The sequence below is a fragment of the Lytechinus pictus genome, chromosome 5 (genome assembly GCF_037042905.1).
Source record: "Lytechinus pictus isolate F3 Inbred chromosome 5, Lp3.0, whole genome shotgun sequence".
In the NCBI taxonomy this organism is placed as follows: Eukaryota; Metazoa; Echinodermata; class Echinoidea; order Temnopleuroida; family Toxopneustidae; genus Lytechinus; species Lytechinus pictus.
In genome coordinates this window covers 32360141-32463375 of record NC_087249.1, presented here as the reverse complement: position 1 = coordinate 32463375, position 103235 = coordinate 32360141, and the positions used below count along the sequence as shown (strand labels likewise).

Here is a 103235-nt window from a genome sequence, read left to right as displayed (position 1 = left end):
AGCAATTGTCGGCGGAGCAGTTGTCGTATTTTGCGTAGCAATTGTCGGCGGAGCAGATGTCGGCGGAGCAATTGTCGGGTCACCCTTATTTAATGATGCAAAGCTGGACGCTTTTCAGCCTAAACACAATATCATTTAGATATTCCCTTGATTGATACAATATTTAGACGTAAAACAGTCGATACAAAATATTATTTTACGTTTTAATAGGATTATCTGTTTTCCATGAAGTTTTTCTTAGTGTTATACGATCTTGTAATGAGAAACAATGTACGTTGATTTATAATCTTCTCCGGGAATCTTCTATAGCACAACGCGAACGACGCCAAAAATTTGGAAGCTCCTTTTTACAAGACGTTAAATCAATACAAATCTAATTTATTTCGAGTGTCATTGTAGATGTGTTTGGCGGAATCTGTTTTAATCGGTCTCTGCAAATTGTCAATTTAAGATTGGTATTCTTATTGTTTTAAATCATGTCTTTCAAACTTTCATTTTTGCTTTTTTTGTCACCTTTCACAGAAATCATTACCAAAGACGGATTCTCCCCACCCCTCCTTTTGTCTATCTCTGTAATTCTCGAGACTAACAGTTCTCCATTCCCCCGTCTACAGAAATGTTTTGAACTGACTAACCCGATAAATCAAGACAGTTGATAATTGTACATGTAGTTGATTTATAACAATTCCAAACAATATGACCTACTGCTACAACATGCGCTCCTGGCCTAGGAGAGACTAGGAGTAGACTCTTAATATATTGGGCAACATACTGTCCACACAGCAATTGGTTAACACATTTATCCCACTTTGGGTAGTTTTCAACCAATCCTGTGTAGTTTTCACCCAAATCACACATTATTGGTATAAAACTATACCCAAAATTTGATAGATTTTTAACTAATTGTTGTGTGGACAGCATGTTGCCCAACATCTCTAAGAGTTTACGTTTGCACACATACATTAGGAATCAAACATAAAGAATCTTGCAATTTACAATGTTCAATTCTTAGAAAACAGACATACACTAATGACAAAACCTTGGATGATTAACGAAACGCACGGACGATCACTGAAATCTGAATCTCGCCCTCGGCAAATAAGCTTAATGACAATTTTTCAAAAAAATATTTAAAAAACAACTTTTGATGCTACCCCCTCGGGAGTAGGTCGGTATACAATGTTATGAGCACAGAGCCATTATATTGGATCAATACCTGTCTGGTTGCAGTCTCTCATTGGACTCACACTCTCACAGCACAAACACTGACGTGATTGACAGTTCGGATAGATCTAAGAGACTGGCAACAAACATACAGAATCTAGAGAAACAGCATGCCAGCAATGCTGGAACATTACAGGGGATGAAATCAAAGAAATATAGAATGACAAAAGACATTAAAGGCACATTAAAGTGACTTGATGTGCAGTGGCGTAGCTAGGATTTTTTTTCCTGGGGGGCACTGGGGGGTCCTTGCTTTTTCAGGGGGTCACCATTTTTTCCGGTGTGTGTGTATGTGTCACAAAGGCCGATCCGACTTTCGCCAATAGGGGACGGGGCCCGAAATTATCTTCACCTATATTTTCCCCGATCAGTCACTATAGTTTTATTCTTATAAAACAACATAAACATGAAATAATCTCATAAGCCTTATAAAAGGTGCGAGCGCGAAGCGCGAGCGATTTTTTTTTACTTTCATGTATTTTGTCCTGAAAATTTAATATTCTGGGCAATGTTATGTGTGATCCTGAACAAGATTTGTATGTAACTAGACTGCGAACGCCAAGCGCGAGCAGACATTTTTATTAACTGTTCTAGCATTATCGAAAAGGGGCCTGTTAAGGACTGCTTACAGTTACCCACGAAGACGGTATACATTCTAATCAAGCGAGCACGAAGCGCGAGCAATATTTTTTGACATTCCGACCTAAAAAATGGTCATTCTAAGCACTTTTTGTATTAATAAATGGGATAGGTATGTAACTAAACAATTGATGCGAGCGCGAAGCCCGATAGGAAGAAATTGAGATTTTAGACCTACAAGCGGGACACTCTATTCATATTTTGTAAATCAAAAAAAGGATATAGTTAATTGGGTATCATTAATAATGCGATCGTGAAGCGTAATCAGACAATTTATTATTGATATTGTGATGTGAAACTGGATAATTTAAATACATTTTAAATAAAGAACATGCAGGCTTTCGCGCATGTTTTAGATTTAGACCTAGAATCTGGGCATTCTGAATACATTTGTTTAATGGAACATTATGGAATACACATAGACAATAGGAACTTTGCAAATCAGACAATGTGACCACGCAGCGTGAGCTTAAAAATGCTGATATGTAGACCATCATAAAACGGACATTTTACAGCTTGAGCACTTAACTTTGTAAATGAAAAAAAATAATGAAAGCTCGATGTCCGAGCTAAAATATGTTTTGTATATTGACTTCAAAACTGGCTCCATATCAGCCTATTGAGCAAGATATGAATCTCATCGAACAGGCAATTCTGGCGCGAAGCGCAAGTAATTTTTTTTTATAGTAACATGAAAGATTTTTTTTTTTTTTTGCAAGTCTTCCCTTCACATTATTTCATTCACTCGTCTTCTTCCTCTTATTTTCCTCTTCTTTTTTTTTCTTTTGTCTCTCCTCTTCTTTTCCTTTTTTCTTTTCTTCTTTCTCCCTTTTTTCTTTTTTTTTTGCTCTGCCAATTTTTTTCAGGGGGGGGGGGCACGTGCCCCCAGGCCCCCCCCCCGTAGCTACGCCACTGTTGATGTGACCAGTATATGTTCTCGTTTGTTTCATTTTCGTATACATAAAACAAATTTAATTTGAACAAGCACATTAAAGTCTAAGAGCGTATACAATTTCATGAAAGGATTGATAAAAACGATATATTAAAGCTATGAAAAGGTTTTTACGAGGGCAATTGTGAAAATGGGGGCAAGTAGTCTGAAAAATTATATCTTAATGGTATGTATAATTTAGCCAATATTTTATTCATCATTCAGACTTCACTGTGGTAATATCATGATAGACCATGCTGCAGCACAAGTTGAAATGTATGTACATGTATATGACACAAAGTGATATCAAATAATTATTTGGGAATTATTCATGCTTGTAATGGACATGCCTTGAAATCAATGAAAGGATTTCCGGCTGGATATAAAAGGTATTTTATATTTCTTATTTATCGAAAAAAAACTTGTTATCATCCGATTGCCCTACCCAAAGCAGTTATTTAAAAAGTTGCGCTTTTTAGGATAACATATTTAGTAAAAAAAAGGATAATAATCATAAATTCGTCTAGTCAGAGAGGTTGTGTCGAAAGGCCGAAATTGAATGCCTATTAGTTATCATAGAGCAGATGAGGTTGTATATAGTTATGAAGGTGATGTTGAGAAAAGATGAACATTATAAGAGACATCACAATAGGTAGCATGGGTAAGCAGGAGAAATGGAAATAATAATAAAAAAAGAGGAAAATAAAGCAGATAAAGGGGGGTAATAAAAAAAAAGGAGAAGAAAATAAATAATTAATCATCATATATTTCTAACCAAAACTCTTTCATGATTGTGAATGTAACAATGCATTATTTTGTTCCGAAGTACATCACTGTCAAGTTAAATTTCGGCAAGATGATAATGACTATCACAACACAACAATTGGTTAAATATTTATCTAATTCTGGATAGTTTTAAACCAGAAACGTGTGCTTTGGCTGAAAACTACACAGTATTGGTTGAAAACTATTTTTTTAACCAATTGTTGTGTGGACAGTATGTTGCCAAACATTTTAAGCGATAAGGCCCTATGAATCAATTTCGTAGTTATTTGGTTAATTTGTTTGCATTAAAGCACATATGCAAACTCCTCGATGAGTGCATGAATATTTAATCTACATGATCTAAGAGACTTTCAAGCAAATACATATTTAGTAATATTCGAATATTTTACTTGAGGTAGGCAACGAAGAGTAGTTTTGGGACCCATGCGTGGCTTATATCAAAATAGGAAGAAAAACGTATAGAGAGAGAGGGGGAGAGGAGGAGAGAGAGAGCGTGATGGAAAAATAAGGTTATACAAGTTTCTTAGAGAGAGTGAGAGAGATAAGAAAGGATATAGCGTGTGTGAGAAAGAGAGTTTGGGTTGTTTGCATGCTCGCACGTCCTGAATGTGTGTGTGTGTGTGTGTGTTTGCGCGCGTGTGTGAGAAAGGAGAGAGAGAGAGAGAGAGAGGGGGAGGAGAGAATTCAAGCATGCATTTTCTTCTCAATCTAATCACGATTTTTTTTCCATATCAAAGTTTACTTTGTCCTTTCATTGCGGTAATAGTTCGTCTTTATTAGAAATGCTCGTGGCATGACAGTTTACCGACACACACACAACACTGTGACCTGAATTTATAATTTGAAAACAAAATCCTAATTTTGATAGATTGACATTTTGGATTGACACGAGCAATAGAACTTGAACAAAATGAAGAGATGAGCAAATACATTCAGGTCCACCGACACACTATGTGACGTGAAGCGTATATTGATGTGAGGTGGAGGTAAGAGAAACACGTCTCCATATTTAGATGATAAAGAAATAAAAAGATCGATGATTGAAATATTAGTATTTTAAGAGGACAACAACTAAGACTGTTCCACACCATCATTATGGATCAGTGATAAACCCAAATACGATGAGACCAATGCCGGGACCAATGCGACGAAAAATGATAGGAGAGTGTGGGAGGGGGACAAGGGGAACTGATTTCAGGCCTACGATCGAGTTGGGGCGGACGAGGGCGAGAGAGTGCAATATTAAAATGATGGATTAGGACGTGAAAAATGAGAATTTAAAAAGAGGCAGAGACAGTTGGAAATGGGGGGGGGGGGGCAGTAACAGGGGCAAAGACAGAGAGAGAGAGAGAGATAAAGAGAGATAAAGAAAGAAAAGAGAGAGAGAGAGAGATAAAGAAAGAAAAGAGGGGGAGAGAGAGAAGGTGGGAGAGACACAGAGACACAGAGTTATGTATAAGTAGGATTGGCGTAAAAGCACACACTGCATCGCACACCATTTCACGATCACTTCCTTCGCAGAACACCACTCAGCTTCTCAACCGGTCAGATGGTTAATAATAACCCAAGATCCTCTTTGTGGTTGAAGTTGATCAGGAGTACAGTGGACCACTGGGGAATCATTATCTTGTGTTTACCGTGTTTATAAAACATGAAACCACAGGGATCCTCTTCGGTAATCACAAGTGACTGATTACCATCTGAAAGTTCATCCATTCTGCCTGAATTTCATCACGTTTTAGACCTGATTGAAGTGGAAGCCAAACTTCCATCGTACAAACCACATGTGCAATTTGAGCGTGAGTAACCATTTATATATCCTTCATCGCTATTTTTATTGTAATTAGAGCACAACCAATTTAACTTTTTATTTGGTATCATTTTCATCAGCTATAAGTCTCTATCAGTGACATTATAGTATGCAGTGTGGATCATATATGTGTTGCATGGGGATTGGCTTTATAGAATTAATAATTATTTTTCGAGCTTTGTCACAAATGCCAAGAGGCAATCACCTGCATTTCTGCGATAAACAATCTAACGAATAACTCCAACTTTCCCTGCGATCCCCCTCATTGGGTCATTTTGCGATGACTGTAAACATCACTTTGGCTGTAGGCACCCGTGAAACTCGGACAATTTTCAATTTATGAATGCTTTCATATGCAACAAAATGACAGAATATTGTTTCTACGGTAGCAACATTTTCGCATGATTTTTTTTTGTTTTCGGAGTTCAATCCATCCTGAAACTTTCATGAGATATTTATGGGTCTCTCAACGGAGAATTCGAAATACAAATAATCTCACATTGTGGAAAATAGGAACATATTTGTTGTTGTTGTTCTTCAGACCCTTTTGCCTCCCTTGTCCATTTTTACTTTCTCGGTGGCCAGATGAATGAGATCGATAAAAGAGTGAAAAAGAATCGGAAATAACAGTCCTCTATAGTTTCACTCTTAATGTATCCAACAAAGATTCACAACGAAGTTGACACACATGTGTCAAGGACAACTTCACATTTTCCCTTCTGTTATTGATCAGACGTTTTACCTATATATAGTTTACGAGTGACGCTTAGATAACTGCCGCAATGGATGTGTCGCGAATGATGACCAAAGTTGGGAACATGCTCCTTCGACTTTCACAGGTAAAATATTAGGCCTGCCTCTATGTTACACAACTGCACTTACCTTCGAGTTTCCGTTTTCAACCAGAAAAGTGGCTTCCAGATTATTTCTACTCGATAGAGTGCTGCCACAGCTACACTAGCACAACCGATTTTTAAGTGCTTACATACACTCTAAAAATATTGGGTAAAAATGCTCCACGAGGGTAATTATGTGTCCAACCATGGACATTGGGCATTTCTTTTTGGCATTTTTATTTATCCAGTGTGATGAAAATTTTGCCCATTTTAAAGTAATTGCTGCTTATTTGTTTTAACCTTACTGGACAATATGCTCCCATTATTGGGTAAAATACTGCCCCAAATTGGTTGGACACATAATTACCCTCGTGCTGGTTAAAATTTTACACAATGTTTTTTTTTACAGTGTAGAGTTATAAAAGAATGCTTATAGCATTTCCATTTATTTGATTGCAGGCTAAAAGAGCACCGTTGATTAAATGCCTTGTTCAAGGGATCGATTCCCGGACTTTCATGTGGCTAGTCAGGCGCCTTAGACCACTCGTCCGCTGCACCCTCAAACCGTTATACGATGGTATATCCAATTACAGTATGATAGTCAGTTGAACTTGGATTAGTCTCTTTGGTATGACTGTCACATGAAATAGAATGATCTGCACCTCCACACATTAATAATGTCGCGTCTAGACTCTGAAATAGAAATCAAGTCTTTCTCATGAAATACTTTAAGCGAATGGAGATTACAACAGAGAATGGTGAACGTTTGAAGGAATTTTTGACAAGGAACACGATGAATAGGGACTTGATGGCTGTTTGAAAATAAATCACAATATATACCAATTTGATATTGACAATTTGGTTAGTAGATTGTCACAAGCATGAGCGTACGAAGATTTGTCTTTTTTTTTTTTGGGGGGGGCAAGACGCGTAATTTTTTCGAAGAAACTCTAAACGAGGGAGCAAAGCGACCAATCTTTTCACGGAGGCACTTTTGCATTTTCGAAAGCGAAATCAAAAGATTTCTTGGACACTTTTGGCGATTTTTCGTAAAATTTAAAGTAACAAAATGTAAGTATTAACAATTTTAAAAGGGCAACTGTCCCCTCCCCTCCGCTTCGTACGGCCATGGTGACGAATGTGCAGCTGAGGGACATTTCTCTTGAATATACTTAATCATCAGGAATTTGTGGCTTTCCCCTTTGACTGTATCCTTCTAAAAGCATGATAGAGAAATTCATTCCTAGTAAAACTCTTGAGAAATATTGCTCCAGTATGTTGGTATTGGATCAAGTGGAGGAATATTCACTACCCATTACATTAACACGGTAGCAATTCGAATACTCAAATGTAAAATGATTACTAAATCTTGAGCTTTGTAGCTTTCTGCATAATTGTCCAATTTCGTTTAAATCTTCACCTATCTGCTTATTTGATTTTCTTATAAAATATCTCTCCGTGTGGGTCAGATTCCCCTTTAATCCTCATTTTGTTTCGACGGAAAGGGATCAAATTTAAATTCCCGTTTTGAGGTCATTAATTTCTAGAGGAAAGGTTATCAACGTTCTCAATTTGATTTTAATGTAACTGCAACATCAAAGGGGATATTGAAATCAAATTAACACTATTCAAGTATGTTCATATCTTATAGAGATAACAATAGAACTCAAGTCCATACGTTTGTGCGTTATTTGTATAAAATGGCACTGGCGTGGTAACTTATGTCGATGTCAGATTTTCAGTAGCATGATGATTAACCTTCTGATAATTACTGACGACAAGGAATGAGGTAAATGTTGACCTGGTATGATTTATTCCCTGAAATGCTTGCCCGCTGTAAAAGACCCCTGGGCTAAAGCCGTGGTGCATAATTATCAACCTTTGAAACAAGCAATTTATCAGAAAGATATGACTTTGCTTTTTAATACAAAAATTAATTTGACCGTAGCAGGGAGCAGACTGCGACTCAGAACAAACCAGGATATTACATACCGTATCCATGACAAAGAGACGTTGATGTTCGTGTGTCAATCTGAGTATGGAATATTATTTTCCCCTTTATTTTTGTTCAATTATCAAACTTTTTCCTCAACTGTTTGATGTATTTCTTTTTCGTCTGGGAACATATCTTTCCCCTCCCATTTTCTTTTGCTTGCTTTACTATCCTTTTCATTCACACACTCTACCACCTTACATAAATATGATGTCACCTAGGGAATTTTATTTATTAACTCAGTCCATTGTTACATAAGAACAAAATGTATCAGAATAACACAAATAACAATATATAAGAATGGGCTCACTCTTGTCCTATTCGCCATGGTCAATTTACTGATTGCTTTTCAAGATTTCTCATTAAAATGTCAAAGTTTACTATTCCTAGTCATTCAATCAAAATTATTTTGAGTTTTTAGCATTTCAACATATTATACTTGTCTTCGTTAATAGCGTTTCTCTTGAGTTTTTCGGAACGAAGCCCTCAAGCAATGTTAATGGTTTTATTTATTAATGTAGAAATGTTGACAAGCCGTCAAAACGTTGGAAAAAAAATTGCCTGGAGTCTCGCTGGCAACCACAAGGAAGAAGGCTAAAATAAATCCTGCATTTAGATCCTACTTCCTCATATGCAAGACAATTATTGTGAAGTACACTTAAACGATAATCACTTGAGATCGTCTTAAAATTCTTCTTCCCTACATCATGACAAAACAAGTCTGGGAAGGAGCCGACTGCGGGTCTGTAGTCTGCACATGGTTCTGCAGAGTGAAATTTATAAGATGCATAAAATGTTCACAATACAAATCATGTGTGCGCCAGTTAAGTTAATTTAAAAAAAAAGTAAAAATAAGATTCATATTTGCTTATATAGCGCTTACTTTATGAGGAGTCTCTCACCGCTCTACAGAAATGCAGCATAATTACCTGAACAGCTGTTACGCGAGCTGCGTTTCAAGGAATCAATTCCTACCAGTTGCCCATTCACCTCACCTGGGTTGCGTGCAGCACAGTGTGGAAAAAAATCTTACTGAATGAAAACGCGCGATGGTTTGGAATCGAACCCACGTCCCTCAGATTAAAAGACGAGAGTCATAACCACTACACCACGATGCCCCCAAAATACGTCCCATAAGCACTTTCTATCTAGTCAGCATTTCCAGGCCGTCATGAGACTCTTTCACTTATTCCACGATTTATATTACCATTGTTTTTATGTTAGGGTATCGAAAATGCCGATGTTAGTTCTATTCGTGATCCCTTGAAGAATGTTACTAGTAAACTGTATAAGCAAAGAAATCTGCTCCATCCTCAAATGAAAGCGAATGGAATTAATTGTTTAACAATGAATACGAAAAATAATTATCGAAATCGGATTTAAAAATCTCCAAGTTGTGGAATATGAAATTTTGCATTATTTATACCCTAGATCTGCGCATGTTGAATTGCCATCAGCGGGTTGGTCTTTATTTTGGTGATGAATCTCCCCAATATCTATTTTTTAATATAAGATTACGGTCATTCATTTCAATCTATAAATATGTTTAATTATATAAAACATATTGGATAAAACCTAAACATGTCATCATCGGTTAGAATTTGCAATTTATGAAAACAATTATTACATTGCTTTATCGTAATGGTGCAAAACTTCTGTAACTTTTGTGATTTTTCATCAGAATTTGGTGGAAATTATAGTTTGTTCAACATCATCATGATCATCATATTCATATTATTCTTTGAGTTCATTTTAATTTTAGACTGGGGAATCCTGTGTACAAAATAAACTCAAACAAAGTTACACCCAGCTCAAGTTGCCTGCACAATAGAAGAATATAATATTGTGACCTTAAATATATTTGTAGACCCCCCCCCACACCCACACACACACACACACTCACAAACATACTTCAGAGAGATTTATGTTAGTTATAAACAGGATACAGCCGTCTCAGAATGACATTTTTATTGAAATATGAAGTACGTATTGCTGGCTTGGTAGAATTAATCACGTCACCTTATAAACACCATTTCTATTATCTAAGAGCGTTGCAGCTTACAGTCAAGTATCAGACGTATATCGAGTGATGAGTGGAAAGGACAAGGTGTCCGTGAAAGTTAAACAACTGAATGTACAATCAGGCCAAAAATGTTGAATGTTCCTTGAAAGATGGTTCTGAAAAAAAAAGCCTTTGTAGCTAAAAGGCCTTTGGCTAAACTTCTTGAATAGTAAATGTTGAACAGTTTGTCTATTTTCATTATAGAAACTAGATCATTTTGACACGTTAGGGGGCAGTTACACTAATTATTTCTCAATTCGTTCTGCAGCATTTTTCGCGGCAATGCTTTAACTATTTGTGTGAAAGAAGTAAATCCGTATCAACTGGCTCATGTTCAGGCCTGGACTGGCTTGAGCGTCACTTATATACCCCCATCATTATCACGTTCTGGTAAATGCTACTAAAAACCGGATCAAACTTGAGAGAACGCAATAAATTGCTTCTTTAAGCAGTTTGACCTAAGTGGCACTGTATGGATACTGGACTTTGAGTCTGATCAAAAGAAAAATAAACAAGTTTTAAATGGATTGACTGATTGAAAAACGGACTTAAGATTTTCAAATTGTATATTTATCATAAAAGTTATTGAAAAGAAGTCGGCAGTTGACGCATAGACCATCTAGACTTACTTATGAGATGGGCGTGACGATCTTCATGAACGAACCAGTCAAACACAAGATTTTACCCAGACCTTGTTTGACATTTTTTTTTTTACAAAATAATATTAGCTCAGTGAGCACTGTAGGTGTAAACGCCCCATTAAGATAAGCAACATAACACGGCTTGTTGCATTAATTGCGCCGAGACGGAGGCGGGACAGAGGGACTGGATGAAATCAATTGAGTCCAAATGCAAAGTAAAATCGATGATTGCGTGAACATTCGTTTCATTTTTAATGTGAATCTCTCTGCAGCTCTCCATGGTGTGCACGTCGGCCATTGATTGACCTAATTTTCGTTTGGCAAAGTTCGCCGCCCAGCCACTTGCAAAATAAATCGAGCGTTCATGATACGCACAGGGTCGAGCGACTTCAGGAAACTACTGGTATGCCAACCTCCATCAACATCTCCGCACTTTCGGAGCATGATGAATCCGTCTCCTGAATGAGTTTCAGCATCATCAAATTGTTTTTTAACTAATTAATTTTCAGCTCGAAATCATTCAGAATAAGTCTGGAGCCTGACAAAGAATCATAATATGAATCTTTCATGCATCAGTATAACAACTGAATTCAAACGATGTAAAAATTGTCTCTCTGCTGCAAAGTATACCCTGCTTGAACAAAAAAGGAGTAAATTATCTGTAGTAGATCATGAACTATTTTAACACATCACATCACAACACACACACACACACACACACACACACCCTCACACACACACACACACACACACACACACACATATATATATATATATATATAAATGTGTAAAGTTATACATGTACAACAGCTTTGGCAACTCTTTTATTGAAATATTTTGTGAAAGAAATGGATGAAGAGAACAATGGTAGGCGTAGCTTAAATTAAGGTTCCCCAGAGCTATCTACCCTTTGGAAAAATTGGTGATGCCGAAAAAATGTCTCTGCCGGGAATCGAACCCGGGCCCCCAGCATTTGTATACTTTCTCCCATACGTGTACTGTATCAAAGCAATATCTTTGATCCAGCTGAGGCATGGCGGCTTGTCATTGTTCAAAACCCACCTTCACCCGACAAAGGAAATTATAATTGGTAGTGTCGAAAATCTGTCTATCTGACGGTCAATCGGATCGGGGTCGCCCTAGCCACTAACCCGTCTCTGAGGTCTAGTGGTTAAGGCACCGGCGTTCAAAGCTGGGGGCCCGGGTTCGATTCCCGGCAGAGACATTTTTTCGGCATCACCAATTTTTCCAAAGGGTAGATAGCTCTGGGGAACCTTAATTTAAGCTACGCCAACCATTGTTCTCTTCATCCATTTCTTTCACAATATATATATATATATATATATATATATATATACAATAGCTTTTGCAACTCTTTTACTTTTAAATATTTTGTGAAAGAAATGGATGAAGAGAACAAAGTTGCCAAAGCTGTTGTACATGTATAATTTGTATAATTTCTCACATTTGTATAATTTGTGCCATACGTGTACTGTATCTAAGCAATAGCTTTGATCCAGCTGAGGCATGGCGGCTTTCCATTGTTCAAAACCAACCTACACCCGACAAAGGAAATTATAATTGGTATAGTGTCGAAAATCTGTTTATCTGACGGTCAATCGGATCGAGGTCGCCCTTGTCATTAACCCGTCTCTGTGCTCTAGTGGTTAAGGCACCGGCGTTCCAAGCTGGGTTAGATTCCCGGCAGAGACAGTTTTTCGGCATCACCAATTTTTCCAGAGGGCAGATAGCTCTGGGGAACCTTGATTTAAGCTATGCCTACCATTGTTCTCTTTATCCATTTCTTTCACAATATATATATTGGTTTGGGGTGCTCTTCTTAAGCTTAAGTTCCTATTTTGCCTTTTTGCTTAACATTACTGTACTCTCATTCATTTCTTTTCCCCCCATTTCTTTTGAAAGTTTTCCGTTTTGAAATACTCTTCTTCCTATATGACACGTACATGACATGCCTTACCACCCCCCCCCCCTCCTTCTCTCCCTCTCTCATCCTCTCACTCTCTCTTTTTCCCCTCTCTCCCTCCACCTGTTGCCTCCCTTTGTGACACGAATTTTTTCCCCTGCGCTTGATTCCCGTATGCTTGCTGATTTTGCACGTGCGTTTACATCTTAATGCTTCTTCCGTCAGCACATTTCCCGCGTCCGTTGCTACTCCATCATCATTTAAGTTTGTTTTCATCTTGGTAACGTTAAACTTCTATTAAATTCATAGCGTCATGCACTCTCTTCAGTTAGAATTTAACTTGTTAAAATAGCATTGTAATGTCTATATATAGTTTTTAATGTCTAGACTGTTTGTATACGTCTAGTGGTGTTTTACATGGCCCAAAATAGTTATAGATGTACATGGATATACATAAAGGTCCTACCTCTTACGCATTGAATTTTGTTGACATTCGAAATCAATATGGGGAGTTTAGATAAATCTTGCACTTGTTTTTTATACACTCTCAGAAAAAAAAATATTTGGTTGGTTAACATATGAAATACCAACTGTTGGTTAAAAGAAAATTACATGTCAAACAAATGGAGATTTCTCTTAACCAACCAACCAGATAGGTTGATAAAACATTTCTTAGAGTAAATGTTTTCCTTTTGTATTCATGCTACAGGAAACTAAGGAGGGCATCATTATGGAGAAACCGTTGGAATTCTTGGATATGCCCATCCTTTTAGAGGGATACTGCTTCGTGTTTGGACAACAGTGCCCCGGATATATGGAAAGCAGAAACAGATACAGTGAAGATACCATCACATGTACATCTCAACAAAATGAGAGAACCGGTCTCAATCCGACTGTATATAAGAACGAGGAATGAGGGGCTTATTTTATTGATTTATATCAAGGTTTTGAAACAGAAATGTGTAAGAAAAATTATTTCATATCTGTGATTCTTGAGAAAGAGGAAGCCACTACAAGATATCTTCCAGGTGCAGACTTATGCTTAATCGCGAATATTTCAATTTTCATTGAATAAATCGCCGTGCAAAATGAAATCTGTAAGGATCCTGTGTTGCTATCCTATTCTCATCGATACCAAAGTTGAGTTTTAGATCCCATGCAGTATTCACTGATCGCAGACAACGACAGAGGTACTTCACTATCTAATCAGGGCGTTCACCGCATTTCTACACCAGAAGTTAATTTGAATTTACTTCATCTGGTTGCATCAGAACTTGAATCGAATTTAAGAAGAAACTGATGAAACGATTATTAAGAACATTGAGATTGTCAGCGTTGTTTTGGATTTGGGTGTTCATGAGGCTTCTACAAAGCATCTTTTCCTTGATATCTTTATATTAGTTGAGAAACGTTTTAGGAGCAGGTCATCAGTGAGGTAATGGTAGTACTAGTGAATATAGACGTGTTTACTTGTTTTGGAACAGATGTCCTTTCACGATGAATCCTTACAATATCTGTACTCCTCCTTATAAAACTCAAACCTTCCTTGAAGAAAGTATGGTTTGATTGACCTCACAGGAGTTTATTTTTAAAATCGTTATCACTGCAGAATTTCATTCCTGCATTGTATTTAAAGAGGAAAGTGTCTTCAAAATTAAGTTGATTTTGTTTCCGACTCTCACTAGCAATTATCAGGCATCTGAAAATGTTTGAACAGGTTTAAGAGACTGGCGTTTTCGGTAAGCTATTATCATGATTGTGTGACTTATTTCCATATGTCGCCCAATTCTATCTCCGCACATTCTAAACTTAATTAACTATTCTGATACCATGCATTATTTACCGACGAAGAGATTTCTTTTTCGGTTGTGACCAATGCAAACATCTTGCCGCATAAAAATACTGATATCCTCGCACCAAGCCACTTATAATACTCAAACTATTTAGTAACCGTAAAATGATAAGACAGGCAGTAGATGGAGATCTGTATTCGAAAACTTTCCATTGAAAAATCGACACTAATGAATTATTCCCATGATGATATACGCTCTTGGGGGTGTGTCCTCGTAATGAACACGTACTTTTACACAACTCATGTGATCTGATTAACCATCATCTCTGATGATCTAGTTCACGCCAAAACAAATTAATAAGCTGATGCGGAGACAAACAATGTTTCTTGTGAAGTATCTTATTGAAATATGGAACCTTCAGCGAATCGTCATTATCTTTTTCATTATGATATGTCGCTAATTATATTGTATTGTTCGCCGAAACACAAGGACATAGAACCATTGTAATAAGCAACACAGCCTAATTAAGTTCGAGGGAATCGGGGCAGTGGTACAAAGAAAACTGCTCATCTTCCCGAGATATATTAAAGTCTGCCTCTTATTTTTGCCAGTCTAATACAATAAAGTGAGAAGAGGTGTCATGCGCTCCAAAAGATATGGATAAATTTTGTTTACTATAGCGACAGAAAGATTATTTTTTAGTGATTTAAATGTAAGTGGAGGTTCGTCTATTTGATATTAGTTGCTCTAAACGACGGAGCTGATAGACTACTAGTCAATTAGAGCACATTTTGAGATGTGCAACTAAAAAGCGGTGATTGACAAGCTATTAATGCAGCAAAATTACTGCGACGTGCATGGAGACAAGAAGGCTCATGGATTTTCGTCTTGCTTGCATTATAACCATTAGCATGCTTACCAAGTTCCATCGTTGACAAGTGTGATGTGTAACTGTAAACGATTGAGGAATGTAAACTGCGCCCTAGAAGACTGCTAAATTACTTCTGACAATTCACCGAATCTCAAGTGGTAATGACTGCCGTTGTGTGTAGCATATCGCATATCATTGAATTCGGGAGATCAGTGACATATTTTAACTTGTTTCCAAAGGAGACAAAAGAGTGAACATTTTAAACTCTATCAAGTTAAAAGAATTCGAAACGAACTTCGGTAATTTGGTCTAAATGACGTACTCGAGCAAAGAATGTTTACTGAACACATGAACAAGACTTAATTTTTGTCTTGAATGTCAATAGGATGTCGAAATATTTTTGACTAAATGTGTGTGAAAGAACTAATCATTTTGAATCATATTAACTTATTGAGTTTCTAGAATCAATTCTTAAATCGACATTTATCGAATGATATCCTGATTTTGATCCTTTATAACTGCACAAACAGTTACCTTTCGGAGTCAAGATGGAAAGAAACCTCTCAAGGTGCATCCAAACGGATAACATAACATCGTTAGTTGATGCCAAAAGTTTCGGATACAGTAACGGAGAAACATTTTATACCACCGTTTTTCTCCCTCTAATCGCGTTTTTCGGCGTCGTCGTCAACCTCGCTTTCATCTTCGTCGTCTCGCGTGTACCTCGAATGCACACCTCAACGAACTGTTATTTGATAAATCTTGCCATTGCCGATATCGTATTCCTTCTCACAGGAGTAGGAGAGAAATTGTACCGATTTGTCAAATCGCCGATACATGGAGACGATACACCGATTCAAAATGGCGGTTGTGTTTGGATATACCTCATCACTGACACAACTTATTTCGTGTCATTGTGTTTTGTCACTTTGGTATCGATAGAAAGATTTTGCGCGGTCTGCAAACCACAAAATCGGTACTGTATCAGCAAAAGTAAAGCAGGGGTATTAGCTTGCATTGCTTGGATGTTGTCCGTGTGTCTTGCATCAGCGCTGATAACCACGAATAGCAAGTTCTTTACGATTTGTATTATATGGCCAAAGGAAGCTCTGTATCTAAATTACCCAGAATCATGGGGACTTTGCACGGCTTTCTACCCATGGGTAAAGGCATATGGAGAAGGAATGCAGACTATTCCATTTTTTCTCACTCTTGTGATCAATGGAATAATGTACATTCTGATCATACGCGGATTGAACAAATCGGTGAGTCGTCTAAAGAGCCACTCGGAACGGAGTTCTGAAATCGATTCCCGCATGCGTGATCAAATTACTCGGATGCTAATCATCAATGGATTTATCTTCTTTTTATGCCTTGCTCCATTTGAAATCCTTTCTTTCATTGAAATGTTATCGGGGATTCAAAAACGTTTACTATTTCATTCAGATACCCTTGTTGGTCTGAGCTATTCCGCACGCGCCTTGGCGTACATTAATTGCGTCATAAACCCTGTCATCTACACCACCATGAGCCAACGATATCGTCATGCTTTCAAACAAGTATTCAGCATAGAGAGACCGTCTGTTCCAGTCACTGGTCAGTCTTGTACTACAAAGTATATTGGGAGTACAACCCAAGAACATGTGCGGGTTAATTTTGACAGCCGTCTTTAAAAAGAACGTATTTGTATATTTTTGTATTCAGGTTCTTTGCTGTATCAAATTTCATATCGCGACATGTTTTTTATGGTATATTACATACCACGTCTTAAGGCCACCGCACACCTTACGACTGTTCGCGATCCGATTTTTGAAAAAAAATCGCATTTTGCTCATTTTCTGAAAATGTGAATGGAACATATCATTTTATTTGAGGTTAAAATTAATTGAAAGAATACTAATATAACCGTTTTGTAAGATTGCAAGCCTTTATTTTAGAGAACAGGCCAAATTAGTTTCAATTCGTAGCCAATCGTACGACTGCTATGACGTCATTACGACTAGATATTAAATTCGCTTTTATTTTAAGAAGGATGATAGCATAGTCACAGATTTGAACATAGGTATTCGTACGATGATTTAGAACATTACACAGTAAGATATTTCAAGTCTCAATATTAGCATCAAATTCTACTACGCTTTATTCCAAACTTGAGTGGCAGACCAATCGTAAGGTGTGCGGTCGCCTTTACATGTTAATAAATGGAAATATGTAACGAATGAGCCTTATTTAAAAAAATGATGGGTGCTTCTATTTCTTTGTATTTCACTTCGTATGTAACTATATTTCTTATATCATGCACAGTTAAGAATAATTCAACATTTCAACATGTTAATAGACTTGTTCATACGAAGGCAGTTTTGGTCGGAGGAAACGTCGGAGCAACTTTCTTCAGTTGAAGGAACTATTACCACGACCTTCCACCGACCAAGTATCTCCTGAATATGTACATGAATATCTCGATACAACGACGAGCCGGTCGGAATAATTGCCCTTGCGGACAGTCCCTCAGAGGAGCTATGATCGTACGACCTTACGAGAGAGATACAAATCCATCGTCTCGATAAGCAGCGCCACACTCCGTCAAAGTACAGATTCCGCGCGGAAGTTACACCGACATTCCATGGTTCAAGCCGTGGTAATTTAAATTGCTGCGCCATAACCATGCCAAAAAGAACACAGTATCACACAGTGTCATCACAGTGTGTTCACGTAGTTGACTATTTGAAAATACTATTCACACTGTTAATATACTCAAATTCAACAGTGTGAAAATATTTTCACACTGTGGACACCTCGACAGTGTGACTGTTCACAGCGTGTTCACATGGTCGACTATGTAAATAAGTGATTCACACTTATCACACTGTGGCACACACTTTGGGACACTGTGTTCTTTCCAGGTACTGTAGGGAAACTTTTATTCTGACTGGGAAATAACGTGTGAACATGGTTAATGCCGTTCATGTTGTTTTATTGAATAATGGATTATATATACATAATTGTGCCCTTATAAAGTCAACCACATACTCGATTTACCCTATTTGCAATTTGGTGCATAAAGATTTATATTTTCTCGTATTCTTTTCATCTTCTAAATGTATCGTTTATGTAAAATTCAAAGACCAATATCTTTAAGAAGATTCTTCATCAGTAGGATGCGAAGGTCAACGCGGCCGGCGCAATTATTCTGTGCCTCATCCGATTCATCTTTCAGATTTTTATAATCGTCCCTTCCAACAACAAAAAAAAAAAAAACATGGATAATTAATTTATGAGCCGGGAGATGATTACGATCCCCTTTTCTTTGAAATGAAAATTGATGCCTTCAGGGCTAATCGAAACGAGCAGATTGACCTTCGCATCATAATTGGTATTGCCGGATTTTCACTGAAAAAAAAATTGCGGGAACGTAATTTGAAATGGATTTCAATATTATTGATGAAGGTGTCTGAAAACTATATAATCATAATGACTTTGGTATGTGATATTGAGAAAACAGCAAAATATAATTTCCTATACGTAATAAGGCCATCGGCAGTCAGGAAACGTGAAAAACTTGCTTTTGATGTGCAGTATAGAAAAGGTTCATTGCCCAAAGAAAAGTGTATTTAAACTGATTTCGAAGAATATTGATCAGGGATAATGCGTAGCAGAGTAGATTTATAAGTCCTTTTACGCTCAGTCACTTAGGCGGATTCCAATATTTCAGCTTCTTAGAAAGAAATTTCGACACTGAAAAGTCGGAAGTGGTTATTTTTCAAATGGTCGGTGACACAGGCAAGCTGAGCACATGATAAATACCCAGAGCTTTGTGATTTTAATATGTGTTAATTTTGTTTTAAGTGTTGTACAGGTTTTAGTGTCACCTTTGCTTTTCGTGACAAAATGTGTAACATGCTCACATAAACAAGCTCTAGATTCCGTGTATTCAGTATGGGATCAACCACTTATAATTATATAGGGGATATTAAATATCAAATTTTGTTGCTCATTGATATTATTACGTATTGATAATTCGTCCACTTACTGTACATGCTGTACCGCACGAAAACAGTTAAATTAGTTAAAAGTGTACTTAAAGGGAAATATATAAGAAATATATTTTAGTGAATGTTTCCATTATTTTAAATTATAAATTAGAACAAAAAAGTGAGATTTCTTACATACTATTGTCATTACGGTAAATATACATAAATGAAATTTAAATGATATGCATTTAAATACAATGGAAAATATAACCGGCATGATTAAGATCGGTAAAAAATATCCGGAATCGATAACGCATGTTGTACGAAAATATAACCGGCATGATTAAGATCGGTAAAAAATATCCGGAATCGATAACGCATGTTGTACGCGGGCTAATTGACATCTGTACAGATTAAGAAAGTCTAACTTTTAATTAATTTGCTGTAGGCTGTACGACAACATTTAAAATTTTCTAATCTCATTTATTATGTGAGTATCATGTATTGAATTTAAAGATGAAAGCCACTACTCCTGATATGTTAAATTATTTGTTCAAATATTTGTTCAAATGCTCATGAAAAGCAACCCGAATCGCTTTCACCCTACAGATGTTAAATTTGATACCGTTGCCATGGTAACTATCACTAATTGAACTTAGGGGATTTAGGCATGTGGGCCAAAAATGAAATTGACTATGCTTCACTAATGATGTATGCATGTAAGCTTGTATTCTAGTCAGCCCCAAAGGTCGAGCAATGAATTTGCTTCTTTTTTTCTTTCGACTTTAAAGGACAAGTCCACCCCAACAAAAGTTGATTTGAATGAGAAGAGAAAAATCCAACAAGCATAACACTGAAAATTTCATCAAAATCGGATGTAAAATAAAAAAAAAATTATGACATTTTAAAGTTTCGCTTAATTTCACAAAACAGTTATATGCACATCCTTGCTATAGTATGCAAATGAGGAGACTGATGACGTCATCCACTCACTATTTCTTTTGTATTTTATTATATGAACTATGAAATATTCTAATATTCTCCTCATTGTCAAGTGATACAACAATTAATTCCTCCCTGAACATGTGAAATTAGCATTGTTTAATACTATATGGTTCAGTCAAGTTGGTCCTTATTGTCAAATCTGTAAAAAATGAAATAGTGTACAATTCAAACAATAAAGAACAAAAGAAATAGTGAGTGATGGACATCATCGACTGACTCACCTGGTTGTGCATATCACTATTTTGTGAAAAATAAGCGAAACTTTAAAATGTCATAACTTTTTTATTTTACATCCGATTTTGATGAAATTTTTAGCACTATACTAGTTTGATTTTTCTCTATTTATTCAAATCAGCATTATCCTGGGGTGGACTTGACCTTTATTTTAATAATAATTATGATAGGATCCGTTCTTTAAAACGATCGTGTCTGTCGTAAATGACACTCCTGGTGCCTCCCAAGTTTATTGGATTCATTGCTTTTTACCGGAGCAGATTGAACTTTGTATTCAAACACGTGATATTCTTCTTCCAATCGACAGTCATTTTATTGATGTTATGAACAATGCTGATGATGCAAAGTTGTTTCCTTGCATAATAAATTTATCATATTAAATGCTACCTGAATCTTGATTTAACCACCACCAATGTTTTTCTATTTAATTCAATTTCATTTGATTAATCTGCTGAATGTGAAGTGCAGTTTACTTTGAAAGTGTATAATCAGAAAAAATAGTAACATGAATGTGTACATGTAGAGCAAGAGATTGCACTCTTGAAAAGGTTAGGCGAAAAAATGCCAAATTTTTAAGCATCACTGGGCAACATACTGTCCACACAATTATTGGTCAAAATCTGTCCAAATTGGGTAATAAATACTAATAATTGGGTAATAAATTTGCTCAATTGGATAAATATTGCCCAGAATATATATAGTTTTTAACACCCAACACAGTGGACAGTATGTTGTTCAACATTTTAAGTGTGTACAGATTTAAAATTTAAGTCTATACGTTTGATATCACATCCTCAAAATAATATAAGTAGGGGGATAATGTTAGTGTCATTTCAGTATTTCACACAATATTTATATCATATTGACTGGCCTTGAGGGGAACATCAAATATGTCGCCCGTAACAAAATCATAATGGCCCGAGTCTTTAGACGAGGGCAGTATGGTTCTTTTAAAAATCTTGTGCTTGGGTTACGAATCGGCTTTTGGTTTATCTTGATCTTGCACTGCGTTTACACGTACGCTGTTACAGCTCGCGGTTCAGAACCGCACAATTAACAATGTATGCTCATTAAAGTTAAAGAAAAAAAAACCCAATAAAACAAATGTTTCCTTGATAGGAATAAATGTCTTGTTTACTGTTCATACTGTGTAATCATGCACTTACATAAGTTCACTTTGGGCACTCTAGTTTGCACTGGACCCAGGTTTTGGAATGCACTTGACCCTGACATTACACATGCTGTCAGTTCTACAGTGTTTAAACGAGAATTGAAATCTTATTTACTGAGTAACTATGGAAGTGATTTGTAAAGCCTATTTTTCGTGTGTTATTTATCAGTTAATGCTAAATTATCAATACGTTTCACCCCCCCCCTTTCCCGGGCCTGGCTGGTCTCTGTCCTCATGTACCCTTTTTTGTCCCTTTTGTACATAAAATGTGCCCCTCTTCTCTTCCCGCCTCTCTCTTTAGTTATCATATTAGGTCCTATATTATATTGCCATTTCTGTGTTGTTTATCCAATGTTCTTTGAATTCGTAATGAGGAACCTTAATTTACAAGCATTGCTTCACTTAGGTCTCCTCGTCTTCCTTTAAAATTATTTCTTTTCTGTCTTAAGGTGTATAATGTATTTAAAAACAATGTTTTCTGCATACTCTGTTTTATGTATACCTGTATGTTTTACCATGTACTCTGCTCATTGTTTCATACACACTTGTATGTTTGTCATGTATTCAAACTCAAAGTTGGAAGACAAATAAAATGAACTTATGAATATTCTTTCGATAGTTCATTCACACCCACACAAACATACTTTTTTGTAATGTTCATTTTGCATTCACTCAAATATTATGGGACTCACCTATCAATATATTTCGATGAACTGCACTACCTCAAGTACAATGTTTATATCACAAATCAAACTATTTCATAAAATGTGTTAACTAAAATACAATCCATATTTTTTTAAAAATAAATCACGCACATACACACACAGACACACACCATTCAAATACGACACAAGAATCACAAAGCAAATTATTTCATTAAATTAGTTCTTTTGACATATTACTCATTTCAACATCCACACTCTTTCTTTAAATGTTTACTCTCAAATAACATCGTTATAAGAATCACAAATCAAAATGGTCTAATGAATTGCATTAGCTATACAATACCGATCACGTTATTTCAGCGGATTGAATTTAAACTATAAGAGAATAAGTGTACACTTATAAGCGCATTATATGATAAAAAGCATGCAATAAAATTAAAAAACCATTTATTTGAATATTGCATCGTTACTTTATTCAATTCAATTTTTTTTTCAATTCATTTATTTCCACATTCAAATTCAAATCGTACAATATAAAAAACATGATAAAAATACAAACAAAGATTGATTAAAAATCCCCTTGTATCACCTTGAATTTCCTTATGCCATCTCTCTCCTTCAAACATTCTATATACTTTTAACAAAAATAGTGAAATATGACTAAATGAATAAGTCAGCAGGGGCAACCGTTATTTTACCTATTTTTAAAATACTATTTTCTCGTCATATTTTACAAGAACACATCCATTTCTGACGAGGAAAAAAAAAGGATTAGACGTATTACATAGTTTAAGTTCCACCTTACCAGTTTGTGTTTGGAGTGTGAACATACCATATACATATGCAAATCACCCACACACACACCCAACCCCACCCAAACTATCTCTCTCTCTCTCTCAAATATATATATATATATGTATATATAAATGTGAGACATTATACATGTACAACAGCTTTGGCAACTCTTTGTATTTAAATATGTTGTGAAAGAAATGAATGAAGAGGGTAGATAGCTCTGGGGAACTTTCTTTGAATTTTGATAAAACTAAATTTATTATTTTCAGAACAAGGAACAGGAGGGTTCCAAGTGACCTCTCAAATCTTACTATCGGTGGTCATGATATATCACGTGTAGAAAATATTCAATTTTTAGGTATTACAGTTAATGAATACCTCTCTTGGAAACCACATATTAATAATGTGTGTAATAAAGTTTCGAGGTCTATAGGAATCATTTCAAAACTTAAATTCATATTGCCTAAAAACATACTTATTACTTTGTATCATAGCCTAATCTTGCCTCACCTAACATACTGCAACTCAGTTTGGGGTCATACTTTCAAAAGTCATCTATCTAAATCAATAGTCCAGAAAAAATCAATAAGACTTATTTCATCATCTCCATATAAATGTCCAAGTATGCCATTGTTCATCAAAATTAATATTTTACCTTTATCTGATCTCATTTCTATGGATTCCCTTATTTTCATGTATAAATACAAATCTGGAATTTTGCCAAAGATATTTGATAATATGTTTACTCTTAACTCAACAGTATATGATTATAACACGCGTCAATGTAAATTATTTTATCAACCCAAGGTTTCCTCTTCCATGGTCTTAAATTCATTCCGTGTGCAATATATCAAATTGTGGAATAGCCTTGACCACATTACTCAACAAAGTTCAACACTTTCCAAATTCAAACTCTCTTTAAAAAGACTGTACTTTTCTAAAATGAATTCATGCTGAGTTACAATGTATTATCTATACGATGTTAAATTCTCATTCTCTTTTCTTTAATTGTAAATGGTATTTATCATGACTCTTTCCTTTCTACCTCTTCCACCTTCACTGTCTCCCCTCTCTCTCTGTTTCTCTCTCTCTAATTTATGTGTATACATTATGCGTGTGTGTGTGTTTATTATTACATATGTATTTTTAATGTATAATTTGTATTATAATGTTATAATGTATAATTTATAATGTTAACCTAAAATGTTTAGTGGATGTTGGTACCCTGCTTACAAGCACTGTGCTTATCAAGGGTATCCCTCCATTTCTAAACAATATGTATTTGTATTTCATGTCAGATTTGTATGTACACTTATTTTTAAAGATGGTAAATAAGTTGAAATTAAATTGAAAAAAAAATAATGCAAATTCATGGGAATATGCCTTTTTTAAATATATACAGAAAATGGCATGATGGATTTTTAAAAACAAAAAACGCCCCTCGCATACATATTATACTTACTGATATCAAATGTATTATCCGTTCATTTTACTTAAGCTTTGTATCTTAAAGCATTTTTTTTTTCATTTTCATTTATCTTCACGAAAAGTGATAGTCTCATCATCTCATACAAATTAAAAATATCAGGGCGTTGACCTTTGAATAGTAACGTGTTTTGTCTATTAAAGCTGTACAGAGCAGAGCCCTGTAATATCATGGATATAATGCTTTACAATAAGATCTTGGGCTGATTTTTACGATTGATTGCTTTCGTTGTTGTGTATGATTAAACTTAGAAATCAGCTCCATGATCAATCGTGAGCTTTATGTGTTACAGGGCTGTGATCGAAAACCTGTAAAATCTTTCCGAAACGAAGAGGTATAATGGTGATATTATCGCCGATAAGTAGGTATCAAGGTACCTGGGAAAGGAATTCTGAATAAGTGCACAATCAGACAATTAATCAGTGACACCATTAGATGACATACCTGATCTTGTAATCATGCATGCAAGACGGAAGGGAAGTCACAATGTGTGGAAAATATCTCCAGATCTGCATTGTCACTTAAAACTGAAAAGATTGCCTTCGGTATAATCTCATGAGATATTGTTCGTCAACTTGAGGTGCAATTTCCGAGATGCATCTTCAGAACACCGCCCCGATGGAGTTCGAATAGCTGTCCAAATTCTCCGTACATGTCGTGTATGGGGCGCCATTTTCCTTCCTCGTAATAATGATACATAACGTGCTCGGTGACACCTGATCGCAATGAAGTCTTGTCGAAGGGCCAAAAACCAAACACATCCACGCTGTCACAAAGTGTGGCCGCCACATTTATGAGGTAAAATCCTGCAATGTTATCAATACGTTAAAATTCGATCACTTGAATTTGAGCAATCATCAAATTAATATAGGCCTAAAACAAAGTATGTGAAATTTTGAATAAACTGTGATAAAGATGTTTTACATATATGTACTTTTATTATTTTACAGAACTTCATACTAAAGATTAAAGATAAGTTATTACTTTTCTTTCGCCCATATAGTTTTTATATTATCTATATCACATATTGTTTTCGATCACTCATGTGGCATGTTAATTGTTAAACCCCTTTACATTATTAGTACTTTATTATTGTATACTTATTAATATATATTGTAAATCAATTAGTGGAATTGGGGCAGAAGGCTTTATGCCACAGTAATTTAGTTATCGTTTTCTGTCCCTGGCGTTCCAGTGCTTGATATTTCTTATCTTACTGAAATGTATAGTTTTTGTTATTTTCTTTGCTGAATAAATAAATAATAATAATAATAAGATGATTATATGCAATCATGAGAAAGATGCGTCATATATAGCGTGGATGAACTATCGGCTCTTTCACCATTATGCTTGTAGAATGCTTTCAAATGACTTTCCATAATCCTACCCGTACTCTTATATACTTGGTACCAAAATTGTGTGGAAATTGGCAAATTACTTGTATTACATACGACCCCATGCCTTCCCCCTCCCTCTTGATGCCGCCTAAGGCGACGCTACGATTCTACGCACCTGTTGAAGGCAGATTGGTCAGTTGCCGATCTTTCCAGTACTCCCATATGGTTATGAAGTTGTCTGGATGAAGGAAAGTCATATTAGCTTTCTTCAGGTAGTACTGCTTGATTGCTTTTAGGCACTTTCGAAGGTAGAAGAAGTGGCTGAAGCACGGGAGGAGGATGACACCACTGTAGGGTTCCAGGACCATGTTATACGGGTAGTCGATCTCACGGGTTATCGATATAGTCCCGTATTCCCTGGTAGAAATGGGAGAGTGTTAGTTGGTGAACGAAAGTACGTTTTGATTCTTTATAATCACGGTGACGGATAACTTATTTTGTAACAGTTTAACAAAGTGTTTGAAACGTCCATTATATGCCCTTCACCAAACAAAGAATGATGAAGATGATGATGCTGATAATATTAATAGTAATTGTAATAATGATGATATTAATAATATAATATTAACAATAATAGATTATGATGATAATGATAGCAGCGGCATAATGAGCCAAAAAAATTGAGGGGGCTACATATGGCGTATCGCATGAAATTTATTTAAAAAAGTTGCGAGAGAGCAAATATATATATTTTTTAATTATCACAAAAATCATTTTTTTTAATTTTGACATATATCCATAAAAATATTACATTTCACTCTTCCCTCTTTCCTTTTCTCATTTTTTCTTGGTCGTGAACCCCCCCCCCATCTGCACGCCACTGAATGATAGCATTGAAGAAAATACTAACATTAGTGATAGTTGTGGTGTTATTGATTGATACTATTTTTATGGCGCTTTGAGCGGAGGTTTCAAAGTGCGCAGATATACTGACTAATTGATATCGATACCAACAACAAATATAATAAAATGAATAAGTATACCTAAAACGTTTGTAATGGACATAAACAACAGCTAAGCTTCTTTGAGATAACTTTAACATTCATTTACTCTCTCCAGCTTTTAGACTAAATCTGCTCACAATTTAATTTATTATCAAATTCTCTATGCTTTATTTTTGCCCTTTTAATTTGAAACCAGCGTCTTATGCCCCCCCCCCCCTAGTGGCGTACCTAGGATTTTCCACAGGGGGGGCAAAATCGGCCGCCAAAAAAATTTACAAGCAAAAAAAAAAAAAAAAAAAAAAAAGGCCTTCAATAAAAAATAAACGTTATTGTACCAGAAAAAAAATTGACAAGCAAAAAAAAAAAAAAAAAAAAAAAAAAAAGGTCTTCAAGCTCGTCAGGGGGGGCATAAAAGGTCTTTCAAGCTCGTCAGGGGGGCAGTGATATGTATTTTGTATGGGTTGTGGCTCGTCAGGGGGGGCAGAGTACCCCCCCTGCCCCCCCATAGGTACGCTAGTCCCCCCCCCCTCAAAAGTGCATTTTGGTAAAATTGTCATACTTTGTGTCTAGCATGCTTGGGTTCATTGATGTGAGATTCGTCTTCAAACCGACGTCATTTTCGTATTCAACAAGGGGTGGGACGTTGCACCTGAAAGGGAAAATAATTAATAAAAATATAAGCATGGTAAGAGGGCTTCGCTCTCAACACTCTAAATATATTAAAAAATCATATTTTAAGATGAAAGCTTATCACACTCTTCGAAATGGCACATGACTTATACCACAGTACAAACAACGCATTCAATTTCAATAATGCGACATTGATCGCCAGATTCGACGAGGCCAATCTGTGGGCAAATGAACCTTATTCATTTTACAAAATAATATGTAGGATAACAAATCTTTTCACCCACATCTTTATTTCAGAGGCAACCATTACAGATTGGCCTCTTTCTCAAAACCACTGCATGACATTTATAGAAAGACTATATTTAAAATAAAGCAAACAAGTAACATACCTGAATACATAATCGGCTGCATCGATTTCTCGCCCGCATCCGCTGTTTTTGAGGTTGCCGCTATTACCGACCACAGCACACCTTCCCAAACTTTTCTCGCTGTAAGGGGATGACTAGATTAATGAATAATTTAATGAAATATTTAAAAAAAACATTTGGCGAGTGTTTTATTTCACTTTTTTAAGGAATAATCAATCCTGCATGTACGGTGATCTACATGTACATGCCAATTATAATCCACCGAATTGGTGAGCGTATCCAATCTGAGAAGTGTACTTCATGAATATGATGGGCTATCCCCACTGATCAAATATTTTTTTTTTAATCGTGTCAGGTGGTTCGGTTCTTAAGGACTTGTTTGTTCATCACTGTTCTCCTTTATAATACATCCGAGTACTCTCCCAAGTTGTATCTGAATGTGAACATTATCATGAGCTCCAATCTGCATTGACATACTTCCCATTTCAATTACTTTTTGATGAACTAAAATGATGATGATTAAAGACCCCTACGACAAAACATACCTTTGGAATAAGAGACAGGAAGTATTCACTGACGGTATAAGTATGTTGGGTACTAAGGTAGAACGGAAGAACTTGTTTGACCTCCACAGATTCCTGGGTTATCAGGAAGCCATTGCGAGAGTCCACACCATACATCGACAGCTCCGTCCTGCATAAAAAAAAAACAGATAGCGTGAATGAAATCAACATGTTTCTTTAAACTCTTATTTTAAGGAAGTTAGTATGGACACTTAGAAGTGCCACGCAGATGCTGATATAATTATATTGGGTTGTCCAAATTATATTTATCATAATATTGAGATCTTGGTGACATTTAGAGATGATGAGATCGAGATCCCAGATATCATGTCTAGGCTTACATCCTTTAGCAGAGATGATCAGATGTCAAGATCTCGGATCTCATCATGTATAGGTCCTACGTGTACGATCCAAGAACTTGTTGTAGACACGATGGGATCTGAGATCCTGTGATCTGATCATCTTTCACTTCAGCAGGATTTTGACTACTAATACACTACTAATACACTACTACTACTACTACTACTACTACTACTACTACTACTACTACTACTACTACTACTACTACTACTACTACTACTACTTCTACTACTACTACTACTACTACTACTACTACTACTACTACTACTACTACTACTACTTTTACTACTACTACTACTACTACTACTACTACTACTACTACTACTACTACTACTACTTCTACTACTACTACTACTACTACTACTACTACTACTACTACTACTACTTCTACGACTACTTCCACTATACTATTACCATAACTGCTACTACTACTGTACTATACTACTATTACTACTACTATTAACACTACTACAGTAAAACTACTACTATTGATATTACTACTACTACTACTACTACTACTATTACTACTACTACGGTACTACTACTACTACTACTACTACTACTACAGTACTACTACTACTACTACTACTACTACTACTACGATAATACTAGCACTACTACACTACTACTACTATTACTACTACTACTACTACTACTACTACTACTACTACTATTATTATTACAGCTACTGCTATATACTACTACTACTATACTACCAGCACTACTACACCACTACTACTACTACTACTACTACTACTACTACTACTACTACTACTACTACTATTACAGCTACTGCTATATACTACTACTACGATACTACTAGCACTACTACACTACTACTACTACTACTACTATTACAGCTACTGCTATATACTACTACTACTATACTACCAGCACTACTACACCACTACTACTACTACTACTACTACTACTACTACTACTACTACTACTACTACTACTACTACTACTACTACTACTATTACAGCTACTGCTATATACTACTACTACTACTACTATTACAGCTACTGCTATATACTACTACTACTATACTACCAGCACTACTTCACCACTACTACTACTACTACTACTATTACAGCTTCTGCTATATACTACCACTACTACTGCTACTACTACTACTACTATTACCACTACTACGGTACTACTACTACTATTACAGCTACTGCTATATACTACTACTACTACTACTACTACTACTATTACAGCTACTGCTATATACTACTACTACTACTACTACTACTACTACTACTACTACTACTACTACTACTACTAATACTACTACTGCTGCTGCTACTTCTACTACTACAACTACTACTACTACTACTACTACTAAACTATTTCTAGTGTTGATAATGATCAACAAATTATTTCGGTTATCACCTCCATTGGTTGAAGCCATCCTTGTTCCGTTTCCAATCAATTTTCCTGTACTCCTCCTCGAAGATTCTCCATATCCCATCGTCCTCCTCCTCCTCTCTCCAGATATCAGCAATAGAACTGTCGTCATTGACGGTATCGTTGCCCTCCGATTGTGAAACATCTTTTGCCGTTGATGATCCGTGAAGTACATACGTAAGTAGATCTTCTTCATTTTCTTTGGAATCAGCAGTAGAACGATGATCCTCTTTTTCGAATCCTTGTGGTTTAGGCAAGTTATGCGTGTCCGGGTTATCGAGTAACCGGGTGTCTCCGAACATGTTGGCAAGATGTTCTGATGGCTCGAGGTGGACAAGAATTGGACCATTTTCCATCACTTTAGCACTCTTGTGGAGGAGGAGGGTGAGGGTGCATACCACAAGCACAATGATCAAGACCCAGAATTTCTTCGGATCCATTTTATTGCGTGTCATTCTATATACTGCGCACTATATCACACACTGGTGTCCTTTGTACAGAATCATCCTAATCGCCTTAATGAATGTTGTTCTTACTTTGTGTCAAACCTGCTCATAATAATATTCGTCCACCCTGTGTACAAGCCATTCCACTCGAGAAGATGACATACATTTCTGAGACTGATTTGCCTTTATAAGTCTATCATATCGATTTTTAAAAATGTACTCATAAACATTGACCTATAATGGTTTTTATAAGATGCGCCTAATAGGTCTACTACTCACTTTTTGTATTCATCAATACCTATATCTTCGTATAACACATTCCGTATGCGATTTCTGTTTTCAAGCTTTCACTCATAAAACGAGCTGGCATTGCAAAGACTAATGGAAACATATCTCGCAAAGGAACACTAATTGAATTTGCAATGGGTGGATAGTGTAAAGTCACTCCCAATTTAATCTTAAAACCTGCATAATGTATCCTCAATCAAATATCAGGCATTCAGGGATAATGGACTACATTAAGGGGTCCGTCTGAGACAAAATGCTTCAGCCATAACGACTCAAATTCCTTTTTATGATCCAGTCTTCACAGTTCAATATTTCAAAGTTCACTGTTCCCGCTAACAAAATGGCGTCTGCACGTTCCACATCAGTAATAGATAGACAATATTTCAGCTTGCATGGCTCAATATCATAATAAATTTCCTCCAGCATGGCAGACTCAGGAAGACAAAGGTGTACGTTGCACGTCAAAAATTACAGGACATTAATTATTTAAAGCTACCGATATCATGCTTTTCAAAATTGCCTATTATTATGTTACGTTTTAGAAGTATGAATACATGTATAGTGATGGTGGTCGTTTGCAAACGTGTATGGGATTCTGTTTACATTTCAGGCCTACATACAAACAAAGAGAATATAAAGTCCGTCGGGAGCTGTTAGTCTACGAGTTAATGATTAATCTTAAAAATCGTGTGCTCCAAAGGGCACGTTACTCTACACATGAAATAATTAAAATTAAGAAGTTCACCTTCCGGGACTTTCGGTTATAAGACCAGGCTAATCCGGGATCATAATCATGTGACTATATAATAATTTCGCTCAGACGAAAATCACAAATGTCGGCTGTCATTTTGTTTTTATATAGGGAAAATTTCAAGCAAATGGTAAACCCGCCATGTATTTTGTATAACCGTTTTGATTACTTTTTGCATTCTCGGTGCATATCTTCCAAAAAGTAATTAGGCTTTTGATCCCGATATTGTCATTTCTGGAACATGTCAAATTGAACTAATGGACCTTCTAGTCTCGTCAAACTAAGTTTGGATGAATTTGGGTTTGAACAATTGGAATACGCGGTGAAAATCGGGCGCGGAGCCAACTCTTAAAAGCGGGATGGAAATGGAATGAAATATTCAATGATTTTGCATAATGCACAATTTCAAATGGGTTTAATTTTTTTACGACCTATACTCTTAAACGTCGTTTCATTCATTTGTGTATTTCTGTTTTGTTAAAATTTAAAGAGTAGTAACTTTCTTCATTTTATTTAATGGAAGTTTCAAAGTTATTCTTTGTTGTACTTTTTTCTTCTTGATATCCACTTGTTGCCATGCTGGACTTGGCCTTTAACCAACGTTGGGTCGTTGCCAGAACTCTGTTGGTCTATTAGTGTATTATATTAAACATGGGTAATTTTTTTTTATCAAGTCGTAGGTGATTCCCGTGCCTCATAAACATTATATTGCCCTATATCCTGTCACATCATAACATTAGTATAATTATATACATGTTTATTCTTTGAAGTGGTCAGTAAATCAGGTCCACCCTACTCCAGTGATGAAGTTAGAGGCGATTTCAATATAGAAAAATCATTAATGTTGTTTTTCTTTTGTGTTTCCTCATCGTGAAATAACATAGAGAGGTTATAACAGATATAACTGAATACTAATTTCGTACGATTATTTTAAGAAGTATAATGAAAAGCTAGGAAATAGCGATTGAGCATAGTTGTTCATTGCGGGTATGGAGGTCGCCACATATTTTTTTGTAGGGGGGGGGGAGAAATTCATAACTATGCAATATGATATGGCTTGTGTTGAAGTCTAATGCCGTTGTTAAGCATTTGCAAGCCCAAATCTGCCCTACGTGAGAAACGAACGATATTTCTCTGTCATGAATATTAAGTGATGTAGACAAGAAGTTCATTATTCCATAATTCAACAACAATTTTCTTTACTTCAGGCAGAAACCATCAGTAATCACTAATTAGGTGCATGATGCAGCGGCATAAAAGACAATGCAAACATAATTTCGCATAGATCTGTCGCATCACAGTAAGATTTCTCTTCGAACATTCACCATCTCTCCTTTTTAATGCATCAAATTTGTTCAGTGACCATGACTTCTAATGCAGACAACAATCTCCCCCAAGTTCGTTCTAGGGTTCCTCTCAAGTCACCTCTATATGCTATTATTTCTTTCAAGTTATCAATTGATGTTTTATTGTGCTCTCGTTTTAATGTGTGTGTGTGGGAGGTGTGTGTTCTCAAATTTTTTTTGACAATCCAATCAATGGTTACATGGGAGATTTCCCTACATCGCAATCTCCAACAGGTCAGGAGAAATTAACATTTTTTCGCCCGACAAGCTTGTCAGATCTGAAAACTTTTCTTGATTTTAATTGGCCGAGAAGCACAATTGTTATGGTGGATAAGACATACACTTTGTGAAATAAATCATCCGACAAGTCCTTTCATGAAATGCTCCCCTAATTTAACACTCCCATATCGATAATGATCGCATATTACAGTTATTATTATAGAGTGAGAAATGCCATGTAACCATGTTCGGACTAGACCGCTGTTCCCCAGAGTAGACAATCTCTATTTTGTTTAGAAACAACTTGAGATTGAAACACATTAACGACATCCCTTCAATCTTAATAAACTGAGCTCATTTGGGAATCAACTTGTCTAATCAGAGGAATAATGCATCTCCATTGCGGACGCCATCTGATGACATTTCGACCTCTTTTGATGGAGACGTTCAAGAGGAATTTTCTCGTAAAGCATTTAATGACCAGAAAATTCAAGGCGGTATCGCTTGACATTTCTTGATGTAGGCCAAATATATGCAAGATTCTTCTAAAAGTGATTGGAACTTAGCATCGCCCACTCAGTTGGGTGTTGTTTCATTAGTGAATTTTGTCATAAATTTGTCAAAAGATAAATAGAGTGTCAGTTCATTTCATTCGTCAACAGCACTAGCAGATAAAACAAATGGCCAAGATTGTAACAAATCACCAGGAAATATAATTGGTTTAATATCTGATTCCTTATTAAACTTTGCTTTATACCAATAATTTGATTTTATTGTCTACAGTTATTATCACACATTGCTTGATAATTAAAACACAGGTCTATGTCAGTAGCGGATCCATGTAAGGGCACATCCGACCCGTGCCCGCTCCCGTTGAGAGCCAAAAAAAAAAATCATTTTGTTAGTGAAAATTGTTTTGCATACGCAAGTGAAGGAGGGTGTGTATGTTGTTTGTTTGGTTTTTGCACGTCAAATTCTTCATGATATAAATCAACATCATTCGGGAGTGCAACCTTTTTGCTTGTCGAATGTTTTTGAACAAAAATCTCCCCTCCTGCTTTGGAAACTCCGCGCCCCTGGCCTATTTTACCTTTGGACTACTCACTTCCATTACAGTTTCCTCCTGTCTCTCCCGAACCTCACCTGTCTCATCCATTTTTATCAAAATCGTGTCTTCCTCTTCCAGTATTGAATTGAAAACCATCCGGCATTTTCTGTATTCTTCCCCTTTCCTTTTACTTTCTGTTTTTTTCCTTTACAGCTCATACCTATGGTGGCCCTGAAGGGACATCGCAAATAAACCAAATCGCGAATATTCACGACGAAATTGGCAACGAAATTCACGACGTCGCCAATTTCGTCGTGAATTTCGTCGTCAATTTGAATATTCACGACGAAATTCACGACATCGTGAATTTCGTCGTGAATATTCGCGATTTGGTCTATTTGCGATGTCCCTTCAGGGCCACCATACATACCCACACACAAATTTTAAAGTGACACACTTGCATGTACGCGTCGTGGCGCTGGGCGGGGTGCATGGAGTGCACCTGTATGACAGATGCATGGGTAACGTCTTTTAGATAGTGATATCAATGAAGGTTTCTGGTCGTTAATCATGCATCTGATTGGTACGCGTCTGTCAAAAGCGGAAAGTCCAACACATGCACGCACGAATCCACCCCTCCCACACACACACCCGCACATCCTCACAAATCCACACACACTCACTCAACGTGTTCTTTATCACATCGAACTCCCTATACTGACTCCTCCACTCTTCAAATTATTATGACTCGTTCCCTATTCTTTTCTTACATAAAACACACACACACATTTCCCTGCTAAAAGAACATAGTGTCCCACAGTGTGTTCAGAGTGGAACGCGGTGAAAGTCGTCTATCGTGTTAAATTTAATTTGGCATGTTTAAAGAATTAATCATATCTTCATATAGTCAACTTAGTTATTTTGAACAGATGTGTAACACTGCGTTCTTTCCTGTAGGGGTATCCCCTCTATCTGTCACTAATCCTGGACTCGGGGAGGGGGGTCTATATCTATTTGCAACACACACACACCAGACCTTCCCACTGTCACCCACACACTCAGCATAATCATCAACACAATATTCGATCATCCAAGAATCCGTATATGCCCGAACATCATTCCAATCATTCTACATGTACGTGTCCTTCAGCTCGCTCTCTCCCTTTCTCTTTCTTTCTCTCTTATAAAGACGCAGTCCCCCCCCCCACACTAACCCACACACTCACACACCCTTACCAAACCTCACAGATCGCTTTCTCTCTCCATATCCCCCTCTTTTTGTCTCTCGATCCGAGTAGAGTGTCCTCTCTCTCACTCAAACACTCATTTCATCTATCTATCTATCTATCTATCTATCTATCTATCTATCTATCTATCTATCTATCTATCTATCTATCTATCTATCTATCTATCTATCTATCTATCTCTACCATTGTCTAAACTTACAAAACCATATCAGTTTTATTGTCTCTCATCTTAACCAACTTGCATCGATCGCCCCCCCCCCCCAATACTCAGATTTTACATTGGATTACAATTATACTGACAGCTAGGTGCTAATTTGTCAATCTTAATTTCAACCCAAGTCGCCCATGACAACGTAGCCAGTCGAACTAATGAAATTTGAAATTTAAAGATGCCCTTTATTTCATATTTAATTCTAGCGGCGAGACTTCGTTTCACATGGCGGTTGTAATTACTTGAAGCGAAGTATACACGCGAATGTACATTAATATCCACCCACATTGTCAATTTGGAAGGCGCTGTTAGGTTAGATTGTTGATTGGAGACATCGACATTTATTGTCATGATTGATGTCGTCAGAAGCAACATTGCAATGGCTCAAGAGGAGAGGGCGGGGGGTTGTGTAATAACTCCGGGTTAAAGAGATTACCCCCTCCCCCGTCACTGGACATGAGTTTCAGTTAAACGTGTCGTTTCTTAAGAAACGAAAACATAAATCCTTTGTTGCATTGTATTTAATAATTATTTCATTTTCTATGTTAGAGTTTTAGCCCCCATATTTGAAGCCGCTGTAGTGTCTCCTCTACATAGGTGTCATAAAGTAAACCGAACAGTTCGCCGACATACAAAAACATTATAAATTTCAGCTCGTCAATTACGATTCAGAATTCGATTACTCTTACAGCTTACGTGGCTTAGCCAAAATATATGTAACTATGGTTGGTGTCTCAATCGAATGTTAAAAAAACAATAGCGTGTAGAGAGTGGGAGATAGAGAGAGATACACACAGAGTCACCCTCACACACACACCCACTCACTCTGTAATAAATAACACATCTACTAGAATGTTCATCTTGTAAATTTCTAATCTTGTAAAATTTATCTTATATGTTACAAGATCGAGTGAAATGTACATCCGTCTAAATATGTGTTAAAAATATTGCCACAGATTTTTTTTTAACCAAAGGCCTATACCCTCCAATGTAAAAATTAAAATAGCATGTAAAACACATTAAAAACAATTCATCGCAAGATAGATTTATCTCTTTCTGTTGCTTCGCAAATAAGCCATAGAAGGGATGGGGGGGGGGGGGGCTGCCAATACAAGGTGGGCAACTTTTGATGTGCAGCAAATAAAACATTTGAGTATTAAATCACCCCCCCCCCCGCCCCGCTTGTTAAGCGTGGGTGAAAACATGACAAAACACTCTTTGAGGGTATTCTGAGATCGAAGGATGCATATTGTCAAGGGTCTATTTTAAAGCCATTGTACGAGCATGATATTCACTTCAGTGTAATGGAAGTACCCCCACCCTCTTCCCGGAGCACACGGGACATAAACGTACAGATAACTAGTACAAAAAAAGAAATATAATTACCTTATTTTGTAGTGGGGGTAGGCATGGAATGGGGATTAAGGCAATTCTAAAGAAATAGATACATAAAACGAATCATGATATATGGCAGTATTGCGTGAATGATGAGATCTTGAAATATGATTCAGTGATTGTGAACTGAATAAGAAAAGATGGGTCTTGGTTTGAACAGTTATCATAGCATTGCCTCTAGGCATTAATCAGTTTGTCCACGCATCATAAAAATGCAGACAGACAATATGTAATAATCTGTACTCAAATTATTACCAATCAATTGAACATTACTCTGTTACCAGTCATTTATCCTTTTCCCGTTAAATCGTATTCAGCAGTATCCAATTGCCTTTTCTTTTTCCTTTATCTTAACATTTTAAATGTTTCTTATATATCTGTTGTTTTAGTGTATGCCATTTTGATTCATGTATTCATTCTTTGTAAATACTGTACATATTGATATTTATCTCAGGGCCCTCAAGGACAGCAGTTTGTTAACTGACGAGGCCGCCCTTATTGAATAAAACTGAAAATATAAATAATGAATCAATAAATAGTCATGGTTTCCTCAAGAAATTGACAAAATCTTCATGTGAAAATGTTCCGTATGGAAATAACAACATTGTCTTGTGAGACATTCGATCTAATATAGGGGGTCATTTAAAAGCAAGAAAATCACGTTTTTGATGTAAGGGCAATGAAGATATATCATAGTTGTTACTTGTAAAAAATGCAGTCACATTTCGAAATCGTCTTCACCGATATTGTGCTAATAAATCTTGCGTAGAAATGTACCCAATCATTTTTCATGTTATTTAGGTTGCAAAATAAGACAAATAACGTCGTTATAACTACCAAGTGTTATTTCACACAGCTTTGATAATATTTGTCTATCTATTGGTATACATCGTATACTTACATATTCTGAATGACTAATGAAAAACTTTATAGGAAATAATATCTTATTATTACGTAGCAAATCTGAAAATCCGTTGTTATAAAAGGTTATAGATATGTTCACAAGAGCAATTAATAATTATTACGAAAATATTTTTACTCATCATTGATTAAATGAGCATGCATAAACTGGGTAAAAATCTTTATTTAAAACTTGTAGGACAAAACGATTACCGACTCAATTCGTCATTTTGTTCTTCTGTAGGAAGAAGTTAAGATCCTCTTCACATTACATACACTACCTAGTTTTGGTAATAATAACTTATATTCCACTTTTTAGGATTTATCCTAGTAAGTTTATATACCATTTTATACCGTTCAAAGGGGGAAATCAAACCTTGGTAATAAAATTATTTTAAAGCGTGAAAAGAAGAAAATGGACTCATGAAAGTTAACAGAAATCAGAAAGGTAATATGAATACTATGGCTATTTGACATCACTATGACTATTATGCCAATTTTAGATTGGCAATTTGGTAAGTAGATTGCAATACTACTTGATTTGTCTGCAATCTATGATTATTTCCCTCAAAGGATTCTTCCCCTTTGCAATATTCAAATAGGCCGGGGCCTTTAACATCGCATATCGATGTTTTATCCACATAAAAGCGGAGGGTATAATTCTGAGTAAGTTAAAGGAGAATGAAACCTTTAGAACAAGATAGCTTGTGTGAAAACAGAAAAATCAAAGAAACAGATCAACGAAAGTTTGAGAAAAATCGGACAAATAATTAGAAAGTTATGAGCATTTGAATATTGCGATCACTAATGCTATGGCGATCCTAAAATTGGCAATGCGACAAAGATGTGTGATGTCACCTGTGAACAACTCTCCCCATAACTGTAGTATATATTTCACTTAAATTGCCACTTTTATTACATCTATCAGTACACCATGTGTTCTTTCTATAGGAGGGCATGTAATGCAGATTTTTAAAGAATACATCATGGATAAAGAGTTTGTATCACCATAAGAAAAAGCAAAAAGAGACACTTTGAGGGTATTTTATAGTCCAACAAAGGGAAAGTTGTTCACACGTGACATCACACATCATTGTCGCATTGCCAATGGGAGGATCTCCATTGCATTAGTGATTGCAATATTCAAATGCTCATAACTTTCTAAATATCTGTTCGATTTTTCTCAAACTTTCTTTGTTCTTATTCTTTGATTTTTCTGTTTCGACACAAGCCTACTTGTTCCAAAGGTTTCATTTCCCTTTAAGAAACAAATACAGCAAATGAATTACATTACATCAATGATTCGTTAATAATTTTCAAGAATTAATTTTCTTATTGTTTTTCCTGTTTTCACGAAACGGCTTTTTTATTGATCTAGTTTTCTTATCTGATAACTTTTAATCGCATTGGATAATTTGTTCGTGAGTTTTTGTCTCTACTCGGCAATTTCCGTTTAGCATTCATCCCTTTTGCATTCTGTGTAATTCGTTTCGATTGACGACAGTCATTTATCTTGTAAAAGCAAATGCCTGATATTTTGTTTATAACCGGTCACACTCGCTTATTTCCGTCAGCCATTCGTCATAACGTCTGCGCTAGTGGGTTGAGTTTGACTCGAATCCCTCTCCTCCCTCTGGAATTCCTTTCGGCTTTTTTCGTCGCGACTTTACTGACAAGTGCCTCCTTATATCGCTTCCATGTATTTTCCTCACGCAAAAGGTCTTTTGCATCTTCCTCCGAAACAAATTCTTGCAGCTATAATTTTTCAAAAAAGGAGATTAAGACGAATATGATATTAAGGACTAGAATAGCAGCTTGACAAATTTCGAAGAGCCATGGCATCTTTGAACATTCTACAAAACGCCCTTGTGTGTGCACACGATTTCAAACTAAAATGAAAATTGTCTATAGAAAAGGAGAAATGAAAGAATGACTAAATTGTAAATAGAAGGAAATAAGAGCACACAGGAAGTTCACGCAGGAAGTTCACACAGAGTTATAAACCCTTATTTCCTGCCGTTCTTGTCTCATTTTAATGGAATTATAGGCCCCTACTCGCTATCAAGACAGTCTTATAAACAGCAGACCACTCCACTCAAGACGATGGCTCGTATTTTCATTTTATTGCCGTCACGAGTAGTTACGTTGGTTTTCCCCCAATCTCGGCAGAAAACGGGAACTGAGTTTCAAGGTAATCATGCAGGTATTAATGTACTTGCAGAAATTGAAATTGTTGGCACTTACCATGCTTTCAAGTTTAAGCAGCGTCATCACACCAGCATGCTGCCTGAAAAACCGTTTGCTAATCGAGATCACCTCAGCCCCTCCACTAACCTGTAAAAAGTGAAATAAATGATATTGGTATTTTTCCAGATTTCTATCAACTTTTTTTTTGTATTCTGTCGATCATTTTACATCCATCTCATGGTTAGGTTTCCCGGGGGGGGGGGGGGGGCCACTTCCATTCACGAGTGGATACCATGCGCGACCATGGGGTCTCGAAAAGCACCTTAAACACGTAATTTCCATATTCTGAAAATGCACCCCTTAACAAGTATTGGCGTGTGAAACCCTACCCTTAACAAGTATTGGAAACAAAACGATCCTCTTGGCAAATGTTCCCTGAAATGAACCCCTAAACAAGTACAGGAATGTTTTTATTGTTACGGGTCCTTCGGTCATCGGCTTTACCTTATTTGGTTTAGTACGACCCCAACTTCTACACCTCGCGCAAATCGGACTCTAAACACGAAGTGTTGGGGGCAAAAAGGACATCCTTTATAAAACATTTTAATTTTGTTTTATCATCCCCGCAAATTCGACCCTAAACACGTAATTTTCCTAGCGAAATAGATACCCTTTTTTCATTATTTTTGTGTTTTTGACACCCTTATCACGTTACGTACGTAACGTGCCCTATCGTGAAAAAGACATCCTTTTTACGTGTTTTTTTGGTCGCGCATGGTATCCACTCGTCAATGTAAGTGGCCCCCCCCCCCGGGTTAGGTTTATTCCCACGTATACGTTTCCCTCCATTTGTCACACTTTACAAGGTTTAACGGGACTATTAGATCAATAGACCTGTGAACGACATGACTCTCGTAAAAAGAATAGTACTCCAATTAGCTGAAAGTTAAGTACCTCGATGCATAACCAAGAGAATCTTACAGATTTGTCTGGGTTAAATTTCAATGAAAACAGTGATGTTATGGTGAAAAGGATTTTCTTATGGTAGTTGAGTATACAAAATTTGCAGTTAAGTTAATTTTATGAAAACATGTATCTGAACACATACTTTAAGGTTCCTTATTTGATGTAACACTCGGTCCTATAATAGCGCCCTACATCCTTCGAGAAGAAAAGTTGTATATCATGAGTCAAGTTGTAATGAAAAGAAACTACAAGCAATTTGGCATTTCTCGCACCCCATTAACATGATAAAGGAGCAGTAATAACTTCTGTAAATAAAAATAATGAGAACGTGATCATCTGCTAGTCTTTGAGATTAAGACAATTTATCATCAAATTAATGATTATACCAACACTTACCACACTAACACCTGATGGTTCCACTCGTAGTGTTCCTGCGACTTCATTTAACCCCTGTAGAATATGATGACAAGGACAAGACTTAGCAATTAACGACCACCCAAAAGCACGATTGGTTTTATAAAATGGTATTCCAACAAATTGTAGCAAAATGAATCATGAGACTAGCATTCTGGGTCTGGAGCAATATAACACTGCAAATGAAATCAAGCAGGACTATTTTTAGTCATTCTACTGCTTTATTCTTCGATTATTAGAAAGGCTTTGTAAAAAAAAATCATAATTCATGAATCTAAAACATCGTTAACTTTTCTAATATTTATTTTCAATTACATAGCTGAGCTGTGGACATGAAAAATAAATAGGCTAATACACTCTGTATCTGATCTTACGAATATGTCTCCTGGTTGTAGCTTTCCGAGCTGAAGAAAAACGCGCTTCTGTATCCTTCCCCGGGCCCCTCTGCCGCCAAAAGGGAACGTTTGGGTGCGTTGCCGTGTTTGAGCCCGTGATAGAGAGGCGTCCGTCCGGCTCCGTTCAGTAAGGAACATACTGCTGCGACGCTGTCTCGACCTCGACCGGGTATCAGGAAGAAGAGGATCTTCTACGATGTCGTTGTGACGAGCCAGGGCAGGAAGGTCGTGGGAGTAGCCCACCATGCTGGCTCGCCGTGACGATAAGCTATGCTGTTAGCAAAATTGTGGAAGAAATTTCGGTTTCATTTCGGATTTTAATGAGATTTTCAAAATATAGATACAATGTGAATAATCGTGATAAACACCCCAGGTTAATCAGAACATTAAAAACATCTCAGTGTTCATCCAAATAAGAGTAGCCCTGTGATTAATATAGGCTGATGGTGAATTCAAAGCACCCTTTTGATACTTGCTTTATCTCTCTCTCTCTCTCTCTCTTAATTATATTTAAAGGTCAAGTCCACCCCAGGAAAATGCTGACTTGAATAAATAGAGAAAAATCAAACTAGCATAGTGCTGAAAATTTCATCAAAATCGGATGTAAAATAAGAAAGTTATGACATTTTAAAGTTTCGCTTATTTTTCACAAAACAGTGATATGCATAACTAGGTGAGTCAGTCGATGATGTCCATCACTCACTATTTCTTTTGTTTTTAATTGTTTGAATTATACAATATTTTTTTATAGATTTGACAATAAGGACCAACTTGACTGAACCATATAGTATTAAACGATGCTAATTCCACATGTTCAGGGAGGAATTAATCTTTGTATCACTTGACAATGAGGAGAAAATTAGAATATTTCATATTTCATATAATGAAATACAAAAGAAATAGTGAGTGGATGACGTCATAGTCTCCTCATTTGCAAACCAGCCAGGGTGTGCATATAACTGTTTTGTGAAATTAAGCGAAACTTTAAAATGTCATAACTTTCTTATTTTACATCCGATTTTGATGAAGTTTTCAGTGTTATGCTAGTTTGATTTTTCTCTTTTTATTCAAATCAACTTTTTGTTGGGGTGGACTTGTCCTTTAACCACCTTGCACTTTACTTTTTCTGTGGAGTTTTGACTCAAGATGGCGTCAGCTACTAGTCATGCTAGTTGAAGAGACCAATATTCGATACTTTGATATAGTTAGTCATTACCCGGGGGGCACTCAGTATATAATGCATAGTGGGTATGTGCCGCGGAGGGGACCCCCATTTTTACACTCAAATTTCCGTTCCACGGGGCATAGCATTTTCATCTAATAGAGAAAAACAACTAAGAAATCCGCTCCGAAGCATAGCATTTTCTTCTTATCGAGAGAAAAGAAGAAAGAAATCCGCTCCAAAGCTTCGCATATTTTTCGTTACGCCGTTCCGGTCGCATTGATCCGCCACAATGAGCTGCAATTTTGGTGAAAAGCGGCCGCAGAGCGCTGTCCGACCATCGCCTCTGCGCGAGCGCACCCGGCGCCCGTGCCGCTGGGCGAGCTGCATACACGTCTGCCCGTTCCATAGGGATGCACACGCAGGCGACCCGTTCCAAGGACCCCCGTTTTCACAAACATTTGTAGTTCCGAAGCCCGTTCCGAGGACCCTCCTTTTTACAATAAGTCCGCTCCAAGGCCCCCGGTTTTTGTCTCGCCCGCGGCACACACCTACCACTTTTTTGGTCGAGTACCCCCCCCCCCCCGGGGTCATTACTTAGCTGATTTAAAACCATCTCGAGTGAAAATCGTTTAGGTCCCGAGTTTCTTTAAATCAAAATAGAGTCGACTCTCGGCTCATTCTTTCAGGAGTAAAAAAAAATGACTCCTTGGAAATGAGGATATATGGCGGTATGTTACCATGGGGATAATACTCTAAACTCTTGACTTAATCATACAATCTATTATAACAGGCATTCACGGACATCTATCCTACTCACCGGTGATAGAGATCTCGTGTCCTCTCTTGAAATAGGCGGAAATCCGATAGATTGACCGTGAGGATTATTAGTCGTGGGCACTGTGTCTTCAGCAATAGATGTTCGGATCTTGAAATTAAAAAATATATGCGCACAAATAAGAAATAATTATTAATCCTTAATATAAGATGTCCTTTGTTTGAATTTCCTGGTTGTCATAATGTGCTTTTGGCTTCCTGCTCCATATTGTTTTGGCGTATTTCATGCTCTTTTGCTATTTTCTGTTGTAATATGATATTCTTTACAAATTCATAATCATATAATATTAGATTGGGTTTGATTTTGATTTTATTTTATTGTTTCTTTGGCATTCATATCATACAACTTCTATATTTTTGTCATAACAAAATAAGCATATTTGGTATTTACGTTTTCGACATAGATCAATACATTGGTTGTGCGAAATTCTCAATCGACACAAATTATCAACGCTTCTTACATTATCAACATTTCTTAGTATTCCTTTGTTATTTCAAATTGACACAGCGAATCAACAGAGTATGCCGATATAATATCAGAGCCTAGCGGGACATTGAACGCATTTTGTAATCAATCTGCAATAGAATGACTTAAAATATGTTGCGGTACTGTAAAATTTCTTAGCAGGTTGAATAAAAGCATTTTTTCGCAATTACAACGGGGACGGATACTACAACATAATAAATCTATTCAAAATACCCGTCAAATCACAATGAACAGCTGAGGGGTCTTTGTCGATAATTGATGTACCGGGACAACTGATCCTTGTAAAATTCTGAGCTGACGAAATATTGCAAATATGTCGTTGTCCAGATTCACAGACGAAAATGGGGTTTTGAATCACCGATTTCGACAAAGACTGCTCTGTCATGAAGGGCTTTTGACAATATTTTCTACGTTCCATAAAGCGTCTGCGGAGTGATTGTTAAAACTAACTATTGTCCTACAAAGAAGACGTGGGTTTTCAATATTAAATGATCTTGTTTGTGAGTATATATAGGGTTCGGTTATAAATTCTAGCTAACCTCATTTCACTGCATTTATTTATTTCAAATTCTCGTTGAAACATATAGAGAACAATGTGCAATACATGTGAGTATAAGTTTGATTTATGAACATGATGAAAGTACAAAAATTGTTTTTCGTTCAGACATTAATTCCAATTTGCCCACTGTTTCTTAACGTTTTACTTCCTATTCTGTTAACTGTTATCTTGAGTTATTGTGATATATACACAAGCATAGTTCACTGTTACATTCTTAGTTAATGGTTATTCAATACAAATTCTAATATCAATTCTTCCTCTTCTTCTTCTTCATCTTCTTCGTCTTCGTCTTCCCTTTCTTTTTCTTTTCTTCCTCTTCTTCTTCCTCTTCTTGTCTCCCTCCTCCCATACTACCGACTACTACACTACTACGATCCGTTTGTATTCTTTTATGGTTGTTTCTTGTTTATGTTCATATATATTTTGTTGCTATTAATTCTTTTACCTGTTTGAAATGTTTACTATTTATCTACTTAATTATTCGTTCATGTATTTATTCATTTATTTATTATTTTATACTGCAGTGTTGATCTGTTCAGTTATGAAAAACTGCTGCATCGAGCATCGAGAGTGGATAAATGGTAATCTAAAAATTAGATAGAAGTGATGGATAGCACAGACTGTTAAGATGCTATTGAATCAATATGAAAGGCCATTTTAATTTAATTGTCTTACCTCCCCCCCCCCCCCCCCGATGGAAATCAGTCTTGAAACCGTTTTGGCTTTTTAATTGTGTTTAAATAGATGATAATAAAAGTTACATTTATATAGCGTTTATTACATTCTGTTCCTAACCAATTTACATTGCAATTATTATCAGCCCGGTCATCGGATCCTATAGTATACCCGCACACAGTATAAGCACCATAAAATCAATCTATCTGTTTCATCTTTGTGTGTGCTGTTATTGAAAAGACAACATGATGAAATAATAGGGAAGGAAAACATTTTTTCGGGAAGAAATATTCAACAACAATTTTTACTGAGGACCTTTTTTTTTTGCTTGTCAAAATTTTCGGCGACGAATTGGGCAACAATTTTGACAGATGACCCTTTATTTTCGCTTGTCAAACTTTCAGGCAAGGAAGGGGACTCAAGCCCCCTATGTGTCAGGGTCCGCGGTAGCAGGGGGACTGAGGGGCTTCAGCCCCCCCCCCACTTTTTTTTCCAAAACTGTACAAATACGTAAAAATGACCATAAGATTTTTTGCATGGTCAGCCCCCCCCCCCTACTTTGAAAACCGTTCCGCGGCCACTGCGTGTCTATAACACGTGTCCTTGATTTACTTTTATTTACTAGATTTTGTATGACTTTGTGCAGAATAATATATGAAGATATCCTGTCACGTTTACTGATCTTCTGAGAAAACAGATTTCCTTGAGAGATCTGTTTAGATATCTCAGAATCTTCAAATTAATTGTGATTCGAACAATTTCTAATCATTCTGTCTTTCCATGATGGTGGATTAAAAGAAGTATATCAATTCGTATCATATCCTAATCACCTTTCTTATGACCTTATAGTATCAAGAAACCCAATCACACAGGAGAGTGCACAATATTCTGAATTATATAGGCATTCTTCAAAATATGAAAATAACAAAAAAAAAGACAAGCTATAGTTTATAAAGGATACTAGAAAATTGCTGGTTGAATGCCACCCCAATGCATAAGAGTACAACATCAATAGAAAACAGAAATTGACCCAGATTAATGCAGGATAACATATTACGGCCTCTATTCTTGGTTTAATTTTTCTCATTTCTGAGACAATTTGTGTGGGTTTTTTTAATATATTTATCTGACATAATCTGTTGTCAAATGGCGTAATTCGTTAATATTGGAAAATAGAAAACTCCAAATACATTGAACTAATCAATATGAATACGTATAGTTCATGAGTGAATATGATTTGATTACAAAAATATGTTCTTGATTGACAATCATGTTTGTCAAATATTCATGATATTTATCTAAAAAAAAACTTCTATGGATTTGATAACTAAAGTGGCAATTGCTATCACATCCGTAAATTGAATTATTCTATAATTTGCAATGAATTTCATATAATGTTTAAATGAAATAAAATGAGTTGGAATTGTATGGCATGGAATTGAATGATATATGAGATGATATGAAAGTAAAATACAAGAAACGAAATGGAATGGAATGAAATGAAATGATATGATATAAAATGAAATGAAACGAACTGAAACGAAATGAAATGAAGTGAAATGAAATGACATGACATCATGATTATGATCTGATTTGATATAAAATGACATGATTATGATATGATATATGATATGATATGAAATGAAATGACATGATATGATATGAAACAAAATGAAATGACACAAAGTTTATCAGTAAAAAAATGAACTTACCTCAGGTAAATAGGGCACAGATGAACGCTGCTTTGCGACATATCTTGCTATACTCATCTCAATCATTTCTGTAATGATAAACCATATTAATCATCTTGAATCATTAATGTAACTTTGTTCATCGATAATAAGATTCAAATGGTATTATATATTTTCCATGGCCGGTTTTCATTCACTTCGATCGCCCTCTCTTATCTCATGCATGAGCGTTGATGTACTTTAAAAAGTTAAGAAATTCAATAATGAATTTCAAGTTTTACCATGCCAACAGGAACAAGTAGCTAATTCTGAAAAGATTTCTCTATGCAAATACATTCTAAAGAAAATGTATGCATGTGATTGTGTAATGGACCCCTTTCAAGCATTTTGTAACCACACTGATCTCGCTCATGATTAAAGCAAAGAAATATTCCTTTATCATGTTCATGCTAAACAAAGTTTAATAACTATTCTGTAATATCGTGATTTTTAAACCCGTTGAAATGCCATTGTATAAATATCACACTGGAGACAATATCTACTATCAGACTCAGGAATACTGATAAAGTTTCAACTTTGTTCATCAAATTAAGAGAATGAATTCATTTAAAATCCCCAAATGTTCCTTTTTTTGTTCCATGGAAGAACTCACATTTTAGTCAAATCCTTACACATTTCAATATTTCATTCGTTAGGAATATGTTGCAATCTAGTACAGTTAATAATTAAACTCGTGTTTACATTTATGAAAGATTACTTAATGTTATGAAATTACTATCCTTTCTCTCAAATACATCTTTACTAAACTGACCGTTTGCATGAGAGGGTCTCCTCTGTCGTTTATTCTCGCCTAGAGGACCCCCTCCTACCAAGGGCTGTGTATCGAGGTTTGATGTGCTTGGTATGTTCTGCTTGCGTAGATAACAACATTCACCCTATTGTAAGAAACGGAGTAATCCCCAAAACTATCATTAAATACATTCAAATGTTATATATTTATCATTGTTGAAGTCACTTTTTCATCATTATTAAAACCGGTATTCTTCCTCTAATGTTCTTTCTTTTTCTTCCCCCCATACTTAATCACCTCCATCATAATCAACGTCATCATCACTACAATCATCATTATCGTCGTAATCGTCATCATCATCGTCATCATAATCAACGTCATTATCATGAATATCCTCATTATCCTCCTCCTCCTCATAATAATAATAATAATAATAATAATCATCATCATCCTCATCATCCTCATTATCATTATCATCATAATCATCATCATGTTCGTTATCGCAATCGTTATCATCCTCCTCCTTCCCATCATCATCATCATAAACATTATGATCACAGAGTGTAATATGATAATTGCATAATACTTTCCTAATCCAGGGTATAGGCGATTATTGGGAAAGAAATAAAGGTCGAGCTCGAGCATTAAGACAAGAGAGGTAGGCAGAGATCAGATGATGTATAGAGAGAGAGAGAGAGGCGAAGATTTATTAAACCCTTACCGACATAACGAGATATAGCCACTTGGTGTGATTAGCATCCTCACAAATCACTTTGTTTGGTCTGGAAGATTAACAAAAACACAAGGTTAGATGTCACCTATCATGATCCTGGCGGGTGTTTCATAAAGCTGTTCGTAAGATAAGAGCGACTTTGAGAATGACTGGTGATCCTTTCTTATGCGCTAAACCGTCGCCAATGAATATACCATTTACCACAAGAAAGGATCACCAGTCGTTCTTAAAGTCGCTCTTAACTTACGAACAGCTTTACGAAACACCCACCTGAACAGAATCATGCTCATCAGGTAAAAAAGTTTAAATGAATATAATCACCATAACTTAATTGCAGTCAAGGGATAATTCCCCTCGTTTGATTACAGTAATATACTTTGCATCTTTTATTACAACTTTGGTAAATAGTGATGGCATGACAAAATATTAAAGCTTATATTGTAAAACTATTTCCTACACTCACGGATAGTACTGAGACCGAATGGAGTCCGGATACTGACGAAACTCATCAACTGGAAACTCTCGGAACATCGACTGTTCTCTGAAAAAAAAAAATTTAAGTTCGTAAAATTCATCAATAATTAACAAGTTTGCAGAAAGTTATAATCTAAAACTCCTCTTGTTCAAGATTTAAGATCAGACAACTTGGTTTTATTTTTAAAATGTCCACATTTGTTTCACATGGATTTTGTATTCGTAGGTTCAACGGAGGCCTTTGTTGTTAAGCAATCTAAGGAATACAGTTTTATTTTTTTAAGTTAGACAGTCCACATAAGAATGTCACTCATTTCATCAAGGTTGCTTTCGAAGAAAGAAAGAAAAAGAAAAGAAAAGACCATCATACGTTCACCTTACTATTCTTTGGTGTTTTATGGTCATTATACTTGTAAAGTTTCAGTTCTATCTTTTCATTTATATTTTCAGACCCATTGAAACTTAAATTTGTATATTCTTGTTTGTGCAAATTGATAAGAATATTGTAATTGAAGTTTGCAAATACGCCACCATCTTTATATCGTTATCCTATAAAGCAACCCATTAGAAGTGTTAGAATTTAAGCATTATGTAATTTTATTGTTGACTATTATACATAATATTACCATTATTACACATTATTACGAAAAGAATCATCTGAATTTAAAAGAGGTCATAGCATCATGACAGTACCACCCCTCCCACACACACAAAAACGCCCACCCTCACGTTGACCCATGAATAACAAATACACACACACACTATTTCCCAACCTTCATCATGGGTCATGGAAAAAAGTGGGCGTGGTTGAAGCGTGGGAATATTTCATGGTTACAGGGGCGTCGATCCATTTTTCAGATGGGGGGGGGGCCAAAATCTGCGCTCGATCACACAAATCAAACAAACTCACGCACACACACTCACGCACCCACCCACCCTCACACATTCTCACCCACCCACACACACACATAGGCCGAATTGTTTTAGTATACTGACTTGAAAACAGGAAAAAGGTACCTGTTTAGGACTGTTTGTAGAGACTCATGAGGAGGATACATGTCTCACTACACAGGATAATGCGAGTGCCGAGAGCGAGCTGAAATCTTTTATATTCTGACCTGAAAGCTTGATATTCTAAGCATTTTTTGTACCAATGATTAAGATGGGTATCTAAAAGAACAATAGATGCGCGGGCGCGAAGCGCGCGAGCTGATAATTTTGATATTTCGATCTGAAGTTTAATTGACGTTTTTAATAAACAAGATATATAGGCCTATCCAATAAACGATTATTGCAAATCGAAGCGGGAGTTCTTTTGATGTTTAGAACTGAAAACGGGACATTCTATTCACCTATTTAATCATGAAAAGTATGGGTTTTTGCTAAAGAAATGATACGAGCGCGAAGCGCGAGCTGAAAATTTTTATATTCCAATCTGAAAAGCGGATATTTTGAGCACGATTTTAAATAAAGAACGAGTTGTGTATCTCAATCTTGCTTGCCGATTTTTGTGTAACATTACAATCTTATTTCATTTTTGTACATCAGGAATTATTGGGGCAAAACGATATATTTGCCCCCCCCCCCGGATCGACGCCTCTGCATGGTTAGAGACGTGACAGAGACGAGGCGAAAATTCCGTTCTTATCATGCTTATAGGGCATACAAAAGTCGACCACACTATGGTAGAACGACATCTATAGGCCTATTCATTACCCAATTTTACTTATCCCTAATTGCCAGCTAATAAATTACATACTCGAACATGGCGCGACGATGAAGTTTCTGGGCTCTTAAAGTTTTCGATTCCTATATTCAGTTAAAGTTCAGGTGGCTGTAAATAGTTTTTAAGGGGTAATGAGACGTATTTACCTCAAGAAATCAATTGGAGGGTCATCCGGAGGATCTATCAGATAAAGGAAGTCCTGTATATAAGAAAAATTAAAAATAAACTTAAATGTCTTTCTGATCAAGATGATATTTTTTCTCTCTCGTTATAAATATACATATTTTATTGACATTCTAATCGATGTTCTTCTCATCTATCGCCCTCTCTATTTCGTTTTTATTTTCTCTCCCTTTCTCTTTCTTTCCCTTTTACCTTCCACCATTTTACATTTGGAATGAATAGAAAGATTTACCTCGAGTTCAAGAAGCAAGACTTCGACGTTTCCCTTGCATACCATATGAGAGGTGAGTGGGGTGCGTTTCTCCAATTCTTCTCGCTTCAAAAAGAAGAGAAAAACATAACAAGTATTAAATGATCAGGTAATTACTAACTTGATTAACTTCGATCCTCTCAACTCCACCTCCATCCCTTTATACTTCTCTGGTTCCGAATTTTACTCTTAATATAACTTTTATCTTCGTAAGGATTTCTAAATATACAGCGAAGAGTCATTGTCATTGTTCGAAACCCACCTTCACCCGACATAACAAAGGAAATTATAATTGGTATAGTGTCGAAAATCTGTCTATCTGACGGTCAATCGGATCGGGGTCGCCATAGCCACTAACCCGTCTCTGTGGTCTAGTGGTTAAGGCACCGGCGTTCAAAGCTGGGGGCCCGGGTTTGATTCCCGGCAGAGACATTTTTTCGGCATCACCAATTTTTCCAAAGGGTAGATAGCTCTGGGGAACCCTTGATTTAAGCTACGCCTACCATTGTTCTCTTCATCCATTTCTTTACAATATTTGAATAAAAGAGTTGCCAAAGCTGTTGTACATGTATAACTTTACACATTTATATATATATATAGGCCTATATATATTTATATATTGTAAAGAAATGGATGAAGAGAACAATGGTAGGCGTAGCTTAAATCAAGGTTCCCCAGAGCTATCTACCCTTTGGAAAAATTGGTGATGCCGAAAAAATGTCTCTGCCGGGAATCGAACCCGGGCCCCCAGCTTTGAACGCCGGTGCCTTAACCACTAGACCACAGAGACGGGTTAGTGGCTAGGGCGACCCCGATCCGATTGACCGTCAGATAGACAGATTTTCGACACTATACCAATTATAATTTCCTTTGTCGGGTGAAGGTGGGTTTCGAACAATGACAAGCCGCCATTTATATATATATATATATATATATATATATATTAATGTAAATTCAACAAAACTACGGCTCCACTTTGTCTTTATGGAAAGGTGACGCGTTTTTTTTTCTTCAGATAAAACATATGAAAACAAAAATCATTCTAAAACACACGATTTTTTAAAATTATATTGTACGTCTGTGTATATTATCTTACCGGAGTGCTGTATCCACTATTGTGAACACCAACGGGTTTCGTAACCTCTCCGCTCTGTAACTTGTATGTATGCAGTAAACCAACTGGTCATGATAAAAACGAAATGAATGGAAAATGAGATACAATTGTTAAGTCTTATATTTCAGTATATCCATTATAGCAAGAGTGTCCATGGTCAACTTATTCAACCGCTTAACATTCTATTTAAATATGTGCAAAACGAATATCATTGGGGACGTGACAATTTTGTGTTAATTGCGTTCAATCAATTACATTATAATAGTTGCTATTGAAAAGGGCTTATGCCTATATGCCTATCAAATTTAAAAGTACGTAATGAATTACATGTTTCATTATTTCGCAATATCATATATAATATAGTAGGTCTGCATGAAATAAAAATCACATTATTATACAATAATACCAATAAAACAATTTGTAAAACCTATCTGAAAGCAAAGACTGTTAACTAAAAAAATCTGAAATCTGAAGACCTTCTAATCTATTAAAAAAAGATCAATTTATAAGGTGACATTGAAAAGGTGAAATTGAGTAATCATTATCATTTTACAATCAATATTTTCTTACTTTGTCCTGAGATGACGTAATAGAAGCGACGTGGATTACTCCCTTGATAGGCTAGAACCCGTCCATCGTCATAGCACCCGTAGGATATCCTACGACAAAGCTCCTCTTCAATTTTAGTTGGGAACATCTGGAATGTTTTTATGGTTCGAATCTTCAGAGCGATCTAAATATAATATAGAATAACAAAATAATATAGAATAACAAATAGATACATGTAATAATTAGGTAGATGAATAAAAATGAAAAAGGAAAAAAAATTGTTATTTTGCCCTATTTTTGCCCAATTCGAGACAATACTAAAACCCTCAAAACCCATGGATATTCAATCGTCGTTGAAGGGGGGGGGGGCACCTTTTTTATAACCCCCTCAAAATCTTTAAATGATAATAATAATGGTATTTTACCTCAAGATTGGTTAGCAGCATAAGCAGAATTGTACAAATCTTTTACAGATAAAATAACAGGAAAACATACATGTTCATAGTTAATCTACCACTTTCTGAAATATTACCAATCTACCTGTTTAAAAGGACAAGTCCATCCAAATAATAAGTTGATTTGGATAAATGAGAAAAATCTGACACTGAAACATGGAAAATTTTATCAAAATCGGATGTAAAATAGGAAAGTTAGGACATTTTAAAGTTTCGCTTGATTTCACAAAATATCCTGGTCTGTATGCAAATGAGGAGACCGATGACGCGATCCACTCACTATTTATTTATATTTCATTATATAAAACATGAAATATTCTAATTTTCTCCTCAGTGTAAAGTGAAACAACTATTAATTCCTCCCGGAACCTGTGGGATTAGCATTGTTCAATACTATATGGTTCAGTCAAGTTGATCCTTATTTTCAAATCTGTAAACAAAAAATGAAGTACTATATAATTCAAACAATAAAAAAACTAAAGAAATAATGAGGGAGGGATATCATCGACTTCTAATTTGCATATTGCTGAGTTGTGCATATTACTATTTTATGAAAAATAAGCGAATCTTAAAAATATCATAACTTTCTTGTTTTACATCCAATTTTGATGAAATTTTCAATGTTATGCTGGTTTAATTTTTCTCTATTTATTCAAATCAATTTTTTTCTGGGGTGGACTTCCCCTTTAAAACCGGTATAATTATGTTGGTGTCAGTTACTTACCCTTTCAAGTTGTTCATGAGTCCTATATTTGGGTTGCATTCTTAAATCGCACTGATAATCGTATCCAATCTGTAGGTGAGTAAAAACAGTGAAACAAAAATTTATATTTCAAAATATGCTTAATATAACCCGCCGAAATATGAACTATCACCACCACCATCATCACCATCATCATCATCATCCTCATCATTATCATCGTCATCATCATCATCCTTCTCATCATCGTCATCATCATCTCACCCCCATCATCTCACCACCACCATGACTATCACAACCACCAGCTCCCATTCATCATCATCGTCGTCGTTGTTGTTGTCATTTCCATTATCATAATAATAACCACCATCTCCTCCTCCTCATCATCATCATTCATTACTGCCATCATCTACTTTATTACAATCGTCAATGTGAAAACAATGTCAACCTATCTTACCACTGTCTTTTGTGGAGTCGTATCTGCGTTCTCCTTATCTTGATTTGAGAACCAAGCTTGGTTGTAATCTTCACATCTTATATCTGAATCCAGGGAATCCCTGATCGGTCCTCTTTGAACATACCTGGTACAAAATAATACGAGAATGATGATGAGAATATTCAAATTCTCTTTCATCGGTGGCAGCAACACAGGGGGGGGGGGGAGCATGGGAAGCGGGGCGACCTCTCCCCTGTGTTTTTTTTTCCAGTAGTGAATACAATAAGGATTAAAAAACATAACAAGAGACGAATGGGGGAAGAAAGAAGAATGATGAGCATAAGGAAGAAAGCGTTTGGGTATAGTCCTATCGCCAATCCAGAACGAAGGTAAGGTCATCTTTCCTCCTCCCCGAAAAATCATGATAACACCCCCACTATTTCACTCTTAGTTAACATACTTCTGGTTTTATGTGATGCGATTATATATGATATGGGGGTGGGAAAATGTAATAGATATTTGGAAATACATTGATTGTCATGAAAAATATCTGTCACGATCCTTTAAATAAAACATTAGTCAATGACGGCGTAGGATCGATTTGATACACTAAACCATTTTAATTTGCCCATTATAGCCCCTTTTCTCAATCAGTTATTTTTTTCATCGAGTAATTTCACCCATCGATCTTTTAATCATTCTATTCATATATTAAAATCTCGTTATCATAGTATATGATTTTCACATTTATGATAAATATTCCTTAAATAAAACAAAATCAATAAAAAGATAAATGCATTTATATGGCTGATCGAATATCCACACATCACGATGATTGAACTATATAATAATAATAATAATATAGAGTATTTATAAAGCGCCAAATCCACATTGATTAAGTGCTCAAGGCGCTGAAATATACTTGGTATATTATTATTACCCCGGCTGTAGCTGAGCATATATAAAGTTAACAAAGATGTGCAACTTGATGTGCGGTCTAAAAATTATTAAAGCCTTCTAATATTATTGAACTAAATGCTATGACGATGGAAAAACTGTAGCTCAAATTTTGTTACCTCCTTCTTCGTCTGAATATTGTGACGACAATCAGTACTGATTTTATTGCATTGAAGAAATGATGGGCGGCGTCAAACTAAAAATGAAAAACAAACAATAATAGAATTGATCAAACAAAGACAATACACTACGAACAATAAAAAGAGAATAAATCAAAATATCATAGCAATATGCATGTAGTACTATAATAAATTCCATAAATACATAATCAATATCATGTCTATTGAAGTTTAATACCACTTCGTGTAGAGGAAGATAAGATAATGGCTAATTAGAGGTTTACCTTTTTCTCTACTGTTTGCCGTCGGGTCCGTCGAAATGTAGCAGGGGTCATGATGGAGAGCTCCTAATAGGAGATAGATATAGATAAACACACGATTAATTAACTAATTGAAATTATGTAAATATTGGTATTGATAGGTTATTATGAACAAGTAGGGTAAACACTGTACGGAATGGAACCAGATAGAAGTTTATCCTTCCAGTTGCCCTTAACATCCCTCCCCTTCCGCCTCATCCTCACATAGGGACACCCTCTACCCCCTCTCTCTCCCTCTCTCCCTTACACTCCCCCTCTCCCTCCCTTCTTCTGTAATTTTTCTTTTTCCCACTCTCCACCCCTTACTGCCTTGTTTATATTCCTCTCGATTCTGCTCCCCCCCCCTGACGAGTCACAAGCAAAAAAAAAAGCGAAAAAAGGGGAAAAAAGAAAAGAGGAAAAAGGAAAGAGAAAAAGGGGGAAGGGGAAAGAGAAGAAAGAGTTTAAGAGAAAGGGGAAACAAAAACTGGACTGCAGACTGTCGGAAAAAAATGATAAACTGTCGGGCACACGGGGCTGTTCCAACTGATTCGGTTTTTTAGTTCCACCATCTTAGTGTCGGTAAATGTCAACTAAACTGTACACTTATAGTATCGGTAAATTGTGATTTTTACGCAATGAGACTTTTAGAGCTCTCTGTACCGATAGTGAGGATGGACTGGGCTGACCAGGGACAGGAAAAAGGTAGAGAACAACTTTTAGGTAATATGATTATAACAATAAAAATTTCGCTCGCACTACGCGCTCGCATCAATTTTTTAGTTGGATACCTAAGATAAATGTCTAGTTTTCAGGTTGAAATATCAAAACTTTTCAGCTCGCACTTCGCGCTCGCGTCAATTGATTAGTTAGAAACCAATTTGTTCACGATTACAAAAAGTGCTTATATATCCAGTTCTTAAAAAATTCAGCTCGCGCTTCGTGCTCACATATAACTGTTTAGGTATATCCATCCTGTTAATAGTTGAATGTCCGATTTTCAGGTCCGAATATAAAAAATAAAAAATATATCATAGAAACCAATTTGTTCACGGTTACAAAAATTGCTTAAAATATCAAGTTCTTAGGTCGGAATATCAAAAATTTCAGCTCGAGCTTCGCACTCGCATAAAATTCCATCCTTTTCATAATTAAATGAAGTACATAGTTTAAAAAAAAAAGGTGCTTAGAATGTCCACTTTTCAGGGGGGAATATCTCAAATTTTCAGCTCGCTCTTTGCGCTCGCTTCAATTAATTATTCAGTTAGAAACCAATTTGTTCATGGTTACTAAAAGTGCTTAGAATATCCAGTCCTTAAGGCGGAATATCAAAAATTTTAGCTCGCGCTTCGCGCTCGCACGACTATTTAGATACCCATCCTGTAAAACTGCTTAGAATGTCTAGTGTCCAGTTAGGAATATCAAAATTTTTAGCTCGTGCTTCGCGCTCGCATAATTTATTAAGGAAGATACCCATCCTATTCATAATTAATTGCAGAAAATGTATCGTTTTAGGTCTAAATCTTCAGAAAAAAATTCAGCTCTCGCTTCATATTTTCATACTACATGTATTTTAGTGTAAATTGACCTAAAACTGTGAAGTTAATATTTGGGCAATGATTATCAGCCCCCCTTGAAAAAAAATGTGCCTATACGTCCATGCCTACTACCCCCCCCCCCCACCTTGCTCATCCTTGTCGCTTGCCCCCCCCCCCTGACGAAATATGCCAGTTACGCCACTGTCTCGATTCCTCTTACTTTATTTCTTTCTCTCCCTCTTTGTCTTCCCCTCTGTATTCCAAATTTATTTTGTTAGAAAATATTTATATTTAACATAAATCAACTTTTAAATATTTCTGTTCTTTTCTCTTTTTGTACAAATTGAAAGTTAATGTTTTGGGATGCTTCTGGGGTTTTTATGTACAAAATAAAAGGTAAAATGTGATATTTTTTTATAACCATTTATCACTTCAAAGGATGCCACTTACCCTGACTTTATTTCTAAGAGGAGTCTGCAACCTGTTTATGGTAATTTCTCTTGTGTTTCTTGGTGTTATCATCTCATGTACCTCCGTGATTCGATTACCAATGGCAATCATTGGATCTTCCTCTAGAATATAGAAGATGGATTTTTTTAATGATTGAATATAATTTTATAAAGAATAACATGATGGATTACAATGAACGGGACGTTGGAAAATGAACAAAGTGATAAAGAAAACCTAATGAATAAGTTTAAGGAAAATGAAAGAATGAATGAATGAATGAATGAATTAATCAATTAATGAAAAATGAATGAATGAAAAATAACTATAGTAAACAATAAAAAAAAGTAAACAATAAAAAATCCACAAATAGACTAGAAATTATTAATTGATGTCTATTGAGATAAATCAACGAAGATTAAGTTTTAAAAAAAGGCAATAAAAGATTTTAATATTTGGCTCATTAATGATACGATTCGGTTTGTATCAATACATATACAAGTAAAAAAATTATTCTAAGTTACTGTCTTATGAACGACTGAATTCTGTCAAATACGCTAATTATGGCCAAATTCAAAACAAAGGGTCTACTATAGTTATCTAGATGGTATTCAATAAACAATTAGACCACACTCTTTCATTCAATAATAAATTATACATTAAATTGTGTTTAAACTATCTGAAAGGATAACAAATTATCTGATATCATACATAATTCGATGTTTCTATATATAGGCCTATGAAATTACTATGTTTCTTGGGTTTGACAGAATTTCTATGAAAAATAAAAGGCGCAAATTGTATTATGATAGCAAACACCAAATTACGCGGTACAATGAAAGGCAGCAAGAAAGATATTAAAAAATAATAATAACCCACTTACTCTCGTATAATTTTGCACGACCTTCATCTTCCCACCATCTCCTAAAATGGGCCCGATACGCCCCTGAATCAGTCTCTGGGATAGGCAGCCGCCCTTTTCTACTCTTTGAAGTTCTTGTTCGGGGGCGTTCTTCGATTTGGGGGAGCTGAAAGGGTGCTGGGGATCGCACCGTCAGGGAATTCATTTTTGCAGGTTTCGTGTTCAGGAGTTTGTCAGCCTGAATAGTTCATCTTTATTGCAACATGTACAACAATGCTATAAACATAGTAAAGAGAACACAAATAAATTATTAAATTAATTCCGGAAAGGTATACAGCAATGGCTACAAACTCCCCCTGCACGAAGGAATGTAATATTATTTTGAAATAAGGTAAACATAACTAGTTTAGGTGTACGTTTATTGGACAAAGTCAGTGATGCGGACATCAGGAGGAGCTTACATATCAAAAACCCAATATGCGAGGAAGCTACAAAAAACGCCTGAGGTGGTTTGGGCACATTATGCCGTATGTCACAAAACCGTTTTCCAGTTCAGGCATACAGAAATGACTTTGACAAGGGGAGACCACCAGGACGTCCCCCTTCCAGATGGAGGGACTAGATGTGGGTCTCCCTCTACTGGATGCTGAAGACCTAGATGGAAAAGGATCACCTGTAGGAAAGCGAATGGACACACCGTCCTATGCACATAAGTCAGTAAGTCAGACTAGTTTAAGGACTTAATTGGTCAGATGAGCGGATGAGTATTAAGTGAGTTCCCTTTTCTATCTGTATATCACCATCAAAATCTGAAATTAATCAAAATGAATTGAATACATAAGAGCGAAAATAACTGAAGTTTTAATCGCACTCAATCGAACCGTCGTAAAAAAAATAAATACCGTGTGAGTAAAAAAAAATGACACCTTACAATTCCACCAATTCAATTTAAACAATTATAATGTAATTTACTGAAAAAAGTGTTTTGAAATTAATTTAATGAAACCCTTGTATGATTATGACGTCATTGATATCCGAATCCATTCATTGCAGTCATGGCTTACTTTGGCGCAAATCAAAATTTACATCATTGCAAATCATACCTCCTAATCGTCCAAGCGTTAACACATACCACATGAATATGGTATCAAATTATTTGGAAGAATATATTCTTTCAGTAATATATAATAATTTTTACTCTTACGGTAGTAACGATATTAAATAATGATCTTTGGTCAACACCAACATTGGCCAAACAAAGTTCCCATCCTGATATTACTAATAATTGAAATCATGTTCAAGCTACAAAGGATTATTGTTTTAGTAACATCAATATCGGCTGAAATAACTCAACGAAACTTGATCCTTTGATTACTGCTTAATGATTGCGCCGGTGATTGCGATAGTAATGATATATTTCTTTGAAATGATTTGAATGGAATCAATTACTGTTAAATTTTTTAATGGAAAGAGGGTAAGACTGCTATCCCCATTCCATTCCCGATATCAATTTAAGACAGAAGGTGAGGGCAAAGACCTTAAAGAAAATTCACTTTCTTACTTAATATAAAGTCTGTCGAAAGAATATTAAGAGAGTGGAAAATATTACCGACGTATTTCCGAGTATGTTACAATGTTCTCGAAAGCTTTCACTATAGGCCTATGTTGTGATTATTCGCACTTTTCCATCTGAATGTGCTTTAAATGATACATTTATTTATCCAAGATAGCATATGCATCATTACAGAAGACAACATTACACAAATATAATGCCATTAAACTGATAACATGCCGGAGAATATAACAAATAAATCAGAAAATAATAGAACTAATATTCCTTAAACGATTTTGTCTTTGAAAAACATCATTGTTAGAATATCATTCGTGAAGCATAATCTACATTATGCCCGATCGATGTTGAATACATGTGTATTATAATCCGGGCCTACTACTGATGGGGTTGGATGTACATGTAGAAAGACATCCTTTTTAGAATATCTTTCGTAAAGTATGTAATCCTTCACTTTTTGTACAAGAATGAATCAATCTCATTATTTTGAAGATATACTATAGTCCTACCAGAGCTATAGGGTCAGATTTACATGCAAAACCATTTCCAAATTACCTTATATACGAAAAAAAAAAGTATGTGGAATGTAAAGATGATATACGTAAGTCATAATTACAGTCCACAAAATTACCAAAGATTTTTATAAGCAATTTAAGAATCAGAATGGAGTGATGTGTAGGAGATATGAATTTATTTATTTAACTAATCTTAAATGTTTGAGGTATATGGGGGATTTGAGTTCACTTGATACATGTGTGATATGACAATGATATCTCACCAATATTCCCAAGATGTTTTTTTTTTAACTTTTGCATAGTATCAGAATTTATTTAGGCCAGTTCACAAGAATATGGCAAACTCTTAATGAGAGACGCTTGATTTATGGCTTGTTTGATATTATTACTAATTTGACAAACAGAGTGCAATGATTTTGTTTTAATTGAAAGCTCTGTATAATTATTCTCACCCGATATCTTATAACTATACTTTAATTGTACAAAAGCAGATCAAGATCTCTTTAAAAACGGACTTACCTAATTCTTTTCTCTAAATTTCGACGAACGATCAAAGTATATGATGTTGTCAACGAAATGAGATGAATGGAATCAATGCGAAATATTAATCCAATATTCCAACTCGGTCACAGAAATAGGAGCTGCATGTGTTGCTATGCATCGTGTTATTGGCCCCTTTTTGACTCGCACGTACACCCCTTTGATAAAGCTTGTTCAATCCTCTCATAACGCTGTTGTCTATACACAATGCTTTTCAAGTTTTCAATACAGAACAAAAGAAATCCTAACGATGAAAAGAAATAGAGGAAAAATCAATCTCATTCCAAAACGACTCGGCCCATTTATGTCCGCGTAATGACTTTCTAACCAGAAAAGGACGTTTCTTCATCGATTTTCGCTCTGTTGAGTTAATAAAGTTTGCCTTAAGGGTTGGACGCTATCGATTATTGTGGCTTAATATTTTCTCTACCAGTGTTTCTCCGCCCAATAAAACCACCATCATTTCAAGGCTATGATATGTATTTCTATCAACACGAAGATAATAACCATTGTAAACGGATCTTTCTCAATTACAATCACACAGTGTCAAAGCAGGAACAATTACAAATGTTTTCTTGCAGCGAACCGTGTAAACTAAGATCAAAACGTGACCCCGTTGCTATGGAGACGGCGTTGATGTGCAATCTGATACCAACTTTACAACCGATCAAAGGTTCCGTGTCGTATCAGTTTTACTGCTTTATCTGTATGAGATTTGATATAAACGTCTTATGGATTTTCACAAATCCACATTTTATGTTTTTAATTAATATGCTATCGTCTGCGCACAAACGTAATGGTGTAATTAGACCATCGGGCCTATAATTAAAATAGGCCTTAGATTTTTAATTAGGCTTATCAGAATGGAGAACAAGAAAGTCCGACTACAGGGATCCTGAACAGATAAAACCATTTTATCTTTATAATCAAGGAGTTACTCTTTGAATGCTCCATTTCCGTGAAAATGCTACAAGGGAACATTTTGGACATTATGTAATTTAAATTGTGCAATTAAGGAGCTGGTAACTCCTTGTTTTGTGGAAGGGGAAGAGACTTAAAAATATATACGCGGCCAAAAAAGGACACAACGACAAAAAGTTATCATGTTTCCGAAGATAAACAAAGTTGAAATTGAAATCGCTAAATTACAATTTTACGGAGCTTTTCAGATCAACTCATACTGCGGGGGAGCTTTTTGTGCAACATTGAATCCTCTTCAAACGATATATTGCCAATTACACAGGTTACGGAAATAGGGTAATTAAAAAATGATTTAATCGTAAAACGCGTTCATTAATGATTTTATATTAAAAAAATGTTTGGGCTACTCTATGCATGACTTGTGTATAGTTAATACAGGCCACAGTTGACAGTGACATGCAAATGAGTCAGTCGATGATGTCCATCACTCACTATTTCTTTTGTTTTTTATCGTTTGAATTATACAATATTTCAATTTTTACAGATTTGACCATAGGGACCGACTTGACTGAACCATATAGTATTAAACAATGCTCATTCCACATGTACAGAGAGGAATTAATCACTGTTTCACTTGACAATAAGGAGAAAATTTGAATATTTCATATGTCATATAATAAAATACAAAAGAAATAGTGAGTGGATGACGTCATCAGTCTCCTCATTTGCATACCGACCAGGATGTGCATATAACTGCTTTGTGAAATTAAGCGAATCTTCAAAATGTCATAACTTTCTTATTTTACATCCGATTTTGATGAAATTTTCAGTGTTATTTTTGTTGGATTTTTCTCTTTTTATTCAAATAATTTGTTTGTTGGGGTGGACTTGTCCTTTAAGTACACGCGGGACGGAGCTACAGGAGCAGCTGTGTGACCGACCCAGTGGTTTCAAGGAGTAAAAAAAGAGGAGAAAATATAAAAGAAAAACTTGGAAGAAAAAAAAGACGTGTACAAGGAGAGTTATGAGTTGCGCAATTATATTTACTCGTTCAATTGGGGGGGGGGGGGGAGACGTGACCTTTAGGTCCCATCCCCCCCCCCCCCCATGAAAATACCAATGGCACTATCTGGCCGCACCTGTTCACTGCAATACGGATCTGAAAAATGTCAAAACATTCAGTGTCTGCTTGTGTAAAAAAAAAAAAATGGTGTAAAAGTTAGAGAAAACTACAAGAGTTTCTCGGAGCTCCGGAGATACTAAATTAACTTTCCACCAGCTATTATGCAACTTCGCAATATTTGATCCCATTTATGAATTTTTCTGACCTCTTTGTTGTGTAACTTTTGCCTTCCGAAGAGATGTACGATAGATATGACCCCTATAAAGCAATAAATTACATTGACCTAGATATCCCTTATTCATCAAGGAATCAAGCAGCGGTGCCGTTGTGTTTTTTTATAGGAGAGACGACATAAAGGTAAAGCCATTTATTCTTCCACTGATCACACGACCAATACCTCTCTTTTTATACTCTCTTTCCTGGTCATCCCTTTTTCATGTTTTTTCATCAACTATAAATTAATAGGGGTGGCCCGTTGTATCACCGCCCCGTAAGCATAATAAGCATGCTGGTAAGTTGTATCGTCCACAGAGCTACATCCTTTTAAAACTCCCCTTTCTCTCTTTATCTAAGACGCTAAAATATAATTTAGGGAGAGGAAATCAGAAAGAAAGGGAGAGAGGTGAACAGAATTAAAGAGAAGAAAAAAAGAGAGAGAGAGCGCCCCCCCCCCCTGCAAAAAAGATCTCGAGATGGGGCCGGGAGAGGAGAGGGAGGAAATGTCATTAAAAGAGGGACACAATGCTCGTACATATAACAAGTTTACCTCATTCTACCCCTTTTAACAATGTTTAAATTGAGGAAGAAAAAAGACACCACTTATTAACCTTGAGCTCGACCTCCCCATGTCCAAACACCCTGGCATGACCACCATTCAGAAGGTCCGTTCATTTTAACGAAAGGGCTCCCTATTCATAAAGTAAAAAGGGCCATTATTCATAAGGTTCACGATTCATAACATTTTCAATAAGTGTTGATATAATTCACCACTAGAGTCATTAATCATAAGGACTGCTATTCATAATATTGAAATGATTATAGAGGGTTGCTCACTTCATATAAAATCGTGAGTCAAATCAGAGAAAGAATCTGTTCATTATGGAAAAAGGCCCCAGAATTAGTGACCATCTAAGAGGAGGGTTGTTAATCATAATGTAAAAGGGTATCCAACGAGTTTAGTGCCCCTTCTAATAATTATGAAAACTACCTTCAATCATGAAAGACAGTTGTAATCAAAGAGGGCTGTTCATAATGTATGAAGGTAGCTATTCCCGGCGATGAGTTTTTTTTTAAATACATAGTCGATGGACCTTGATAGAAACACACTGGATTTGTGTAATCACACCTCAGAGCCCTTATCCGTGCACTCATTGTTTCTAGGTCAAGGAACATTAAAATTCTAGTACTCATTTGTAAATTAGCTCTCACCACCTTCATCTCTCTCCTTTATTTACATTCGTACCCATGTTAAAGGAAAGTCCCTCTTATGATTTACGCTCAATTCCACTCACTACATACTTTCAGAACCTATCCATTACAAATCAAAATCCAACCCATGCTTCTATGCACCATAATTCATCAGCAGTGCTATTCAGATACCTCACAACATGAAGTGAAAAATTGGTACACTGTAAAAACTGCGGTTTTAAAACTGACACCAGTTGGTGTTAATAGAGGACCACACCGTGAGGTGTTAAAATTACACCCAAGAGATTAAAAATAACACCAAAGTGTGTAAATGTAACAACCAAAGGTGTTGTAATGACACCTATAAGGTGTAAAACTAACACCACCAATTCAACACCGGTGTAAAATAACTATTGTGGTCTTCTATGTACACCAGTTAACACCACAGTTTTTGCTGTGTACAAGGACTCTGGGGGTGCAACATGAAAAATATAAAATTTACAATTAAATTGTTATTTTGGTACATATTTTGCGTTAGATGCAGTTACACTTACTTGCATTATTTACTATTTTGTCTTATATGTTACTGGATTAAACTTATGAAAGAAGAAAGTTAATATGACTTCCATTGTTACAATTTTCCCTATTTTCTTTGTTTATAAAACTTTTGATAATCAGACCAAAGCAATTTCATTGGGTTTGCAGCCATTTGTTTGATCTAAATCCTTTGGTCTAATTCATCTTTCATCACTACAGTATGCCGATCTAATGTCCATTTCATCTCATTATCACTTGGTCTATTTTCCATTTTGTGTATTTATTATCATTATCCCAAATTCATTTTGCAAAATGAACATTTAGTATAAAAAATAAAATATTGTACAGATATAACAAAATAAATGAATGTATTGATCAATTTGGTCCATTACCAGTGGTTAATAGGTAGTAGAAGATGCGAGCATAAAAGGGTTTGTTTCATAAGACTTACAAATACAATTAATGTAAATTTATTGTAATAGCAACTACAATGGTATACAGGGCTCGGCAGCCAACCACAATTAAGATTTCCATGGTAACTACAAGAATGGTAATCATAACTCTACATAGTAACCTTATTTGATCAAATAGTTATTAAACACAAAAGTTATAGATAAAATGGAATAAGACCAAGTGAGATGAGACCAAAAGGGCATCAGACAATGTAGGATTGGACCAATGAAGTTAGAATTCAACGAGTGCAATAGATCAAGTGGCAATAAACTATTTGATGGTGACATGGTCAAGTGACACTTTTCTTATAAAAGGAGTCACTAAATTTAAATGGTAATTGCTAAACAAACAAATCACACTCATACAACACCAGAGGGGTATTCCACAAAGAATCAAGTTGTACTCATTGTTACACACATAGCACCACTGCCAGAGGTGACTTATTTTTTGTGGTATCGCACACCAAGCATTATCTCATTAATGACTTTTCAATGGCATTATAAATTAATTCATTATGTTTTGACCACTGAAGGAAAGATTATTCATCATACAATGATACACCACACACAACGAGGAATGCAAAGTCGAACTTGATTATTTGTGAAACAACCTCACAGTCCAGCAATTTCTACATTCATACATTTCTTAGTGCCTTCACAATCTCTCTTTCCACTGGCTTCTGAATGCTGTCATACTTACATAATCAATCCTTTTTTGCAAAAGGTGCATACACAAAAATTCACACCGCTCCAAAAACAAGCAAGAGTCACCATAAAGGTTTGTACGACACGCATGGACTCCAAGCACTACACAGATAAACCGTTTCTACCATGTACACATGCGAATGACTTGTTTTATTTCTCTGATCTTAATATCTACTCTTGGTTGTCCACGTTCACTGTCTGTAGACCTGAAAGATACAAGGGGGGGGGGGGAGGGAAAGAAATGAGCATATTGGTGAATGCTTTAAATCTCTTTTTTTTATGAGAAAGGAAAATATTTAGGAAAACTTACACATACGGTTGAACGTACTGTGAATGAAATCAATGCCAATCAGCTATTTCTGTGCATGGATAATGTCAGCAGTATTCATGAAATAAATCAAAAAGGAGGGTAAGTTTTAAGAATTAAAATATTTTTTAATTATTGTTTGATTGATTGGGACTTTAAAATGCCACTTATTATATCAGCATTTTCACAGAGCATCCAAGAGGGTTCTACCAAACAGACACTCATTATGAATTAAGCTTGTGTTTTGTCGCTATTTGAATATGCCACTAAATTTGATTTCTTTATAACATGATAGTACAATATCCGACAATCACATTTTGTCAGATCTTATACATCCCAGCCTAGTCTGAATAAAATATAAACAAAAATACACATTATATAAAATTGCTTTTTCACAATGTTTTGCCTGTTGGAACACTTAGATGATTCATAAGATTTTTTTTTTAATTTATCTTTACTTATTAATCTATCTTTTTTCCACCTCTTTCTCCCATAAACCCCACTACTAATCAGAATGGATTTTGCCTGCAACTTTCTACAAATTTTGAAAATGTCAGATAGACAAATCATAACACTCTACATTTAACAACACACTTCAGTAACCTCTTCCACCAATTATTTGAAGAAGGCATAAAACTATCAACTGCATTTCAAGAGTACCAAGTTTGATATAGTGCTTCTTCGCAGGCCTCCTATAAATAATGAATTGTGAAATGCTTGAATTGATTACAGTTTCTTCTCAAGTACGAGTAGAGTGGTTAAGAACCTACCTTTGAATGATGGTACAGGTACGTGTGTGACGAGGGTGTATAGCTTGTGTGGGGAATCCTCATCTTCATTCCTCTTCCTGGCAAGCCTTACCCTCACCCTGAAGGGAACACTCCTGTATGAAAACAAGACAAGACACCACACATTCTTATAAGATGTTCATACCATTACAATGATAATCTTAGTAAACAATTTGTTTTACTAGAAAATGGACTTTGAAAAGAAACGTTGATGAATTGGATTTCTGATCATCATCGATTTCAATATTTCTATGTCACTTTTCTTTGGGGCACATTTCTATATTACAGCAGTACAAAAGGAAAAACTAATAAGTGAAGCCAAAATCTCAAAGGTCAATCAATTGGACATCCAAGGTCATGGACTCTGCGAGCTTGTTCGAACAATTTGATATCTGAATTTGACCTTTTTCATTTTTTTTTGCTGATCACTCAGTATGACATTTCTCAATTTCTAATATAATTAAAACTGAAGGAATCAAAAAGACAAATTATGGAAATATTTCAATCACTATTTCAATATTTGCAACATTAAATGAATACGATTGTTGACCGTTTGATAGTTTTTTTATTGATTTACACTCTGTCAAAACCATGATAGTCTACATGTGGGACTGTAATATGTACCGAGTGTAACATCATAAAACAATTTTTCAGAGTCAAGAAAGAGGTGAATATTCATATTTTTTTAGAAGTTTCCAACTAAATTAAAACAATTTCAAATTTCAAGGAAATATGAAAAAAAAACATGGCCACTTCAGGTATATAAAGATGTAAAATGTGAAATTTCAGCAACTTTTGGGGAAGTTTTTTTTTCCCCTTCTGGACCCTAGATCTATACAGAATAAAAGGTTGTCAAAATAGGCATAATTTATGCTTTCAACAATCGTTTGAACGGCGTTTAAATGTTTTGACTCAGCCGTACAGTATAAGTATCTCAGAACAATATAGACGTTATTATACCTGACGCCTTGAGACCAGATGTGCTTGTTGAGCCTGGTGTCAATTCTGATGTCATCTGTACCCATCATCTTGGTGGCAAAGGTACGAATTTCCTTGATGGCACGTGGGGCTCTCCTCTTGAAAGTCCTGCATAGTCATAAGTGAGGATAAAACAATCATGACAGTACAGCTCTTATAGCGGCAACAGAAATACAAGTGAGGAAGTTGTATTTTTTATTTCCCAATTCACATAAATTGAGTTTATTTTCCTTGTGAATCATGGGATCCTCTTGAAAGTCATGGATTTGAATAAGACTCATGTCTGCCAATCTGCCATTTATATTGCTCTGTGTTTCTATCATGACCCTAGTGTGTCGGCAACTCAAGGCCACCACACATCTTACGACAGAGCGACGATCCAATTTGGAATAAATCACATTTTGCTAATTTTTTCAAAAAAAAATTAACTGAAAGAATACTAATATAACAATTTTGGATGATTGCAAGCCTTTATTTGGAGTACAGGCCAAAGTAGTTTCAAATCGTAGCCAATCGTATGATTGCTAGGACGTCATTACAACTGGATATTAAATTCACTTTAGATGATTGCATAGTCGTACAATGATTTAGAATATTAGCATACAAATTAAAATTTAATTTAAGTTTTATTCCAAAATCTGATCACGGACCAATCGTAAGGTGTGCGGCGGCCTAAAGACAATTAAAACTCTTGATGACATAAACTGCAAGAATTATTTGACTTATGTTACTTGTTAGGTTAACTTATGCAGATTCTATTTACATTGTACACAGGTATTATTTGTACAGTGTACATTAAAAACACTGCCAAATCATGAAATATGATCAAAGTCACAAACTGATAACCTGGCTTTCATAAATTGTATTATACATCATATGAAAGAGGAAAGTATAGCCTTTGTTTTCCATCTAGTTTTAAATTGTGATCAGTCATGCATGAAAGATAATTCATTAAGAATACATATTTTCATACATTTTTGTGATCAATGAAGCATAACTCGCAATTCTTCAATGATCAGGGGCCCGTTGCAGAAAGAGTTGCAACCAATCGCAAATCTAAAAATCATGCACAACTTGATTTTCAACCAATCAACAGCGCGCAATTGGGACTTGCGATTGATTTTTTGGCTTAGGTTTAAACGCAACTCTTTCTGCAGCGGGCCCCATGACTTATTTCTTTTTGAGAGAGAGAGACGAGATCATGAGATGATATGCTTTCATTCCATATAAAACTTTTATCCTTTTCATCTGTTTTATTTTTATGGGAAATGAAAAATGAATCTAATTACATTCCTGTACGAAAGTCAGTGAGGCAAAATATACATATATCCATTCATTCAAAATCTTTTGCGAAATGCATGATTCCAACTGAAATATTAGAAGCTGTATCAAATGAAAGCAAATCATCTCATCTCTAAGAAAAAGTATGAAATAGGTCATGATCAGTGAAGCGTTGCACAATACATGTACACTTCAATCACAACAAGGTCTGAAAATATGCATTGTCACATATAAATATTCATAATCATTCATGCATGACTGATCACTATTTGGAACATTGGGGCAAAACAGGCCATACTTTCTCTCTCATTTTTGATGTTCATTTTGGCTGGAAATGAACTATGAACAAGTGGAACGCCTCTGGCAGTCTCGCCTGCATTACGCAATTCGATATAGCAGCAGTGCTGCCTCTGAAAACAGCTAATGAATAATTATTCATAGAAGAAAACACTAATATGATAATAAAATGTGTCCATTCACCCAAATGACCTTTGACCATGATCATGTGCAAAACAATCATTCATACTTGATTACCCTTATGTCGGTGTTTCATTAGCTAGATCCATAAACTTTCTAAGTTATGATGCCAATTTATCACATACTCCCAATACGACCAGAGGTCATTAACCTTTAAATGACCTTTGATCTTGGCCATGCTCCTGAAACGCACAAAGGGTATTCAGGGATACATTGGTGCTCTTATGTCCAAGTTTCATGAACTAGATCGATGAACTTTTAAAGTTATGATGACGATTCCGCAAATACCCCCAACATTACCAAAGTTTGTTGACCCTAAATGACCTTTGACCTTAGTCATATGACCTGAAACTCGCACAGGATGTTCAAGGATACTTGATTGCTCTTATGTCCAAGTTTCATGAACTAGATCCATAAAATTTCAAAGTTATGACAATTCCTCAAATACCCCTAACATGGCTAAAGTTTGTTGACCCTACAATAGTCAATAAGGCAACAGCATTGTAAAATACATGTACATAGTACCAATTGAAATCCTAAATAATTGCATATAAATCATCTCATCTCTCGGAAAAATAGGAAATAAGTTATGATCATTGGAACATTACATGCTATGCTTCAATGATGATTATTATTATTATTTACAAAAACATACAAAAATTGTACAATGTAATTACATAAATACGATCTGAAATTGGATAATTCAATATGGATAAAGTAGAAATGAAAGAAAAGAAGAAAAAAGTAAGAAAGCAGTTTTTCCATGGGCCAGGGCTCGCAAAAGTAAAATTCAGTACTATTGCCCAGAAGCATGCGAGCCCTCATGGAAAAAATTGTTGAGAGAATATTGCACATTCCAATATATAAAATTACACTTTATTAAAATTCAAATAAATTATTATAATTTAATATAAAACACATTCATAATAAAACACACATAGCAAGATCTGAAAAATATGAATTATTTTATATTATGATTCATAATCATTCATTCGTGACAGATCACAATTTCTAACTAGGTGCAAAACAAAGTCTATACTTCCCTCTTTCATATCATATAATTCATTATATTTTATGATAGCCAAGCTAGGAATTTTTGGTTCCAACTTAATTCATCTTCTCATTTTGCATTGTTGTATGTAGTGTACAAAAAATTCTTGGAGACACTTAAGAACTTGTGATCATAATCTCATCTTAATGTAATATGATTACCCTGCATGAAAATTTATGTCAATCAACATACAAACATAATAAAGGATGCAAAAGCAGGATTGTGAACCCAAATATATTATGGTGGATTTTGACAACTTACCCATATGGCAACTTCGTATTAACAATGAATACACCCCTCCCCGATTACAAGTCTACTGACTGGGTTTGAAGGTGTACACCTTTTGACCAAGTTGCAGCAATCTGTAATGCTGCATCTTCCTACCCCCTAAAAGCAACCTCAACTATGGAATGAATGGACAAGGGGGGGGGGGGGGAGGTAAATGACGGAGCCTTGACAGAGCATGAATTCAAGGTTTGAACTGAAAAGTCTTCCATTCCATGAAACATGACATGAGAAATAATACAATTCTTTGACTTACACGCCATGGATGCGCTTATGAAGATGGATGGTGTAGTCACGAGTGACAACCTCGTTGAGGGCAGAGCGCTTCTTCTTCTCTGATCCTTTTTTCACCATCTGTACGGAATGATAACATGGTAAAGATAATATCAATGTAATGTCAAATATTAGATAATAATGTATCAAGCAAATAGAGAATTAGGCATGTTTTTTTTTTAAATTCACAATCATAAAGAGGTCATTATCAATTGAGGCTTCACATCAGTTGAAAGTTTTTTTTTTAAAGTCCACATTTGTTTCGTACGATGTTCTAGAAATTCAATGAAGAGTTTTTCTTCAGCATCTTCAAGGACCACCTTTACTGACAATGGGAAAATTGGCTTAGTCTTTATTATTACCATGGAAATCATTTTCAACTGAAGCTTCTTTGCTTTTTTTTTTAGTTAACATATGTTTGATGTTCTTTGTTATTCTTGTTTGTGTGATATTATTTCAGTGTGTAAGCCTAGTAAGTTGTGCACATGCATGGCAATGTTATTTTGGGGGGATAATGTTCCATTTGTTGACTCTAGACTCTCGGTCATATATTTGCCCTGGTTGCCTACTTACATGGACATGATGCAATTCAAAAATATGAGACATTGTCATTGTAGGGATTGATTTTGTACTTATATTTCTTTCCACTCTTATTCAGGAGTAATCCCTTTTTTCTAATAGAACATCCCTCATTTATATTCACCCTTTTCATTTACGTTCCAATCCTTCATGTACCCCTCTTTCTACCACATTAACTGCTGTACACTCCTCACACAATGTTCTTTTGTATTAAATCGCTCCACCATCCTTCATACAGCTTTCTTCACTCCCTCTCTCTTACTCTCCCTCTCCTTCCACCTCTGATATAAACAGGGGTGTGAGTGGTCACAAATAAAAAGATCTGAAAAAAGCTGAACTTGTAGAAAAAGTCTGAAATAGAAAGAGCTCCCATACTTTTTGTACAGAGGAAAGCCCAAAATAAGCTGAAATTAAGCTGAAAATCAAAACGAAAAAAAAAATCTGAACTCTCACACCCCTGTATAAAGTTGATGCACTCAAGCTTAAATAATAACTTGCATATAGTTTGAATAGTCAATATATCTTTTGTTTGTATATTTGAATATTCAGTTATACTTTGTTATATTAATTTACATTTATATGAATATTGATGTTCCTAACTAATTTGAATCGAAAGTTGCTTAGAATACAAGGCCTTGATACATTAAAAACTGGGAGTTGGCCAGTAAATTTATCAAAGAGAAAATATCAGTCCAACACTTTGCGTTCTGGCTGCGCACAGCAGGTCGTTAAAACAGGGAAAGTTGAGAGATAAACATGTAATTAAATAACTCCCTTTCCTCTTGCATACATAGTGAGTGATTTAATTACCAACGGGCAGTTGTAAGTATAAACACAGACATTTATGCTTCAGAAAGTACCCTTAAAACTTTGCAACATCCTTCAAAGGGGATTTGGATATAAAGATGATGAATTGACAAAATGCAAAAACACAATTTCAAAGTTTTTCTTTTCTCAAAACAAAATAGAAAGAGAAAGAACGAAAAGAAAAAGGAGAGCAAGGGAGAAGGAAGCAAAGAAAAGTTTAAAGGGATGGTCCGGGCTAAAAGTATTTATAGCTTAATAAATAGAGTAGAATTCACTGAGCAAAATGCAGATAATTTCATCAAAATCGGATAACAAATAACAAAGTTATTGAATTTTAAAGTTAAGCAATATTTTGTGAAAACAGTCGTCATGAATATTCATTAGGTGGGCTGATGATGTCACATTCCCACTTGTTCTTTTGTATTTTATTACCCGGTATATGAAATTAGGTTTATTCAAATTTTTTCCTCCAAGAACTAGAAAAATTGGATTGACAACCGATTTAGTGCATTAGATATTTAATGCTGCAACTTATTTCATTATAAGGGAGACATATTATTCACACAAGTATGAAATAATGAAAAAATTATGATTTTATGTAATAACATAAGAAAACGGAAAGTGGAGATGTGACATCATCAGCCCACCTAATGAATATTCATGACGACTGTTTTCATGAAATATTGCTAAACTTTAAACTTCAATAACTTTATTATTATCCGATTTTGTTTCTTATTGTACTTCCCCAACGGCAACGTTACGCGACACTCGCGTCCGTAACGTTGGGGAAGTACAATAAGAAACAAGATGGCGGCGTAAACATCGGGCAAGTCTCTTCCATCTTTTCACAATATTTTTTCATTTTTTTTTATGAATTCTTGTTTAAAAATAACGAGAGCATAGAAATGTTGGATATGAAGTTTTAACTTTTATCCCATGTAGGGCCTACATGATTTAGGTCTAGATCTTTTAGAAGGAAATTAGAAATCTCGGGGGTGAAAGTTTCAGGTTTTGGCTTCCTGCCTGAATCCTGGCTTTGTGTGGGTCTAGTACGAGTATGACTATGACTGAGTGAGATAGAAGCCCTGGCTTCGTATGAGAGTAACCTTAGTCCTTAGACCTTACGTTAGTAAATGATTTTTACTCTCTAGAAGCCGCCTGGCTACGTCTGATCACCCTGATCTCAAGTTAAATCTTTAAGTGTGCAGACATGCATGTGCCCCTCCTTTCCGGGCCCTCCACTTCATACAAAATAATCGACAGGCGCGTGCCAAATTTACACACACCAAAATTAACGTGTGGGGCAACAATATGCAAGTTACAGACGGTTCAATTTTAAGCTCTGGAAACGTTTCGTGATTAACAAATCAACCGATTGTTCGCTCAATAACTGTACAGAACTTATATTTTAATGAATTATACATTAAAATCATTAAAAATAATTGATGAGTTCAGACTTGGATTGATGCATTAATCTGTTAAAACTGCACAAAAAGTGACAATCTTGTGTAGTATTCAGTTCACCTTCGAGCTCTCGCCCGATTAAATTGATAGGGAAATGTGATAAATTATGGGCATAATTTCCAGAAATTTACAGAAATTATCTCAAAATTTACATGAATAATATATTGTTTCATGATCACTAAAGTCAACTTATGAGTATAACTTCGAATAACCAAGATTAAAGTGGATTTTTCGAAAGAAAAATATGCAGTAGAGATACCTTGGATATTGGCATAAGCTAAAAGAGAACGTAGATGGCGCGCAACACATAAAGTTTGAGGTTCATCATGTACTAGTATATGATATGGATGGAGATCTAGCGAGTACTACTATGAGGTATTTTTGTACACTAAAAAAGCTATGCATTCGGTGTACACTATTTCCCTGGGTATGTATTGTTTGTGCGCGGCTCATCTTCAAAATTGTCACCATCATCCAATAATCTCCATCATTTAAATTATGAACAGATGTTTCCATTCTGAATTATAGATGTATTAATCAATTTGATGAGTTTTAATCCGTGGTTGTCATTTTTTTCAAGCAATCTGCTCCTGCAAATTGTGAATGTTCAAACATTTTTGTGAGTGGATCATATTTGTTTAGAATGAATTTTTAGTGACATTTTTTCTTTGATTCATTCCAAACAGGTAATCATTTCTTTTTTCTTATGCATAAAAAAATGTATTATACGAACGATATGAATGCAAAAGAGAACAATAAATCATATTAAATCAAATGTAAAATCCTTCTGAATTTCAAATAGTTGTATTTTGAGCCCGGGGGGGCCACTTACATTGACGAGTGGATACCATGCGCGACCAAAAAAACACGTAAAAAGGATGTCTTTTTCAAGATAGGGCACGTTACGTACGTAACGTGATAAGGGTGTCAAAAACACAAAAATATTGAAAAAAGGGTATCTATTTCGCTCGGAAAAATATACGTGTTTAGGGTCAAATATGCGGGGATGATAAAACAATATCAAAATGTTTTATAAAGGATGTCCTTTTTGCCCCAACACTACGTGTTTAGAGTCCGATTTGCGCGAAGTGTGGAAGGTGGGGCCGTACTAAACCATAATAATGGTGTGTAATATAAAGGTAATTAAAACCGACGACCGACGGACCTGTAACAACAATAAAACATCGCTGTACTTGTTTAGGGGTTCATTTCAGGGAATACTTGCCAAGAGTATCATTTCGTTTCAAAATATGGAAAATACATCGCTGAACTTGTTTAGGGGCTCAATTCTGGGAATACTTGCCAATAGTATTTGTTTCCAATACTTGTTAAGGGTATAGTTTCACACGCCAATACTTGTTAAGGGGTGCATTTTCAGAATATGGAAAATACGTGTTTAGGGTGCTTTTCAAGACCCCGTGGTCGCGCATGGTATCGATCCACTCGTCAATGGAAGTGGCCCCTCCGGGATTTTGAGATATGCCTAATTAGAAAACATCTCTATGCATTAGGCATACATCGTTGGGCACAACGTAGAGACCTAGCTCCGTCCTCATCTTTTTTAATCTTTCGGCTTGATACACCCCCCCCCCCCACCTCATTAAAATACACAAAAAAGATAATAGGTCTATATAATATTCCTTCACATTTCCTCCCTCTCTTTCTCTCATCTATATCCTACAATTCCTTTTATTCGCATCTCATCAGCAGCATCAATTAACCTGGGCAATATACCACTATAGTAGTAACTATAAAACCAATTCTAATAAGCGACATATTAAATAATTTCTCACAAATTTATTTCAATCAACCACAGGCCCAAATTTTATTTTGCTCAAAAATTAATTTCCTGATTTATACTGCCATCCCATGACAAAAGGAAGCAACTCTGATATATTATATATACAGGGGCAGATCCAGGATTTTCCAAAAGGGGGAGGCACATTTTTCTGAGGAAAATTTGACAAGCAAAAAAAAAGAAGGTTTAACCAAAAATTAAGGATATTTCGTACCCGACAAAATTTGACAAAAAAAGAGAAAAAAACTGGATCCTGAAGAGTGCTCTACAGTTGATGGAGCTGGTATAATCCGAGGTAGGATCATTAGACCAACACGGCTACTGCCAGTTTCATGTTTGGAGAAGCAATCATCAGGCCGTCGATGAAGAAGAGCATAACGTTGGATTGAATAATTTCAAAGCTTACAATATATATATATATATATATATATATATATATATATAAATCTATAAATGTTTGTATTTACCTATATATATATATGTATTCCCAATTTGCCTTTTTTCTTGATTTGGGATACTTTCGGCATGCTGATGATCTAGGAAGTGGAGTCAAAATAGTAAAAAAAAATCTGAAATAATGAGGTTTCAAAAGCAAATTATATTTTCACAAAAAACAATGACACATTTTCTTCATTTAGTAAAAACTCATTCCACAATGTTGCTTCCTTCAAACCAACCAGCTTCCATTGGCACACGTCCATCTGTGACATGTTGCTACCACCCCACCCCCCTCCCCATACACAGGCATTCACCCATGAAAGTCTAATTTGTACTGTCAAACTCTCCATCCCCTCCACCCCCCCCCTGTTCTCTTTCATTCTTTTTTTTTCTTCTCACCTATTAAAAAAATTGTTCCATACTACTCCATTTCCCTATTATCTTTTTAATGTTGTTTTGCTTCAAATCTATTTCCATATTCCATATCTTTCAGTGTTGTGTCTTTCTCTACAACTACAATAATATTTAATCCTGCTTTTGACCATATATACTAATAAAATAAAGACATTGAAATCAAATTGTCTCTGTACAAATACATATATATTTTGTTAAAAAAGCAATACATTTACATATTTACAAGCAAGGATCACCTTCATACATGAATTCAAATATTTCAACCATCCCATCCTCCCCCCCCCAAAAAAAAAAATATATATAGATAAATAAATGAATTCAGCAAATTCATAACTATATCGATCATTTGTTCAGATTGATGACTATATCATTAGCAATAAAAAAAAAATGAAAGATAAAAATGCATACATTTTTTTCCTGATCTCTGTAGACAAACTACTTTAGGGTGTATCAATAAAAAGAAAACTCAACTTTCATGATTAGTGAGAACAGTCTATATCATTCTTTCTCCATTTAAGGATTGACTACATACAAAATTTGGAAAGAAATCTAATAATTCATTAATATCAATTTTCTATAAAGTTCCTTATCAAATGTGATTTCTTTTTCTAGAAATAACTGCTGAAGTGTATTTTTCATTTATCTTTTACAATAAAAAAAATCATAATCTTCATATGGATCAGTTAACAACAATCATTCTTTCATTCACAAAATACTCAGTGTTTCATAGTATTTATAAGTGAGGATTTCCAATCCAGTAAATAATTCATATTATTTTAATCTATTTAAAAGCCTAACAAACTCCTTCCCTGAGAATTGGTATGCTTAAAAGGTATTCTCTGCAAGAGTTTATCGAGCTAATTAGCCTTGAATTCTTACAAGTATGCCAAACTTGCATGAGTAATAGAAACAAATAAGTAGTCAAAGATACTAACAGATCTCATTCTTTATACTTTCAACATTTTCTTTCTAATAGTAAAAGTGGCAAAAAGCAACAGACATATAGCGACGGCATCAAGCAAGAAAAATTCAGGGGTAATTTTCATAATTATTCATCTATTTAAAATATTGAAAGAGTTCATCATAGGCTATCCAATGTTGCAGAAATTATTCTGATATTACAAGTAAAACCCAAAATATCAGCAAATTAAAAAGTGCATAATAAAGAAATAATTGTAAAAATTACCCCCTTCTTGCAGAAAGCCGACAAAATTAAAGCAGTAAACCTTGGATACAAAATAAATGAACTATTCAGAAGAGTGAATATACATGGCCATATTCATAACACTTTAACCCTAACTAGGCTGGGCTTTTTTGGCTGTTCTGTGGCCGGGGGGGGGGGGGGGGGGGGGGGGGGTTGATTCAACCCCCCCTGAGATCTTGGCCGCCGATCGCGCGAGCGCCACAAAAATTTGCACGCTGGTAGTGTGCGATGTAATCTACAAGGCTGTATGGTAAAATTTTCCAAATAATGAGATTTTATTTTATATGAATTAATTATGCTAATTTATGCATACTTTTGCTCTAATTCACTAAATAAAGCTCCTAGAATGCTAATTTTTGGTAAAAATATTCTGTGTAGCATTCTCAACAATGGCAATGAAAAAAACTTCGGTTTGGAAATAAATTTCTTATGTATTTTATTGTTTTATGAAATTCTTATGTATTTCCTTGTTTTTCAAACTTTTGTTTTTCTTTGTTTTTTTCACCAGATTTATTGCACAACCTTTTTGAAGCATAATTATGCTAAAATCAATTGCTTTCAGCTGTTTAAAATAAAAATAATCATATCTTTATGAATAAGATGAGAAAACTCAATTTGCATTGACTTTGTACACAAAATCACGTTTTGGAACAATTTTTGGTCTGACATGCACTTACAAAATGTTGCGTAATTTCGGAACCGCGTACCTGGCGTCGTAAATTTGGTCTCAAAAGATGCGCGAGACTTAAAAGTACAAACTCTGTGAGTGGCGCGGTCAAAAAATTTCGCGCGGCGGAATGATCGCAGAAAATATTGAGGGGGGGTTGATTCAACCCCCTCCGGCCATTTTAGGGTTAATGAATTAGATTGCCTTCTCTTTGACAGGGTAGACAGACTCTATTTATAATTTCCATATCAAATGCTGACATTGAGACAGAACAATACTTGATAGACTATATAGTCCTTAAAGCAAAACGAAAATACATCTTGCTATCATAATAAAAAAATTATAGTGACTAGATATTCTATGAAGCAATGCTTTCTCCCCACACATTTGAGATACCAGGGGTGTTTCACTAAGTGTTAAATGTGACATTAAGTCATGTTAGCGCAACCACGCACGTTATCAAATGCATGTCTCGTTCAAATATATGTGGCAGTGTGCGTCCACTGACCAATAAAGTGATGAATTTCAACGTTTTAAACGACATGCAATTAGTAACTAGTCCAATTTTGAAAAATCTTTGTGAAATACTACTCAGGTCTTAACACCTAACTTCAATGACTGTTGACTGGGGCAATTGCTTAAATTATATTAAAGTTCATTGAAGAAAAGTTGGTTGTATTTCAGAAGTCTCAAGAGAATAAACTTTTGCAAAGATGAATGTCACTGATGATTCCTTGAACCAAATGAACTTCAGTTAAACCACTGGGGAAACATTCAGCACTGTCGTCGAGGTATACAGGCTTTACGTCTGCTCGATGTACTGTAACACTGCAGCCAAACATCACAAAGCATGGGTCATTTGCAGTAGCGGTCTGCTTTCATCTTTTCTCTCCTACATAAAGAAAATATTAAGACAAATCTCCTGATCACGAATTAAAAATGTAAATTCAATAAACCATCATAATAAATTTCAGGGAATTGTGAACATATCTTTTCAAAGGCAAATGGGCTTTGTGTGATTCTCTATAACCTTTTAAAAATTATGTGAATAAATTCTTATGGTTATTCTAGGAATTAATTATCTTTTCCAAAAGACACTAGAAGTATTCCTGAAGATGATTATTACCTCCACTCATTACTACTTCATTACGTCAGTAACATATAAATTGAAAGAGATTTTTCCTGATTTAATGTGGTATAGTTATTACCGTGGTAATACAGTACAAAGAAATGTGTATTGCGTGTCTTCACTCAAATACCAATCTGTGAGCCAAATTTCATGAGCATGCAGCAGAAACTGAGGAAGTAGTATGATCCCTAAGATTTGCAACAGATCCATGGACTTTTAAGCTGTGCACTGATTCCTATATACCCCTTTCAAACATGGTCTTTGTTTGTTGGGGTATAATTGAGAAACAACATAACTCTATTTTATTCCAGATATATGGATTTATACCTTAGGGTACCTTAGGGTATAAAAAATTTCATAGAAAAAAGGAATAATTTGCTCAAATTTAAGAATTTTTTTTCAATAGGACCATTCAGTTGGGAGGTCTTTGGAGTCACTAGAAATGTATCCATAAAAGAATACTATTTGCTTGTTAAGGGTTTGCTTTTTAAGTAAAACCATTCAACACATTGATTTTCTTCCTATTTGTATAGTTGATAATCTGAGAAAACTGACAAATTCTCAAAGGAAGAATGTTTCAACCTTGTATAAGGGCATTATAATAAATGCCTTTTCTGGTACAAACTACTAACATGGGATGATTTGATAGGTTGAGAGTATTTCTTTTTTTTGTTAAGACAAATATTTTATGAAACAGACACTGGTTCAAAAAGATAAACTACAGCTCTGATGAGATTTGTATATAAAAGGAAACTGTTGTCACAATGAATGAATTATTTCCATTTGAGTCTTTTGTGTAACCCTACCTGTCAAGAAGTGCTTCGTGTAACTTGCCCTTCTCCCTGGCTGATGAGAGGCCTGTCCTTGCCGATTCATTGACGATTAGTCTATGATCCTGAAAACTCTGAAACTTCTTCCTGCAATCGAAATACAATCATACCTCAATTAGTAGCCACCCGACTACAAAGACCACCTTGCAACAAGCATAACATAGTCTGCCTCTCTTGAAGTCTTGGGAATGAACCAAAGAAAAATGTCCATAAATAGGAACCTGCCTGTTAAGACCAATTTTCTTGAGTTGTCTGCCTTAAGTGACCTTTATAGACAAGTTTAATCATATTTATGTACTGAGCAGAGTGGGTTTTTTTTTCAATACATTGATAACATATTTGAAATCCATTTGCTTCACATAATGATTTTATTTGTTTTCTTTAAAGCTTGTCTCCAGTTTTGGTAGCGAGAGGAATTTTCTTAACTGAAACATATTACAGAGAGAGAGAGAGAGAGTTTCAATTTGTTTGCCTTATACAAGGTATATATACAATATATAATATATACAAGGTTTTGGGCTCCATAAACAAAGGTTGACGATCTATTACTAAATGGCGATGGCCAATCAAGATGAATGGAACATACAAGTTTTGATAAAAACACTGACCAGTAACCAATAAGATGTGTCCTTTCATATTTGCTACCCATCACAAACCTTTGTATTATGAGGCCCTGGTATTCTATTCATTATTTCTTGCTTATTTCATTATACTTACATTAAGCTTTGAAAGCAAATATCAAAGGACTTCTAAAACAACATTTATCTTGTTTCTAGGTCAAGAGATATAGCTTCTTGTCTTAAAGAAAATACAACTTCAACTTTTGTAAGATGACAAACTGGATCATATCGTTGCGCACACAATCGTCTGGTGACAGTCATTTATTTGGCTTAACCAAAGATACTACAAGGGGAAGATCAGACAGTACATAGACCGCGTAATGAAACGCTCGGGAAGAGCGCCCTACAGCGTTGAGTAAGTAACAACCTTTTTTTACCTTTGCGTATCGCGAGATGGTTGTGTACAAAACATATGAGAGAAATGGTGAAGGGTTGAAGGAATAGACGATTTTTACATTTTAAAATTTTTTTCATTCAATTTTATTTTCTTAAATTAAAGATGAATATATTTAAGAGGTTTCTGGGTAATAAAAGGTGGAATTATTCCCATGCACCACCCTTGAGCCCTCTCCAAAGTCCCCTCTCTCATTTCCCCCATGTTTTATACACGTTCTGCGTGCCGATGTGCCATGGTTTACTTACTCAACGCTGTTGGGCGCCCTTCCCCAGGAGCATTTTTCGGGCGTTTGGGAGCGTTTCAAAAAATCGCCGAAGTGTCCGATCTTCCCCTTGTAGTATCTTTGGCTTAACGCATAGATTTACTTATATAGTATATTGACCTGTCATGGTTTTGATATGAGGATGGTTTATCAAAGAGGAGGGATCCACACCACTATCTAATAAAACAATACACATCATTATGGTTTGGCATTAGAATAATTACCCATACTTGTTACCTATGAACAGTCCAAATGCCCTTGACTATACCCACGCATGTTAGAACTATTCTAAAAGTACATTGTGCGTGTAATTCTTACAAATTCTCTCATTGAAGGGTATAATTGGTAATTAGGTTTTTGATAGTAACTTACACATAGCTGACTTCACATTCCCTGAGGTCACCTTTTTGTTCCTCAGGCAAGTCATCTTTTTTCTTCTTTATCAGAGGGGCATCACTTCTTATCTAAACAGCAGATAATAAAGAAAATGAACAATAAACAATTAATTTGCATGTATCACAACTCATGAACATTAAAGGAGAATGAAACTCTTGGAGCAAGTTAGCTTTTGTGAAAGCAGACAAATCAAAGAATAAGATCAACAAAAGTTTGAGTAAAATGGGACTAGCAATAGAAGAATTATGAGCATTTGAATGTCGAGATCACTAATGCTATGGAGATCCTCCTATTGGCAATGCGACCAAGATCTATGATGTCACAGATGAACAGCTCTCCCCTTTTGGACACTGAAAATATACCCCAAAACATCTCTTTTTGCTCATTCTAATCATATGACAAACGATTCATCAATGATATAATGTTGTGAAACCTCTGTACTTGTCCTCTCATAAAGAGAACACCTCACCTTGTGATAGACTCTATAAAAGTGAGAATATAAGTGAAATAAGTACTAAAGTAATGAGGGAGTTGTACGTGTGTGACATCACAGATCTACATGGCATTAGTGATCTCAATATTCAAATGCTCATAACTTTCTTATTATTCGTTCAATCTTCCTCAAACTTTCAACAATATGTTTCTTTGATTTTTCTCTTTGATATGGATTCAGCTGGTTTCAAGGGTTTCATTCTCCTGTAAGGAATGAAAGCTTATATATTAAAGACAATGAAACAAATATTTACGCAAAATAAGACAGGAGTATAATGTTACAAATTATCATAAATGCCATATGATATTTTTCAAAAAAACATACGAAACTATTTTAATAATTTATCAAAAGTGATGGGACAAATGAAACAAGTATACAACACAATTCATATCAATTTTATTCCAAATCTTGTGGAATCTGTAAAACAGATTTCCATTCGAAATGAAAACTGGTAACATGATTAACTCATTGGACGCTGAATTAAGTTTTGGGGAATGATAATGACAATTGTACTGATGATATTTTCTTTTGAATATAGAGTTCAAAATTTCACCATCGATATTGATAATTATTGAATAGATGCTACCCGAGAACTACAGCTATTTATCACATTCCCGGTATTAAGGTACAGTAAGGGAGAAAAATAATTATTACAATTTTTTTAATTCAATTGTACGAATGTGCAAAATTGCAACATCAGCACAGCAAGAGTTAACATCCAAACCTAAATTCATTGATATTTTTTTCTGGATATCCATGAATCAGTTAAAGTTGTTAACCCCTTCCCCCTCCCAATCAAAATGCAAAATGAAGAACTTTCAAAAGTGCAACCATTAAGACATGTTTGAAGATCAAATTGCCACTTATAATTTGATACCTTCACATTTAGTGAACTGAATTCATGCTGGCACTATGGGGTAATAATGACATGTTATTTCAATATTTCCTTTAAATTTTGCTTTTCTTATTGCACTGTTGATCCTTGTAATTATCCTAAAGAAGTTACAAGAAAATTTGTTAGTTTCTCTAGAACAAATGTGACAGAGAATGTAAATTATTACAATTGTTGAATATAATTGTATGGGTGTAAAAAAAATGCAATATTCATAAGCAAACAGTTATGAATGAAGGCTGACTTACTACAATCATCTCGTCAGGTCCTGCCTTGTTACTGGTTGCCATGAGTTCACCTTCATCATTACAGGATACAAAGCAGTTATTGTAAGCCAGCATAGCAAGATTACCCTTCATAATGACATGAATAAAGAAATTAAATTAATTGACATTAAGTGACATATGACGTATAAATCAATTATAATGCTTGATTCGGTAAAGCTGAATTTAAACTTGAGTTTTACATGATAAATAATAATAATAAATAATATACAAAATTCATAAAGTGCTTGATATGGACATTTCAAAGCACTAAGAAAGAAAATAGAAAGAAAGAAGAATATACATGTACAAGATATCTCAGTGAAGGAACAAAGAAACTGGAAGTGAAAACATCACTATACGAAAATTAATAATACATACAAATATAGAGATAATAGGTAAAAATACAACTTATATACAACGGGTCGATAATTATGTGAGTAAATTCAAATAATCCTAATAATTAAGAATGTTATCTGACTTTAAAAATCTAAACACAGTATGATTATAAAATGCCCAAGAAAAAATGAGAGAAATAGAGCTTACAAGTATTTGAAATGATTTCCTAATATGCCTGCCTCAATAAATTAACATTTATTACATCAAAGTTTAGTATGAACATAATTCAACACACTGACACAGAATCATGCATTATTTGTGTACGCTGCTGTAATGTTATCCCAGAGTTTCAACAATTTTCAACCATTAAAAAGTTTTGTGTAGATTTGCATTAGTTTTGAAACATGTAGCAGGCCTCTACAAAAAAATTCATCACTTGCCCTGTCGGGCAAGTGATAAAAAAATTTGCTTGCCTGATAGAAAAAACTGCTTGCCCGATTTTTTTTCAAAAATTCTTTTGCTCTTAATTATTCTTTTCTGTCCTGGCTGAACTTGATTTACTGGCGCTGCCCTTGGCATTTCTTTTTCTTGACTCTTGTTCAAGTTGTTCTGGTCGCCGATCACGACGACAAAAGTCGCCTATTTTAGTCTGACGACTCATTGTTTATTTGGTTTGAAGTTGAAGCCGTGTCCTGGCCAGGGTGACCAGATTTCACAAAATGAAATACGGGACAATCGACAAAAAAAAAAGATCAAGAAAGAAGGCTACACAGTGTTAGACTTGTGAAAAAAGTACAGAATTGGAAGGGAGGGTGAACGAAAGAATGAAGGAGAGAAAGAAAAGAGATGAATTGAGAAGAAAGAAAGAAAAATGAAGGGGAAAATTAAGGAAATAATAAAAAATATACGAAAGTTCTAATAAAAGAAGGAGAGAATAAGAATAGATAAAAAGGTTTCCGTCATTCTTTGAATTGAATATAGAAAGAAAAAAAAGAAAAGGGAAGATGAATAAATGTGTGAAAGTCAAAATAAAGAAGAGAAAGACAAAAAGAAAGTAAGAAAAAAGGAGGAGGAAAGAAAGAATGAAGGAAAGAAAATGTTTCCTTCATTCTTGGAAAGAAACAAAGAAAGAAGAAAACACGAAGGAAGGAAGGAGGGAAGGAATGAAGGAAAAAAGGGAAAGAAAGTATAAGGGAAAAGAATAAGGACAAAATGAAATAAATAATGAAAGAAAGAAAGGAGGAAAGAGAGGGAGGAAAGAATTAAGAGAGGCCAGAATGAAAAAAAAAAAAGAAAATAATGGAAGGAGAGAAAGAACGAAAATAAAAACGAGTGGAAGGGAGAAGGAATGAAGGAAATAAAAAAAAAGGAAATGTAATAAAGAAGGAAAGAAAGAAAATGAACAGAGAGAGAGAGAAAGGATCAGGAAATAAAAATAGATATGTAACAAAAAAGGGCAAGAAAAGAAGGAAGGATAGAAAAGAAAGAAAGAGGAAAAAGTTCAAACTTCAAGCAAATAAAAACAATCCAATCATATAACAAAAATCCTAATGATATTTGGTGTTTTTTTTATATACTTAAAAAAAAAAAAAAAAACTAAAATGTTTCAAAAATGAATAAAATACGGGACGTCTGGTCACCATGGTCCTGGCCGAGTCAGTCCGAAGCTTGTGTACGTCCGTACATGTACTGTAGCGCCGATGTATTAGAGCATGGGCTAAGAGGGCGAGAGAGGGGTTTCCCCAGCTAGCTCCTTCGTCGATTAGTAGCACATGCGCACATTGTAGTTTAGAAAGTAAGATGGCAGCCCCCATCGAACGGGACCGCTGGCGATAAATTGGCGCTGATTTGACATGTTTCCACTGTTTTTTGACTGGTATGACATTGTATGAGAGATAATTGGCCGATAATTGCAATTTATCAAAAAATTATTAAATTTTACTGTCAATTTATCTGTTTCATTTTCAAAACAACCACTTGCCCGATCGGGCAATTGACTTTGAAAATTGCTTTCCCGCACGTCATTTTCACTTGCCCCGGGCAAGCGGGTTTGTCGCGCCCTGATGTAGAATGATTTCTTTCTTTTACACGAAGGTCACGTACTGTGTATTAAATCAAAGTGATAAAATCAAAGAGATAAAAATTCATATAATACAGATAGTGTGCCAATATGTATTGCACAGAGTTGATGTCAACTTTCCTTTTTTCAGTATTGTATTTTTGTATTCATAAACAAAATGCAGGTTTATGAAAAATATGGTGTTGTTTTTTTCTTAACTTCTATACTGAGAAAGTTGGAAGTAATTTACCTTTTTTATACCCAAAAGAGAAAAACATTTATATTATCCTAAAAAATACTGCAATTCTTTTGGCATTTCCTGATTGCACCACAGACAAAACTAAAGAAAATAATGTTGTGGATGTTTGTCCAGTTAAACAGTATTGATTCTTTGGAAGAACAATTTGGATTAAAGTTATACAATAATTGAGTCAAGAAAATACTGCAATAAGACTTACATCTTGAAAGATTGGTTCAAACATTTCTCTTGGTCCCATAGCATCTGACCTGCCGACAACTCTCTTCTTATCATCTACACCAAGGAACTTTCCATAGCCAGTCTTAAAGGCTACCTTACTATCGGAGACTGGGATGGCTGTAATCTGCTCTGGTGGGGCTGGACCTTCTACAGCTTTCAGGATAAAAACAATTAAGGAAGTTATAATTTGATTTGAATCATTCTAGTTTAGTTGATCAGTCCAAACAAGTTTAGTTCAACTCAGTTCAATTCAGTCTTGTTCACTTCAGTCCAATCAAGTTTAGTTCAGTTCAATTCAGTCTTGTTCAGTTCAGTCCAATCAAGTTTAGTTCAGTTCAGTTCAATTCAGTCTTGTTCAGTTCAGTCCAATCAAGTTTAGTTCAGTTCAGTTCAATCCAGTCTTGTTCAGTTTAATCAAGTTTAGTTCAATTCAGTCTTATTCAGTTCAATCAATTTTATTTCAGTTCAGTTCAATTCAGTCTTGTTCTGTTCAGTTCAATCAAGTTTAGTTCAGTTCAGTTCAATCCAGACTTGTTCAGTTCAATCAAGTTTAGTTCAGTTCAATTCACTTCAGTTCAGTTTAATCTAATTTAGTTCAGTTCTTTTCAGTCAGATCAGTGCAGTTCAATTTAATTTAATTTGATTTAGTTCAATTCAGTTTAGTTAAGATCAACAGCCATTATCAAAGGCAAATTTACCACCCCAGACTTGGAAAACTGGGGAGTGTTTCATCAAGATTTTCATCAGACAAGTTGTCAGATCTGACATCTTTCTCTGATGTTGATTGGCTGAGAGGTACTGTTACTATGGTAACTGTCGGATAAAATGTGACTTGTCGGATAAAACGTCCGACAAGTCCTTTCATGAAACGCTCCCCAGGTATCTGTTCTGAATGTGCAACCAATAAAATCATTTAAATTAAAACAAACTAGCTTCAAATTCAACTCAGTTCAGTTTCAACCCAATGCATTTCAATTTAACATAAATTGAATTCAAGTGAATAGTGAGATACCTTTCCTAATTTTTACCTCAGATTGAAAGCCAGTGTTTTCAAGGGTTTGATTGCATTGATTCCTTATCAGAGGTTATTTTTTCATTGTTTTTTAATTGAAAATTTACATTTTCCATTTTAAAAAGCAGGAAGTAACACCCTCATTAATAACAATTTATACTCACTGGTTTTGTGAGGGGCTCCTAATGTTAAGAGACCATTGTCCATTGCAAACAGAAATGTCTTTGGACCCATTTCTATTGCAACATTCCCTTTGATGTTTCTGAATTCAGTAACTGCCCACCAGCCCCCTGCAGAATGAAATATGGTGAAACAAAGAAAATATAAATAATGGGAAGCCTGATATTCATAGGGCAGCCAATTGAGCAAACAATTTGCAAACAAAGATAAATCTAAACACTCATAATTCTTTGTTAAAATACCAATTCTCATTGTAATCAACACTGACCCAGAGTGGCTGAGTTATGCGTAAGTGTGTATGCAACCCTAACTCTGTAGGTATTGATCATAAATATTATAGATGAAATAATTTCAAATCAAGCAGACACAAGAAAATGAGTTGCATAAACATTGAAATATCAATTGTGAAATGCTGAGAACAGATTTCTCTGATACCATATAAAACTGTTACAAACAACTACAAAATATTGTAAATGAGGTACATTAAATCCTCTCACAACTTATTTATCTCCTAAACAATTTTGTGAGAATAAATTGTAAATGAACCCAAAATGCTATTGCGATCTACTATCATACATGTATGGTTACTTTCCTAATGTGGACACTGGACAGCATGTTTTGTGTTACTTGGGGGGCATTGTATAACAAATGAGTTCCAAATATTCCCCACACAGCTCTTATTATCATTTTAGAGATTTTAGAGTTTTTAAACTATGCTTACCATGTTTCTCAGCATCTTTTCCTTTCTCTTCCATTGCCTGCCCATCCTCATGCTCTCTCTTCCGCTTCTTTTTGTGTTTTTTGGAACTTCTATTGGAGTCGACAAAAAAATGTGAGAAAATTACAAACTATTATTTATAGGTGCAGCTCTTAATGTTAGGATTTTACTTTTTTTTTTAATATCAGACTTTTTGGTCGGCCCTATCCAAAACAGACATGCAAAAAAAAACAAGGAAAGTATCACTCTAAAATGAAGGGCATTTGAATGAAGTTTGAGCCACTCACACTATTGCGAGGTTAGTATATGCTATACGAACCTCGCACAACCAACGTGTTTTTGTAGTGGATTTTAGAGTTGTCGTTAACATCGCTTCATAACGTGAATGATGTTAGCCGAAACCCAAGTGCTACCGTTTGTTTGTCAATTAACGTTCCACCAGTCTTTACAGTAAAAAGATTGAACACTTTGCCGACTTTGCGTAACGCTTTGCATCGATTTACGTGTAAGATAATTTTTGTGTCTAGTCTTTCAATTGTAGTGTCTTTGATATGAAGATAAATCGCGCGCTCTCTTTCGCTCATTAGACGAAAAATTTGAGAGCTAGAAAGGTGGCTTCGTATTTTGTCAACGAGAAGAAAAATCAACGCTTAAAATGACGCATTTTGAGGGATATTCATCAAATTATGAGGAATTGACTTCACATCGTTTAGTAAGTTTCGTAAGAGGACTTCATTCTGTAAGTCCTCGTATTCATTTTTCAGAAAATAACTTTATTTGTTGAATGCGCCGTGCCTTCAATTATTCTGTAGTAGGCGGCAGAGATGTAGCCATGGGTGGTTTGAGCCACATTTAGGAGTAACTTTACAATCCAAACATGTCCAATGTCATAATTGGTTATGAGAGCAACTTCAGCAAGGATACACACTGTAATATTATTGTTAGTGTTAGAACGAGGCATCTCACTTCAGTTCATGACATAAATATGCCGGGCATTCATGCCTTCAATTCATGGCATTTGATCTCCAGACAGTGTCATGTAAAAAAAGGACATGCAAACAAAATTAGGAAAGAAAGAAAAAAAAAAGTAAAACACCTCAGAATTACTCGCAATATGCCCTTACACTGCTCAAGCTCTTGGCGTGCCCAAAGAAATAAACACAACTTCAGTTGCAGCTTCGGGCGCAAATGCTCTTTCGCATCCATGGCACCACGCGAAGAAATAGAGTTCGACAATGCACCAGCCCCGCATCCCCGCCGGGGTGGCGGTCAAGCATGCGCGTGTTGCGTTGAGCATTCTCAGGTGATGCAAAAGAGCAATAGCGCCTTTGTAAATGTTGAGGAACACAAAAAGGTAAAAAACGCTTAACTCTAAATCTACTTACGATTTATGATCTGAGGCTCCCTTTAATTTCAGTTTTCCACCCTTCACAGACTTATATTCTGACATTGTTAAATCAAGAATCTGTCGTATTTTCGGTGTCGATGCAAAAGAAGGGTGATATATGGTGAACCTAGCTGATATCTCGATGATATAGTGAAGAAGATAAAAATTATGGTGTACCCGATACGGTAAACAAGAAAGAAATAATTGACAAACTTTGCTGGACGCAGTCACAGCTCCCGGTCTCATAGGCGGATCCAGGGGGGCACTAGGGGCCCGGGCCCCCCTATTGGCGGAGCAAAAAAAAGCAAAGAAAGAAAAAAAAAGGGAAAAGAGGGGAGAAAAAAGAAGAGGAGGAAGACGATTGAATAAAAAAAGATTAAAATGAGGGGAAGACTTGGAAAATAAAAAGATTAAGTTCATGTCACTATATAAATTTTTCGCTCGCGCTTCGCGCTCGCATTGCCTGTTAGGTGATTTAAATAACTTGTTCAATGTGGAGCTTAAATATCAAGTTTGGAAGTCAATATACAAAACATATTTCACCTCGGAAATTGAACTTTCATTATTTTGTGTGATTTACAAATTGATTTTTATAAAGTGCTCTGTAAAAATGACAGAGTTTGGTCAGAATATTAACATTTTCTGCTCTCGCTGCGCGCTCGCAAATTTTGATTTATCGGGTACTTATTATTTTCGTGTATTCCATAAAACGTATCAGCAAGCGCTGCACGCTCGCATTTCGATTGGCGAGTTATGTATGTGTCAATATTGATTACACAACAAACTACTTAAAATCCCTGCAGTTAAATAAAAATATCGTTCTTGTTGAAGTTCAAAATAGATACAATAAACAAGTCATCATATCTTTCTTGTAAAAATTATATGTAAAAATTATATGTAAATCCTTGTTAAATGTATTTTTTTTTTTTTTTTTTACATATTCTCCCGAGTAGAAAATAAACAAGGCTGGATTATCTTACAAGATATGAAGAAAAAGTGAAAAGGACACACAAGACAAAACGTTACGAAAACAGGACGTGACAGAACGGTACAAGATCAAGACATGACAAAAAGTTATACCAAAACAAGACAGACGAAGTATTACAAGAACAGACAAATTGAAAAAAAAGACAACGACAACAACAAAACAAAGGACAAAAACGAGTAAAAGAAAGAAAGAAGAAGGAAAGAAAAAAAACCAAAAAAAAACAGGTAGAGCGAAAGAAAGGAGACGGGAAAAGAAGCGAAATAAAGGCAGGGTGGGGGAGGGGGGAATCCAGAAGAACAGAAGATCCACAAGATATCCTAAGTAGGATGAATGATGTGAGTGTTATAGTTATTGGTTAGATTTTTTTTAAGTGCTCTATTGAAGCTATGAATAGTTGGCTTATTTCGTAAAGTTTGCGGAAGTGAATTCCAAAGTTTGATACCAGAAGATATAAACAGTTTGTTTGTTAATAATGTCCTCGTTCTAGGTAAATGGAAAAGTCCAGCAGATCTTGTAGGGTAGTGATGTACATTGATATTTCGTGTGAACATAGAATAAAATACGTCTGGTAGTTCATCTTTACTAAGGTTGAACATAAAAGATCCAAGATTATAATGGTAAAGATCATGTATCTTAAGAATTCCATGTGTTTTAAAAAGAACATTCGTATGTGCCCGATAATGAGAATGGCAAATAACGCGCAAAGCTTTTTTCTGAAGTAGTAAAAGTCTATTCAAATGAAAATCAGCACAACTCCCCCATGCAATAATACAAAAGTTCAAATGCGGGAGTATCAGCGTAGAGTATAAGTTTAATAATATACGAGTCGGAAAATAGAATTTAACTTTATTTATAATTCCAATATTCCGTGAAATTATTTTGCATGTGTTATCTATATGTTCTTTCCATGACAGTCTGTCGTCGATAGTTACTCCTAGAAATTTCGTACTTAATACTCTTTGAATATTAATATTATCAAAAATAATGTTACCTGGGAGTTCATCAATGATATTGCTGAAGAGCATGTAATTTGTTTTAGTGAGATTAAGCGATAATTTGTTGGCTTTGATCCACTCTGAGACTAGTTTTAATTCTTTATTAAGTGTGTCAAGTAAATGTTTGGGGTCCTTATGAGAAAAAAATATATTTGAGTCGTCGGCAAAAAGAATGAATGATAAAGTACTTGATGATTTATAAAAATCATTAATGTAGACCAAAAAAAAGAAGCGGACCCAAGATTGAGCCTTGAGGGACTCCACATGAGATAGATTTGGGAGGGGAATCTACATTTGCTATGGAAACATATTGCTGCCTACTGCTGAGGTAGTTCCTGAACCACTCCAAGGCTATCCCTCTGATTCCATAATAATTAAGCTTGTATAAAAGGATATCATGGTTGATTGTGTCGAAAGCCTTGGAGAAGTCCAGGAACACCCCAACAGTATGCTCATACTTGTCAATTCCATTGGCAATCTTATTAATCGTTGACAACAGGGCATGAGTAGTACTATGTTTTTCGCGAAAACCAAACTGCAGGGGATAAAACAATTTATGTATATTAAGAAACTTTGTCGTGCGTACAAAAATTACTTTTTCCAAAACCTTCGAAAGGCATGTCAATAATGATATGGGGCGATAATTTCCCAACACGGTGTTGTCGCCTTTTTTAAAAATAGGGATTACTCGGGCTTGCTTTAATGAAGAAGGTACAACTCCTGTAGAAAGAGACAAATTAAAGATATAAGTCAAAGGTTTAATAATGTGTATCAGGTTTCTTTTCAGGAGAATGTTACTTATATCGTCACATCCTGAACTCATTTTATTCTTTAGTCCAGAAATTATATCAGCTAGTTCTTTTACGTCTGTTAATTGGTGTGAAATATATCGAATTTGGATTAGGGACATTAAGAAAAGATGTGAAGTGTTTAGAAGAGGCAGGGATTGTGCTGGCAAGATTTTGGCCTACGGATGCAAAATAGTCATTAAAAACATTTGCCAAGGCAAGGGGATCCTCTACCAATTCACCATCAACATTTATTTTCGTGGGCGTAGACATTCTGAAGTTACCTTGTATAACGTTTTTTATAACTTTCCATGTATTTTTAACGTCGTTTCTATAGAGGTCAAATTGATTATGAAAATAATTCTTTTTACATTTTCTCAGTATACCTGTCAGAATATTTTTGTAGTCAGTGTACTTTTTTCTATTACTGTCGCAAGGCTTTGAAATAGTTTTTAAGTAAAGGTTATTCTTTCTGTTTATTGAGCGCAAAATGCTAGGTGTAATCCATGGGGACCTTGGAACCTTTTTGTAATTAGAGCGTTTGAATCGCACTACGGGAAAAGAGCTATTCATTAATGGATTCAATTTATTCATAAAAGCGTCAAATGCATCCTCGGCATTTTGAATACTGTAAATTCCTGACCAGTCAACATTTCCTAACTCTTCATTGAACAGATTCATATTATTTTCAGAAAAATCACGTCGAGTATTATGATCAACTTTGTGTTCAGTGGCGTTGGTATCTAGTTTAAAATGCGAAAATATGGGAAAATGGTCCGACAAATCAGAAAGAATTATTCCCGTAGAGAGAGTACTTCTGGTATTTGTAAATATATTGTCGATGAGAGTAGCCGATGTACCTGTGATTCGAGTTGGCTTGGTTATCAAAGGAAGGAAACCTGCTGTCATTATTACATCCGAAAAAGTTTGAACAAAAGTATCAGTATCGTATTTTAGTAAGTCAATATTGAAATCGCCGAGTAAAAAACACGTTTTATTGACCATCTCATGGAGTGCCAATAACCCATGGAATGTATTTAAAAAGTCATCGTGGGAGGAGTTAGGCGGCCTGTAAATCGTTCCAACCAGAATATTTTTGTCGTTGGACATAAGAATTTCAACAAAAAGTGTTTCAATAGCATCATTCATTAAAGTAAGATCAGGCCTTAACCTGTAATCGAATTGTTGGGATACAAAAAGAGCAACGCCTCCACCTGATTTCCCTATTCTATTATTTGTGACCAAATTATAACCTGGCAGCGTATAAAAGGATAGTTGAGTAGAGTGGGTAAACCACGTTTCTGACAAACCTATCACAGAACAAAAGAGCTTAGAATTCAATAAAAGGGAACGAAGTGATTCAAAATTTTTGTTGGCACTGCGAATGTTGCAATGTAGCATTAGAAAGTTACTGTTGTCAAGTTGTTTCGACGCTATCTGTTTATCAGTAAAATAGAGCGAGGGGGTATGTTGATACGTATTATCATTAGGATCAGAAAGAGAATCAAGATTAGCTTGTGCATTGTTTCATCTCGCGCTTAATCAGCAAGAGGAATAGAAAGATAGTCATCATTTTCATATGATGACATGTCCTAAGGATGTTCCGGTCCTATATCAAAACTCAAAAGTAATAATGATGAAAAATATCACCTCTCCATATCCATATCCATATCCATATCCACCTCACAATTTTCCTATAAAAGTGCTTGAAATATAGAGCTGAAATTGACCCCTTTTTTAGATCGAAAAATCAAATATTTTAAGCTCACGCTTCGCGCTCGCTTTGATTTTCATGATAAAAGATGTATTTAGAATGCCTTGATTCTACGATTAAATCTACACGCGCGCGCATCTGCTCGCGCTTTGTGCTCGCATTATTAAAGGTAAATTGTGACATTGGTTTAATTCAATTTTTTTTTATATATTTCGCGCTTTGCTTTCCGCAATATTGATATACAAGTTCTGATTCCTAACAATGCCTGGATTGGCCAGAATGTACTGTTTTGTTTTTCCAAAAAAATAAAATAGATGAGAAGTCCCGAATTGTCTGCTTTATTTGGAAGTATGGTTAATCGAAGGAAGGAAATATGAAGAGCGCCACCTTGAGACCAAATGATTCGATAACTTCCGATCAGTGCAAGACAACACCGCCCAGATTCGTGCCGTGTGCACAACGTTTACTTTGAAACGTACGATCGACCTTGATCACATTGTCAACAATACAGGGAAAGTCCCGCTTTGCTGCACGTTGACCGCGCAGACTGAAATGAGGGTTGTTCTGTTCCTATATTTCCTTCGATACCGCGGACATGTCAAATCCTTGGTCAAATGTGCTTCGTGCAGTGACCATCACGACAATGACGTTATGCATGTTCAGCCCGGCTACCCCCACTTCTTTCAAATTGCGGTGATTTGGGTTTGTGTGTGTGTGTGTGTATATGAGAGATTTTTTCCTTTCTCTCATATATTTCGTTTCTCTCTTTATTACTTCCTCAGTGTATGGAAGGCTAGGCAAGCAGGAGGGGAGGCGTGTAAGGGTGCTTGTGAAAGGGAAAGAAAATGGCTATTCGTATTTCTTTCTTCCTTCCTTCCTTTCTTTTTTTTTTCTTTCTTATTTTCTTTCTTTCTTTCTTTCTTCCTGTTTAGTTACATTTTATTATACACAACTTTTCCTTTTCTAATTCCGTTCACTAAACTGTTATCACGTTTTTTGATTTGCTCATTATGATTCATATCACGTGTTGTATGATGTCTTTTATATGATACTCTTGAAAAAAAGAAGGAAAAATAATAACTGTGCGTCCTATATAGACTACCTCTATCAGTAAATTACAGCCTCCACCTACAATACCGCGTGCTCTGTTTTTTGTAACATATATAGCCTACTATTCCGTTTCTTTTATTTTGAGGCCAGCTATAATAAAGGTTACGAGTCAATCAATGACATGTCAAGCTGCCTACGTGCTTGGGTCGAAGAACATCACGAATATTGTTATATTTTGGGGATTTCATTTCATCTTTCGTTCCAATGGGGTGTATGGCTTTACGATTTAAATACTTGAAAAAATCTGCTCGCGGGCGAGCATAAATGTAATTTTTTGAAAGTATATTCATGATTATTATTATACCTCACCCTTTTTCTTTTTTCTGTCTTTATTTTCTCCCCCGGGGGGGGGGGGGGCCGGGGGCACTCGAACAAAAAAAGTGGTAGGGGTGTGCCGCTGGCGAGACTAAAAACGGGGTCTTGGAGCGGGCTTATTGTAAAGAGGAGGGCCCTCGGAACGGGCTTTTGGAACTACAAATGTTTGTGAAAATGGGGGTCCTTGGAACGGATCGCCAGCGTGTGAGTGCGTATCATTGGCGGCGGAAGCAAAAAAAATTAGGGGAGGTCCACCTGAAATTTTGGGATAGACACAGGTAAAATTTGACAAGCCCCCTCCCCCTTCCAAAAAAAAGGTTATCAACCTAAATTTTAGGAAAGTGGATCACCCAAATGGTTTGACAAGGAAAATGAAAAAAAGGTCATCAGCCTACATTTTAGGGGGGGACCACAAACATTTCAGGGGGGTCCACGTGAATTTAGGGGGGGGCGCACGAAACAAAATTGACAAGCAAAAAAAAAAAAGGTTATCAACAAAAAATTTTGGGGGAACCGTCCCCCCCCCCCCCACCTCAAGTCCCCCCTGTCCTCCCCCCCCCCCCCCCCGCTTTTATGGTGCGTATGTATCCCTATGGAACGGGCATGCGTGCATGATGCAGCGAGTCCGGCGGGCGCCGAGTGCGCTCGCGTAGAGGTGGTCGGACAGCGCTCTGCGGCCGCTTTTTACCAAAATTGCAGCTTATTGTAGCAGATCAATGCGACCGGAACGGCGTAACGAAAAATATGCGAAGTTTTCGAGCGGATTTCTTTCTTCTTTTTTTCTCGATAAGAAGAAAAATGCTATGCTTTGGAGCGGCTTTCTTTGTTCTTTTCTCAATAACACAAAAATGCTATGCCTTGGAACGGAAATTTGAGTGTCAAAAAATGGGGGTCGATCCCTTCGCGGCACATACCCACTATGGAGGTACAGCTTTTAGAGGGGACCGTGAGTCCTGAGCCCTTTCTGTACGCCCATGTATAGGGGGTCGAGTATATACTTGAGTCAGCGGCGTAACAGGGGTCGGTGGCCAGGGGGGGGGGGGGGGCAAGAGCCCAACATTTCCCGGTCATATCATGGTATGAACAGGTGTAATGGTGTAATGAGGCGACTATTTTGAGAAGGCCAGATATTGCGTATCGGGCAGAATTTATCTTTAAAAAAAGTTGCGAGCGAGCGGAGCGAGCGAGCAAAAATTTTGACTTTTTAATACAAAATCAAATTTTGTGATAGATTTTGACATGATATCCAGAGAATAATATATTTCATTCTTCTTTGTCGCAGTAGCGTGAAGAGTAAAAAAAAACCGAGGGGCGCAGTATAGCACATGAGCTAAAAAGCTGCTTTATATAAGTCCCGAGCGAGCGAAGCGAGCGAGAAAAAAAATCACCTTTTCATGATAATAATATTACTAATAATAATACTTCTCTTATATAGCGCATAATAAACTGAAAGTTTCTCTACGCACTTTGCAATAAAGGAAACAAATTACACATACTGCAAACAAAGAAGAATCTAACTTTGAGCTATTTTTTTGTATTATATTCAGTAAATAAAATCAAATTCTACACTTTTCCTTTGCTTTTCTTTCCTCCTTTTTTTGTTCTTGTTTGTAGAACTTTTTGGGGCCATGGCCCAACCCTTCCATACGAAGTGCTGTGCGGTTGGGGTTCCGGGGCGGAGCCCCCGGAACTTCTTGATATCAAAGCCATTTAAACCTCGCGCTATTTTAATCAAATCGCGGGCATGTACAGGATATAGCTTTTACACAACACATTTATTCAACCCAGTTGCGTAATGAACCAAATATTTTGAGGGGCAAAACATAGTGATGTGGGAAAAATCTGTAAAACGTTGCCAGCGTGCAAAGCGAGCTGGAAAAAATTGCCTATTGAAATTACATTCTAATTATGTGATAGATTTTTCCATTATATTCAGCTAACAACACAATTCAATGTTTCCATTCATTTCATTATACGTTGTCTCCTATAATTTATTTTATTTCCTCTTGGGTGTGGAACCAAGACCCCCCCCCCCGCGCCTGTGCAGTGATTGAACGTGATTGTTCTGTATCTGTATTTTCGTTGCTCTACAATTCCTATATCCGGTTGTGTCTATAGTCTTCATGTTCACATTTTCAAAGGGACTTTCTTTTATTTCAATATTGTTCTCCAACTCTTTTTTGGAAGTTTTTTTTTCGATTTATTGATTGGATAAACAAAATAAATTTACAATGCATGTAGCATAATCATAATACTGCCTGAAATACAATTGACAATGTTTTAACTGTATGAAGATATAGGACTTAGACATAAAGAATGTAAAAGCATATAACTATCATGAACAATGCAGAAAATGCAGAGTAAAACTCCAAAAGCAAAGAAATGCTTGAAACGTATCAGCCAAAAAGGGGGAGAAGGGCTACACGGAAACTTATAAATTAAATTGGTCCGTAAGAAAAATTTAATGTCACAAATAATCAAAGTATTACAGGGGCCACGGAAACGGGGGGAGGGGCTGCGGCCCACGCACTGCAAAAAAAGTAAAAGTTACCATCGGATTATGATTATTTGCATGGGCAGCCCCCACCCCATCACACTTTCCAATCCGTTTCGCGGCCCTTGAGAAAGGGAAAAAAGTAGGAATCCAAAAGTGAAGTGTGAGCTTTATTTTGGTATATGCCTAGATTCAAAGAAATATATCACTTGTGAGTTATTGCCCCGTGGCCGCTGTGCATTCATATACTTCTACATATCGAATTACCGCTCAGTGAGGATTCACAAGTATAATTATCATTTTTCTCCTGGAGTTTATGAAAACATAATAGGCAAGAATATTTTCATCGGCAACATGAAAAATGTGCATCTCATATCCGTTAAACCTCGGGACCTGCCCATTATTTTCAAACAAGAATGTCATCTTTACTTCCAAAGGTAGGCTTTTCCCGCCCCAAACTATTCTTACAAGCCATATATAGACGAGTAAATTTACTTTATCATCAATAATGATTTCAACATTATTTTCCGCCTGAGTTGTAAAATGTTGATGACGCCGTGGAGCTAAAGGCGTCGGATATAATACAACATTTAATTCGTCTTTCTATATATACTCTAAAAATGCGTTACAGGATAATTATGCCCTTTAATGATAACACCCACTTTTTCATGTATTCTACCATTTTGATTGTTTTTTGTTGTTGTTTTTGGGTAACTTTCGTTGGTATTTTATTTTGTTTATTTACACCCAGCTATCACTTCGGACCGTCTCGACCTCGTATTCTTTCGGTTGTGTATTCAATAGTCCAGATACTTCTTTCATTCTCTTTCCCCTATTTCACGACGGCAGCATATCATATTTTGGAACCTATGAATTGAGGGGTTCGGGTTACTCTACATCTTTTAAACATATAGCAAGATAAAACGCAAAAAAATGCCATGTGATATTTTTATGGCCAGCCCCCTTCACCCTTTCTGCTCAGCCCCCACACTTTCAACTCCATGCTGCCACTGCCTTAGCGTAAAATGACCCAACAACTCGACGGAAACAACATTATTTTTTGTGCGAGTGAACTAAGCGAGGGAATCCAGAAAATTATTCCTTCTTTCATGTCATTGTTTTCTCAATTTCTATTTCTACATCTTTTCTATTTCTATATCTTGGTCACAGATCTTCTTTCTTGAGGGCGGATGGTCCCCAAGCCCCCGCCCCCAACATGTACGCCATGCAGTGACATTGCATGTACTCTATTTATGTGACGCCCCTTTCCCCTTCTTGATATCAAAGCCATTTAAACCTCGCAGATTGCCGGTTTTTTAATCAAATCGCAGGTATATACAGAATATAGCTTTTACACATTACATTTATTCAACCCAGTTGAACCGAATATTTTGAGGTGGCCAAACATAGCAATGTGGGAAAATTTGTAAAAAGTCGCCAGCACGCGAGCAAATCGAGCAAGAAAAAATTGCCCATCGAAATTGACATTTCATTGTTTCCATTCATTTCATCATACGTTGTCTCCTATAATTTATTTTATTACTTCTTGGGTGTAGAACCACTTGTAGGCCAGTGATTGAAATGGAATGGTCCCTACAAGGAGCGTTACAGAGCCATTTGAAGGTTATAGATGAAGAGCTCCTACCGCGTGGGGTCTGGGGCAACTGCCCCGGTAGCTTATTTGAATAAAATTTAGCAAGTTTATAGCGCTATGTTGTAAGCAGTCCTTCTTTTTTCCCACTCTTTATTTTCATTCCTCGGCAGCCCGGTTGTGTCATTAATTTTTTTTCTTGTCTTTTTTCTTTGATTTCCAATGTAGCTTTTGACTATTTCCATTCCGACCTTCATTTACCGCTATGTTTTCTATTGCATTAAATATAGGCCTATTTCGGAATGATTTTTTCTTTCTCAAATGTTCTTCTTTCATTCCTTTTCCGTCCGATATCCGTCCTTTTCCATTAAAAAAAATCTTCGTTTTCTTTCACTTTTCTCTTGCCCTTCCCTTTTCCTCCTTTCCTTTTCTTTCCCCTTCCCCTTTCACCCTTATGTTTGTTAAAATATCCCTCCCTTTTCCCCGTTTTTTTTTTCCAGTGAAATCCGTTAGGGTGCAGCTTGCCCCCCCCCCCCGCCTGTTACGCCACTGGTCGTGCCGAAACAGAGTCTACGGTATTGTTTACATAGCAAATCTCAGAATTTCCTTGCTCTATGAAGTTTCAATCTTGGCAGAGGCTGGGACGAGCATGTGGAAGTAGCTAGCGAACAACCCATGCTTCAGGGGCCGCGGAAGCGGGTCCGGGGGGGGGGGGCTGGGGGGGAATTCAGCCCCCCGGCCCCCTCACTTATTTCCAAAACAGTGTACAAAAAACGTAAAAATGACATTAGGATTGTGATATTTTGAATGGTCAGCCCCCCCCCCCCACTTTGAAAACTGTTCCGCGACCCATATTGCCGTACCTATTACCCCATACCACTGGTAGAACACGAAACGGTAGCTATAGGCCTACGTCTAATCCGTAAGACTATGAAAAAAACTGAAGGCCAATGCATGCAGCTGCCTCTACCTGTACCAAGATCATAATCATGTACGCATAAGTGGGGTAAACCCATCCCGAAACCCATATATACCTAACAGTGCTGTAACTTTCATTTCATTTTGTAAAGAGGCAGAGAATCTATTTGCGATGACCGTAGCAAGTGGTTCCTCTCATGCCCCCAAACAAAGTGTGAGCCGTGTAATTGTCATTTTCACCGCCAAGCACGTACAAGCAGTCATTTACATTTTTTTCTCAAATAAACATAGAGCGAATGCGTATTTTCTGCTATTTTTTCTACATGACCAGCTCATCTGTCCAGCCACCAATTCATTTTATTTCATCATTTTATCATTGGTATCCATTCGTTCATCCATTCAATCCGTCCATCCTGGGGGGTTATCAGTAGGCCTATCCATCGGATGATCGGGCGGATGATACAATACACCCATACCCAGGCCCAGCTATCAATCCATCATTCATTCTCTTCACTCGATCTTCAGTCATTTCTCCATCCAAGAAGATTGCTCCATCCGTCCATAGAATATAGCTTTAGATCTGTCCATTGGTAATAAGGCTACCACCCTCTCTTCTGCCGCCCCCAACTTTCCGGCTCATGGGCTCGCGTGAGTGTGTGTGAGCGAGTTGATCTCCTCGAAATTGATACACAAATCATACACCATGGGGCTATAAATAGCTCCATGCTTACACATTACGTTGGTCTGTTCTCTTCTGCTTCTTCAAGTTTGCGTAGTCTTCTTCACGTACCTTGCTTCCCGGATTCCCCACACGTTCATTGTAAATACCGTCTTAGGAATGAGACCCAAATACACATTGTATCTTGCCTGTATTCATGTTATTATTTGTACTTTGTGTATATTTTATGATTGCATGTG

General features: G+C 35.9%; 5 protein-coding genes across 8 annotated transcripts; 1 reads left to right on the top strand and 4 right to left on the bottom strand.

The window, feature by feature from the left end:
• Positions 1 to 13561: 13561 nt before the first annotated feature.
• Positions 13562 to 17238, top strand: LOC129260280 (pyrokinin-1 receptor-like). The gene has a single exon (XM_054898291.2). It carries the CDS (start codon positions 16059 to 16061, stop codon positions 17181 to 17183), a length of 1125 nt encoding a protein of 374 aa, XP_054754266.2. The 5' UTR covers positions 13562 to 16058; the 3' UTR covers positions 17184 to 17238.
• A 5527-nt stretch (positions 17239 to 22765) lies between these two features.
• LOC129260281 (sia-alpha-2,3-Gal-beta-1,4-GlcNAc-R:alpha 2,8-sialyltransferase-like) lies at positions 22766 to 31835 on the bottom strand. Its single transcript, XM_054898292.2, has 6 exons — positions 30498 to 31835; positions 28722 to 28869; positions 28198 to 28310; positions 27738 to 27827; positions 26350 to 26591; positions 22766 to 25643 (listed from the first exon to the last, which is right to left on the bottom strand). The coding sequence occupies exons 1-6, from the start codon at positions 30965 to 30967 to the stop codon at positions 25408 to 25410; spliced, it is 1299 nt and encodes a 432-aa protein (XP_054754267.2). The 5' UTR covers positions 30968 to 31835; the 3' UTR covers positions 22766 to 25407.
• Positions 31836 to 36923: 5088 nt separating this feature from the next.
• Positions 36924 to 62193, bottom strand: LOC129262087 (uncharacterized). 4 transcript variants are annotated; one of them, XR_010293730.1, is made up of 21 exons: positions 61973 to 62193; positions 59390 to 59644; positions 58510 to 58631; positions 56507 to 56569; positions 56223 to 56299; positions 55168 to 55291; positions 54735 to 54803; positions 53577 to 53739; positions 52989 to 53071; positions 51875 to 51958; positions 51606 to 51658; positions 49723 to 49800; positions 49248 to 49308; positions 48548 to 48671; positions 47758 to 47825; positions 44308 to 44415; positions 42305 to 42598; positions 41913 to 41966; positions 40608 to 40697; positions 39633 to 40118; positions 36924 to 39051 (listed from the first exon to the last, which is right to left on the bottom strand). XR_010293730.1 is itself a non-coding variant. In XM_064100269.1 (20 exons), the coding sequence occupies exons 2-20, from the start codon at positions 59571 to 59573 to the stop codon at positions 39945 to 39947; spliced, it is 2073 nt and encodes a 690-aa protein (XP_063956339.1). In that variant the 5' UTR covers positions 59574 to 59644; positions 61973 to 62134; the 3' UTR covers positions 36924 to 39944. The 4 variants fall into 4 exon arrangements, 1 of the variants encoding a protein (XP_063956339.1); XR_010293729.1 differs by having other exon boundaries at positions 36924 to 39221; positions 39502 to 40118; positions 61973 to 62127; XR_010293731.1 differs by having other exon boundaries at positions 36924 to 39067; positions 39639 to 40118; positions 61973 to 62127.
• A 5063-nt stretch (positions 62194 to 67256) lies between these two features.
• Positions 67257 to 75726, bottom strand: LOC129262088 (large ribosomal subunit protein eL31-like). Its single transcript, XM_054900128.2, has 5 exons — positions 75688 to 75726; positions 72562 to 72659; positions 69194 to 69319; positions 68216 to 68328; positions 67257 to 67344 (listed from the first exon to the last, which is right to left on the bottom strand). The coding sequence occupies exons 1-5, from the start codon at positions 75700 to 75702 to the stop codon at positions 67310 to 67312; spliced, it is 387 nt and encodes a 128-aa protein (XP_054756103.1). The 5' UTR covers positions 75703 to 75726; the 3' UTR covers positions 67257 to 67309.
• A 2516-nt stretch (positions 75727 to 78242) lies between these two features.
• Positions 78243 to 91578, bottom strand: LOC129262089 (protein FRG1-like). Its single transcript, XM_064100268.1, has 8 exons — positions 91403 to 91578; positions 90021 to 90109; positions 89284 to 89409; positions 88088 to 88260; positions 85217 to 85321; positions 83560 to 83651; positions 81885 to 81995; positions 78243 to 80841 (listed from the first exon to the last, which is right to left on the bottom strand). Exons 1-8 carry the CDS (start codon positions 91465 to 91467, stop codon positions 80805 to 80807), a joined length of 798 nt encoding a protein of 265 aa, XP_063956338.1. The 5' UTR covers positions 91468 to 91578; the 3' UTR covers positions 78243 to 80804.
• Positions 91579 to 103235: the final 11657 nt, after the last annotated feature.

Bases quoted from the DNA above. Each gene is read 5' to 3' on its own strand.
- LOC129260280 (XM_054898291.2), top strand. From the start codon at position 16,059: ATGGAAAGAAACCTCTCAAGGTGCATCCAAACGGATAACATAACATCG.
- LOC129260281 (XM_054898292.2), bottom strand. From the start codon at position 30,967: ATGACACGCAATAAAATGGATCCGAAGAAATTCTGGGTCTTGATCATT. The intron at 27,828-28,197 runs GTATGTTACTTG...TTTCCCTTTCAG, and splicing joins GCAGCCGATTATGTATTCAG to GTGCAACGTCCCACCCCTTG. The intron at 25,644-26,349 runs GTGCGTAGAATC...ATAACATTGCAG, and splicing joins GACCAATCTGCCTTCAACAG to GATTTTACCTCATAAATGTG.
- LOC129262087 (XM_064100269.1), bottom strand. From the start codon at position 59,573: ATGAATTCCCTGACGGTGCGATCCCCAGCACCCTTTCAGCTCCCCCAA. The intron at 42,599-44,307 runs GTGAGTAGGATA...TTTTGCTAACAG, and splicing joins ACACGAGATCTCTATCACCG to CATAGCTTATCGTCACGGCG. The intron at 40,698-41,912 runs GTAAGTGTTGGT...CACTTTTTACAG, and splicing joins AACCATCAGGTGTTAGTGTG to GTTAGTGGAGGGGCTGAGGT.
- LOC129262088 (XM_054900128.2), bottom strand. The intron at 68,329-69,193 runs GTATAATAACGT...GTTTTCATACAG, and splicing joins ATCTGGTCTCAAGGCGTCAG to GAGTGTTCCCTTCAGGGTGA. The intron at 67,345-68,215 runs GTAGGTTCTTAA...TGTATCTTTCAG, and splicing joins ACCTGTACCATCATTCAAAG to GTCTACAGACAGTGAACGTG.
- LOC129262089 (XM_064100268.1), bottom strand. From the start codon at position 91,467: ATGTCAGAATATAAGTCTGTGAAGGGTGGAAAACTGAAATTAAAGGGA. The intron at 85,322-88,087 runs GTAAGTCTTATT...GTCATTATGAAG, and splicing joins TTGAACCAATCTTTCAAGAT to GGTAATCTTGCTATGCTGGC. The intron at 80,842-81,884 runs GTAGGGTTACAC...TTCTTTATGTAG, and splicing joins CACGAAGCACTTCTTGACAG to GAGAGAAAAGATGAAAGCAG.